This window comes from Rhinopithecus roxellana, chromosome 15 (assembly GCF_007565055.1).
Source record: "Rhinopithecus roxellana isolate Shanxi Qingling chromosome 15, ASM756505v1, whole genome shotgun sequence".
NCBI lineage: Eukaryota > Metazoa > Chordata > Mammalia > Primates > Cercopithecidae > Rhinopithecus > Rhinopithecus roxellana.
In genome coordinates this window covers 35,334,250-35,478,428 of record NC_044563.1, presented here as the reverse complement: position 1 = coordinate 35,478,428, position 144,179 = coordinate 35,334,250, and positions in this window count along the sequence as shown.

The window sequence follows — 144,179 nt, the reverse complement described above, 5'->3', positions numbered from 1 at the left end:
TATTCAACATTCTTAAAGAAAAGAATTTTCAACCCAGAATTTCATATCCAGCCAAACTAAGTTTCATAAGTGAAGGAGAAATAAAATCCTTTACAGATAAGCAAATGCTTAGAGATTTTGTTACCACCAGGCCTGCCTTACAAGAGACCCTGAAGGAAGCCCTAAACATGGAAAGAAAAAACTGGTACCAGCCATTGCAAAAACATGCCAAAATGTAAAGACCATCGAGGCTAGGAAGAAACTGCATCAACTAACGAGCAAAATAACCAGTTAATATCATAATGGCTGGATCAAGGTCACACATAACAATATTAACCTTAAATGTAAATGGACTAAATGCTCCAATTAAAAGACACAGACTGGCAAACTGGATAAAGAGTCAAGACCCATCAGTCTGCTGTATTCAGGAGACCCATCTCACATGCAGAGACATACATAGGCTCAAAATAAAGGGATGGAGGAAGATCTACCAAGCAAATGGAGAACAAAAAAAAGCAGGGGTTGCAATCCTAGTCTCTGATAAAACAGACTTTAAGCCATCAAAGATCAAAAGAGACAAAGAAGGCCATTACATAATGGTAAAGGGATCAATTTAACAGGAAGAGCTAACTATCCTAAATATGTATGCAGCCAATACAGGAGCACCCTGATTCATAAAGGAAGTCCTTAGAGACTTACAGAGACGTAGACTCCCATACAATAATAATGGGAGACTTCAACACTCCACTGTCAACATTAGACAGATCAACGAGACAGAAAGTTAACAAGGATATCCAGGAATTGAACTCATCTCTGCACCAAACAGACCTAATAGACACTATAGAACTCTCCACCCCAAATCAACAGAATATACATTCTTCTCGGCACCACATCGCACTTATTTCAAAATGGACCACATAGTTGAAAGTAAAGCACTCCTTAGCAAATGTACAAGAACAGAAATTATAACAAACTGTCTCTCAGACCACAGTGCAATCAAACTAGAATTCAGAACTAAGAAACTCAATCAAAACCGCTCAACTACATGGAAACTGAACAACCTGCTCCTGAATGACTACTGGGTACATAACGAAATGAAGACAGAAATAAAGATGTTCTTTGAAACCAATGAGAACAAAGATACAGCATACCAGAATCTCTGGGACACATTTAAAGCAGTGTGTAGAGGGAAATTTATAGCACTGAATGCCCACAAGAGAAAGCTGGAAAGATCTAAAATTGACACTCTAACATCACAATTAAAAGAACTGGAGAAGCAAGAGCAAACACATTCAAAAGGTAGCAGAAGGCAAGAAATAACTAAGATCAGAGCAGACCTGAAGGAGATAGAGACACAAAAAACCCTCCAAAAAATCAATGAATCCAGGAGTTGGTTTTTTTGAAAAAATCAACAAAACTGACAGACTGCTAGCAAGACTAATAAGAAAAGAGAGAAGAATCAAATAGATGCAATAAAAAATGATAAAGGGGATATCACCACCGACACCACAGAAACACAAACTACCATCAGAGAATACTATAAACACCTCTACGCAAATCAACTAGAAAATCTAGAAGAAATGGATAATTTCCTGGACACTTACACTCTTCCAAGACTAAACCAGGAAGAAGTTGAATCCCTGAATAGACCAATAGCAGGCTCTGAAATTGAGGCAATAATTAATAGCCTACAACCAAAAAAAGTCGAGGACCAGATGGATTCACAGCTGAATTCTACCAGAGGTACAAGGTGGAGCTGGTGCCATTCCTTCTGAAACTATTCCAATCAATAGAAAAAGAGGGAATCTTCCCTAACTCATTTTATGAGGCCAACATCATCTTGATACCAAAGCCTGGCAGAGACACACAAAAAAAAGAGAATGTTAGACCAATATCCCTGATGAATATCGATGCAAAAATCCTCAATAAAATACTGGCAAACCGGATTCAGCAGCACATCAAAAAGCTTATCCACCATGATCAAGTGGGCTTCATCCCTGGGATGCAAGGCTGGTTCAACATTCGCAAATCAATAAACGTACTCCAGCATATAAACAGAACCAAAGACAAGAACCACATCATTATCTCAATAGATGCAGAAAAGGCTTTTGATAAAATTCAACAGCCCTTCATGCTAAAAATGCTCAATAAATTCGGTATTGATGGAACGTACCTCAAAATAATAAGAGCTTTTATGACAAACCCACAGCCAATATCATACTGAATGGGCAAAAACTGGACAAATTCCCTTTGAAAACTGGCACAAGACAGGGATGCCCTCTCTCACCACTCCTATTCAACATAGTGTTGGAAGTTCAGGCTAGGGCAATCAGGAAAGGGAAAGAAATAAAGGTTATCCAGTTAGGAAAAGAAGAAGTCAAATTGTCCCTGTTTGCAGATGACATGATTGTGTATTTAGAAAACCCCATTGTCTCAGCCCAAAATCTCTTTAAGCTGATAAGCAACTTCAGCAAAGTCTCAGGATACAAAATCAATGTACAAAAATCACAAGCCTTCTTATACACCAATAACAGACAAACAGAGAGCCAAATCATAAATGAACTTCCATTCACAATTGCTTCAAAGAGAATAAAATACCTAGGAATCCAACTTACAAGGGATGTCAAGGACCTCTTCAAGGAGAACTTCAAACCACTGCTCAGTGAAATCAAAGAGCACACAAACAAATGGAAGAACATACCATGCTCATGGATAGGAAGAATCAATATCGTGAAAATGGCCATACTGCCCAAGGTTATTTATAGATTCAATGCCATCCCCATCAAGCTACCAATGAGTTTCTTCACAGAATTGGAGAAAACGGTTTTAAAGTTCATATGGAACCAAAATGAGCCCGCATTGCCAAGACAATCCTAAGTCATAAGAACAAAGCTGGAGGCATCACGCTATCTGACTTCAAACTATACTACAAGGCTACAGTAACCAAAACAGCATGGTACTGGTACCAAAACAGAGCTATAGACCAATGGAACAGAACAGAGTCCTCAGAAATAATACCACACATCTACAGCCATCAGATCTTTGACAAACCTGAGAGAAACCAGAAATGGGGAAAGGATTCCCTATTTAATAAATGGTGCTGGGAAAATTGGCTAGCCATAAGTAGAAAGCTGAAACTGGATCCTTTCCTTATTCCTTATACGAAGATTAATTCAAGATGGATTAGAGACTTAAATGTTAGACCTAATACCATAAAAACCCTAGAAGAAAACCTAGGTAGTACCATTCAGGACATAGGCATGGGCAAAGACTTCATGTCTAAAACACCAAAAGCAACGGCAGCAAAAGCCAAAATTGACAAATGGGATCTGATTAAACTAAAGAGCTTCTGCACAGCAAAAGAAACTACCATCAGAGTGAACAGGCAACCTACAGAATGGGAAAAAATTTTTGCAATCTACTCATCTGACAAAGGGCTAATATCCAGAATCTACAAAGAACTCAAACAAATATACGAGAAAAAAACAAACAACCCCATCAAAAAGTGGGGAAAGGATATGAACAGACATTTCTCAAAAGAAGATATTCATACAGCCAACAGACACATGAAAAAATGCTCATCATCACTGGCCATCAGAGAAATGCAAATCAAAACCACAATGAGATACCATCTCACACCAGTTAGAATGGCAATCATTAAGAAGTCAGGAAACAACAGGTGTTGGAGAGGATGTGGAGAAATAGGAACACTTTTACACTGTTGGTGGGATTGTAAACTAGTTCAACCATTATGGAAAACAGTATGGCAATTCCTCAAGGATCTAGAACTAGATGTACCATATGACCCAGCCATCCCACTACTGGGTATATACCCAAAGGATTATAAATTAGTCTACTACAAAGACACATGTACACGTATGTTTATTGCGGCACTATTCACAATAGCAAAGACTTGGAATCAACCCAAATGTCCATCTGTGACAGACTGGATTAAGAAAATGTGGCACATATACACCATGGAATACTATGCAGCCATAAAAAAGGATGAGTTTGCATCCTTTGTAGGGACATGGATGCAGCTGGAAACCATCATTCTTAGCAAACTATCACAAGAAGAGAAAACCAAACATCGCATGTTCTCACTCATAGGTGGGAACTGAACAATGAGATCACTTGGACTCGGGAAGGGGAACATCACACACTGGGGTCTATCATGGGGAGGGGGGAGGGGGGAGGAGGGAGGGATTGCATTGGGGAGTTATACATGATATAAATGATGAATTGATGGGTGCTGACGAGTTGATGGGTGCAGCGCACCAACATGGCATAAGTATACATATGTAACAAACCTGCACGTTATGCACATGTACCCTAGAACTTAAAGTATAATAAAAAAAAAAAAAAAAAAAAAAAAAAAAAAAATAGCCTTACTCTTTGCCAAGCACTATGCTAGATTTCAAGGAAATTAACTCCTTAATCTTTATCACAACCAAGTGAAGTAGGTACTATTATTATCTCTATTTTACAGGTGACAAAATAGAGGCTCAGAGAAGTTAAATAACTTTTTGGAGGTCACACAGCTAGTTAGCAACAGAAAGAATACTCAAACTCAGGTCAATCTGACCTCAAACCCATCCTTAGTAGATTTCTATACAAGGGTCTCTCATTTCCCTAGGCCAACTATCACTAAAGGGATAATATTTCTCCTGTCCTTTCATCCTTCTGGTATCAAATTAGAACTCCTGTTTTCCAGAATTCTTCTTGATCCCCCTCTTGCCTTAGGCTCCCTCATGTACACCTGGAGTGTCCAGTACCTCTTCATCCAGCACTACCTGTAACATCTGATCTTTCCCACTGGACTGTGACCTCAGGGAGGGCAGGGGCCAGGTCTGATGTGTTCGGTTACAATCCCAGTGGGTAAGATAATGTTCTGCTCCTCATAGGCACCCAAGGGGTATTTGTGGGACACATGGATTTATAAATAAAGATGACACTCCACCATAAAAAAAAAAAAAAAAAAAAAAAAAAAATTATCTGTTTGTTATCTTTTTTTTCCTTCAGATTTTAAGGTCGAGGGTACATGTGCAGGATGTGTAGGTTTGTTACATAGGTAAATGTGTGCCATGGTGGTTTGTTGCACAGATCAACCCATCACCTAGGTTAAACCTAGAAACCATTATCTATCCTTCCTGATGTTCTCCCTACCCCTGTACCACCCCCCACAACAGGCCCCAGTGTGTGTTGTTCCCTGCCATTTGAGCATGTGTTCTCATTGTTCATCTCCCACTTATATGTGGGAACATGCATTGTTTGGTTTTCTGATCCTGCGTTAGCTTGCTGAGGGTAATGGCGTCCAGATCCATCTGTGTCCCTGCAAAGGAAATAATCTCAATCATTTTTATGGTTGCATAATATTCCAGGGTGTATATGTAACACATTTTCTTTATCTAGTCTATCATTGATGGGCATTTGGGTTGTTAGAGATAATTTTTTAATTAAAAAAGTACAAAAAATTATATCTATCACCCATGTTTAATAATTGTCAGGATTTTTTCTCATCTGGGATGTTTAATGTATTTTTTTCTTACCTGAAGCATTTTAAAACAAATCCCAAACATCTTGATAACTTATTCATACATGTTTTGGTATGTGCCACTAAAACACATTAATTTTATTTTATAATTTTGATGCTGTTTTTAAATCTAACAAAATTAATTTTAATTTCTTAATATAACCTATTACTTAGTCTAATACAATTTTCTTGATTGCTTCATTAAATTTTTTTCCCATTTTCTGGTTTGCAGAAATAAGGATCTCTAAAGGTCTTCATATTAAATTCTATTGTTTAGTCTCTGAGGTGTCCTTTTTTTTGGTAAACTTTTTATTTTGATGTAATTGAAAATTTAGAGAACACTTATAGAAAAGTTTTAAAATAGTACAAGAAACTCCAATATATCCTTTAAACAGACTCACCACCTATTCATTGCGGTTTGTACATTTTTTAAAATATTATTATTCTATCCATCTATTACTGATCTGTGTGTGTGTGTGTGTGTGTGTGTGTGTGTGTGTACATCTGTCTATAGATTTGTGGAGACATCCTGCTTTCTTACACCTTAATATCTTGGTGTATACGTCTTAATGAGAACATGTTGTTATAAAACCACAGTATAATTATCAATCTGAAGAAATTTTATTTTAACACAATACTGCTATATAATCCAAAATTCAAACTTGATATTTTTTATTTTATTTATTTTTCTAACTTTTATTTTAAGTTCAGGGGTACATGTGCTGATTTGTTACATAGGTAAACTTGTGTCAGGAGGTCGTTGTGCAGATTATTTTATCAACCAAGTATTAAGCCTAGTACCCGTTGGTTATTTTTACTGATCCTCTGCCTTCTCCCACCCTGCACCCTCAAATCAGCCCCAGTATGTATTGTTCCCTCTATGTGTCCATTTGTTCTCATTATTGAGCTCCCACTTATAAATGACAACATGCTGTATTTGGTTTTCTGTTGCTGTGTTAGTTTGCTAAGGATAATGGCCTCCAGCTCCATTCATGTTCTTACAATGGACATAATCTCGTCCTTCTTTTAATGGCTACATATGGTGCCACATTTTCTTTATTCAGTCTGTCACTCATGGGCATTTAGGTTGATTCTATGTCTTTACTGTTGTGAATAGTGCTGCAGTGAACATGTGTGTGCATGAGTCTTTATAATAGAACGATTTATATTCCTTTGGGTATATACCCAGTAATGGAATTTCTGGGTTGAATGGTATTTCTGTTTTTGGTGTTTGAGAAATCGCCACACTGTCTTCCTCAGTGGCTGAATTTATTTACACACCCACCAACAGTATGTAAACATTCCTTTTTCTCTACAACCTTACTGGCATCTGTTACTTTTTAGTTGTTTAATGCCTCCTGATTTTTTTCTAGGATAAGATCCAATTTAATGTTATACACATATTTAGTGACCATGACTCTTTAGTCTCTTTATATCTGTGATAATTCTTCAGTTTTTTTGTTTATCTTTGTAAACAAAATTGACTATTTTGATGAATACAGGCCAGATGTTTTGTATAGTAGCTCTGTTTGGTTTTGTCTCGTATTTCCTGATTGTGAAATTCAGGATATGCACTGTTGGCAAAAATACTACATAAGCGATGTTGTATTCTTCTTGGTGTGTCATATCAGGAGGCACATGACATCAGTTACTCCATTATTTTTACCTTAGATTACTTTAAGGTAATATCCACCCATGTATTTACTACCAAATTATTCTTTTTATACATTAATGACTAGTATGTGATAAGACACTGAAGACAATGTAAGTTTGAGCATTTATGATGTCTCTCTAATACCTTTCTTAAGAAATCTATTGTAACATAAAGCAACCCCTCTCTCTCCCTTCAAGTCATTTATTATGACACTGACTGGCAAATATTGATTCAGTGGTCTTTTAGAATGTCCTGTCTTCTGAATTGCCTTTCTTTCTTTTTGGAACTTGTTTGTTTAGCCTCTGTATTTCCATTAAATAGAAAATAACTCTAAAGGCTTGATTAGATTTTGAGTTAACATTTTTGAAGAAAAAATATTTTCATATATGGTGCTCTGTGCTTATGTTCTACAATATTGGAGCGTGTGCATAGGACCTAATTTTTCACTAACATTGATAGCAAGTTAATTATGATTCAGATATCCTCAACCTAATCCATCTATTATAAAGTTCTCCATCAACTTTTTGCCTGATAATTTTATCATTCTCTAATGATTGTTGACTGTGTTTAACATATAGTCAGAATTCCATAGAATGCTTTTTAAATGTTATCTTTCCTTCTGTCTTAACTACAATTATGTTTAAATTTTTTCCTCATAAATTATTTCCTTAAACTATATTATGGTAAAGAGAAGGTAAATGTTTGATTTACTTTCCTTCCCTACTTTTAAATGAGTTAGTACCTTGTTTATTGATGAACTGTGAGGATTTTTTTAAAGTGGTGGTATACACTTACAGAGTTTTATACATTTAATATATTTCAATAAACTGAAATTATTCTTCTCTTCAGTGCGCACATTGCCCCATCTTACACTATTGAAGTACTTTCAAGGTGACTTCTATTTTTTTAATTCAGTGTTACATCTTTGATTTCTTACACAAGATTTCCCAGACATATCTTGCAGCTTTTTGGTAGAAAACTTTGAAATAACCATTTTTTTCCCTTAAGCAATCCTGATTTCTTATACTGGGAAATTATGCTTAGATACTATGATCTGGGCAATAGAGATGCTTATCAGTGGTGAGTTGTTAATCACTTCTAGACTTTTCCACTGGATATAAGTAGGAATACACAGTTTTAATAAGAAATTATACATTAATGCCATATTTTCAATTTACATTTAGTATCACATGATTTTTTTTTTATTTATTATACTTTAAGTTCTAGGGTACATGTGCATAACGTGCAGGTTTGTTACATATGTATACTTGTGCCATGTTGGTGAGCTGCACCCATCAACTCGTCAGCACCCATCAATTCATCATTTATATCAGGTATAACTCCCAATGCAATCCCTCCCCCCCCGCCCCAGGATAGGCCCCAGTGTGTGATGTTCCCCTTCCCGAGTCCAAGTGATCTCATTGTTCAGTTCCCACCTATGAGTGAGAACATGCGGTGTTTAGTTTTCTCTTCTTGTGATAGTTTGCTAAGAATGATGGTTTCCAGCTGCATCCATGTCCCTACAAAGGACGCAAACTCATCCTTTTTTATGGCTGCATAGTATTCCATGGTGTATATGTGCCACATTTTCTTAATCCAGTCTGTCACAGATGGACATTTGGGTTGATTCCAAGTCTTTGCTATTGTGAATAGTGCTGCAATAAACATACGTGTGCATGTGTCTTTGTAGTAGAATAATTTATAATCCTTTGGGTATATACCCAGTAGTGGGATGGCTGGGTCATATGGTACATCTAGCTCTAGATCCTTGAGGAATTGCCATACTGTTTTCCATAATGGTTGAACTAGTTTACAATCCCACCAACAGTGTAAAAGTGTTCCTATTTCTCCACATCCTCTCCAACACCTGTTGTTTCCTGATTTTTTAATGATTGCCATTCTAACTGGTGTAAGATGGTATCTCATTGCGGTTTTGATTTGCATTTCTCTGATGGCCAGTGATGATGAGCATTTTTTCATGTGTCTGTTGCCCATGTGTCTTTGCCCATGTGACATGGGCCAAGATTTCATGATAAAGTTTCTGAAAGCAATTGCAACAAAAACAAAAACACACAAGTGAAACCCACATAGCTTCTGCACTGGAAAACAAACTACCAACAGAGTAAACAGACAACCTACTGCATGGGAGAAAATATTTGCAATTTATGCATCAAAAGTCTATTATCTAGATCTGTAAACTTCATAAGCAAAACCCAAACAAACACATTTTAAAAAAATGGGCAATGGACACAAACACCTTTCAAAAGACATTCACGCAGCCAAAAAGCATATAAAAATGCTCAGCATTACTAATCATTACCAGAAATGCAAATCAAAACCACAATGACATGCCATCTTACACAGTCAGAATGGCTATTATGGAAAAAGTCAGAAAATAACAGATGTTGACAAGTTTGCAGATAAAAGACAACACTTGTACACTGCTGGTGGGAATGTAAATTAGTTCAGCCTCTGTGGAAAGTAATTTGGAGATTTCTCAAAGAACTTAAAACAGAATTACCATTCAACCCAGCAGTCCCATCACTAGTTATATACCCAAAAGAATATAAAGTGTTCTACAAAAAGAGACATGCACTTGTATTTTTATTGCAGCACTATTCATAATAATAAACATGGTAAATCAAGGTAGATGCCCATCAATGGTGGAATGGATTAAAAACGTGTTAAAGACACCATGGAATACTATGAAGCCATTAAAAAAAAGAAATCATATCCTTTGCAGCACCATGGATGTAGCTGGATATCATTGTCCTAAGTGCATTAATGCAGGGACATAAAGTCAAATACATTTTGTCACTTATAAGTGGGATCTGAACTTGAGTACACGTGGACACAAAAAGGGGAACTCTAGACACAGGGGCCTACTTGAGGGCAAAGGGCAGAGGATAGTGAGGGTCAAAAAACTACCTGTCAGGTGTTATGGTTGCTACCTGAGTGACAAAAATCATTTGTACACCAAATCCCATAACCCCTGAACCTAAATTAAAAACTGAAAAAGGGGGAAAAATGTGGCTAATTTGATTATAGAACTAAAGTTTTAAATGTATTAAATTTTGATATAATCACATATTGGGTAGCGCACATCTAGGAACTGAGAAAATCTCGACACTACTTGCTTAAACTTTTGTGGTGATTTAGGGTATTTTATTTATCAAGTAATAATACAAGATCCTTGTATTTATAATGTCTTCTTTTTGGAAAATCTATTATCTGGCATCTGGCCTTTAAATTTATCATATAAATTATGATTCAGTTTTGTTATTAAAGAACGTGATGTGGAACTACTGAGAAGATTTTGTATGAATTCTGACTCTTTCATTTATGAGGTACTTTTTTCCACTGTAATTTTATTCCTCCATCATAAACTCCCCCTTCTCCTATGTTGTTCTGAATTAATAGCAATATAGTTCGCAGTTTTCTCAGGTTGTAACCATTTCTTAATTGTATGAAGAGGATGTGTCAAGAAAAGCAATGGCTTTTGTTTATTTGCATTCACTGCATCAGAATTAGTGAAATAAGTTACTGAATGTTTTGCTGCAAATAGTTTAAAATTACTTATTCAAATGAGATGAGATTTAGAAAGAGGTGACTCATTTCAAATCACGCAACAAAATTGATCAAAGTCAGATGCCGTACTGTGTCTACCAAACGCTAATCTAGTGTTTTCTTTTCCACTATGTCAAATGGATGAAATACCCATCATTTAACTATCCTGGACTTGAGAAGAAATTAAATAGGTTTCTGCTTCTTTTTATCATAAGTTTTTTTATGATAAAAATTTTATTATTTAAAAAAATGATTTTTATCATAAAAAATTATCATAATTTTTTCCCAGATGAAGGAAAAGTTCTGAGTTCATAATGTCGGATACGATTTTTCTACTTGTGTTACAGCACCTCTGCTGAAAACACACATACAAAATTGGGAATATGGGATACTTCTATATTTAATGTGTTGAGAGTGTTGATTATGAAAGAATGTTAAATACCGCCAAATGCTTTTTGTCATTTATTGAGATGCTCATATGTTTTTGTCCTTTATTCTGTTGATGTGGTGTATTATATTTATAGATTTGTATAGGTTGAGCTGTCTTTGCATCCCTTTGATAAATGATTCTTTGTGCTATTGAATTTGGTTTGCTAGTATTTAGTTGAAGATTTTGCATCTACATTCATAAAGAATATTGATCTGTAATTTATTTTCTTGTAGTGTCCTTATCTGGCTTTAATATTAGCATAATACTGGTCTTGTAAAATAAGTTTGGAAGTATCCCCTTGATTTTTAAATATTTTTGAGACAAAATTTGAGTAGCATTGGTATTAGTTCTTTAGAGGACTGCGAGATTCAGTAGTAAAGTCATAAAGGGCTGGGCTTTTTTTGATTGGAGATATATTATTGCCGATTCAATCCTTTTACTCATTATTGATCTGTTCATATATTCTATTAATTAATGATTTACTCTTTGTTGATTTTATTTATTCATAAATTCTAGAGTATTCCGTTAGTTGGTATACAGTTGTTCATGTTAGTCTTTTGTGAGACTTTACATTTCTAAGATGTCAGTTATAACATCTCATTCTTGTTTTCAGTCATTGGAGTCTTTCTCTTCGTGAAGTAACATTTTGTCACTTTTGCTCATCTATTAAAAAGTCAACATTAACTTTTATTTATATTTAATTTTTTTCTGTTCATTTTATGTATTTCTGCTTGGATATTTATTATTTTCTTCCTTTTACTCACTTTGGTCTTAGTTTATTCATTTTTCTAGTCCCTTGAAGTGTAAAATTACATTGTTTCTTTGAGATCATTCTTCTTTTTTGATACTTATTGTTTATGTTTATTGCTATAAACTTCCCTTTTATAATGGCTTTTGCTGCATCCTCTGTTTTGGTATGTCATATTGCACTTTGGGAGGCCTAGATGGGCAGATCACGAGGTCAGGAGATCGAGACCATCCTGGCTAACACGGTGAAACCCCGTCTCTACTGAAAAATACAAAAAACTAGCCGGGCGAGGTGGCGGGCGCCTGTAGTCCCAGCTGCTCGGGAGGCTGAGGCAGGAGAATGGCGTAAACCCGGGAGGCGGAGCTTGCAGTGAGCTGAGATCCGGCCACTGCACTCCAGCCTGGGCCACAGAGCGAGACTCCGTCTCAAAAAAAAAAAAAAAAAAAAAAAAAAAAAAAAAAAGATACATTAAATTTTATTTTTAATTTCATTGACACACTAGTTGAAGAGCATGTTTTTTAATTACTATGTATTTGTGAATTTTTAAAAATTTGATTTCTAGCTTAATACTCTTTTGTTTGGAAAAGATACTTTATGTGATTTTAGTCTTCATAATTTTGCTAACATTTGTTTAGTGGCCCAACACATCTATCCTAAGGAATCTTCTATGTGTACTTGAGAAAAATGTGTATTCTGCTTCTGTTGCATGAAGTGTTCTGTACATGGCTTTTAGGTCCATTTGTCTAAAATGTAGTTTAAGTCCAATGTTTTATTAATGACTTTCTGTCAGAATGATCTGTACATTGCTGAAGGTGGAGTATTGAAGTTTCTTACTATTATGTTATAGTCTATATATTCTTTCAGCTCTATTAATATTGACTTTACATATTGAGGTGCTCAAATTTGGGGTACATATATATTTACAATTGTTCTATCTTCTTGATTATTTGACCCTTTATTATTAGAATGATTTAAAGAGACATTCTTTCTTTCTTTTTATGGTTTATGACTTAAAGTCTATTTTATCTGATACAGGTGTAGCTACCCCGGTTTCTTTTGGTTTTCATTTGCATGATACATCTTTTTCTATCCCTTTACTTTCAAATTTTGTGTGTCCTTAACATGAAGTGAGTTTCTTGTAGGAAGGATACAGTTGAGTCTTTTTGTTTTTTTGTTTGTTTTATCCATTCAACTATGCTATTTCTTTTGATTGGAACATTTAACCTATTTATATTTGGAGTAATTATTGATAGGTAAGGCCTTATTACTGCCATTTTGTTAATTGCTATTTGACTGTTATAGGTCCTTCATTCTTGTTTTACTCTCTTTCTGTCTTCCTTTGTAGTTGGATGATTTTCTACAGTGTTGTCTTTTGATTCCTTTTTATCTGTTGGATATCTAATACTGAATTTTGCTTTGTGGTAACCATAAGGCATACATAAAACATCTCATCTCACAGCTGCAACAGGATATATTTGAATTATAGCTTAACTTTGATCACCTAAAATAACTGTGCATCTACTTACCCCACACAAATATTTTGGTTTTTGATGTCACAGTTTACATCTTTGTATATTGTATATTCCTTGACAAATTATTGTAGCTATTATTTTAATAGTTTTGTCTTTTGACCATCTTTCTAAAGATATAACTGATTTATACACCACCATTACATTATTAGAGTATTTTAAACTTCACTATGTACTTACTCTCACAAGTGAGTTTTATGCTTTATTATATTTTTGTTTTATGATTAGCATCCTTTCCTTTCAGCTTGAAGAACTCCCTTTAGCATTTCTTGTAAAATAGGTCTGTTGGTAATGAAGTCCCTTAGCTTTCATTTGTCTGGGAGCCTTTAGTGTTCCTTCATTTATACAGAACAGCTTTGATGATTACAGTGTCATTGGTTGGAAGTGTGTCAGCTTTAGCACTTTGAATATATCATCTCATTCTTCCCTTGCCTATAATGTTTCTGCTAAGAAACTTGCTCGTAGCCTGATTGAATCTTCCTTGTGATTTACTTCTTTCCTCTTTCTACTTTCGGCATATTCTTTTGTCTTTGAATTTTGACAATTTTATTGTGTCTTGGTGTAGTCTTGTTTAGATTAAATATAATTGGAGACCTTTGGCATTGCTGTACCTGGATATTTATATATTTTCCCAGATTTCAAAAGTCCTTTGCTATCATTTCTTTAAGCAAGCTTTCTACTGCTTTGTCTCTCTTAAACTTCTGTAACCCCAGAGTTTTCTCTTTAATGTTGTTTTATAAATCTCATCATATTTCTTCATTTTTTCTCCTCTGAATGTATATTTTTAATAACTTGTCTTTGACTTCACATATTCTCTCATCCATTTGATCTGTCCTGTTGATATTTCTTTTGTATTTTTATATCGTTCATCGTATTTTTCAGCTTCTGAATTTGTTTTTGTATAATTTTAATTTCTCATTAAATTTCTAGTTTTGTGTATTTTCTTGATTTCATTAAATTATTTTTCTGTATTTTATTGAAGTTCACTGAGCTTCCTTAAAATAATTATTTTGCAATCTTTGTCAGGAAGTTTATACATCTTCATTTCTTTTCAGTGTCAGTTTCTGGTGCTGTAATTAGTTCCTTTGGTAGTATCATGTTTTTCTCATTGTTATTGTTCCCAAATAAAGACTTATTCTAGTTTCAGAATGACTTTTTCTGAAAAAGCCCATCACCAATCAGCCCTTCTAGCGATACTGGGCAGGTCATCTGATGTGATTAATTACCAGGCTTGTGGCTGGCATACTCAGACAGGAGTCCTAGTACCTGGGTGGGTAAGCCTGGCACCTGGGTCATCAGGGTAGGACCAGAAACCTGAATCTACCAGAGTAGACCCTTTCATTGTATCCACAGGTGTGGTCCTGGAGCCTAAGTCCCCAAGGGTGCACCTCGAGAATGCATCTGTTGGGTGTGGCTTTAAGCCTTGGTGCATAGGGGCTAACCTGGCACTGGGATGGAACTTGACCCTGATTCTGCAGGAATTAGCCATGTGCTGGGATAAGCTTGGTTTCTGGGTCCACTGGGATAGTCCTAGAGTCTGAGTTTACAGTGGCTGTCCTGGAGCTGGTCTGTGGGGGATAGTCCTGGAACCTCAGTACAGGAGCTGGTTTCATGCTAGGTCTTCTAGGTTGGGGCAAAATTCTGGCTCTGCTGAAGGAGGCCTTGATCTGGTTCTACTGGAGCCTTGTTTCATGGGGACCAACCTGGTGCTAGGGTAGTCATGGAATCTGGGTGCACAGAATTCAATCTATAGCCTAGGATTGTAGGAGCTAGTCTGGTGCCTAGAGACTAGGTCTGTGGAGACCAGCCTGTAATCTGTGTTCCAGAGGCTGCATGTACAGGTACTGGCCTGGAAGTTACATGGCGGCTGGCCTGGGACCTCGGTATTCAGAGGTGGTTCTGCAGCCTAGGTCTGCAAGGGCCTCCCCCACCACACCACTGGAGTCTACTGGCATGGATTTGGACCATGGGTCTGCTGGAGGTTGGGGCCACAGGGGCTGGTGTGGCATTGGGTAGGCCTGGAACCAGCCTAGTGTCTGAGGCAAGGGTTTCTGACCTTGTACTGGGGCAGGTTTGAAGCCTGGGGCTTTGTGGACTGACCTTTCTCTGGGCTGGGCTGGAACCAGGGAGGTCTCAGGAACTGTGCTGGTGTTAGGTGGGCCTGGAATCTCTATTTATAAGGGTTGGCTTGGAAGCTGAATCCACAGGTGCCAGCCTGATCACTATGGTTGCAAGGGCCAGCCTGTTATTGGGATGGGCCTGAAGCCTGGGGCTCTGTGGGCCAGCCTGGTGCTGGGGGTGGTCTAGAAACTAGCACCACCAGGACTAGCCTGACCTGGGTACTGGAGTAGGCCTGGAGGCTCAGTCTGCTGATATTAGATTTTACTGGGACAGGCCTAGTATTGGGGCCCAAGCAAAGTCTGGTGCTCCGCTTTGCTTTCCACTCCCAAGTGGTGTTTATCTCCCTCCTTGCTGTGTGCCGCCTGGGACCGGGGGAGGGGTAACACAGTGATATGGTTTGGCTGTGTCCCCACCCAAACCTCATCTTGAATTGTAGCTCTCATAATTCCCACATGTTGTGGGAGGGACCTAGTGGGAGATAATTGAATCTTTGGGGTGGTTTCCCTCATACTATTCTCGTGATAGTAAATACGTCTCATGAGAACTGGTGGTTTTATAAGGAGAAAATCCTTTTGCTTGGTTCTCTCATTCTCTCCTGCCACTGCCCTGTAAGAAGTGCCTTTCACCTTTGCAATGATTGTGAGGCCTCTCCTGCCACATGGAACTATGAGTCCCTTAAACTTATTTTTTAAATTATTCAATTTTGGGTATGTCTTTATGAGCAGCATGAAAACGGACTAATATAATGGGTAATGTAAAACTATTGTTTCTACCCATTTCAATGAATCTTGTTCAGACTCCACCCTTTTCTTGTTCCATCGTCATCTTCCTGCAACCTGGGGTTTATTTCCTATGAAGTAGCAAGAGTGATTCAAACCCTGAAATGACTTCCCATCTCACTCAAAGTAAAAGCCAAGTTCTATATTATAACCTATAAGGTCCTAAATTATGACAATCAGTTTACTCATTGCTTTCATTTTCTTCTCTTTCCAATTCTACAACAGTGCCACAGAGGCATTGGTCAGTGTCATGGGAATTTCAAAACTAAGATGACTCTTTAGCATTCTTGCAAGTTGAAACAAAGGGGCTGGACATTTACACCGACCTAAAATTTAAATGAGACTGTGTTGATAGTGGAATGGTTCTCTTCTCAAGAGCAGGATGTCTATAGATGCAGAGGCTATAGTGTTAGGAAGAGGGGTACCAATTCCCCATGTGCCTCACTTGAAGGATGATAAATGTGACACTCATATTTCACAGTCTTACTTCTAATCCCATGTATGTTATTTATGACAAAAACAACTACATAACGGTTATTAACTTCAGGGTATAATAAATCCTTGTGAATGATACTCTTATTGTAGAGCTGCTGCTATAGCTGCATATTCAAAATTCCATTTCATTATTATGATACCAGAAGAGTACAAATGGTGTCATATAGGATAGGAGTAGTGGATTATATCATAGCTTGACCAGTGACGCACTTCATTTTCTATAAAGTGATTGAACTGCACGAAGAGATGCCATTGTCTTCAGCCTGCTTCAAAACAGGATTTTTTTTCTCCCCAGATGCTAAGAGTATTGTCCACAGGCAATGTTAAAAAGTCAGTCCCTTTTAGAGATAGCCTCCATTATAGAAAGCTTCATATTCAAGGTTGAACACTTGCCGGGACAGTATACACCTACAGTACACAGTACTGATTGAGGTGGAAGAATAAAGGATTGTGTGTTGGGCTGAACAATTCCCCACACATATATCAGGTTATAATACCTGAAACCAGTAAATGCTACCTAATTTGGAAAAAACTGAAGATGTTTTATGAAAAATATAGGTCTAATAAGCCACAGAAGACTACTTAAAAAGATGATATTAGTTTGGTACACTATTCTATTTTTCTCTCTGGCTTGTCTTATGGTTGTTGTTGCAATTGTGCTACTCACATTGCACAAGGAAGGTCATAAGAGGGAGGATATTTTTCAGACAGGGGTCATGCTATATCAGTTAGATGTGGTTTACAGATGAAAAGCTTTATTTGTGAACACTCAAGCTCTGGTCTAACTAGTTCTGTCATTTTAAACAGAATATTTCCCTAATTTACTAGTCTTCATAAGACAATAACCTGTGTGGGTTGAAAGCAAATTATTTTTGCTCATTTTTCACAATTAGGTTTTTTTTTTTTTTTTTTTTTTTTTTTTTTTTTTTTTTTTTTTTTTTTTTTGTCTTAGAAGAAATGTAAGGGCACATTATTAAAATTTTTATTCTAACACACAACAGATGTAACAATAGATGATACCACCCACAGAGGACAACACAATAATAATTAAAACAGAAAGTAAAAAATGTCTAATGGCTTTGTATTTGAAAGGATGAAAACATTTTCATGAACATTCAGATTTTTCTCTTTTTAGAAAATATTTAAAAATATTTATATGTCCAGAGACTCATACATTTACATCTTCTAATGTGAGACAAAATATCTCCATTTTGAAGAAAAGAAACATCATTAAGCAGTCTTGTTTTAAAATGAATGCTTGTTCACTCTCCTGTCACCCAGATCCATGTATTCAATGACTGTTAGAAACGAACTTCATTAGAAAAGTGGCAAGAACATTTTAAATGGCTATACACATTCACTTTGCTAGGAGTTCTCATTGCCTACAGCTATAGATATCTACTCTGATAACTATAACAGGGACCAGATATCTGGCTAAAGCTTAGACTTACGCTAATTTAATCCTTCATCTTCTAGAGAGTAAAGAGTAGTAAGTTGCTAAGAAAATTGTTTTCGAATCAGGACTGACGGGCTAGTATCAAAATTGTGACCTTTAAGAACTAGGAATATTTATTGTTGTTGCTGTTTTTAACTTCTCCCTGTCAGGCTGCCAGGTGTCCAGGTAGTCAAACAGAATAAGGAATCAAACTGAACATAATCATCAAGTCTGTTCTTACTGTGGCCATGTAAGCAAGGGACAAAATATGATGTCACTTCCCTCATGTTTCATTTCTCTGAAAGAGACACTACTTCCTTGGTTTGAGGGCAGGGAAAGGTGGAGAGTCTGAGTAGAAAGACGTACTGAGTAAGAATGGAGAAAAGTGTTTAGATAATGGGGTCTTCACAGAGGCACCTGAAAAGTGCCTGAGCTGAAGCATCCCTTTCCCGATAAGGAATCCCTAAATTGAAGTGCCTGAGCTAGTAATGCAAACATGCCTATGACTATGGATGGCTAAGAGGGACTGAGTCTTGAGTATAACTCTTGAGAAAACTCTAAGGCACCACCACATATGCTGTGGGGAGGGTAGCTTTCCCTCATGAGGCTTGGGAGGCAAAGTCTTTGCTACTGCCTATAGTCAATCAAATATTTTACATAAGATTTTGCCTGGAGCTGGACCCCTCACAGTCCTAATAGATATTATACATATTCTCAAAAATTCCACAGCCTAACATTATTAACTTTTATTTCTCTTTCATGTTGATCAGGCAGCACTTTTTTAAATGATAGCATAAGAATCCAGGGTTTTTTCACATAATAACATTGCCAGGACAGTAATGTGACCTTTGAGGTCACTGTGGAAGGAGAAGAGGAAAAATACAAAATATCACCACCCTCAAGAACTAATGGCCTGACTTAAAAATGGCATCTGTCATCCCTGGGGGAACCGTGTTGACAGAACCCAGTCATATGCCTACAAAGAAATTTTGGGTGATACAGTTTTTTTTTTTTTTTTTTCCTGTATTAGAAAAAAAAAAAAAAAAAAAAAAACAGAAGGAAAAAATAGTATTGTCTCTACAATATACTCTGAGATTGTTTTCTCATCTTTAAAGATCTATGGTAATACTTCATCATATTGTGCAATGATTTAGTAAGAAATTGTTATTAAGTATTGGCATAAATCAGGTATATAATAAGCTGTCAATAAATACTAGGGACAATTATTATTACCTAAGGACATTTTAGAGGTCCTTAGCAAATACCTATTCTTTGACAAACAAGAGGAAAAAGCAGCTCTGATTATTAAAAATGTCATCAGTTGCTCTGAAACTCCACTGAGTGGGGGGAACAGTAAGTGAGAAAAAAAATGAGAGAGAGCAAAGCAGAGTAATAAAAGTACAAGCACAACTATTTCAAAAAGAAATTAATATACATCCAATAAATGGAAAATTAGACATAGTGGCACAAGAAAAAAGTGAAGAAAAAACATGAAAGTATAATAGATGGAAATTTAAAAAAAATAAATTGAAAAAATAAACCACCTCATGTTTAGTAACAGGCTTCATGAGAGCCCCTGCTTGCAAAATAAATAAATAAATAAATAAATAAATAAATAAATAAATAAATAAATAAATGAAAATGAAAGATTAGCATGAGTATTATTACGAGTTGATTTTGAGAGACAACCCACAGAATGGAAAACAAATTGCAAACCATGCATTTGACAAAGGGGATCTATAAGGAACTTAAATTAACAAGCAAAAATCAAATCCACTAAAAAGTGGGCAAGGACATGAACAAACACTTCACTAAAGAAGATATACATGCAGCCAACAAGTATGTGAAAAAAATTGTTCAACATCAGTAATCATTAGAGAAATACAAATTCAAAAACATAGTGAAATACCATCTCACACGAGTCAGAATAGCTGTTTTATTATACAGTTAAAAAATAACAGATGCTGATGAGGTTGCAGAGAAAGGAAAATGCTTATACACTTCTGGTGGGAATGTAAATTAGTTAATCACTGCAAAAAGTAGTTTGGAGATTTCTCAAATAACTTAGAGCTACCATTCAACCCAGCAATCTCATTATTGGATATATAACCAAAGGAATATAAATCATTCTACCATAATGATAAGTGGACTTTTATGTTCATCACAGCATTAGTCACAATAACAAAGACATGGAATCAACCTAAATGCCCATCAATGGTAGAATGAATAAAGAAAATGTGCTGCATATACACCATGGAATATTATACGTCCATAACAAAGCATGAGATCATGTGCTTGGCAGCAACATGGATGGAGCTGGAGGTTATTACCCTAAACAAATTAATGCAAGAACAGAACACCAAATACCTCATGTCCTCACATGTAAGTGTGGGTTAACCATTGAGTACATACACACAGAAGGGAACAATAGATACTGGGTCTGGAGCAGTGTGGGAAGAGGATGAGGTTTGAAAAGCTACCAGTCAGGTACTATGCTTATTACCTGAATGACGAAATAATCTGTACACCAAATCCCCTCGACATGCATGTTACCTGTATAACAAACTTGCATACGTACCCCTGGAATTAAAAGAAAACAACAAAAATAGAGTTAGGGTTGAGTCTAAATATTAATCCAGCTGGAGAGTAAAGGCAAAGTATCATGTTCCTCTTTTTTTAGGATAAAGACATTTTTCAGCATGATGGATCAGAGGATTCATTTATGAATAGCATGTGGATCACAAGTTTTGACAAAAATGCCCAAATGTAAAGGGTAATGTTTGGGTAAATTAAGATGAAGATGAAGGCTGGGTATGGTGGCTCACGTCTGTAATCCCAGCACTTTGGGAGGCCAAGGTGGGCAGATCACGAGGTCAGGAGTTCGAGACCAGCCTGGGCAACACAGTGAAACCTCATCTCTATTAGAAATACAAAAAAAAAATAGCCAGGTGTGGTAGCATGTGCCTGTAGTCTCAGCTACTCAGGAGGCTGAGGCAGGAGAGTTGCTTGTACCCGGGAGGCGGAGGTTGCAATTAATCAAAATTCTGCCACTGCACTCCAGCCTGGGCAACAGAGCAAGACTATCTCAACAACAACAACAACAAAAGAAGATTAAAATTAGTAGAAAAATGAAAATAGGTGAGACATTGAAACTATAGAAAACTGCCTGTTTTAAAAAAATGTATTTTTGAAGAGTTATGTATCATTGTAATTAGTATTTTTCCATATTTATGAGCCATGGTAGACCTATATTACTTGGCAATCATTATAGAACACAGTTTCATAATATCAATTAACTATATTCATCTACAAGATAAATTATAACTTGCTTAATTAAATATCAACATATGAAGTATTTTACTATATTTAAAATGCTCTAAGGACTGGTGTCGTAGCTCATGCCTGTAATCTCAACACTTTGAGAGGTTGGGGTGGGTACATCACTGAGCCTAGGAGTTTGAGACCAGCCTGGGCAACATGGCAAAAACCCATCTCTACAAAAAATAGGTATGGTGGTGTGCGTCTATAGTCCCTGCTATTCCAGAGGCTGAGGTGTGAGGATTGCTTGAACCCTGAAGGTTGAGGCCACAGTCAGCCTGCTACTGCACTCTAGTCTGGGCACAGAGCAAGACCATGTCTCAAAAATGAAAAAAAAAAAAAAATCCTATCAAGTGTACATATTTTTAAAGTAAAGATTTATGAAAATAATAATTATGGTGTTGATGTTGACAATAATGACAATGAACAGTATAAAATATGCCCACCTTTACTTCAGTAATTATCTGATGATTTCCATTCTGTTTAAATAATAATGAAAACAGGTGATGGTGATCATACTGAATAGCAAGAAGTGTTTGCTGGAGCAGATTTTTTTCTGTGTATTTTCTCCGTCTTTCCATTTCCAGGAACTCTGTCTGAAGGCACAGACATCCATTACAAACTTCTAAATTACCTCTAAAACATGAAGTTCTCATCTTAACTTTTGATCTCTTCCTTTTCCTTGAGAATTTTTGGATATTATTATCTCTTTATGTCTGAGATAAAATGAAGGTAACATATTTCATTATGGGTCAATTAAATAAGGAGAGGTGTTTGAACTAGTATCACTTACAGGGGACTATTGCCTGCATCAGTTGTACACTGCCCCCCATTGGTGTATAAAGCAGTCTTTGTGCGTATCTTCTCTTCTCTTGCAGCTGCATGTCAAATAGTCTCTAAGAACTGGCCTCCCCAAAACAATGATGTAGTGAGTTTTTGGACCAACATGTATTTTAATTTGAGTTATATTTTCACCATTTATTCTCACAGGAAACATGACCACTGATAATAAAAGAAAACACATGAATAAGGCATATGAACATGAAGATAATTCACCAAGATCAGTTTTGCCAGGTCTGACAATTATATTTACCTAATCAAAAATTTTATGTAGAACATGAAGATGTCTCCAGCACTTTAAAAATCCAATATTAAGTAGAAAATATAGTAATTACTGAAAGTTAGACTTTTGATTTACTGAGAATAAGTTATATTTTCATCCACGGTTTATAAGAAATACAAATAGCAAATGGAAACATTTTCTTTTATTAACTGAAAGTAAAGCATGAAAATTATAAAAACAAACCAGGCCAGGCACGGTGGATCACGACTGTAATCTCAACACATTGGGAGGCAGAGGTGGATGGATCACTTGAGCTTAAGAGTTTGAGACCAGCCAGGGTATCATGGCATAATCCCATCTCTACAAAAAAAGTACCAAAATTAGCTGGGCATGGTGACATGCCTTGTGGTCCCAGCTACTCGGGAAGCCTAGGTGGGAGGATCACTTGAACCCAGGAGGCAGAGGTTGCAGTGAGGTGAGATTACACCACTGCACTCCAGCCTGGGCAACAGAGCCAGACCCTGTCTCAAAACAAAACAAAAAAACTTTTTATGAGTACATTATATCATGTTATGAAAACCATGCTTAAATCTGTTTTTGGTATAGTACTATATAAAGTTGCATCTTTGTTTTAGTGTTTGATCACCAAACTGAACATGATATATTCTTTCTGATTCCAACATTGTAATCTTTGCCGATGTAGTACTTAAAATGATATATAGGTTAAAGGTAACATACAAATGTACACATTTGCTTTAACATTATTATAGGTCAGAAGTTTTCATGTGGGGTTGAAGTGCTTTAAATTTGAAATTACTAACCACTAAGAATTTTTATATTTTTTAACATTTATTAATTCTGTTGTTTTCATTCCTTCCAGTATACTGGAGTTTCCTTTTGGTATAAAATACCTTTTATTATGTTCTGTAGCATACCCCTTCTGACAACAAAAACTCTCAGATTTATACTCCTGAAAATATCTATCCTTTAGCCTCATTTTTGAAGTCTACCTTCACTGGAAATAGAAATCAGGATTGCTTTTTAAAATTTAACACTATAAAGATATCATTTATTTTGTGCTGTCATTGTTTTTGATGATAAATCAGTATAATTAATATCTATGTCTCCTGTTCATAATATGTTTTTTAACTCTGGGTCTTTCTGAAATTTTTCTTTAACTCTACTGTTTAGAAATTGTACTCTGACATGGTTAGGTTTAACTCTCATTGTATTTATTCAGATAAGCGTTGACTGCAGTTCTTTCATCTGTAATTTGAAATTTTAATCAAAAGCGGAAAGTTTTTGGCCCACCCTCCATCCCTTTTCCTTCCTCCATTTTCCTTCCTTCTCTTCCTCTTCCGCTTCCTCCTCCTTTCTTTTTTCATCTCATTCTGGGATTCTTATTGTTAAATAAGGATCATTAAGTCTTCCAGAGGGGGGAAAAAAATAGAGCTTGATTTTCTTAAAACAATAACAAAAAACAGTTTGTGGATTAGGTGGATGCAGCCCCTGGTGTAAACAAAAGTGTGTCTGGAGAACAAATAGGGGGTTTGGCTTAAATAGGGAATCACATCAGTCCTCAGTGAGGTCTGTATATGCAAACAAATAATTCAAACCCATTCAATCCATTTAGCTTAAAACAGCTGAGTCCCAATTGGGTAGTTTCCAAACCCCAAACCATAAGTCTCTATTGGATGTCCCTTTGAAGCAGATGGTGGAAAGAATTTTCCAGCCAGAGAGTCTCAGCTCCATTTCATTTACAGAAACCATCTTAGCTCAGAGGTGCAAATGGGATATTTGTCTGGAGCATTCTGCTCCAAGAACCAAGTGGGCGGGACCAAATTTCTTTCATTCACCATGACCACTGGGTTAGTTTCACTTCATAGCATAATTAAGTATATCACACACTTTTTAAAATACCCCAAAGATCTCTGAGACTCTATTTTTCCTATTTTTTTTCCCTTTTTTTCAGATTGGATATTTTGTTTTAAACTGTCTTCAAATTTCCTGACTTCCCATCTGCTGTTAAACCCCTTAAATTGTTATTAAATTGTTAAAGATAACTATATGGGAAAACATAAAATCCAGTGTTTTCTATTTTTTATTTGTAGCTCTACTTTTTAATTTCCTACACAGATTTAAACAAAAATGCACAAAGTAATAATTCTAAGTTTATTGAGCAAACAATGTAAAAAGGTAATTTGAGACAAAAACAATATAAAAGGGAAGATGTGGCTTTACTGGATGAAGTTTTATATGCTATGGAATCAAATTTGATACCAAACTACACTGTAATATAAATGTACATATAAGAAAATGAGAAGGGAACCAAAATGGGTCATTATAAAAAAATACACCAAATACAAAGGAAAGCAGTAACAATGGGAAAAATGGCTAAAAAGCTATAAAATATAGATAAAACAAATAGCAAAATGGCAGAAGTAATTTTTTCCTCATTAGTAATCACTTGAAATAATAGTGGATTAAACTCTTTAATCAAAAGGCAAAGCTTAGAACAGAGAACATCATCCAGTGGTATACTGTAAGAGACTCACCTTAGATCAAAAGACAAATATTGGTTAAAAGTGAAAGTACGGAAAAAGATAACCCATGCAAATAGTAACCAAGAGAGGTAGGGTGACTATACTATTACCACAAACAAAGATCTTTAGTCAAAAAGTGTCATAAGAGACAAAGGATATTTCATATTAAATGGATCAAATCAAGAAGCTATAACAGTTATGGTCATACATACACCAAACATAGCCACAAAATACATGACACAAACACAGAATTGAAGAGAGAAAAGTCAGCTCTATGAAATAGAGACTTCAATACTTTGCATAATGGACAGATCATCTGGACAGAAAATCAGTAAGGAAATAGAGAACTTAAACAATACTATAAATCAAGTAGGCCTAACAGACATAAAACACTCCAGCCAACAGCAGCAGAATACGCTTTCTCCTCAAGGCACATGGAACATTCCCTAGGAAAGATAATATGCTATAAATATGACCCAATAATTCAACTCCTAGCCTATATATATAACCAAAATAATAGAAAGCAGAGATTCAAACATTTACCTGTGTGCTGGTGTTCACTGCAGCATTACTCATAACAGCCCAAAGGTAGAAGCAACTTGTGTCCATACAACAGATGAATGGATAAACAAAATGAGATATATACACACAATGGAATAATATTCAATCATACAGATAAATGAAATTCTGATGCATACTATAACATGGATGCATCTTGAAAACATGTTGCATAAAATAAGGCAGACACAAAAGAATACTGTATGATAATACTTTTGTGAAATATCTAGAATAGACAAATTCATACAAAGAGTAGATTAGAGTTTATCAGCAGCTAGGGGAAGAAGAGTGGGGAGTTATTGTTTAATTGATACCGAGTTTCTGTTTGCGATGTTGACAAATATTTAATAAGATAGTGGTAATGGTTGCAAAATATTGTGAGTATAACTGATGCTATAGACTTGTACACTAAAAATGGTTAAAATGGCAATTTTAAATGTGTATACACATAAAACCACAATAAGATAAAATAATGGATACTTAAAATATTACAATACCTACTACTAAGAAATGGACACATTTTTAGTAAGATTCTAGATTATAGAGGGAACATGTAATTCCTATGTATGTGCTGCTTTGATTGATTAAATAGTAGGGTTGCAAGTTTTAAATGATGCCATGAGCCAGATAAAGATCTACAGCTGTTCTAGTTTGTAGGAGCAAGCTGTTTTGCTACTTGATATTTATGACCCAACTGATTAAATAGTGTCCTAAATATTTGGGGCATATCAGATGCTCTAGGGACTTTTAGGCAAGCCCCTGTCAGATTCACAATACTTGCTCTTTGCCCAGTGTGAAGCAAAGCCATGCCTTCTTCTAAAAACATGTATTTTTTGTGTGTAGATAAATGATAGTTTTATTCAACCATCTTCACACTAAGATTGGACTGACAAAACATGAAAGTAGAATCTGCAGGAGGAAATAAGTTGACTACATAAGAAATGGCCTATACAAATATAAGCTTATGCTATTTAAGGAGTACAGAATTAGCTGTGCTCTCTGCTTTTATTTGCATTTGTAAACATGTGCAGACCAAAGACTAGCTAGGATTAGAAAGGTTGTTTCTAGAGCCTTGACCTTGTAAGAGAAAAGGCTCCGGGTCATTGTCCTACCTTTTTATTCATGTTTAAGATCTTTTTTAAAATCTCATAAATTACAATTCTAAAGAACTTAAGTAATTCATGAAAGAATGTCACTTGGTAGAACTATATTATCTATATACAGTTTTAAAATGTGTTATCTAAAACAGCTTAAAGAACAGAATATTCTGAGTGAACATTCTGGTTAAAATGGAGTTGCGATGCAAGTCTATATAGACTGAATTTTCAAAGGATTAGACTATAAAAAATAACATATTAACCATGGTCAGTTACTGAAATCACATAGATAATATGTCAGCATTCTGGATTTATATACCACTTTTATACATTACGAGCCTGGACAAAGTTAAGTTCATTCCTGAATGGCTTCATTCTCTACGTTGATAAAATTTGAGACTAAATAGCTCAAGTTCAGACACTGATGACTTCTTCAATTTTCTATTTGTGAAACACATCCTGCTTTGCTACTGGGACATAACAGGGAATGAAAGTTGACCATAAAATGCAAGTGACCATGTAACTTGAGCTACCAAAATGAAATAGATATTATCTAACCCACCAAACCATAAAGTTGTTTTGCAGTACTCCATCCGTAATTGGAAGTTGTATATATGAGAGATTCAAAATGTCCCAGAAGTGACAGTAATTTATGAGCAGGTGTTTTAGACTAAATGGTGTCTATTCCTGCTACGTTCACTCACTTTTCTGTCAATCCACTCATACAGTTTCATGAAACTATTTCTATGCCTAGCTGTTTGAATAACAGAAGCTCAGTTCACACACACTGGCAGCAACTGGAAGGGTACTAGTGTAACATTATAGTCCCATTCAGGAGTAAGGAGTATGGTTTGACCACTGGGAAATATGTTTTATCAGGGGGCAAACATTTAAATCACCTATTTTCCCATTTAATTCAGAAGGAAAGTAATCAGAATATAGGTCTTATAATTATAAAAAGTAGTAATAGCTTGGATTGATGCACAGAGTCAACAAAAGTAAAATATTTGATGATAAAGAAATCTGTGGAAGTAGTACACAGACAGAACTGAGAATAAACAGATTTATTTAAGTATCATAGGGCCACAAACAAAAGGACACAAATATAGAAGATCCTCATTAATAACATGAAGAAGATATCCTGACATATGGATATCATTCCATTCTTTTTCTAGTTAAACAGATCTTACTCAATAGACTTAAGAAAAAAGTGATCACTGTTGCAGAAATAATGAGCATTGACTTGTCAACATGGACTAACTCTCATTAAGGCAGATCTGGTTATTGCGGCTGCTGAGTACCAACATGGCAGCATCAGAGATCAATACTTAATCCAATATGGCAACATTCAGCAGGATTTTTTTTAAGTCTTCTAGTGGCAAGTCAATTACTTTATTCCCCTTCTGTGATGATGATGACAACAGTTTTGTCACTAGAGCCTGCAATTATCCTGGATATGAATTTGGTTTTCTTGACTATCAGATACCGTTTTTCTAAACACCAAAATCTAATCTTACAAAGTGCTTTACTCACTATCATGGTTTAAATTATATCTTTGATTGTGATTAAGAATGTATTTTACCACCAAATATTGAGACAATATGCATACACCAATAAAGTTCACATATATTACAACATTTCAAATCACTGAGAAATGGTGAGAATCGTGGAATATTGAAGTCTTGCTGACAGATCAGCAGGGAGACAACTTGAAAGTTTGCAATGCTGTGCTTCAAGACATGCAGCATTTTGAACAGTAATCAATATATGATATTGTACAGGTCCAGGAATTAGTGAAGTTTGATCGCTTACATTACTACCCAGTAACACAATTGCAAACATTTTTCCTCCCATCCTTGACTGTTGATTTGTGCATTCCTGTTGCCAGCAGAGGATTGCTTTCATCATTCTGCAAAATAGAATCATTGTTTCTACTGAATTGGAATTTGAGACCGATAACTAGTTGATTTGGTATCTCTGGGCCATTGAAACAATTGGCAAGACACTGTGTCCTTTGGGGCAGGGATCCCCAAACCCCAGGCCATGGACCCGTATCTGTCTGTGGCCTGTTAGGAACCAGGTCATACAGCAGGAAGTGAGCAGCCACTAGTGAACATTACTACCTGAGCTCCTTCTCCTGTCCCATCAGTGGAGGCATTAGATTCTCATAGGAGTCGGAACCCTGGTGTGAACTGTGCATGAGAGAGATCTAGGTTGCATGCTTTTTTGAGAATCTAATTCTAATGCCTGATGATCTGAAGTGGATCAGTTTCATCCCAAAACCATCCCCACCCATCCCCCCACAACCCCCTCTGTGGAAATATTGTCTTCCATGAAACAGATCCCTGGTACCCCAAAGGTTGGGGACTACTGCTTTGGGGTATTAAAGTAGGGGCAGTGCTTCATAATGAGGTCGAGGAAAATGTATGGAATCCAGGGAGAGCACCTTTTCATTTTCTCATAGTCAGTAGTAATGGAAGTAATGGAGGTAGTAGTTAATGAATATTAGGAATTGAGGCCTTAATAAATCAGACCCTTGAAACATTAGGTTTGTGATCATTTCTTAAAATAACAAATTAGCTGAGGACTGTAGACAGAGCAATTTTTTTTTGTTTGATTGTTTGTTTTGTTTTGTTTTGTTTTGTTTTTTTTGAGGTGGAGTCTTACTCAGTCGCCCAGACTGGAGTGAAGTGGCACAATCTCTGCTCACTGCAACCTCTGCCTCCCAGGTGCAAACAATTCTCCTGCCTCAGCTTCCCAAATAGCTGGGATTACAGGCATACACCACCACCATGTCCAGCTAATTTTTGTATTTTGTGGAGAAGGGGTTTCACCATGTTGGCCAGGCTGGTCTCAAACTCCTGACCTCAAGTGATCCATCCACCTCAGCCTCCCAAAGTGCTAGGATTAGAGGTGTGAGCCACTGTTCCTGACTGAGAAAAGCAATTTTAGTAACAATCATGGCTGCATTAACAACTTCAAACAAGGTCGCTAGTAACTTAGCATATTTTCTTCTGTATTTTTAGGCATACATTTCTATGGTATTATCCATTTTTTTTCTTCCCCCTGCTATTTTCTATAAGGTGTGTTAGTGGTACTTACAAATAATGTCTTCTAGTAAATCAAAGGAGGATTCTGACTGAAAAGGGGGCAAAATAAACAACATACTCGGATGAAAACAGTGATCACGCTACAGTCTCTCCTTTTTCAGAGAATGCATCTTAGTTTGCGTAAGGCATAATTTCACCTGCTTATATAGAACACTGCTCCAATTGACACTGTTCTTTTAAATTGAATATTGACAACAAACTGGGCATGGATGCTTGATAGTGAATGAGGTAGCAGCCCAAATTGTGTCTTTGGTGGTGGTGTACTATCATAGGGCAGGGATATTAGGAAACTACACACTTTACAAACCCTGCTAGCAGAATTTCAAATTGAAAATTGCCAAGGAAAGCCATTCTTTACAAGATTTGAAAGATACAAAACAACTCTAATGTGGCATTGGCAAGCATGTGAAGGCTTCAGCAGACATCATGAAAGAATTATTTTGCAAGTAGCTTTGAGTATCCTCTGGCAAATCATCCGCTTTGGTGCTATAGACAGTTGAGTTCATCAGAAGTGGTTTCTACCGTTTCTAAATTCCTGAATGCTAGACGTTATTTGCTTTACCTTTGTTACTCTTTTATCTTCACCCCCTCTGTCCTTCCAAAAGTTTTATAAGCCTCAAACTTTCTGATTTAAAGACCTTTCCACTTAGAAAACTAGACTCAATCCCTTTCTACATAGAAAACTAGACTGCATTCATAACGGATCCTATACTAAAATGTGTTCTTCACAGACTATTTTAAAAGATAATTACTTCTCCTTTCAATAAAGTATAGGACCATAGTTACCTTCATTCCAAGTACCCTCATAATTAATATGTAGGTGAAAACACGGTAAGTAAAAAATAGTGTAAGTACACTAAATGAGGTTTTTGGTATTGTTTCATTAAAATTAGATCAAGTCTTGCAAGTTTGATCATTTACCTAGTTGTAATAGCTCCTGGCCTAGAACAAAGAACACTTGGCATGTGTTCTAACCAGGTTACCTTAGGTGAGGTATGGTGAAGCCAGATGTAGATCGAGAAAGATAAATTAGAGATGTACAGTTTTTATGCACACACTGCCCTGGGAAGAATGTAGCATACCACATAGGGCCACTCAGGGTAAGCACAGCGACCAGTGTCTAGGCAAAGTGAGGGAGGGCAACTGTGGGCAAGCTCATTTATTGTGTGTTTCCCAGGAAGGAAAAAGGGAGGCAGGGCAAGCAGGGTTAGAATTGGCTAATTTAAATAATTTCAGCAAGCTCTGGGGAATGGAGAATATACTTAGTTTTATGGTACCTGGCCCTAGGGGGAATAGAGCAAGTGTATAGTGGCCTGGAGTGTGAAAGCCCCAAAGGGAAATGGGCAGGAATATGGACTTCATTGGCTGTTTAAGAAGAAAAACTGATCAGCCTCAAGGCAGAGCCTCAATACTATATTAAGACATTCTTAAAAATTACAGCAAGTCATACTGGACCTTAAAAATAATATTTACTTCATAGGTGTGTGTGCACACACATGCATAAAGGAAATGTATAGTTATGTCATGTTTCTACATTTAAATGTATATGCCCAAGCATTCAAGTAATCATTTTTGAAGTGGGTCTTCAACTTTTAAAATCTTCATGGGTTTTTACATTTTATTATGAGAAGCACCAACCACAATTAGTGTGCAAAGTGCTTTGGGGTTTAAGGACCACTGAGATTTTGTAAGTATAAATTTTCATAATATACAGAAAGCAGTTGGTAGAGTGATAAAAGTACATCCTAATTTCTTCCTGGTACTTTCTGGATATCCACAATCTATAGAACATGCCCAGCTTTCTAAAGGTAAAAATAACAGTATTTTGAAATAAAGTTATACGGTATAGGATACACAGATTAGGCACTGTAGCAATCCAGTGTAAATGATAAAAAAAAATCACTCCAAAGGATATCTTAATCAAATTTTAGAAAACTGTGATAATAGAAATTATTAAAAGCAGACAAGTAATTTTTTAAAGTAACACTACCCACAGGATAACAGAAAAAGATCAGACAAAACTAGAGACAAAGACACAACAAAAAAAATTTGTTATTCATTGGAAGTTCAAATTTAACTGGACATCCTATATTTTGTATGGCATCCCTCACAATAACCAAAAAGATACACCATGTATATTTAAAATAAGAGATTTTTTACCTTGGATAGTAAGCTTTGAGCAATGATTGGATGAACTGGGAATGAGAATAAAGATCAGCTCAAGTGGAGAACTGAAATTCTTCATGCTTGGATAGCACAGTCTTAAGAACTTTTGTGTTTTGTTGTTGTTTTCACATCTTTATTCATTGTCTTCTGTTAATTTTATTGAATGCTGTATTGTAAGGGTTATAGCATAGACCCTGGAATTTCTAAAGTATTTCTTTACCACAACCTGACTGTTCCATTTTCTTAACACTGTGCCTTTATTTTTTCTTTATTCATTGTGTCCTACCCTCTTTTGGGTCAAGTCTGTTTCTGCTTTTTTCTCCTATTTACATCTGAAGGCCCCCTCAAATGTATTTTCTTCCCTTAAATGTATTTTCTTCCACATTATTTTTATTAGGTCCATAACCACATAACCATAAAGAGAGAAAAACTTAGAAATTACCTCTATTTTCTGGTAGCAGTCTTTGCATATTTGCAGCAATTGTTAAGTTGTCTTATAATTTCTCCCCAAATAGACTGAACTCCTTAATCACAGGGACAATATAGTAATGATATTATTAATGACTGCTTTCAAAGGACCAAAGTTGTTCATTGACTGGCATATAGATGCTCGAAATGTGGGTTCAGTAAAACTAAATTTGTAGGAATAATAATGTTTACATTCTATAGTGGATCCATAGTGTACTGCCATAGTGATTAACACGGATAAAGGGCAAATTATGCTATATTTTTGGCCAGCTGCCTCATACAAAAAGATATCACAAATATTTGAAGAAATTGCTACTGTGGATCTTGGGGAATTTATTACTAGGTTTAGCAAATGTGCTTGTACAGATCAATGGGCTGTTATGTTGACCTTTCACTGGTTGTTTGCTCTGATTCAGACATTTACAATAAACTATGTTCTTAGCATTTCAACTCTGCTCTTCACTTCCTTTTGAAAATGTTACAGCATCTTTGTCAGCTTTGTCAGTAGGCATTGCTCAAAAACCAAGTTGATGTTTTTGTTTTTATGTTTTTGATTTCTCCTTAGTGATGAAAAAGTGTATCTGTCTCAAAAGAAAAGATCCAGAAATGTCCTTACAGAATATTATTTTTGCTTAGAGAAATATTTGTGTGGTAAGCAAATATAATTGGGGTTATATGAAATATTGAAACTTCAGGGTGACATAGAATTTCATGACAAAAGTAGAAAGCCAGCAAGTATAATTATAGGAAACATTGGTGCAAAATGATATTTCAACTTCTTAGAATTTAACATTATTTATATATATATGTCCATAGAACACTTCAAAACAAGATATAAATAGTTCAGTATTAATAAGGTTGTTAACACACCCACAGCTTTGTTAATACTGAACTATTTATATCTTGTTTTGAAGTGTTCTATGGGCATATATTTTTACACACACATGTACACCCACATAATTTCATCCTTTATGATTAACCAAATACACAATTTAGTATAATGTCACATTAGGTGTCAATTTTGTGTCAGTAAAGATGCCCACCTAATATCAGGAGCTGTGATTAAAATAACTGAAGAGACGTTTAATAAGAGTCAATGCCAATATATTTTGAGGTGTTTGTCTTTGTATACACTTATTATTCTTTCTTAAATTGTTTTCATGCATTTCCTCATTTAATCTTATAGAGAAGGAAATTGAAACCTGGAACAGTTAAATAACCTTCCTCATATGATTTGGCTGTGTCCCCACCCAAATCTCATCTTGAATTCCCACATATTGTGGGAGGGACCCAGTGGGAGGTAACTGAATCATGAGGACAGGTCTTTCCTGTGCTGTTCTTGTGATAGTGAATAAATCTCATGAGGTCTGATGGCTTTATAAGGTGGAGTTTCCTTGTACAAGTTCTCTCTCTTTGCTTGCTGCCGTCCATGTAAGACGTGACTTGCTTCTCCTTGTTTTCTGCCATGATCATGAGGCTTCTCCAGTCATGTGAAACTGTTAAGTGCAATTGAACCTCTTTCTTTTGTAATTTTCCAAGTCCTGGGTTATCTTCAGCAGCAGCATAAAAATGGACTAATACACTTCCCATTATTAAAAACTATTGTAGTATAACTAGGATTGGAACACCATTTTTCAATCTCTTAGACCATGGGAAACTTCAGCCATGTTATAATGTCTTATGTAACATCACCCAAAAAGCAGAGATTACTGGAAGAAAAATGTATAAGTATTGCATATAAGAAACTTAAACTATAACAAATGATGAGAGATCAGTTCAGTGACTGATTCAAGAGGAGACCAACGAGGTTACTTATGGGAGGGTTTTCAGATGAGGCAATTAGAGTTGTGTCATGGCAGATAATAGAAAGGAATGGATTTATTCATTTGTTTAGCAACTATTTGTTTAATACTGTATGCTAGATACTATTCTAGCTGCTTGGGATACAGTGTTAAATGTCATAGATAAAAACTTTATTCTTATTCTGTTAAAACAGAGCTGAACTTGAATAATAACAATGAAACCAGTTTGGAGAATGGACAAGGGAAAAGTCTTTCCAGAAAAAGATAATATGGTTGGCAGTATTCCTGAGATGAAAAACACTTTGTCACATTTGAGAAAAAGAAGTTAAGGCTCATAAGCCACAGCCATCCTCATTATTGAGGATGACCAGTTATATAATTAGCAGGTCCTAATATCAAGTGAAAATGGGGGACCACTTGTTTAAAAATCACACGGGATTTCAAGACAGCAACAGTGACTGGGTGTGGTAGTACACACCAATAGTCCCAGATACTGGGGAGGCTGAGGAGGGAGAATTGCTTGAGGCCAGGGATTTGAATCCAGCCGGGGCAGCATAGAGAGACCCCATGTTAATAAAAGTAATTATTTTTTTAAATAACAGAAGAAGGTTAAATCAAACATGGGACCCTTCTGAGCACAGGGCCCTATGCAGAACCAGTCCTGAAAATGATAGAGAAGGGAAACAAAACATGGTTGAAGAGAAAGAAGCTTGATTGTACTGGGCCCTGGAAGCCATGAGAAGATTCTGGATATTATTCTAAGCATAATAAGAAGACAATGGAAAACTTTAAACAGGAAGTTAAGTTAATTTATTTATAATTATAAAGGCACAGTCTAGCTCTTGTGCAGAATGGAACATTTGGGCAATGAGGAGAAACAAAGGTCACAGTTACTCGGCTATGGCAGTAGGTCTGGAATTTGTAGAAAGACTATTCAGGGCTGTCCAGTATCAACAAGAATGTAAGAGTCAAGTAGTGAGAAGCAGCAGCTATCAATTAGGGATATAGATATAGGGATATACATGGGAGGAAGGGACTGGGGAAAAGAAAGAAGTGGACGATTAAAGGAAACAACTTTGCTGTATTTATATAAAAGTGTTTAGTGCGGTGAGGGCAGTGGTGCGTTAGTAAAAATTTGCCAACTAGATCTCCAAAAGACAGTATTTGTATATATATACATGCGTACATTTATTATAAATTAAGCAAATATAAATGTGTAGTATAAAACTTTTATATAATAACATACATAAGATCTTTTATTGGACATTGAATAAAGCCTATTATCACATAATGCTTTTGTTGATTTTTACCAAAATCATATCACCCATTGACAACCCATGGCTGCAAATGCTGATCAGGTACACTTACAACGTGAATGCTGATCAGTATTTTCTTTGACATTAATTAGTAGGATAACTGTGAAACAACAAATGTGTATTTTGTAATTTCATTCATCAGTGACTTAAGTGACTTGCATTCTGAATCAGATTTTTATTAGTTAGACTTTTTAAAATCAGGTGTTCATCAGTCACTGAAGTGATCCTTTTTGGTTCATGCATGTTATGTTCTTTCTTTCTTCTAATCACAATTCATGCTTCCTTGGTGGTGGTGTTAAAAATTAGGAAGGGCGGGATGTGATGGCTCATGACTGTAATCCCAGCCCTTTGGGAGGGTGAGGCAGGCAGATCATCTGAAGTCAGGAGTTTGAGACCAGCCTGGCCAACATGGTGAAACCCCGTCTCTACTAAACATACAAAAATTAGCTGGGTGTAGTGGGACATGCCTGTAATCCCAGCTACTCAGGAGACTAAGGCAGGCGAATCGCTTGTACCCAGGAGGTGGAGGTTGTAGTGAGCCGAGATCACACCACTGCACTCCAGTCTGGGCAAAAAGAGTGAAACTTGGTCGGAAAACAAACAAACAAACAAACAAACAAACATACACCCATTATGAAGAGGTTACAAAGAAATTCAATGTGGCTTAAGAAGAATAATAATTGTAATTCAAATCCTGGCTACATTTACTCATACCCCATGTGACAATAAACATGTTATGTTACTTAATTGCCACAGGTCTCAATTTCCTTATCTGTAATACTTATAGTGTTGCCTTGGCTATTTGGGCTCTTGTTTGTTTCCATATGAATTTTAAAAGTAGTTTTTACTACTCCTATGAAGAATCTCAATGGTAGTTTTATAGGAATAGCATTAAATCTATTAATTGCTTTGGGCAGTATGGCCATTTTTACGATACAGATTCTTCCTATCCATGAACATGAGATGTTTTTCCATTTGTTTGTGTCATCTCTGATTTCTTTGAGCATTGTAGAGATCTTTCACCTCCATAATTACCTGTTTTTGTAGGTTTTTAATTATTTTTGTGGCAATTGTGAATGAGATTGCATTTCTAAAATGGCTCTCGGCTTGACTGTTGTTTGTGTATAAGAATGTTAGTAATTTTGGCACATTGGTTTAGTATCCTTAGACTTTGCTGAATTTGTTTATCAGCTTCAAGAGCTTTTGGGCCAAGACTATGGAGTTTTCTAGATATAGGATCATGTCGTCTCCAGAGAGAGTTTGATTTCCTCTTTTCCTCCTTGGATACACTTTCTTTCTTTCTCTTGCTTGATTTGCCCTGGCCAGGGCATTCAATACTATACTGAATAGGAGTAGTGAGAGAGGGCATCCCTGTCTCATGCCAAGTTTCAAAGAGAATGCTTCAGCTTTTGTCCATTCTGTATGATGTTGGCTATGGATTTGTTATAGATGACTATTTTTATTTGAGATGTATTCCTTCAATACCTACTTTATTGAAAGTTTTTAACGTAAGGCAGTGTTGAATTGTATGAAGGCCTTTTCTGCATCTATTGAGATGATCTTTTTTTTTTTACTTTAGTGTGATTAATCACATTTATTGATTTGCATATGTTGAAGAAACCTTGCATCCCAGGGAGAAAGCCTACTTGATCATGGTGGACAAGCTTTTGGATGTGCTGCTGGATGTGGTTTGCCAGTATGTTTTTGAGGATTTCTGTATTAATGGGTCATCAAAGATATTGGCCTTAAAGTTTTGCTGCTGTTGTATCTCTGACAGGTTTTGGCATCAGGATGATGCTGGCATCATAGAATGAGTTAGGGAGGAGTCCCTCCACCTCAGTATTTTTAGAATAGTTTCAGCAGGAATGGTACCAGCTTTTTGTATGTCTAGTAGAATTCAGTTGTGAATCTGTCTGGTCCTGGGTGTTTTTATTTTTTTTTTATTCATTTTTTTTGGTTGTTAGGCTTTTTGTTACTGACTCAATGTCAGAAGTCATTGCTGGTCCATTCAAGGATTCAGTTTCTTCCTGTTTCACTCTTGGGAGGGTGTATATGTTCAGAAATTATTCATTTCTTCTAGATTTTTTACTTTATATGCATAGAGGTTTATATAATATCCTCTGATGGTTGTTTTTCTGTGAGATCACTGGTAATAAGCAAAAAAAAAGAACAAAGCTGGAGTCATCACACTATCCACCTTCAAACTATACTACAGGGCTACAGTAACCAAAACAACATGGTACTGGTACACAGAGGCACAGATCAGTGGAACAGAATAGAAGATATAGAAATAAAGTGGCACACCTACAGCTATCTAATCTTTGACAAACCTGACAAAAAACAAAAAATTTGAAAAGGATTCCATAATCAATAAATGGTGCTGGGACAACTGGCTAGCCATATGCAGAAGATTAAAACTGGATTCTATCCTTACACCATATAAAACAATTAACTCACGATGGATTAAAGACTTAAATGTAAAAAAAAAAAAAAAAAAAAAAAAAAAAAATGCTGGCAAGACCGTAGAGAAAAAGGAATGCTTATACACTGTTGGTGGGAGTGTAAATTAGTTCAGTCATGGTGGAAGACCAATTTCCCAAATACCTAAAAACAGAAATACCATCCTATGCAGGATTCCCATTACTAGGTGTATACCCAAAGTAATATAAATCATTCTATTATAAAGATAATTCACACATATGTTCACTGCAATACTATTCACAATAACAAAGACATGGAATCAACCTAAATGTCCCTCAATAGTAGACTGGATAAAGAAAATGTGGTACATATACACCACGGGATATTATGCAGCCATAAAACAATGCAGTCATGTCTTTGGCGGGGACATAGATGGAGGTGGAGGCCATTATCCTTAGCAAATTAATTCAGGAACAGAAAACCAAATACTGCATGTTCTCATTTATATGTGGGAGCTAAATGAGAACACATTGACAAGTAGAGAAGAACAACACATATTGGGGCCTGTTGGAGGCTGGAAGGTGGGACGAGGGAGAGGATCAGGAAAAATTAGTAATGGGTGTAGGCTTAATAACTGGGTAACAAAGTCTGTAAAATAAAGCCCCATGATACAAGTTTCCCTTCATAACAAACCTGCACATGTACCCCTGAATTTAATATAAAAGTTAAATTTAAAAAAACCTCATAGTGGTGTATAGATTAAATGAGAAATACTGATAGTTTACAAACAGTCCCCATTTTCGTGCTATTCCCAATGATGTTGCAACAGATAGGTTTAATTTGAATTATTAATATTTTCTTAAACTTACGACATCAACAAAGCAATAAACAGAGCCCTATTAGAAGATAGAAAATTCCTTGGTGTAAATACTTCAACTATATTTAATTTTAACAAAGCACTGAACAGAGTTACGAAAAGATGCACAGTGACAGATTTATGCAGTATTTTTATCAGAAATGAAATAGACATAAATAACCTCAAGAGCAAAGTTAACAATAAAATAAATATGAAGTGATGTGTTTTAAGTACGTATTACCCTTGTCTTGGATATAACAATTTTAAATAATGGCTATTTATAACAAATAGCTTGAGAATTTCTGAATATTTAAGAGCTAGTATAAGCTGGCATCCACTGTCTCTAACACATCACTGGGTGAGGGACTTAGCTTTATGGATTTCCATTATTTTTTTCAGGTAAGGAGTCACCTGTGATTATATTTTCTGAGAATTTTTTTTACTGCTTAACATGTGTTGGTTCACCTAGGGTCTGCTCCCTTAGGTCACATAGTCTTAGTATCAATCATCATGCCGATCTCAAAATATTCCAAAGTCTGCCCGGTAGGAACATGGAGACTCACAGTTCCCAATGCTATTCTATAATAATGTTGCTGTACAGCTCACTATTCTTCTCTGGAATGACTAAATTTGTCAATTTAAATTTAGAGTATTTTTAAGTAATATTTTTATTGTATTTTAATTGTTTTCTACGAAATATTTCCTTTATATACTACTTTAACAAGAAACATCATGACATCTGGAATACAGAACAAACTTTCTGATTACTGGTTTTGAACTTATCTTAAAAAGGCAGAATGTTCTACTGCGTTGTCACAGTGTTTGAGACAAGATTTCCTCTCACCTTACATATATAAAAAAAGGGTAGATAGAGTTTCACAACCCAAAATGGCCAGTTTTCTCTTGCTCTCTATATTACTAAGTATGTGTGTTTTTCTAACATTCCCAACCTAAAATTCTTTTCATACTTTAGGTGTTTCTAATTACTCATTCTATCTTTTTACAGTAAATACACACGCATGCATATATTTATATACATATATATGTATATATCTCATAAACAAAATCTGGATCTCTTAATTTTTCCACTGTTTCTGAAGAGTTTTTACTTTATAACAACTTTATTGAGATACAGTTAGCACCCATAACATGACAGAATTTATGTACCATGAATCCATCCATTTAAAGTGTATAATTCAATGGTTTTTAGTCTATTCACAAAATTATAAAACCATCAACACAATAAATTTTAAAACATTTCCTCCAAATAAATCCCATTCTCTTTAGCAATGACTGCCAGTATCACCCCAAACCTATAGCCCCAGCCCTAGGCCACCACTATTCTGTAATATTTCCTGTCCATAGATTTGGCTACCCTAGATATTTGATATATATAGAATCATATAATATGTGACCTTTTGTGACTGCCTTTTTATACTTAATATGTTTTCAATGTCCATTCGTGTCATAGCATAAATCAGTACTTCATTTTTTTTTATTGCAGAATGATTTTCCCTTGTATGAATATACCACATTTTACTCTTCATCGGTTTGTGGATACATGCGTTAGTTTGTGACTATTATGTGACTATAATACTTTGTGACTATTATGAATAATGCTACTATAAACACTCATGAATGAGTTTTTGTTTGGAAATGTGTTTTTAATTATCTTGGAGATATTTCTAGAACTAGAATTACTGTCATATAGAGTAACTATGTTTAACATCGTGAGGAACTGCCACACCGTTTATCAGAGTAGTTGTGCCATTTAATAAGAATTCCCACTAGCAGTGTATGAGGGTTTCAATTTTCCCACATGCTCACCAACTTTTGTTATTACCCATCTTTTTAAAAAAATAACCATCCTAGTATATGTGCAGTGATAGCTCATTGAAGTTTTGTGTTTCACTAATGATTAATGGTACTGAACATTTTTTCATGTGCTTACTGGCCATTTATTTTCTTTGGAAAAGTATCCATTCAAATAATTTGTCCATTTGAAAAATTGGGTTCTTTATTGTTGAGTTGCAAGGGTTTTCTGTATACTGTGTAATCTAGTCCTTTATCAGAGATATATGATTTAAAAATAGTTTCTTCCATTCTGCGGATTTTCTATTCACTTTAATAGTGTCTTTTGAAGCATAAAGTGTTTAATTTTGATGAAGCCCGATTTATGTATCCTATGTAGCTTATGTTTTTGGTGTTACATCTAAAAAATCATTGCCTAATCTTAGGCCACAAATGTTTATGCCTATTTTTCTTCTAAGATTTTTACAAGTTTTAGCTTTTTTATTTAAGTATTTGAATTATTGTCACATAATCTTTGTATGTGGTATAATTAGAAGTTCAACTTCATTCTTTCGCATGTGTGTATTACATTGTTGCAGCACTATTGGTTGAAAAGAATTTTGGAAAGTTGACTGACCGTGTACTTAAGGCTTTATTTCTGGACTCTTGATTATGTTTCGTTGATCTATGTGTCTGTCTTTATGCTAGTACCACACAATTTTGATTACTGTGGCTTTGTAGTAAGTTCTGAAATTAACAAGTTTTCGTTCTCTAACTTGGTTCTTCTTTTCAGGATTGTTTTGGTTATTCTGGTTCTCTTGAATTTTTAAATGAACTTTAGGATTGATTTCAACAAAAAAAAAGCAGTGGTTTTGATAAAACCATTGAATCTATAGATCGATTTGAGGAGACTAACATGTTAACAAATTTAAATCATTCAATTCATGAGCATGGGAGGTCTTTTTATGTAGGTTTTTAAAAATTTCGATAAAGTTTTGTAGCTTTTATCGTACATGTGTGGCACAATTTTATTTTTTAAATAAATGTTTTTGATGCTATTTTAAATGGATTTTTAAAAAGTTTTAATCTTAGATTATTTGTTTTTAATGTATAGAAATGCCAGTTATTTTTGTGTATCACGAATTGCATGTTTTATGATATGAGATCCCACAAGGCTTGTAAATACTGTCTTATAACCTATTTTAACCAGCTAATACTATTTGCATAAACAAACAAGCAATAAGAAAACTAATCAAAACTTGCCTTGATTTTGTCCACCTGCCTTTAAACTTCGTGTTTTTTCTATTTTATTGTACTATGTCTTGAAAAGTAGTCCTAGTCATTATTTTTGATCTGTTTAGTCCTTCTACTTAGGATAAGACTAGTTTACACACCACAGTTACAGTGTTATAATTTTCTGTGTCTTTCTGTGTACTTATTGTTATCTGTAAGTTTTGTACTTTCAGATGATTATTGCTCATCAGTTTCCTTTTCTTATTGAAATACTCCATTTGGCATTTATTGTGGAACAGGTCAAGTATAGATAAATCCTGAGCTTTTGTTTGTCTGGCAAAGTCTTTATATCATGTTTGAACCATATTTTTGCCAGATATACTATTCTAGGGTAAAATATTATTTGTTTTTTAATCCTTCAACACTTTAAATATGTAATGACACTCTCTCCTTGTCTTGTAGAGTTTCCACGGAAAAGTCCGCGGTTGAATATATTGGTGCTCCATTGTATATTATTTGTTTCTTTTCTCTTGCAGGTTTTAGTATTCTTTCTTCATTTTTGACTTTTCAGAGTGTGATTACTGAAGGCTTAGAGGTAGTCTTCTTTGGGTTAAATCTTCTTGGTGGTTCATAACCTTCTTGTACTTATTGATATCTTTCTCTATGTTTTTAAGTTATCTGTTTTTATCCATAGAATAAACTTGCCACCCTTCCTCTTTCTTTACCTCCCCTTTAAGGCCAGTAACTCTTAGATGTGCGTTTTTGAGGCTACTTTCTTGATATTTTAGTAATGCTATTTTCTGGATCCTATAGGGGTGCTTCATTGCTTTTCCTCTTTTACATGTGTTTGTGTAAGTGGTGGTATTGAAATTTTTAAGTTTAGGAGTACATAGAAAAGTTTGTTATATAGGTAAACATGTGTCATGGGGGTTAATTGTACAGACTGTTTCGTCACTCAGGTATTAAGCCTAGTATCCATTAGTTATCCTTTTGATTATCTCCCTCCACTCACCCTCCACTTCCTGGTAAGTGCCAGTGTGTGTTGTTCCCTCTATGTGTCCAAGGGTTCCCATCATTTAGCTTCTACTGACAAGTGAGAACATATAATATTTGATTTTCTGTTTCTGTGTTAGTTTGCTAAGGATAATGACCTCCAATTCCAACCATGTCCCTGCAAAAGACATGACTGCATTCTATTTCATAGTTGCATAATATTACATGGTGTATATGTACCACATTTTCTTTATCAGTTCTACCATTTATGGGCATTTAGGTTGATTCAATGTCTTTCCTGTTGTGAATAGTGCTTCAATGAACATATGCATGTATGTGTCTTTACAATAGAAAAATTTATATTTTTTGGGGGGGAGTATATACCTAGTCATGAGATGGGTGGGCCAAATGGTATTTCTGTTTTTAATTGAGGAATACCCACACTATCTTCCACAATGGTTGAACTAATTTATACTCCCACTAACAGTGTATAAGCATTCCTTCTTCTCTGCAACCATGCTAGCATGTTATTTTTTTTACTTTTTAATAATTGCCATTCTGACTGGTGTGAGATGATATTTCTTTGTAGTTTTCATTTGCATTTCTCTAATAATTGATGATGTTGAGCTTTTTCCATATGCTCGTTGGCTGCATGTATGTCTTCTTTTGAAAAATGTACATGTTCTTTGCCCACTTTTTAATGGAATTGCATTTTTCTTGTAAATTTGATTAACTTCCACACCAATGATGGATATTAGACCTTTGTCATATGCACAGTTTGCAAAAATTTTCTCCCATTCTGTGGGTTGTCTGTTAACTCTGTTAATAGTTCCCTTTGCTGTGCAGAAGCTCTTTAATTAGATGTTTGCTTTTGTTGCAATTGCTTTTGATGTCTTTGTCAGGAAATCTTTGCCCAACTTATATGTCCAGAATAGTAATGCCTAGGTTGTCTCCCAGGGTTTTTATAACTTTGGGTTTTATATTTAAGTTTTTAATCCATCTTATTTTTGTATATGGTGTAAGGATGGGGTCCAGTTTCAATCTTCTGGCCAGTTACCTCAGCACCACCTAATGAATAGGGAATTCTTCCTCCATTGTTTGTTTTTGTCAGATTTGTCAAAGATCAGATAGTTGTATGTGTGCAGCCTTATTTCTGAGATCTCTATTCTGCTCCGTTGGTCTATATTGTCTGTTTTTATACCAGTACCATGCTGTTTTAGTTATTATGCCCCTGCAGTGTAGTTTGAAGTCAGGTAGCACACTGCCTCCAGCCTTGTTCTTTTTGCTTAAGTTTGCCTTTGCTATTTGGAATTCTTTTGGTTCCATGTGGATTTAAAAATAGTTTTTTTCCTAGTTCTGTTCTAGTTTTTTTCTAGTTCTGAAGTATCTCAATGGTAGGTTAACAGGAATAGCATTGAATCTGTACATTTCTTTGGACAGTATAGCCATTTTAATGATACAGATTCTTCCTACCCATAAGCATGGAATGTTTTTTCATGTGTTTGTGTCATCTCTGACTTCTTTGAGCAGTGTTCTTTAATTCTCGTTGTAGAACTCTTTTACCTCCATAGTTACCTGTATTCCTAGGAATTTTCTTCTCTTTTGTGGCAATTGTGAATGGGATTGCATTTCCGATTTGGCTTGTGGCTTAACTGTTGTTTGTGTATAGGAATGTTAGTAATTTTGGCACATTGACTTTGTATCCTGAGACTCTGCTAAAGTTGTTTATTAGCTTCGGGAGCTTTTGCACCAAAACCATGGAGTCTCCTAGATATAAGACTATGTCATCTGCACACAGATAATATGATTCCTCTCTTTCCATGTGGATGGCCTTTATTTCTTTCACTTTCCTCATTGCCCTGGCCAGGACCTCCAATACTGTGTTAAATAGGAGTGGTGAGAGAGGGCATCCTTGTGTTGTGCCAATTTTCAAGGGGAATGCTCCCAGCTTTTGCCTATTCTGTGTGATGATGGGTGTGTGTGTGTCATAAATGGCTGGTATGTTGAGGTATGTTTCTTCAATACCTAGTTTATTGATAGTTTTAAACACAAAGAAGCATTTAATTTTATCAAGCCTTTTCTGCATCTGTTAAAGTCGCTTTTGTCTTTAATTCTGTTAATGTGATGAATCAAACTTATTGATTTGTATATGTTGAACCAACCTTGCATCCCAGAGGTAAAGCCTATTTGATTGTGATACATAAGTTCTTTGAATTGCTTTGAGATTTATTCTGCCCATATTGGATTGAGGATTTTTGCATCAGTGTTCATAAAGGATACTGGCCTTGTCTTTTTTTGTTGTGTTGCTGCCAGGTTTCACTATGAGGATGATGGTTACTTGATAGAAAGAATGAGAGAGGAGTCTCCTCCTTATTTTTTAAAAATAGTTTTAGCAGGAATGGTACCTGCACTTCTTTCTGTATGTGGTAGCATTCAGCTGTGAATCCATGAGCTCCTGAGCTTTTTTGTGTTTAGGCTATTTATTACTAGCTCAATTTCAGAGCTCATTATTGATCTCTTCAGGGTTTCAACTTCTTCCTGGTTCATTCTTGGGAGGGTGCAGTTGTCCAGGAACTTATTTTCTTCACCTCTTTGAGTTTATGTGTGTCATTGTATGTGAGATGGGTCTGTTGAAGAAAATATACCAATGGGTCTTGATTCTTTATCCAGCTCACCACTCTGTGTCTTTGAATTGGGACATTTAGCCTATTTACATGTAAGATTCGTATTGATATGTGTATATTTGATCCTGGCATCATGATGTTAGCTGGTTATTTTGCACACTTACGTGGTTGCTTTATAGTGACACTGGTCTGTGTACTTCAGTGTGCTTTTGTAGTGGCTGGTAATGGTCTTTCCTTTCCATATTTAGTGCTTTCTTCATGACCTCTTGTAAGGCAGGCCTAGTGGTAATGAATTCTCTCAGCATTTGCTTGTATGAAAGGGATCTTATTTCTCCTTCACTTATGAAGCTTAGTTTGGCCAGATATAAAATTCTGGGTTGGAATTTCTTTTCTTCAAGGATGATAAATATTAGCCCCCAATCTCCTCTGATTTTTAGGGTTTCAGCTGAGAGTTTCACTCTAAGTCTGATGGGCTTACCATTGAAGGTGACTTGGCTTTTCTCTCTAGCAGCGTTTAACATTTTTTTGATACCTTACATAATTGATGATTATGCATCTTGAGGATAATCTTCTTGTGGAGTATCTTACTGCGATTCTCTGCATTTCCTCCATTTGAATGCTGGCCTCTCTAGCTAGGTTGAGGAAGTTCTCAGGAATGATATCCTGAAATACGTTTTCTGATTTTTTTCCCTTCTCCTTATCTCTTACAGGGACACCAATCAGTCATAGAGTTGGTCTCTTTACATAATCTCATATTTCTTAGAGGTTTCTTAATTCCATTTCATTCCTTCTGTTATTGGCTGTGTTATTTCAGAAAGCCAGTCGTTAAGCTCTCAGATTATTCCCTCTGCTTTGTCTCTTCTGTTAGTAATACTTGTAGTTGACTGCGTTATGAATTATTGTAGTGTGTTTTACAGCTCTCTCAGGTTAGTTGTGTTCTTTTCAATATTGGCTATTTCATTTTGTCAGTTTCTTCATTTCTTATCATAATCTTTATCTTCCTTGTATTAGATTTCAATGTACTCCTGTAACTCAACGATCTTCATTCATGTCCATATTCTGAATTCCATTTGTGTCATTTCAGCCATCTTAGGCTGGTTCAGACTTCTTGCTGGAGAAGTGATGCAGTCATTTCATTGCTTTTGGACTTTTCAGGGTTCTTGTGTGGGTTCTCATCTTTGTGAGTTTACCTTTAGTCTTTAAGGTTGCTGACCTTTGGATTTTGTTTTATCCTATTTGATAACCTGGAGAATTTGATTGTGGTATAAGGTGGATTCAACTGTCCGGCTTTGTTTTGGGGAGATTTTATGGGGCCGACACTCAGCTCCCAACTTCTGGACTGTGTGCTCCAGCTCTGGGACACTTCTATTAGTCCCTGACATTGTTCTCTGCATCCTTGAGGTTAGGAATCCACTGTGCTGAGGGGATGAGGTGTGGCAGCTGCAGAAGAGTACCAGTGGGTACTGAGGTGCCTGCCTTTCTGTGGGTGTTCACCCCAGTGGTGGGGGCAAGATAGAGGTACCCTGCTGGAAACTGTGTGTGGACACACTGGAGGTGGTGTTGGCTTGAGGGCAATGTGCTGGCAGGTGCACATCTGGGTGCCTTTGTTGTGCCTCACAAACAGGAGTGATCTCTCAGACTTGGGGAGAATCTACTGTTCTCTGTGCATCGTTAGCACAGTGGTGGGTTGCTGGTAGGTATCGGGCTGGATGACTAGCTCTGTGCCTGCCAAGACTTCATCTGCAGGGGTAGATGGGGCAAGGAAATCAAAACCTGCCCATGCAGACACACACCAGCAAAGCAATGTTGGGAGCTGCCCCGCTGGAGCTCTGTCAGTTGGGCATGGTCTACCAGTACAGAAACTATGGTGCAGCTCCCGCACCCCAGCCACCGCCCGAGGGAAAGCAAAGCTGTCCAGTAAGCAGGCATGGCTATGCTGGGGCTCTGGGAGAAGCCAGCAGAATGAAGTGTGTGCAGGTCCAGCCAGCCCTGTCTCATGGGCAAAACTGCCCTATAGAAATCAGGTCTGACAGTTCCTCTAGGACAAAAGTATTCTATGGGAGAAAGTCAAGCACAGGGCCATGGCCATTTCTGGCTGAGCTTGACTATAGACATTCCTGTACCAAATACTCTGGGCTTTATGTCAGCTGGCTTGCTGCCCCTACTGCTCCTCTAAGCATCTCTTCCTGCCAACTTGAGTGTCTGTGGGTGATCAAGGGGCCTCTTCCTGTGAAGGTTCCAGAGGCCTGTGGTGAGAGTCAGCTGCTCCTTCACAGTTCAACTCACTCATTCTTCTGGAGCCAGGAACAAGCCCTCATGTGTGGTAGCCCCATGCATGGTTTCCAGCTTTCTCCACATTCAGCCCAGCTTCTGTGTCTTCCTTCTGTCTACTCTCTAACAGTCATGTTAGGGACATGCCTGTTGTCTCAGTCCCTGTGTGGGAGCTGTTCCATTTGGTTGTGTCTAGTCAGTCATCTCGCCCCTTAATGTTTCACTGTTTTTTTTCTTTTTCTTCCTCTGACTGTATTTTCAAATAGCCTAATAGCTATTTTTTTTCTGCTTGATCAATTCTGCTATTAAAGAACTCTGATGCATTCTTCAGTATGCCAATTGCATTTTTCAGCTCCAGAATTTGCTTCTTTTTAATTATTTCAACCTCCATTAAATTTATCTGATGAAATTATGAATTCCTTCTTTGTTTCTTCAATGCAGCTATTTTGAATTTTCTGTTGAAATGCTCTATATCATTGTTACTCCAGGATTTGTCCCTGGTGCCTTATTTAGTTCATTTGTTGAAGTCATGTTTTCCAGAATAGTGTTGATGCTAGTAGATATTCTTTTGGTATCTGGGCATTGAAGAGTTAGGTATTTATTGTAGTCTTCACCATCTGGGTTTATTTGTAGTCATCATTATTGGGAAAGCTTTCTGGCTATTTGTCTGGACTTGGGTGTCATGATCTAATCCTGAGATGCTTCAGGGAGCACCCCAAGCTCAGTAATGCTGTGGTTCTTGCAGACTCATAGAGGTACCACCTTGATGGTCTTGGACAATATGTGGGAGAATTCTTGGGATGATCACACAGAGACTTTTATTCCCTTACTCCCAAACATAGAGCCTCTCTGTTCTGAGTCACCTCAAGCTTGGGATGGAGTGACAGCAGCACACCTGAGACCCCCCCCCACCCCACCCCTACTATGACTTCATTGGGTCTCACCCAAGGCCTGCTTTAACTACTCCCTGGCCAACACCTATATTCACTGAAGGCCCTGAGGTTCTACAGTCAGCAGGTGGCAAAGGACACCAGCCTGTGTCCTTCACTTTGGAGCAGTGAACTTCCCTCCAGCCTCAGGTGTGTCCAGAAGGGCCATGTGGGAATCAGCAACTGAAGTCAAACATTTTAGAAATCTACCTGATATTCTGTTTTACTGTGTGCAGTATTGCCTCTGTGTGCAGGTGTCAGCTGAGTTTGATCCCCCCAACCTTTTTTTGATCCAAGGCAAATGAGCCTCACCCAGTAGCCACCACCATCCCTGGCCATGAAGAGTACTACCCAGCTACCACCAATGTTTACCTAATGCCCAAGGTCTTGTAAGTCAGCTTGTGGTGAATACTTTTTGGCCTGGAACTCACCCTTCAGGGCAGCGGGCTCCCGTCTGGCCCAGGGAAGATCCAGAAAGGTCATCCAAGAGTCAGGTTCTGAAATCAGAAACCCCAATAGCCTGCTTGGTGCTCTGCCCTTCTGTGGTGGTGTTCATATCTAAGGTGCAACACAAGGTCCCCTTTACTTTCCCTCTGCTTTTCTTAAGCAGGGGAAGTATTACCCCATAGTCACCATGGCTGGTCATATGCTGAGTCTTACCTGAAGCCAGAACGTCTTAAGGCTAACCAAGGCCCTGGATGTAGTAGTACCTGGGTCTTGCTGCTGGTTATTTAGGACTCATGGGATGTTTGGTTAGCAAGTGATGAATGCTTGCAGGATTGATTTCTTTCCTTCAAATCAGAGGATTGCCTTCTGGCCCAGGGTGTGTCTAGAAATGGCTTGGATCTATTGCCTGGAATGGGAGCCTCATGATTTTGACCAGGACCCTATCCTGCTGTGGCTGAGTTAACATCCAAGATGCAAGACAAAGTCCTCCCCATTCTTCCCTCTCCTGTCCTCAAGAGGAAGGAAGGGGTCTCTTTTGGAGCCATGAGCTGTGCAGCCTGGGGAAAAGGGAGAGATGATGCCAGCCACTCCCTTGGCTATCCCAGCTGATGTCTCAGTATGTTACCTGCCCTCCCACTGTCTCTGGGCCTAGTTCAGCCCTAGGACTTGCATAAGAGTTGTAGTCCTTGTGACCTAGAGAGACTTTCAAGCTTAGAGACCTAGAGCACTTTGGCCCTCTGATGATGAAGTTTATGGACACTCAAGTTCAGAACCCTGGGATCTGCAATTCACCCTCTAGCTAGGGCTGGTTTAAATGCTCCCTCCGTGTGCAGGTGTCAGCTGAGTTTGAATCCCCCAACCTTTTTTTTTTTTTTCTGATCCAACAGGACAGTACTGAGTTCAATGCTTCACAATTGCTATGTTCTCTTTCTGCCAGCACCCACAGATGCTCTCAGCATCATGAGGTTGAGGAGGGGAGAACAGAGCAATTGAGAGACAATTGCATTATAGATTTAGGACTGTTTTTTCTCTTCAGTGGCTCTTTCAGTGATATCAATTTAAAACCAGGTACTGTGAATACTCACTTGATGTTTGTTTCTTATGAAGGTTTTTTTTTTCTGTGTAGATAGTTAACTTGGTGTCCTCACAGTGTGGGGGTTAGTGGGGGTGGTAATTGGTGAAGCTTTCTATTCTCCCATCTTATTTCACCTCCCCACCTTTTGTTTCAAGACAAGGTCTTACTCTGTCACCCAAGCTAGACTACATTAGCAGGATCATGGCTCACTACAGCCTCGACCTCCTCAGCTCAGGTGATCCTTTCACCTCAGCCTCTTGAGTATCTGGGACTGCAGGAATGCACCACCATGCTTGGTTAATGTGTTGATATTTTTGTAGAGATGAGGTTTTCGTCCTGTTGCTCAAGCTGGTCTGGAACTCATGGGCTCAAGCAATCCTGCCAAAGTGCTGAGATAACAGATATGAGCCACCTTTCTAGATGTCATTCTTAGTTTTATTAACTTGAGACTTCTTTTTATCTTGATCAGTCTAGCTATTGTTTTGTTAATTTTGTTAATCCTTTCAAAGATAAATTATTCGCTTTTGTTGATGTTCTCTATTGTTTTTCTGTGGTCTATATCATTATTTGTGCTTCTATTCTTTAATAATTTTCCTCCTCCTGATTAGTTTTAGGTTGAATTTGCTCATCATTTTCCAGTGTGTTAAGGTGATAGGTTACATTGTTAATTTAAGATATTTCTTCTTTGTGAGTATAGACTTTTATAGCTATAAATGTATCTCTAAGCACTGCTTTAGCTGTTTCCCATTAGTTTTGTCGTATTGTTTGTTTTCATTCATTTCAGTGTATTTTCTAATTGCCCATTTAATTGTGAGTATATTGTTCAATTTCCACATATTTGTAAATTTCCTGTTTTTTTTTTATTTCAAATTTCATTTCCTTGAAATTGGTATATGTACCCTATGATTTCAACCTTTTAAAGTTTACTTTTGCATGTTTTATCCCAGACATATATTCTATCCTGGAGATTGTTTTATATGTACTTATATGCATTATCTTGTTTTGAGTGGGGTATTTATAGATGTCTGTTCGATCCATTTCTTAGAAATAATTATTAAGGTTCATAATTAAGCTGAATTATTTATCTCTTTAATTCACATATTTTGGGGCTCTGTGGTTAGGAACTTATGTAATTGTATATATTTCTGAAGAACTAACACTTTTTTGATTATAAATTTTTATTAGTAGAGTTTGATTCTTGTAAATAATCTTACGAGATTGTATAATAAAAGAAAAAATATCTGAGTTTGATTAACCCTTTTATATTAAATATAAGTGGCTTTTAGGTGTTATAGCTTTCATTTTGCTCTTAATTTTTTATACATCTTGTATCTTTTAAAAAATTTCTTCATTAATACCTTCTCTGGAGTCTAGCATTATATTATACTTTTCTTGTTTCTTTTACAGTATTTTTTAGTTATTTTCTTAGTTGTTGCCCTGAATTATAAGTAACATCTTAATGTCAAGCCATTTAATTCAGATTAGTAACCTGCTAATTCTAACAATATACAAAAACTTTCATTCAATATAGCTTTGTTCCCTTCATTTGTACTTTTACAGTGATAAAAAATATATCTCTTAATGCATCATAGGATCATTAATGATTTTAATGCTTTTAAGATAGATTGCATTTATCGTGTGTCACATTTTTAAAATAAGTATACATTGAATAGTGAGATTGAGCTAATTAATAATGCATCAAGGTACTTTTTTGTGGTAACACTTGAAATCCCCTCTTTAGGCAATTTTTAAAAATACAACTATCCATCTATTTGTTAATAACTATCATTGCCAAGCTCTCTTGAACTTATTCCCCCATCTGAAATTTTGTGTACTAAAAGTCATCTCTCCAACTGCCTCCCTAACCCTGGCAACCAACATTCTACTCTCTGCCTAATTTTTTAATTAATACATTCCATGTAGAAGTAAGATCCTGTAGTATTTTTCATGCCTGGTTTACTTCACAGTGTCTTCCATGTTTTTCCATGTTGTCCCAAATTGCAAAATTTTCTTAGTTTTTAAGGCTGAATATTTTATTGTCTATATATACCACATTTTTTTTTATTCAGCTGTTCATGGACACTTACAATTGTTTCCATATGTTGGCTATTGTAAAGAGTGCTGCAATAACCATGGGAGTGCAGACATCAGTTTAACATATTGATTTCATTTTATGTACCCAGTAGTTAGATTGCTGAATCATACAGAAGTTCCATTTTTAATATAACTGTTGTTCATTTGTTGTCTCTTCAAGTTCTTGGTTGATTTTTAATTGTTATTTTCTATTGAGTTCTTTCTTTGTATATTTTAGATATTAACCCCATGTCTGTTCACTCTGTTGGTTGGTTGTGCAGAAGCTTTTTGATTTAATCCCATTCGTCTATGTTTGTTTTTATTGCTTGTGTGGTGGGGGCCATACCTAAAACTTATTGTCCAAACGAGTGTCAAGAAGCTGTTTCTCTATGTTTTATTCCAATAGTTTCAGCTTTTTGTTTCCTCTTTAATTCCTTTCGAGTTGATTTTTTAATATGGTGTGAGAGATGGTACAATTTCATTTTTCACCATGTGGATATCCATTTCTGTTGACACAATTCACTGAAGAGACTCTCTTATCTCCATTGCCTGTTCCTGGAATCATCACATGACTGTAAATATGTAGTTTTATTTCCAGGTTCTCTATTCTACTGGTGCCTGTTTCTATACCATCACCACGATGTTTTGATTACTATAGCTTTGTAGTATACTTGAAGTCAAATAATGTGTGTGATGCCTCTGGTTTGTTCTTTTGCTGAAAATTGTTCTGAGAGTTTGGGTACTTTATGATTCCATATGGCTTTTTTTCTATGAAAACTGTCATTCAGTATGGCCTCGTGCTGGGGCCATCCTGGAGGCTCCACCTGTGGGTAACAGCTTAAGGTCTGGGATTGTCTTGGTGTGTGAATCTAAGGCAAAGTCCTGAGCTCATTTCTCTCTCCTTGGGGAATGAAGGGTATCTGTTTTCAAATTGTGCTGCTGGTCAGGGGAGGGGTAACAGGGACAGTGTAAAAATTCTTCTTTCTCCCCTGTTCAGTGCGTTTCTTTTTTTTTTTTTTTTCTTATTTCTGTTCTACATCTATATGCTGTGATCTCTCCTCTGATTCATTTAGCTCTTATCAAAGTGTATTTTACATGTAGGCAGTGATTCAAGTTGCTATTACTGTAGGGGGATTCAAGGTATAAAGTCTATAAAGTCTTAGTCTGCCATCTTGCAATATCTATCCCCAATCCCAAATTTTAACGTCTGTTGCTTTATGTAATTGTTTCTAATAATCAGGTAGAAAAAATACCATCTTTCATGTTCACCCATGTAGTTATTTCTAGCATTGCTCTGTATTCATGGCAATTATTCTACCTTCCTTTTACTTTGGCCTGATAAACTTCAATACTTCTTGTAAAGTCTGGTATTGCCAAATTCTCTCACATTTTTCTTGTTGTTTTGTTTTTCTTTTATATTGGAAGTATCTATTTTGCCTTCTTTTGAGCCTTTTTTCTGTTAGCACTTTGAATATGTCATTCCACTGTGTTCTGGGTTCCATAGTTTTTCTCAAAGTTGGCTATTAATCTATTAAAGCCACTGTTATGTGATGACTCACTTCTCTCTTCCTGATTTGAAGAGTCTATTTCTGTTTTGTTTTTCAACGTTTGACTATGACTGTGATTTGTCTAAGTTTTCATCTCTTGGAGTTTATCCAAGTTAGTTGTCTGAGCTCTGATGTGTTAATTCTTCCGGATTTTGGAAGTTTGTGGTCGTTTTTTCTTCAAATATTCTTAGGCTTCTTATTCAAACATTCTTAGGCTTCTTATTCTAGTTTAACTCCAGAATTTCTATTCTGTTTTTAAATAATCTTTATTGATGTGTTCTATTTTTGATAGACATCATCTCAATCTTTCCATAGTTATTCAAGTAAATGACTAGTAATTTTAATACTTGCCTTCCTTGGGATCAGTTTCTACTGATTGCTTTTTATTTTTGTGTAAGTGCCATAATTTCCTGGTTCTCTCATGTGTGTTTCTTTCTCCTAATGGAACCAGCTACCCCAAGATTTGTTTAATGATTTTCCTGGGTTATTCTCTTTCATATTTAGCCATAGGAGTCACTCATAAGCTTAGCAATAAACTAGTGATTGGTCAGAGATCTCCTTAAATGCCCTGAACATGCCAGGGGTCTTCTGTATTACCAGAAATATATGGGAAGTTTTCAAAGCCCCATTAACACCTAATTTGCTAGTTTATGCTTCTCATTTTTTTTTTTTTCCTTTGTAGTCTGGTGTTTCTAAACTTAGGTAGCTGCAGTTGTAAACGTTTGCCACTAATTGTTTTCTAACTATGCCCTGGGGTTAGATAAAGACTATCAGAAAGAATGAACTTTTCCCGAGTAACTGTCAGACTGGCCAAATGGTGACAGTCCTCTAAGAGATCAAGCCCTAAAGATGTGAATTAAACCAATAAAGGTAAGTATTTAGAGGTAGATTGTGCTCTGGAGCCTGCCAGGATAAAAACACTTTAGGAAGAGCACTGGTATATTTTACAAAACCTATTCTAATCCCCCTACTGACTGCTAGAAGGCTGGTGTTCATAGCTACCAGGGAGGCATGCCTGTCAGTTGTCAATGTTACTGCAGAGCTGGGGAGAGAGCGTGGGTAGAGGGTAAGTTAAAATGTTACAAAGCTCACTGTTCTTACCAAGATTCAGCCACTTTCTTGAGTAAAATCCTTCAGATTGTTGAACATCTTGGGGTAGTTACTGCAGTTCTAAATAACGTTGATTTTTGACAACTTATTTATGAAGAAAAAGATTTTCAGAGGTCTTCTTTTCAAAAGTGCTTTTCCTGCAGTGTATTCCTAAGTATGCAAATAAAGTAGAAAAAAATGTATATGTGGTTTTGATCATATTACTTTCAGTTACATGAATATCCTCAGTAATATGAATAATATAATGAAATGAAAAAAAATTCAACAATTTGAAAAGGTTTTTCATTTAGCATCACCTGAAATCCTCAAACTTGTGCACTTTGCCTATGAGAATTATACAATTTTATCTAAATCTCAGACGTCTACCATTTAAATATTACTGTCCTACCCCAACTCCCCAAAACTAATAAATTATTATCTACTATTTTGTGAGCAGTTACTTTGTGCCAGACACAATTTTAAAATCGTATGTATAATTTTCCCAGCAACTCTGTGATAATTACTCCCATTATACAGATGATATCAGTACATTCAACAACTTGGCAGATATTTCAGAGTTTCTGAGGGTTAAAGCCCATAAAGGTTAGTAGCCACAGATAGATTGTGGCAACAGCCATCCCCAGTAAAAATATATCTAGGAGAAAAAAAACTTTAGGTAGGAAAGGCATTGGTGTATTTTACACATAAGTAACCAATCAGAGCATTGCTTTCTCAGCCATGTAATGTAATTGGTATTATCATCTTAATAGAAGCAGGCTTGACAAATGCCAGCAGTATGTGTGTTAAATTCTTATCTGATTATATTATAGTCACAGAGACCCCACAATAAGTGTCAAAAGAAACTCAGGTTTATCAACAAATGTTTAAGATCAGTGTTCTGTGTCCCTTGTGCATTCAAACCATAGAAGAGCAATTACAGCTATACCTGAAAAGGAGAAGTATACTGTTCACACACTGCTGGGTTGAAGTTTCCCACATGCTGCGTTCCAAGGGAATACAACCTGTCTGAATGCAAAGTCTTCAGGACACATTGTCTATGCGGCCATTTCTAAATTTTGCATTAGAGGAATCACATTTGCTTGTCTAAGACAACCTCTCTCCAAAGTCTGACTCATAAATGTACTACATATTTTTCTAAAACAAGCTGCAATGTGATTCATACACCCAAGGGCAAGATTGGGTATTAAATCATCAGGCTCTATGATTTTTTCATCAGGTTTGGTTCTGTGATAGAACTATTGAGCTTGAAAATATTTTTGTACTTTGGAGAGTAACTTTGTAACACCTAAAGGAGGTCAAGGATGGAAGCATTTCAGATTGCACTTGTATGTGTGTAAATATATGTAAACATATTGTGTGTCTCTGATATACAGAGTGAGGAAAACATTAAGAAAATCTGCATTAATCATAGCTGTCTGCTATTAATTTATTATAGGCACTCTACTGCTGCAGCATATATATATATATATATATATATATACACACACACACACACACACACACACACACGCGCGCGCGCGCGCACACAAATAACGTTTTAAATAAAGGAATGACTGTCTCTTGTTTGTTCTTTTATGTCCAGCAAATAGTATACTGCCTAGAACATAATATACCCTCCACCAATATTATGAACAAAATAAAATGATTTAAAATTTAGCTTTATAATAGCCACGAATCAAGTATTCCTGGTTTATAGATGAGTTAATGGAGTCTCTTGCTATAAAGAAAGTTACTGTTAACTGTTTATACTGCTAGTAGATGCAGATCTATCACACAATGAGCTCTCCTCAATTAAATGAAATAATAAGCACCCAATCTATTTTGCAGGAAGCTAATAAGATAGCGAATCTGATCTTTCAGTCCATGGTTAATCATACATTTTATAACTCATAGATCCTTTCTGAAACATACCGCTGATTCTCTGGTTTAAACAGATGATACCCTTTTTGAAGTTCTAGGTAGTACCTAGCCCAGATTAGGTAATCCATCAGTTTCACATTGCTAACACCCTATTACACATGGAATATACTTAGCTTTTATGTTACAATCCCACCTGTGTCCCGAGGTCCAATTTGGAGTAAGTATATGCATTTCTAACCAATTCTAAGTATTATTTCTTTTCTGTCTGTGTTCATAACCTTTAGTATTATATTGTAATCACAATTTTAGTCAATTACTTAATATGTGCTTTAACTATTTGTGCATCACGGTCTTGCCTCTTGGGGTGATTTTTATTTTTCAACTTGGTGAGGCCACAGTACCTAAATATTTGGAGTAACAAAATGCTAGATGTTTCCATGATGGTATTTTTACATGAGATTAACATTTAAATCAGTAGACCTTGAGTAAAGCAGATTTTCCTCCATGATGTGAGTGGGCCTCATTCCAATCACTTAAAGGTATTAATGGATAAAAGACTGAGTTCCCCAGAAGAAAATGAAATTCTGCCAGCAAACTGCATTGGCCACTTTTTCCTGGATCTCCAACATTTCAGCCTACCTTGCAGATGTTACGCTAGCGAGCCTCTACAATCACATGAGCCAGTTCCTGAAATAAATCTGGGTGTCATACACACCCTATCCCTTTTCTCTGAAGAACCCTGACTACAACTCTTTAACTAGAATTTTATGCTTTTTATGGAAAACTCTTGAGGGTTACATTTTTGTGTATTCTTCAGGACCCATTCTTCCATCCGGTTTCAAATATTTATAAAGCATATACTATGGACTCTCAAATAGAGGGCATCTATGTAGTCAATTAGTACATGTATTTTCTGAGTGAATGTTAATTTTAAATTCACTCCATTAAATATCTGACATACCTAACAACCACTTTGATTACCCAATTGCTGGTTATGGCCATGGAACAGGTAATTCTAAACAGTAACTTAGGTACTAGGAAAATAAGACAACACATAGGAATGAGTTTTGTACTCGTTCCTATCTATTATTATGCCATTATTAAATATACATAACTGATTTAAAATAATCTCATTTAAGTTGAAATAAATGTTAGTTCTGATGTCTTAAAAATTATTTTAGAAATTCTTGTGAAAGAACCTCTATTATGTTAAGTGCTGTTGGTGTTCTTAAGAAAAATGAAGTTGTATAGTGGCAGTATATTGGAATATAATAAAAATGCATATATAAATATAGCTCCTGTATTTCTTTCAAAGGAAGCATATTCTAATTATAAAATTCAAACAAAAATTCAGAAGGCCTGATGAATGAGAAACAAATTATACTTTCACTGAGGTATTAGGCAGTCTAAATTATACCTCAGAGTCTGAAGAAATTGCTAGATACACAAAGTAAAAAAAATTGTCAAATAAAATGTAAGTAGCAAATATTGTTAACAGTGACTCCTTAATGCTTTCAGATGCCAATTAGCTAATCTCAGAAATCGTAGATTGAAAGCAGGAAATCTTTCTGCTACTGGATATCATTGCTCTGTTTGGCTGTATTCTCTATTTCATAATATAATGTAAAAGAATTCACCTTGTCAGAAATAATGCATCATTTCAAAGAGAAAAGATTACTTCTTCAAATGTTCTTACTGTATAACAATATATCCAGTGGGATTTCATTAACCATGATATGCCCTTAATGGGCATAGTGAGTGCTGTGCCCAGTGGCATGCTGGTAAATGTTTGACAGCTGGGTCTCAAAACAAAACAAGTCCTAATCTGTAGTACCCCTACTTCCTTAGTGAAATACTGATTCTAGCCAATTTTAAGCTACCAGTGTGAGGTCATTGAATTTGGAGTTGGAAAAGCATGAGCACAATCAGCTGTCAAAAGCCAGTACAAACTGGCGCCAGCATGAATTGACATCAACATGCAACTGCTTGTGCCCAGTGGCCCTCAGTGCTCCTCAGTCTTAAATTATGTGCATAGTAGGACTGCACCAAGCTGTTTTGCTCAATTATTCACAAGCATACCATTTTGACAGTCCAATCTACTTCTTTCATTTAGGCTTGAATTTGCAAATTGTACAGCTGGACACATGCTAATATTCTCAATTCTGATCAGTCCTTTTAGAAGATTTAAGCATCTACATATAATAATAGCAACAACATGGCAGTATAATTGCATAGTATTTTATACTTTTTGAAGCTGCAGATATAGATTATCTCACTTAAATTTCATCATTTCCATTAAGTAATGTATTATTATTCCCATATTGTAGCTAGGAAGAATCAGACTTAAAAAGTTCAAAAGACTCGGACCTAAGCACAGAATGCGGAAGGACAGATCATGGAAGCAAAAGAGCCAAATTATAAAAATAGAAGTATCCAAGAACACTGTGGATGAGCAGGCTTAAGTCTCCCTAGCTAGATTTAAAATAGTACCAGACAAGCAAAAGGTTGTACATTCCTTGGTAAATACAACAAGGTTTGACACTGGCAATTTCTGCAAGATTTATTTTCAACAAGCATTTTCACCCATAGCATTTTAGATATTCAGGGAAAAAGGCACTGGCAAATGCCAGGAATTATATTTGTTTCCTTATATAAAAAAGCGTATTTAATTTCTACAACACTATAAGTTTCACATTATTTTCTGCATTTGCTATACAGGGAGACAAAAGTCAAAGAGGATGAGTAATCTGCTCAAAGATACACGCCTAGAAATAACTGAAATAGAAACCACATCTAAATACGTTTAGCTCAACATTCCACAAATCCCTTTTTCATCCTATTTTTATCATCAATTTATACGTCAGCAAGTAAGAGGTATTCTTTCCATCTTCGAGCAAAAATTACCCTTGGCCCACATACCTGCAGTCAATGTACAGGAGGAGATGCCAATAACTCTATATTAATAAACTGAATTCCTCTACTTTAAATTACATCTTCAAGCCCAAATTTCCCAATTCTTTAGATAGAATTTTTTGGTCATGTGTGTGTGTGTGTGTGTGTGTGTGTGTGTGTGTGTGTGTGTGTGTGTTTTACACTGTAACATTAAGCAAATTGGCCAAGCACCACTAAAGAAGAAACTTAAATGCTGTATTGTTAACTTACTTTGATAAAGAGTGTATTTTGTCCACTTTGCATTCATTTTAAATGTCATAGTAACTACAAACCAGAACATGGTAGACTGCACAGTTTTTGGAAAATTTTTTTAAAAATCAGCATTCAGCACACAAACCAGAATACAGTGTACCAAACAGGTATAAAAAAAGACAACCACATTACCCACAGAGTAGACACACCCAAAATGAGAGTCTATGGACTGATTCAGCGGCTGAACAAGCCAAAGGATGGAGGACCAGAAACAATGTCAGAAGGACTATGCACATTAGCCTAGTCCTGTCATAACTCAGGTAGAAAAGGAGGAACTGATATACAATATCAGGTATCTCAGAATACTTTAAAGTTAATTAAAGCTTATAAGATTCATCTTACCAATGTTGTAATGTTCACAAGGATTTCTAGAACTATTTGACCTGCAATAGATGAGAATATGTGTATTTCTATTGCAAAACCATCTAAATGAGCTAAAAAAATCATACAATCTGTCGGTTACAGTTTGCTGGGAATGATGTTGGGATGACAGCACTTTTTAATCAGAAATATTGTCAGCATTAAAAATAATAATCCAAACTTTTTAGGCAAATATTTTTGCTTATTCTATACATGACTTAAATTAGATAATGTAGACTTAGTGTGAGCACACAAACCAAATAGATTATAATATAAAATGGTACTTTAAAAATCTTTGTTTCAAAATGAGGAGATTTTTCAGGACTTGGCACCCAGATTCCTTGAAAAAGTTACTGTATTCTGCAAATGTCCTTTTGACTAATGAATTGCAAGCCACAATTTCTTATAAATATCTAAATATTGATGTTTTACATGTCAAATTGGGTATTGTTACTCAAGCCTAATGGGATGATTTTTTCATATTTTTACTTTTTAGCATATTTAAACTTACAAAAGTGATCAATATACATTGAAGAAAACTTAAAAAATTCAAGGAAAAAGAAGTATTAAAATAATCAATAATCTGCGCCATAGAAGTTAAACATTCATATCTGTGTTTGAAACTTTGTATATCTCAATCTATGTAAACATGTGCAATTTTAAACCAGACCATAGTGTCTGAAATCTGCTTTTTCCCTCAGCAATATATTGTCATACTTTTTTTTTTTTTCTTTGAGACGGAGTTTCGCTCTGTCGCCCAGGCTGGAGTGCAGTGGCCGGATCTCAGCTCACTGCAAGCTCCGCCTCCCGGGTTTACGCCATTCTCCTGCCTCAGCCTCCCAAGTAGCTGGGACTACAGGCGCCCGCCAACTCGCCCGGCTAGTTTTTTTGTATTTTTTAGTAGAGACGGGGTTTCGCCGTGTTAGCTAGGTTGGTCTCGAACTCCTGACCTCGCGATGCACCTGTCTCAGCCTCCCAAAGTGCTGGGATTACAGGCTTGAGCCACCGCGCCCGGCCTGTCATACATTTCTTAATCGTAAGTATCAATTACTGCATACTGACTCATCTTGTAGACAGAGTAATGTATTTAAACATTCTTCTTTTTTGATATTTCAGTCATTTTTAACATTTTTGTGAGCATGAATGAATGTCAATTATCTCTTTGTACATCTTTGTGTACTTGTGCAATCTTTTTTGTATAGTATTTTAGAATTGATAAAGAAAATAAGCATTTACAAATTTTTTGATGTGTCTTCTCAAATTGTCTCCTCAAAAGTTTGTACCGACCAAGTCTTAGCCAGTCAGGTCGAATGAGAGAAATATGAAATGTGGGCTGGGTTTACTTAACATTTGTTCTGTTCATGTGTTTTTTTCACAAAGGTGCTCTTGGCCCTTCCTGACTGCCTTATGCAAAAATCAAGTACCATCCAAGTAACTGACACAACGAACCTGAAAGAAATAAAACTACTGGGAAGATTATTGAGCTCCTCCTCCAACGCCCATTAAATACAGAGGGTGAACATGCCATGTATGACTGATTAAACCACATTTAATGAACCCCTAGGGTCCTCAGTTGCAGCCTCTGCATTCTCCTCACTTTATCCTCCCTTTTACTTCCTCAAGGAGCTGCCAATTTATTTTGAATCCTAAACACAGTGCATGTTTTTTCCATCCATTCCTCCCACTGACTTGACTCAGTTACACCTTAATTTGAAAGGAAAGAAAAGCCTCCTTAACAATGCCCACCCTTTTCCTTCACTTGTTTCTTCTTCCCGGTTTTATTTTTGAGAAAACTCATGGTGAATAAATACACACGTGAATTCTGGGTGCAGAAATCCTGGATTTAGGTAAAATCTCTGTGTTTGACTATGTGCTCTAAAGGCAAGCCTTAGGTTTTTCCTTTGTAATTAATAATATCTTCCTAGACAGGATTTTGTAAGATTTAAGATACATAAATTAAAACACTTTTTAACTGCTCTGACAGTTACTTTTCCCAGTTCTCTGCCCTCCTAGCCCCTCAATATATCCTTGCAGACAAAAATAAAGTAACTGATTCTTTCTGATCCACAGATACTAAACTATGAAGAATGAGCTATGCTTAGAATCTTCTGTTGTCTCGGTAAAATGTGTCAAACATCACCCTTTGTTTAAAGCCATTTAAAATAGCTATTATTGATTGATTGAAACACCTTGGTTATTTTCTTTTCAGAATTTCTAAGCTATGGATAATATTTGCTGTTATTTGAAAGTTGTTTGCCATTCATACAATCAATACATTCTTAATAGAATTTCAATGTTTATTTTCTGGATAGCAAATAGTTTCAGAACTCCAAACCTCCTATAGCTGTATATTATTTTTTTATTGGGGTGTATAATCTGTTTCTCCTGCCCATGATGAAAGAGTATGAACAATAACAGAAAGAAATGAAAAAGATTTAGCGTTAAATGATAGTCTTCCAGACAATCATGTGACATGCGAATAAAATTTAAAGAAGGATATCTATTACCTTTTCATACCAGTCACTCTTCTGTCAGCTTAACATTTTGAATCTAAAGCATTTCAACAATGAGCAGTTGAACAATACAAAAAGGAATGTATCTCAAAACTTTTTCTCTAATGCTCAGAACTTAGAAAAGGTATTTTAGTTGAAAATATTTGATTCTTTTGCTATTAAAAAAATCACAACTTACTGAAAAGTATATTGACTAGAGTCATTTTATTAACAAAGTATGAGATTTAAAACTGTGGTTGTATGCTTTTTTTGTTTTTCTTTATACGCCTAATATATCTGATATACTTGATATCAACGTATTTTAGAAGTATTTTAAATAAAAATTATCTAGACTCCCTAGGTTAACTCCCTTATTTTGTCTACACATTATGATGGAAGTAAAATGATACAGAACTCAGTGGTTTACGAGATTATGAAAGCACAGTTAAGGACTACCTGCCAACTTACTCAATTTAAGTTTCAGAATAAATCCTCTCTTTGACTTGAATAGTTTTCTCACATCAACAAAAAAAAGTAAATGGAAACATTGAGAGAACTTGCCTTTACGTAGATCAGTTTAAAAAACAACCTTTCATATCTGCCCTTTGTTAACAAGCATGTGAAAAAAATAAATACAAGTATTAGAAACATGTTTTTCATTTATGAACATATACAAAAGCAATGAGATCATGACTGCAATGCTGAAAACAAAAGTATTGAAATAGATATATGATTTCATTGGGGTAACAGATGCTTGACTAATTCAAGATATCAACAAGGATGTGAAAACAGTAGGCTATAAAGTCACCCCATGATGCAGCAAAGCTTGGAATTTGTAAAAGATGCAGTTCACTGAATTGCCAGCTTAATTGTGTGAACTGCTGTTGCTATTAAAACTTGATTTTTAAAACTTTATTTGATTTCTTTATTGCATCACCACCCACAGCTTAAAGCATACTAATTATAGTTATAATTTAAAAACACTAGGCACTGTAACAATTCTAATACATTTTAAAAATCTGTAAATTATAGGAAAAATTATGATATTCTCTCTGAACTACTGTTTTTTTGAAGGTGAGGAGGGGAAGTTCTTGTTTCTTTTTTCTACATTCATTCTCATTGCTTTCATGTTTCAGGCAATGCCAAGGCTGGTTTCATAAATATGTTAATCTAGGTAATTGTCTCAGACTAATCTGATCTCAATTAAGTTACTTAGCAGGAATGTACCACATGGAGTGTCCTGTCAGTAGGCTTAAAACCATAGATTATCAGCAAAAATAACTTTCTGTAATAGAGGTCAAAGGGACTGGATTGAGAACTGCAGGAAAGGAGAATCTGCAATATCCAATATTATTCATACAGAAATTATTCACTATTTATGTACTAGCAGACAAACTGAGTGCTAGCAAAAAAATTAATTATGAAAAATCAAAAATTAACCCTCCCCAGGAAAACAGTATTTATGTACAAGTCTTTTCGTGATGCCAATGATCTCTCTCTTTGCCTCTGTCTCCTCTTTTCCCCCTCAGTTCCTTATCACACTAGGTTAATTGTATTCCTTTTAGATAGCAGCTTTCAGATCCACTGGGTGGCTAGATGTGCCCTTTGTGTTAACAGGTAACAGAAGCCAGATCTGCTTCTATTCTTCTGTCTGGCTACACTCAAACCAAATGCAGGGGATTTTAAACATGGAGTTCTACCCTTTGTTTATTAAAAAAAAAAAAAAAAAAAAAAAAAAAGCATGTGAAAAAATGTATAAAATAAATAAATAAAAATATCCTGGACAAATTTAGATTATGATTTTAGTTGTCGATTTGAGAAAGATACATGGAAATGGCCAACCAGTTTTTTTGGTGCTTCACATTTCTGGTTTATTGGCCTGTTCTCTATTTTGGAATCTCCGTTTTGAGCCTGTGTTTTTTTGTTTTGTTTTGTTTTGTTTTGTTTTGTTTTAATCTTTTGGATTCTTCTTCTCTGTTTTCTTTTTAAGAACTCTGCTGAGTGCAGCCCGAAGGACCTGAGCTTTCCATTTTGGGATGTGTCCTATGTTGGCAAACCAAGGGCATAGGAATGAGATGAGTAGCAGGAGGGAGAGATGGGGAAGACTGATTTTACTTGGTTATGCTAAAGGAGTTTGACTAGTTCAAACTCAACTCTCCAAGACATGAAATTTGGAGCTAAAGCACAAACAGTAATAGAGTATTTATTTGCTGCATATGGCAGATGTGTTCTCTGAACCTATTGTCTTCAGAATTCCGTGGTGGGTGGCAGAAGTTTTGATCTTGACTTGATAATCATCAAAGGTGTTCTCTCTCTCCTCCCCACCCAACCCCACACACTCCACAGGGAATTTTAACTATTTGATATCAGATAAATATTTAGATCACAACTAGGGTGACTAGGGTTTTGTCTGCATATTTTGTTTGTAGTTTGGACCGTTCAAAATTATTCCAGCTATTTCTTATTCTAGGTAACAACTTAATGAGTGCACAATTTGTCACACTATTTTCTGTCTACCCAGATTGCAGCAATGTTCATGGCTGCTCTTTCAACCTAGGCTCCAATGTGAGGAAAACAGCCATGCACAAAAGAGCCACCAGCCAACCTGTGATACACACACGAGCACACACACACTGTGAACAAGAAATAACCTCTTCTGTTTTAGGCAACTGAAATTTTGACTTTGTTACCATTAGCATAACCTTGCCTATCCAGACAGCTACATGAAAAAAGTATGAAGAAATTATGTTTTGGCCTTAAATACAAATGTCAATAGTTGAAAATACGTATTTAATCGAGATTTGTGTGCCAGATTTGTGTATTAGTAGAAATAGAATGTTTTGATATGTATTAGTGAAGTTTGATAAGTAATATAAATGCTAGGTTCATATAGTATGTCTATTTTGTTAAGCGTTAATGTATAAACTGGGGAATAGATGGTATTTTTCATGCAACAGATAAAAATGTTTCACAGCATTCCCAAGTTAAATCACCAAGAAATATGATGAGCAAAAACATCAAGTTCTTACACAAAGGGAGATAATAACAAAGCACATGAGTGAAACCAAAATAACTTAAAAACAACATACTGTATGATACATCAAAGCATTGAATTTTAAGTGCCTCGTGAAAACACTTTCTTCAAATTTCTCTCAAAATAAGCTCCCTTGCGTCCTATGTGTGAACATGCATTTAACAAATTCCTTTTCCCCCTTGAAAATGCAAATGCTACTACTCATTTCCACCTACTTGGCTAAACATTTTCTATGGCAACAACTATTGGGACAATTTCATCAGTTCTATATTGCAAAAGCTGTGCAATAGAATTTGAAAACATGAGTAAGATTTGTTAACCTGACTGGTGCTTGAATTTTTTTTTCCCCCTTTCAAAAACTATTCCTGTACATGATGGGAAAACCTATTTAACATAGAAAATAACATTGATTTTGTTTTTGATGGGCACAAAGATGACGGGGTTCAGGACAACTTACCACAAAATATAACACAGTGGCATTTGAGGAAGCAAGCCCTCAAATCACGAAAAAATTCCCCGCACCTCTCCCCTAAAGCAGGCCATAAAACCTAGGTAACCTTCCCCTAAAAATAGGTTGTAAGTCCTTCCCTATATCTAGGGAAAAGGAGTGAAACACAGAGATACCAAGAAGTATCTGAAGAATATGGACAGGCCTTGCTAAGCCTCCCTTCCCACCTGAGATTTCTAGATCATACACCCTTTTGTCCAATCACGTTTCTCCACGCTGTGCACTTCTCATTTAGCATAAAATGTACACAATTTTTCCTGTTTATTTGAATCTTCATTTCTGAAGGCTCCCATGTCCCATACATTAAATTTGTAGGCTTTTCTCTTGTTAACCTGTCTTTTACTATAGCAATCATAACCACAGAATAGCAATGGGTGAGGAAAGAAACTACTTTTTCTATTTTACAAAGAAACATGCTGTAACTTAGAACATGAAGAGGTTTGAATTATTCTCCACAAACTTTCAAGTAAAAAAAATAAAAATTAAAACACTTCAGCAAATTATTGTTATGTTTTCTTTTATGTTGAGAGGTACATGTGCAGGTTTGTTACATAGGTAACCTATGTCATGGGGATTTGTTGTACAGATTATTTCATTACCCAGGTACAAAACCTAGTACCCATTAGTTATTTTTTCTCATTTCTCCCTCCTCCCACCTTCCAGCCTCCAATAAGCCCTAGTGTGTGTTGTTCCCCTATATGTCTGTATATTCTCATAATTTAATTCCCACATATATAAGTGAGAACATGTGGCTTTTAGTTTTCTATTCCTGTTTTAGTTGGCTAGAGATAATGGCCTCCAGCTCCATCCATGTCCCTGCAAAGGATGTGATCTTATCTTCTCCATGGCTGCATAGTATTTCGTGGTGTCTATGCATTACATTTTCTTTATCTAGTCTATCACTGATGGACATTTAGATTGATTCCATGTCTTTGCTACTGTGAATCATGCTGTAATGAACACGTGAGTGCATGTGCTTCATAATAGAACAATTTATATTCCACTGAGTATATACCCAGTAATAGAATTGTTGGGGCAAATGGTATTTCTCTTCTTAGGTCTTTGAGGAATCTCCAGCTTGCCTTTCACAATGGTTGAACTAATTTACACTCCCATTAACAGTGTACAAATGTTCCTTTTTCTCCACAACCTTGCCAGCATCTGTTATTTTATGACTTTCTAATGACAGCCATTCTAACTGGTATGAGATGGTATCACATTGTGGTTTTTATTTCATATTTCTCTAATGATCAGTGATGTTGAGCTTTTTTTACAGGATTCTTGGCCAAATGTATGTATTATTTTTGAAAAATGAATTTTAAGTGATTAGTGAAAATCCTATTCAGTGCTATTCCTATTAAACTAACATTGAGATTCTTCACAAAACTGGAAAAAAATTTAAATTTATATGGAATTAAATAAGAGCCCAAAGAGGCAAGGCAATCCTAAGCAAAAAGAAGAAAGCTGGAGGCATCACGCTACCCTACTTCAAACTATACAATAGTGATACAATAACCAGAACACCATGGTTCTGGTACAAAAACAGACACAGAGCAACAGAACAGAATAAAGAACCCAGAAATAAGACCGCACAGCTACAACTATCTAATCTTTGAAACACCTGACAAAAACAAGCAATGGGGAAGGTAGTCCCTATTCAACAAATGGTGCTAAAATAACTGTCTAGCTATATGTAGAAGACTGAAACTGGATCCCTTCCTTATACCATATACAAAATTAAATCAAATGGATTAAAGACTTAAATGTAAAACCCAAATCTATTAAAAACCTGCAAGACAACCTAAGCAATACCATTCAGGACACAGGCACAGGCAAAGATTTCTTGATGAAGACACCAAAGCAATGGAACAAATGCAAAAATTGACAAATGGTATCTGATTAAACTAAAGAGCTTCTGCATTGCAAAAGAAACAACAGAGTCAGCAGACAATGTACAGAATGGAAGAGAATTTTTTAAACTATGCATCTTGGAAAGGCCTAACATATCCAGCTTCTATAAGGAACTTAAGAGATTATTATTCTTTATTTAAAAATTGGCAACATATTCTATGGACATTTAAAACACATAATTCGACTACAGGAGAATTCTAGATAAGCACTGATGAGCTATGAATGGAACTCCACTTCTTAGGCTTGGGAACATTCTTCTCTAAATGCAGAAATGCATATTTGGCATGCAGCAAAAACACTCAAATTTTAAAAAAGAAAGCCTGAATCATGCTTCTTCTTTCTTTAGGGTGCATCTGGTCATCCAGATAGTTGAAGGTTTTTTGTATTTGCTTTCTCCCATAGTTAGGGTAAAGAACATAATGAAACGTCAAATTATTTAACAACGCATTGTTCTAGCAAATGATATGGAACTTAAGAAAGTCTTATTTGAAAGCACCCTCTACAAAACTCGACATTTTTTTTTTCCTACAAAATAAATAAGGGAGATATCACATAATTTCCAAGTGACTGAAGCTCTTTTTGTTGGAAACCTCTATTACTTTTTTAAATAGCTCAGTTACACTGCAGAGTTTAAATGTTTCTTGTATTCAAACACTCAGATGAGTAGGAATAGTGTCGTTTAGTGGGGATAATACTAGAATTGGGATCAGAAGTGTTCTAGTTTGTGGCTTAACGAGTGAAAATTGACCAGACGAAAAGAAAAATTACCTTTCTTTACTCCATATTACTCACGGGAGAACAATATACTCCCTTTTCTTTTCTTCCTTAACAAATAGGTATGAGTTTTTCAGCTGTAAATAAGAGAAGAACCAAAAAAAAAAAAAAAAAAAAGAAAAGAAAAGAAATCGATTTGCCCCTTTTTGTTTTCTGCATTGTTATCACTTCCTTAATTTGAGGGACAATCATCTGGATTTCCACACCTGATGAAAGTAGCAGCAAAACTGAAATTATGTTTACAGAGGCCAGCCTCAGACTTTCTCAGTAAAGATCTTAAACTGAAACCCAAGGAAAGAGTGTAGCCCTACAGAGTTCATTATGCTTTTCTTTCTTCAGCCAATATTTTCTCCCAGAAGTTTTCCAGTGGGAGTAATGGTGGCTAAGCCTGTGGGGAAATTGACATGGCAGTTGTATTTCATGGATGCAACAGCCATTTGCTTTTAGCAAGGGGTCTCTTATTTTAGATACAACTGCATGAGCCCTTAGTATTTGATGAGTCCTGAAAGAATGCAGCTCTGCTTCACTTTAATTTCATTCCTGTTAGTTCCTTTTTGTGTGCATGCTACCTGTGTGCATACACGATTTAAGGTGATTACAGTAGATTATTAATTTTTTAAATGTTAGCAGATATTGTATTTAACCCAACATATCCAAGAAATTGTTTCAGTATATAGTCATAGAAACTTTATTACTGGGATATTTTAAATACTTTTTTCCATAGTCTTTAAAATCCATCAGAATTTTAAAATTACATCTCATCTCATTGCAGAGTAGCCACGTTTCAAGTTTTCAACAGCTTCATGTAGCTAGTGGCTACTGTATTAGACAGTGCAACTCTACAGTCTACCTATGTTTATATTTTAATTTATATACATGTTGGCTCAAAAATAAAATTGTCATGACATGAGCTAACTAACACACTCTGTTATATTAAATGACAGTCTCTATTTGCCTATTTAACTATTTGGAAGTTCTTTATTGTTTTATACATCAAATGAATAGCTTTTCCAATCAATAATTGCAAAATTTTATTTTACAAAAATAAATGAGTATATATACATCTGTACTGCAACCAATTGGTTTAATTGACAAAATAATTGTATGTATTTTGGGGGTTACATAGTGATGTTTTGGTGCATATATATGTATGTGTGTGTATATATGTATGGACACACACAGTGATTTGATTGGGGAAATTAGCTTATCTGTCATCTCAAATATTTATCATTTCTTTATGTTGGGAATGTTCAGGATCCTCCTTCCAGCTATTTGAAACTATATGTTATCGTTAACTATAGTCATCCTACAGTGCAATATATAGAACACTGGAACTTACTCCTCCTATTTAGCTGTTATTGCAAATCCTTTAACAAATCTCTTCTTATCCTTCCTTCCCTTCTCTCTGCCTTTCCCAGCCTCAAGTATCTGTTCTTCTTACTCCTATGAAATCAACTTTAGTTTCCATATACGAGAACATGAGATGTTTAATTTTATATTCCTCATTTTTTCCACTTAATGTCTTGCAGCTTTTTCTATGTTACTGCCAATGACAGGATTTCACTCTTTTATGGCTGAATATAATTCCCTGGTGTATGTATAACAATTTTTTATTCATTCATCTGTTGTCGGACACCTAGATTGATTCCATATCTTGGATGTTGTGGATACTGCTGCAATAGACATCGGGATGCAGATGCCTCTTTCATATAATGGTTTATTTTCTCACTTGTGGGATTGCTGGATCATATTGTGGTTTTATTTGTAGTTTGAGGAAACTTCATACTTTTCTCCATAGTGGCTTGGCTAATTTACATTCCCACCAACAGAGTATAAAAGTTCCCTGTTCTCTGCATCCACCCCCAGCACTATGTTTTGTATTCTTGATAATAGCCATCCTAACTAGCGTGAGATGATACCTCATTATAGCTTTGATTGCATTCCCCTGATCATTAGTGATGTTGAACGTGTTTTCATATATTTGTTGGTCATTTGTATTTCTTCTTTCGAGAAGTATCTGTTGTGATCATTTGCCCATTATTAATCAAGTTGGTTCTTTTTTGCTGTAGAGATATTTTAGTTCCTTACATATTCTGGATATTAATCTCCTGCCAAATGAGTCATTTGCAGACATTTTATTCCATTATATACTTGGTGTTTTCACTCTGTTGATTAAAAAGACTCTACACAGCAAAATAAATAATTTGATGTAATTCCACTGGTTTTTGTTGTTGTTGTTGTTGTTGTTCTTGTTGTTGTTGCTGCTGTTTTTGAGGTCTTATTCGTAAAATCTTTTCACAGACCAATGTCCTGAAGCACCTCCCATATGTTTTCTTCTAGTAGTTTTATCCTTTTGGGTCTCACATTTAGGTATTTTATCCATTTTGAGCTTGTTTTTGTATAGGGTGAGAGGTGGGGCATCTAGTTTCATGCTTCTGTAAGTGGATATCCAGTTTTCTCACCACCAGTTATTAAAGAGATTTTTATTTCCCAAGATGTGTCCTTGACACCTTCATCAAAAAATCAGTTATCTGAATCTATGTGGACTAATATCTGGATTCTCCAATCTGTTCCATTGGTCTGTGTATCTGTTTTCATGCCAGTATCACACCGTTTTGGTCACTGTAGCTATGTAGTGTATTTTGAGGTCTGGTAGTGTGATACCTCCAGCTTTGTCCTTTTTGCTCAGGATTGTTTGGGCTATTTGGGTTCTTTGAGCTCTTTCCTACATCTATTGTTTAAAATATGTTCATTATATTTACTTCCATGTCTTGCAGTGTAATTAGAAATCCTACTGTGTTTGAATGCATGAGCATTGCTATATTGCATACTTACCACTCAACTTTTTATCTTCCTTTGACTTTATTTTGATTTTGGAATAATCTCTCCTAGACTGAAATGTAGAAAATTTTCACAGACACACAGAAAAAATCAGAACAGATGCAGCTTGTTATAAGATCATCATTCTACCTGCACTGTTTGTGTCAATGTAACAAAAGCTGTTGTCCCAATCTGTTGCTATAACTTAAAACAAAAGGAAATGCCTCAGTATTGTGGGGAGCATAGAAACACATCCTTTGATTCACTGAGTATCTTTGATTCACTGATTTGCCATCCATTAGGCAAAACTTTGTGTGCTTTGGAAGCATAGGAAACTAAAACAACCTTTCCAGTCATTTATCAAACATCATGAATCTATCATTTCAAGAAGAGTGAAACAATAAACACCAAGTTGGAGAAGTGACCCAATATATAGCATTTTTCTTCCGTTTATTCAATTTGTCCTACGTTCTTCTCAGGAAGAAAGAAAAATATATTGAGACTGAGCCTGTTTGATACTGAGAAGGGACAGCACACAAATAACAGCGTGTAGTCAATACATGCAGCACAAAGTATTACATTGTTTCCTATTAATTCAATAACTGGAATAACTGGAAAAACTCACTTTTTCATATTTTATTGAATTTGGCTTCATAAGGGATAATAGAAAATTTATCCACCAATCAGTAAATATGATAGTAATCATAAAAATGGTATCATAGGTGTATGAATTTATCTAATAAACATATACAAATGTCTCAGACTGATGGTGAAAATATCTACCATGTTTTGAGATTTAAAAAATGAATTATTTTTCACATGTGTTTTCTGAATATAGTCTGTGATGATCATTCACATAGGATGTTAAAACCCAAGATACTGCATGAAAATATCTTTTTTTGCTCTTTCTTTGCTTTAAATCTGTTTTAATATTTGAATTATATCCATTTAATTTGCTAATCATATCCTATTATTTCCATATCTCTATCTCCCCAAATTAATACCTATATCTTGTCAATCATTGTTCAATCTTCTTGCTATGTAATATCAATGGCATGCAAATTTTGGTGATTTACAACCCTTATCTTATTCCATTAATATTTGCATCTTCAATTTCAGTTCCTGGCTGCCTCCCAACTCTCTCTAACTAAATTGTTTTAAGATGACTATCGGATATCTAGGTACTCATTATTTCTGGAAGCTGTCTCCTACCTTTCAACCTTTACATGATATATACAGCTGTCAAAAACCTGGACATAATCCCAGGCACTGAGATTTCCACTAAGAAACGTATTAAGGCTGTCACTGGAATAGTTCTTGAGAAAAGATCTAAGAAGTTCTGAATAGTGGTCACAAACTTAATGTCTTTCTAAATTTTGTTATATTCATAAATAACAGAGAAGAATGTCATGTGAAAACTCTAAGGTCAGTGATAAGGTTTTTTGTGACCTATTAACAGATATACTGCAGAAATTGTCATGGATGTATCTAGAATAACATTTTTGTATCTCCAATGAGCATGAAGAACTAAAAATTATGAAGGGATTTTGAATCCTTTAAAAACATAAAAACATGTCTAAAGTAAGTGTCAGGTTCACGTATGTTCTTGAAGATTTTTTTTTTTTTTTTTTTTTTTTTAAAGTTTGGTAAAGTCAGTCACAGCCATATAAAAATAAAATGGCAGGTTTTTGGTCTGGTCATTTTTGCTAAAAAAAAAAAAAAAAATCAAGGTTTAATTCTGTGTTCAACTACAAAGCTCTTATTTCAGACATCTAGTAACACCTAATTCTCTTTTAAAGTAATTTTTATTTGATTTTTTTAGTCACTTCATTTTAACATTTAATATTTCAAGTTATTGAAAATCATATGGCAATTAACTCCAGCTACTGAACATTCATTCACATTTTTATCTATTTTATCAATTGAAGATTTTTTAAATCAAAAAATAATATGACATGAAAATCCAGAAAATGTAAACTATGTTTTGCATATTTAGGAAAGTTCTAATGCTATTTTAAAAAGGTTTGAATAATTTGCTCAAATAATTAAAATAAGTTACACAAAATACTAACAATAACATGATGTTCTCAGCTAGCAACATTGTAGCCATATTAATACATGGTGTTTGTCCAACCCTGTTGTAACACTTGTGCAAAATTTCACCCCTGAGCATTTCACTTGTCATTTCCTCAAATGCTTCTGGGTTTGAAAATGCCATTCATAGAAATATTAGTGCAATTCAACAGAGATTACAGCACTATGAAGCTAAAGGGACCTGACAGACCTTGCAGCTCAGTCCCCTAAATCACAAATGAGAAAACTGATTCCTAACAATGTGTTTTTCTTAATATCCCAGAGCCAATTCAGACAAAACCAGAGCTAGGACCCAAGTATGCTTATTTTTTCATTTCAGTGATCTTCCTATAACTACACCAAGTACAAGTGCTAAAAAGTACTATCCAGTTTTTACATACTTGAACCCTCATGTGTAACTAAAGGTGTGCATATTTGTTCATCTTTATTTTATACAGCTATATATGGCTGTATATATATATATATATATCGCTGTATTACATAGAATTTTAAAACAGGTATATGTATATTTATAAATGCTGTGTATAATTTTATAGTTAGTGAAACAATTTGCTATCACACATATTTGAATAAAGCCATGATTGATACACAAAAGTAGGGGTGTTATCAGATATATCTTGTCTTCCTACAATAATTGGTTTATTCAAAAAATTATTGATATTGTTATTTTGTTATTTGTTCTCAATAAGGCATAGAAGCATTTCTAGAATTGATTCTGTATAATACATACCAAGCAGTGAATAATTGGATCAAGTGGAGCAATATAAAAGTCTCATTTACCTTTTTTTAATCCATTCTTTCAATCAACACTTGTAGGTATACAATTACCTGTCATTATTGCTAGATCACATAGAAACAGTAGAAAGCAACACTAATATTAAGAATTCTAGCAGGAGAGTTACATATGAATCAAGTCACTGGTGAAATAAGTATGTTTAAACTGTGACAATTCAATGAGAATTAAGTATCATGTACTAAAAGACTATCACGGAGAGATCTGACCTTGTCTTGAGGCTTAGAAAAGCTTATGCTGAGAGAGCATTGCTCAAGCTCCATCTGAAGGATGGGTATAAAAGGTACATTTTCATCAGAAGTGGGGAGCCACTTTGGCAGGAGGAGCAGGATAGTGAGTTCCAGACAAGTCAGACTGAAAAGAGCACAGAACGCAAAAGAGGGGAGCGTGGTGCAATCTAACCTGCGTGAGGGAGGGAGAAACCTCAAGATGAGTGGGCAACGCAGGCAGGGAACAGATACTGCAGAACTGTATAGGCAGGTTAAGGACTTTAATTGTTTTCCCCTTTCTCCCAAGAGATGAGACAAGGTGGTGAAGAGGTTATCGGTTGGAAATGTAAAGACAGCATTTCTGTTGTAAGAGGTCACCTCAGTTGTAATGTAGACAGCAGAATGGAGGAGGCACATGGATGTAAACACGTTAACTGAGGAATTATTATAACAGTAAAGGGGAGAAATGTTGGTAGCTTTGACTTAGTGTCAGAGAAGATGTGAAGCAGACTGAGCTGAGTGATTTATAGGAAAATATCATGGATGTAATGGACAAGATTTGTGATGGGTTAGATACTGAGTGAATCAAAAGCGAGGCCTTAAGGATTACATGTATGTTTTTACCTACTAAATTAAATGATGTATGGTATCCTTTACTGGGATAAGACCAGAGAACAGCCATAGAGGTGGAGGAGAGTACGTATCATGAGTTTGCTTTTGGATATATACAGATAAGGAAAAATAATATTTTCTTTCTTTTTTTCCATTGGCCAAAGGTAGCTTTTATTGTTTTTATCTCACCTTTTAAGGTGCAAAGGGTTAGGAATCATAACCTGTTGCTTTAAAAGTTCTTTCTCTACTGAGTAGTAAGACGTTTAGTAAATCACTTAGTCTCACTTACTTCTTAGTCTCATTTACCTTCATTTTTCTCATTGATAAAATGGGGAAAATAATCATATTACTTATATCACAGTGTTGTTAAAAGGCCAAAGAGATATGAATATACAAGTCTCTCATAAAATTGTAATCTTAGCCTGGGCTCAGTGACACTCATCTGTGGTCTCAGCAACTTGGAAGGCTGAAGTGGGAAGATTGCTTGAACCCAGGAGTTCAAGAACAGTCTGGTCAACATAGTAAGAACCCATCTCTAGTAAAATAAAATCATAATCTTTATAATAATGCATATTTTTATATTTCTGGGTATCTTTAAAAAGTGTGAGGTATTCTATCTCTGAAAGGCAAGCCAGACAAAATTCTAAATGTTGGTTAATATAAATTTACAAAATCAAAAGTCCATATCGCAATGTTCCCGACATGAAAAGTACATAAAACATTTTTTGAATCCAAGATATTTATCCTCAGATTCTTAAAGATCCTCAGAAAGACAATACCTAAGAGACGTCCTTGGAGCACCCTACATGAAAAGGTATTTCCTACATTCCCCACTTACTAGTTTTTGCTAATATTTTTGGGGGTGCTTTTGGTGCAACAGGCACTGTTTTAACCAAGTTTGTATGTATTGACCCATTTAATCCTCAAAATAACCGTATGAAAGATTTATAATTTTTATTCCCAATTTCCTGGGGCACACAGAAGTTATACAACAGGCTTAAGGTTGAAAAGCCAGTAAGTTAAAAAGTTAGAATTTGAAACCAGTCAATTATTTCAGGAATTACATTCATATATTTATGCTAAATTCTGACCTACATTCCAACCTCATCACTTCAGAGTAATAGGTGCTACAGTATTTTATGTATCTGAAGCCAGTCAAACCCAGTGTGACTTTATTAACTTGTGAGAGAGTAGATTAAGATTTTCAACTACCTTAGCACAATGTCCACCACAACCATTAGTAAGTGTGTTATCCCCATTTGTGAAAAAACAAAGGAGAGATTGAATATTCTACGAAATTAAGGATATACTATTTTAACAACGTTAAGGTATCAGAAACATTTTTTTTCATGTCTATCACTGTTTTCTTAGGAATATTATTTATGGTGAATTTAAATACTAAAACATCTATTATTAGTTTACTAAACTGCTATTTAATATAATAAATAAGATAGGCATGTTCTTCTATCTCACAACTCTATTAACATTGCTCTGTGGATCATGCCTACATACAGAGAAAAAGAAAGAAGGGATTATATGAAGTATCAACTGCTATTGCTCAGAGAAATCTTCAACTATGACATGAGATAATCTCATGAAGTATCCAATTGACATATAATTATAAACAATTTATAAATTTATCGTTTTGACCAATAACTCTTTACTCTGTCCTAAGTGCACTTCTACTTGTAACTACTAGAAGAGATGACTGTTGAACTTCTCAAAAGAAAAGTTATTCTTAGCAAGGTAGTGCTTTGAAAGAACCAAAGTTGACATTCATGCACTTCTTGGTTAAATAAAAATACCCCAAAAAATTCATCCAATCAAAATCACTGTATTTTCTTGCTTTCCATTTTCATCTTCATTACATGAAAGGTTTAAGAAGGTCAAACGAGGGAGGGTACTGGCAGACAAAGTATGTTAGAGTCCCTTAAGAAAGAATCACCAATACCTTTATAAAGGTCAGGCTAGCTATTATATGTTCACTTAGTTTTGATTTAGAAGTAGAATAAGAATCTAATAAAAAAGTCAAAGGCCAAAGTAGAAATAAAGAAATAGCTAGCAGTGTGGAAAAGAGAAACAGTGAGAAATGAAGGAAAAAATGAAATTACTATTTAATGTGTACATACATTCTGGTTGCCCTAAAAAAAGTGCATTTATAGAACAATTTTAAACACTATAAAAATACTAGAATATGGCCGGGCGCTGTGGCCCACGGCTGTAATCCCAGGAGTGAGAGGGGAGGCGAGCGGATCACCAGGTCAGGAGATTGACACCATCCTGGCTAACACGGTGAAACCCCGTCTCTACTAAAAAATAGAAAAAATTAGCCAGGCATGGTGGCAGGTGCCTGTAGTCCCAGCTACTCAGGAGGCTCAGGCAGGAGAATGGCGTGAACCTCGGAGGCAAAGCCTGCAGAGAGCTGAGATCATGCCACTGCACTCCAGCCTGGGTGAGAGCCAGACTGTATCAAAAGAGGAAAAAAAAATTGAATATTTAACAGTATGCTCTGGAAAATGTACAAACTCAAAATTACATTAGGCAAGTCAGACATAATTCCAGTCTTACTGCTACGTCATAGAAACTTTTCATAATGTCTCTGAACACATTTACAGCTGTCACAGGACTCACTGGGTCACTCTTCAGTTATATGTTGCTATGTTTTGGGTTGTTATTTACTGCCCAGATGGTACTTTGTAAATAATTTAAAGGTAAATTTCTCACTTATTTGAGCTAACATCTAATATTATTTGGGGGTAAGCTTACTTTTAGGCATGCTTCACATTGAGCTGCTTGACTACTCTACTGAATATTCCAATTGTGAATCTTGTTGCGTTGTATGACTTCTCAGTTACAGAGAAAAAAATGCTTTATGTTATTAAATTTTAGTAATGAATTTATGAAATGTTCTCAGTATTTTCACAGTTTTCATTCTTGAAATGTTCAAGAATCAATATAGATACTGAAAATAAAATGTATCTCATTTAATTCAACAACCCATTGAGGAATTACCACTATTTTTATAGATAGCAGACATAAGTTTTCAGAAAGCTAAATAAAAGTCTGACGTCTCGGGAGATAGTGTGAATTATATGGAAACAAGAAGTAAAAAGTTAGGTTTGATTGTGGTTTTTTCCCTCCATAAAGACATTAGTAAAACAGATTAGATTAATAAGGATATACACACAATCTGCAGAGATTCAGAGGCAGCAACACACACACAAATACACAAAACCAAATCAGACAGAGGGTAAATATATAATTTTTCCTTTAGGAAACATTTCAAAGATTTTTGTAGGAGAGGGAAATGCTTTTGTGCCTTTTCCTGATTTATAGAAAATAACAGATTTAATCTCAACTTGAAACTTACTTTTCTACAATATACCAAGATATAGTTTAATAATTTCCAAGCACGATATGGAAGTCTTCTTCTCTGTTGAAATATGAACACATAACTACTGTCCCCTTGCATTACTAATAAAGTAGTTGGTCTCATATGGCTATCCCAGGGAGCATAAAATGAAATACATATTCATATATCCTCTATTTACTAATTTATAAGGCAGGCATTGAATATTTAATATCTGTATGAATTAACAGAAAAGTTATAATGCCAACAAAATGGATAGACTATGCTTGAACTACTCTTCATTCACTTATCTCACAGCTGTCTATCTGCAAGAGATGTAATAGATAAGGGCTGGGATTTTAAAAGGACTTACATTTTTTTCAGCTTAAGAGCCTCTAATAAAAAGCATTTGTCCTACATCCAAGTTTTTCATGACATAGCATTATCTACTATGTTGAATTACTTGATAGAGAATCAGTGAAAAGAGGTGATACCATATCTTAAAATCAAATACCATCTGATTTCAAACTAAAAGAAATTCTCATATAAAGTTCAAATACCTCTCACAAATTTAATTAGACCACCTATTCATTAAATCTCTAGTTTATCCTGTTGGATTGACAAATAATATGGGCACACTAATGAAAACTCTGGCATGAAGAGAATAGGAAACAACCTTGGTTAAAGTGGCACAGGATAACAGGCAGAAAAAAGAAACTGTATGCTTGATATACATTTTTTGTAAATATCCAAAGATTTAAACCGAAATGCAGCTGAATATTTCACTTTTTGCCTCAGAGTGTGGCATCTGTGTGCCTAAGGCTTTCCACTCCAGAACACAGATTTATTTGCCATGTTTGAATCTCTTAAGATTCCTCTCTGTGATTCATTTTTCTCTCAACCACTCTGCAGAAAACTAAATTCTCTTGCACTCACCACAGAAAGTTTTTATCAACAATAACACCACAGTACAGAGATTATTGCTTTCAGCTGCATGGGCAGATGTAGGCACACTCATGTCTAACTTGCTAATTGAATAGATCTATAAATTATCTATGAGTCACAAATAGACATCCTGCAAAAGAAGTAAATGGCATGCTTGAATTAGCTTTCCTATTTTCCTCAATCTCTTACATTTTTAAACTTTTCTTCACATCCTAGCGGCGCATTTTATGTTGCTGTTACTCTTTTTTTTTTCCTTCAGTTGCTTTTTTAAATAATTCATTTCCCTTGGTTTTGGAATTTTATTTTTAAAGTTGAAACCGGTTTGTTTTCTGTTTACTTAAAAATCACTGCTATAGAAAATACTTACTGAAAATATGTGTGAAAGTTGATTGAGAACCCTGACTACTAAAATGTGCTATGTTTCAATTCTGTGATGGTCATCCCATTATTGCTCATAGTTTTCTTTAAATATTCTGTGAAGTAAAAACCTTACCATCATGGAAACTCAACTTACATTTTTACAGCATGGTCATTTCTCCTCATTTCTTGATGTTTAAGGTTTGTTTTTTAGAGAGGGTCTTACCTTTCACCCAGGCTGCAGTACACTGGCCTGATCTTGGCTCACTGCAAACTTTGCCTCCTGGACTCAAGCTATCCTCCTGTGAGATTCTTTCTTATATAAATACTAGCCTTGTTTGAAATTCAGGAAGCCATATTTAATTGATATATATATATATATATATATTTTTTTTTTTTTTTTTTTTTTTTTTTTTTTTTTTTTGAGATGGAGTTTTGCTCTTGTTGCCCAGGCTGGAGTGCAATGGCGCAATCTCGGCTCACTGCAACCTCCGATTCCCGTGTTGAAGGGATGCTCCTGTCTCAACCTCCCAAGTAGCTGGGATTACAGGCACATGCCACCATGTCCCGTTTATTTTTGTATTTTTAGTAGATGTGGGGTTTCATCACACTAGTCAGGCTGGTCTCGAACTCCTGACTTCAGGTGATCCGCCTGCCTCGGCCTCCCAAAGTGCTGGGATTACAGGCATGAGCCACTGCGCCCAGCCATATTTAATTGATTTCTATGGGAAAACTGATATATAGTGATTGGCTTAGGCTACAGTCTGAAATTTGTATATGGTTAAACAAAATTCATACCCCAAGCATATGAATTTGCTTCAATGAACCCATGTTGGAACCTATTGCCTACCACTCATTTCAGGCGAAGTTGATTGTTTCACTTGTCCACTACCAAACTTCAATCTTGAACCCTTGTAATGAGAAATGTTATCACCTGAAATCAAATGTCTTTAAAATGCTACTATTGTATCTTACTTAGGAGAAATAAGAGTTTATACAGAAAAGCAAGATCATTGGTCATGAAGTCAAGAAATACATATAATATATATTATAGGGATCAGCTTAGAAAAAAATACACATTTTAGCTAGAAAGTTATAATTGTACTCAAGAAAGAGTTTCAAGTTTAAATCTAGACAAGTGATATTAAGTGTAGAGGATAGAAGTGAGGAGAAGTCACAAATGGGAAGATAAACAGTGAGATTAAACATCATGTAGGTAAGTAAGGTTGCCTCAGTCAAAAGTTCAGGAATGAATACATGAGTGCCTAAAGCATGACTAGTGTGGTAACCTTTATAAAGCTTATAGAAATTATGCTGGACCTGATGCCAGTTACAAAATCTCTCTTGAGCCCTGTACTAAAGCTTCCTAGGGATGAATGAGGAGATGCTTGGAAAATTTTATTTTGATATCCAGTATGCCCCGAGTGATAGTGATACCTCCAGCCAATTCACCTGGTAATAAATAGCTCAAACTTTGGAGTCATTGAGGAAGTCTAAGGTATTCCACACACTATCATCTTAATGTAGGACATTAACTGTTGTCACTCATTATTTTATGGATGCTGGGAAAGTTCAGATCAAGGCTAAGCAGGTAGCATATTAGGTTCAGTGGCGTCCCCAGAAGGCAGATGCCAGCGTGGAGTTAGAACGACAAAAGATATCTATAATAATGCCTTTAAAAGATAAAAAAAATAATAATAATAATGGGAAAAGGAGTAGGCACGGTAAACCTGCAGACGGCAATGCTGGTCTCACATAGGTGAATAGAAAGGGGTTCTGGAAGCAGGCTTGAATCGAAAGTGACTTACTGCATAGTACGACTCTCAGAAAGTCCTCTCCATTTCCACAGGGAGCTCAGGGGCAAATGTTGCCAATGGGTTGGGGAGGGGTCTCCAGCGGGCAGAAATGACCAGTCCCTAGGACTCTACCAAGTTCAATCATTAACTAGAGCTGTTGAGGAAGAGCCTGGCCTCAGCTGACATGCTGCTGTGGGTCCCAAAGCTGCTGCAGCTGGAACTTATCAATTAGATGTATTCCTTGCAGCTGATTGTTAGTTTCTCTCTTCAAAGAGGAGCCAAGTGGCACATTTCCATGACTGTCATACATGCCTGCAATGTTCTGTGGTACTGGATCAAGTTGTGAGTGCTACATTTTACACAAAGTGTAAGCAAATGAGACTGGCTACATATATCAGTAATCCAAAAAAAAAAAAAAAAAGAAACAAAGGATGCTTGATACAGTTGCATATTTATCCCCATCCAAATCTCATGTTGAAATGTAATCCCTAATCTTGGAGGTGGAGTACATCTCTCATGAATGCTTTGGGCTACCCCTTTGCTGATAAGCGAGCTCTCACTCTGGGTTCACAGGAGATCTGGTTACTTAAACGTGTATGGGACCTCCCCTCCATTCTCTCTCTTACTCATGCCCCATCATATGAAACGCCTGTTTTCCCTTCGCTTTCCACCATGATTATAAACTTCCTGAGGCCTCCAAGGAGCAGATACCAGCACCATATATCCTGTAAAGCCTGCAGAATCATAAGCCAATTAAACTTCTTTTCTTTATAAATTACCCAGTCTCAGGTATTTATAGCAATGCAAGAATGGCCTAATACAATGTTTAATCAGGATAATCAAAGAATTAAGAAATAGTGCCCTGAAATAAAGAAAGGGTGAGGACCGGGGAAGGGCTGGTGGGGACACAGAACATCTTTATCACAGATTACAGGCAAAATTCCAGTTCCAAAGACTGAAGTTTGTAGCTATGAGTGTTTCCCAACAATGACAGTGTTAAAAGGCAGTGAAGTCTTCATCCCTAGAAATACTCAATCAGAGGTTAATTAACTATCTGCCAGAGATGTTGTAGCTGGGATAGTTGCATCACAAAAGTCTGGTCTAGGGCCTTTTAACTCTTAACATCCAATCTTGTTATATAAGTTTTCTAGACTTAGCTATTGCAGTTTGGAGAGAGCCTCTTCATCTTCCCCACACTATTATTCCCTATATGAGAAATGAAGGACCACAGAGTAGAGAAAGCTTTTTATAAGTTGTCACTGAATACCTGAAACTGCAATGTAATGCCACATTATAAAGTGGTGAATTGCATCTCATGAGATTAATAGGAAGGAATAATTGATGTAATACTTTGTGCTCCAAGTCGTTTTATGCATGTGATCTCATTAGTCCTCAGGGTATTTCTGTAAGGTAAGTTGGAGGGCAGGTATTCTTCCTTATCCTCATTATGAAGACAGCAAAATGAGTAGGGAAGGAGAGTGACTAGTTCAGAGCTCATTTGTAATTCAGAGGTATAGCTGAAAATAGAAATCAAGATTTCCATCTCAAGGTATTCAAAGTGGACAATTCTAAAGCTCTTCTTCAACATCTGTAGCTTAAAACACAAACACACACAATTCTAAAAAGGTTATCACAAAGAAGCAGTACTGGCTCTCTAGGCCCCAACCCACTCTCAGGATGAACTTCCATTAGCCTCTTTATGAAGTGTAACTGCATGGAGGCTGATGTTGTGCTGTGACTCTAGGGTTATAATAGAAATGCTAAGTTCCAAAAGCAAAGCAATAAAATCAATCTCTTCTAAGTCTGATGGTAGAATAAATTAAATGGTGAGCCAGATAAATAGCTTGTCATACAACTCCATCACACCAATACGGTTGCCATTATTATCACTAATTAATACGTGATTGCCCACCATGTATTAGGTTTCTTTCTATAGAAGAAAAACGAAGAAAAGAAAAAGAAAAAAAAAAAGGAAAAACAAATAAAACACTTCACTAGAAATGGCAAGACCTGGGTTTTCATTGTGGCTTTGCTACCAACATTCTCTGCGACCTCAAGCAGTTTATTTAAAATATTCTGCATCTCAGTTTCCCAATGTGTAATATAAAGTGTGAACTAATGATTCGGAGGCCATCTAATTGTAAGATTCCATTAATAACAACCCATGTTCTTATGTTTCATAAAGATTTATATCCTGAACTACTTCACCTCACCTGGCAGGCTCCTGAGGATGTCATTGATGATATCACTCTTACTTAAGTTCCTTCTATAGGACAGCAATCCTGCATTTTATTAAGGAGAGAGCATCCTTTAATCTTAGAGAAGAAATACAGATTATTTTATGCTAAAGTACACTCTGGTCTCAATTGTTCTTATTTACAGATGTTATTGTAAGTGATAAAACTATATGAAAAGACTAATGAAGTGCTAGGCATCAAGCAGTAATGGAGCCAGGTAAAATATTTTGAAATGGGAAGATGAACTCCTTTCTCTGTCAGAGTTATGTCTCAGAACCTGAAAGTCAAAATCATAGCCAAATTCTGGGGGTATGTCAAAGAAATGTAAGTAATGACTAAACAACAACAATTTCAGAAAAATATTATTTAGTAGAGAAGCATGTGTCGGGTTCTTTGCCTTTTACAAGTACAAACAACTTCTGGTTTCCTATCTTGGAAGTAGTCAATCACATCCAAGAAGCATCTCTTCTTCTATCTGTCAGAGAATTGAGTTCACAGGGCTAAGCCACAATCCCTAAGACAAGAGAGAGGTAAACACAGAGAATCACAAATTGGTGCTTAGGAGGAGAAATCTGTGGCTGAAATTACATCTTGGTTAGAGAAAAAAGGAGAGAAGAAATAGCAATACATGAACTGTAATTGACAAGTGGCTGGAGCTTAGTCTAGACTAGCTTGGGAGTGAAAACCCCCACTCCGATGATGAATATATTTTTGTTAAAAGAGAGTGACTTTTCCAAGGTCACGCATTAAGTGTCAAAACCATGATTCTTGCTCATGCATACCTAATAGCTGCATACCATGAATGTTTTCTGCATATGAATATTGACAAAACACAGATCATATGGAGAATACTGACTAGGACACTCAGGTTACTTGAAAGCATATTATGAAGAAAAGTTGAAATCGCCAGGACTAACACCATTGCATAAAAATTTTTTGGCCACACACGGTGGCTCACGCCTGTAATCCTAACACTTTGGGAGGCTGAAGCAGGTGGATCACGAGGTCAAGAAATCAAGACCATCCTGGCTAACACGGTGAAACGCTGTCTCTACTAAAAATACAAAAAAAATTAGCCGGGTGTGGTGTCGGGCACCTGTAGTCCCAGCTACTTAGGAGGCTGAGGCAGAAGAATGGTGTGAACCTGGGAGGCGGAGCTTGCAGTGAGCTGAGATAGTGCCATTGCACTCCAGCCTGGGCGACAGAGTGAGACTCCGTCTCAAAAAAAAAAAAAAAAAAAAAAAAAAAAAAAAAAAAAAAAAAAAAAAAAATTATAGAGTACATTTTGCCTCCATAGAAAGAACTTTATAATTAGTATAGCCTGCCAAAATGGAAAGGTTTGCTCTGTGATATCTTAAACCCAGTATGAGATATCTGTGCCGGAGACAAGTATGTGCTCATTGATCCTGCTCACCTTTCAGATGGGCACACAGCAACATTGTGTTTCCCATTCATTAGAGGCAGATGCATGCAGGTCCCAGTCACTCCACTGCCACTTGTGAAAGTAATGCACCAAACACCCAGGTCTGGCACATAAAACCTCCAATGCATGACCTTCCAACTTTTTTTTTCCCTTCTTTCTGACAATTAATGAAATAATACTATAAAGGCTTAGAAGGTGGTGTTATAAGATGGAGCAACCCTGTGCCTCTGCTTAATTAAAACCCATGATTAGCCTCCACTGAGTGATAAATAAACTTCACATTTGTCAAACCACTCAAATTTGGGACTTGTTTATTACAGATTCATGCTCTGCTCTTTCTGGCAGATGAATCACTCTTGAAAGGTTTATTTGGCTTTTCCCTGCCCCCACAGGTAGCTATGCCAACTGTTTTCACCAATGGAAGCTACTGGCAGGAGATTAAAGTGTGAGAATAAGAGAGAAGTGCAAATATTTCTTGCCCTCTCCCAATTCCCACTTTTAGCAAATATCTAGCAGAGGCTACTTTAATTGTTGAGCTCCTACAGATAGGATTTACTATGGCTGCAGCTTTTTCGACATAGCCCTGGCTCCTAGGCAATGGTAGCACGGCCTCCTCCCCCTGGCCACTCCAGCTCTAGGATTGAAAACAACTTCTTGCTTTGCTAATCTGAGTTATTGCATACCTCCTGATTGCTCTTACAACCCTAACAGTTTCATAATTTATTTTCTGTATTAAATTTCTTCTGTTTAGTTACCTCGTGTGGGTTTTGTTCTTCTGGCTAGATACTACAATGTTATGCTTCAGTTGCTAGCAATGATATATGTGACATTAAAATATAGGATAAACCTCTGGATTCTATTATATCCAAGGCTGCTATAATTTTATTAAACATCTCATCATGAAGCTAAAGTAATAACCTACATTTCAAAGAGTAGACAAGTTAAAAGAAGTGTATTATTCAGGATATTTTCAGTTGTAACAGAAAACTGAACTCAAAATGGTAAATAATCAAATATTTTTGTAACTGAAAATATAGAAGTGGAGGGGTATTGGGGTACCAGGTTAAGTAATACTGGGGTCGCAGGTCCATTCCTCTATGTTTCTGGTCTCGTCTCCTTCATACACAGTTTTCATCTAAAGTTTGCATCTGAAGCCTGGTTTTGGTTATTATTGTAACTTGATGGTCAGTGGCAGCAAGGTTAATGTTTCTTTGTTTATACTCCTAAACACTTCTGTCAGCATCACCAATCAAAAGTCCTTAAGGTTGCACTACTTGCACAAACACTAAACAAATACCTATATGGAATTCCATGGTTTTATTGGCTTAGTGCTGTATCATCAGCCCCAGTTTCTGCAAAAGTGGGTATTTATTTGCTTATATCTATCAGGGCTCAGTCTGAAGCTGGACATGAGGTATATCGTACACAACTCATATCTGTAACACTTCTAAGAAGTAATGGCTTCCTAAAGCAATAGAATGTCATTAAAATGAGAGGAACAATGGATGCCATGAAAATATTCAACATGTCTAGTCTATTACAGTGAATATTTACAATATTAATGTTTTCTTTTTAAGTAGAACTTTCTCCCCTTTATATCACTCTGAGGTTTATACAGATCTGAAATTAAGTTAGCCTGAATGGAGTAAATCTGATTGTCATCTGCCATGTCTTAGGGTGCTAATTGAATCTTCAGGAAGGCAGTTTTCACAGAGATAATGAGTAAAATGCAATGGGCAGCTGGATCAGTGTTATGATATTATATCTTTTTGTAAAAGTCATTACTAAAACACACTGTGAATTTAGGTGCAATTCTTAAATTATTTTAAATTGTACATAACCAATAAGGGAACCCATCTATAGATAGTTTCCTATGGAAGCCAGAGTTATATATTATTTTGGGAATAATAGACACATTAAGGACAACAGAATATTATAGCCAAGATGTGTGTGCTTTCCAGAGACACACTTTTCAAACACTCATGACCTATTACTTGTTAGCTGAGATTAAGCAATTACTCTTTCACTAGGGTGCTATTTGATGTTCATGTTAATAGTAATCATGTCTATATTTGAGTGCTTTATCTAACCAGAATATTGTGCTAAGCATCTCTCATTTAATTCCCACAATAGCCGTATTAATTTGACACGATTATCTCCATTTACAAATCAGGAAGCTGAAATGTAGAGAGTTGAAATAAATATCAAGAAGCAAAAAAGGACTTTTATAAACTGCTCATATACAACCCATAATGGTGTGACCATAGTCAAACCTTGCAATTTTCTTGATCTCAGTTTATTCTTTTTATATATATATAGATGGAGTCTTGCTATTTTGTCCAGACTGGTCACAAACTCCAGGACTCAGGGGATGCTCTCACTTCAGTCTCTTAAATAGCTGAGTACTGGGATGACAAGCATGTGCCCCACACCAGGCTGATTTTTCACTATTGCAGGCTGACTCTTGCTAAGGAAACAACTGGAAACAAAGTTGAAGCAGCATCTTTTAAAATTTTTTACATCAGGGAATAGTAGTAACAACAATAGAATCCAGTTTAAAAGTTCTTAATGAACAAAATCAGAAAAGAACAAGTCCACAACAAAAGAGCTAAGAGAAATCCCATAAGCTACTCCTACTGCTTCTTCTCTAGCCCTACACTGACAAAATTTAAGACTTAGCCACAAAAAGAAGAAGGGAAGCAGGCTGGGGCAAACACCTGCAAGCCAGGGATATGAGCACTCTTTCCCCCAGTTTCCACACTGGCAGTAGTGATGAAAAAGTCCTCTCAGAATTCTACATTTTTCTGGCAGGAAATGTAGCCTTATTTCTACTCCACACATACAGGGGTACTTCTATTCTTCATGCATCTTTTCACCTCATACTACAAAAATCAATATTTCCTGTATCAGGAAAAAATTTATACATCTCTTTTTTTTTTTTTTTTGAGATGGAGTCTCACTCTGTCACCCAGGCTGCAGTGCAGTGGCATGATGTCAGCTCACTGCAAGCTCAGCCTCCCGAGTAGCTGGGACTACAGGCGCCTGCCACCATGCCCAGCTAATTTTTTTTGTATTTTTTAGTAGAGATGGGGTTTCACCGTGTTAGTCAGGATGGTGTTGATCTTCTGACCTCATGATCCGCCTGCCTCGGCCTCCCAAAGTGCTGGGATTACAGGTGTGAGCCACTGTGCCCAGCCTATACATCCCAGTTTTTACCCCGTCTCCCAATTATCCCCTACTCCTAAAACTTTCTTCTGTACCTGTAGAACTCACAGGCACAAATCAGCATAGCCACCTAGAGTCCCAACACCTCCTCAAAATGTTCCCTTCTTCTTGGTCTAACAGAAAATTAATCTTTCTTTGAAGATACTATTTCTACAGTCTACTCAAATAGTGAATGTTTTCTCTGTCATATACCCTGAAAATAGAATGGGTACCCTTCTGAGTGTTGACTCTTCCAATCACTTCCATTTTCTTACTCCCGAAAAGCTCTACCATTGTAAAGATTTTCTATGACTCTTACTTGTTGAAATCCTCTATAAAACCTACAATACCCCTTTATCTTTTAAAAATTAGTTCCTGATTTTATTATTACTATCTCCAACAGTCCTGTCATATTTTTGGGTTACTTCTCTATTTGTGCAGATCATAGAACTATGGTTGACTTCTCAAATTCTTGACATCTTCATCCCCATTTATGTGGACTTTACTGAGACAATCATTCCCAACACATACCCTAGATGCAGTTATTACCAACAACTGCAACCTCATCATAATCTCAATTTCAAGAATCCCACTCTCTAATGCATCTTATATATCCATGTCATGCCCTCTAGAACACCAGCAGCATCAGCAATCCATGTACATTATCAAATTTTCATTAACTCTCAATCCCATAGTATCTTCTCTTTTCTCCTTAACCTAGGTAAGTGTCATCATCTAATCAAATAAATCTCTTTTATCTTAAGTTTCTTTTTCCCATTTTCATTTTATGTCTTTAACTTGGAACTTTTAAAATTTAACCTCTTGCCTATTCTGATTTGTACTTGTGTAATTGAAGAGGGCTGGAAACATACACACATTCCATGCATTGTATCATGAAAAATTTATGACATCAAACATCAAGTGTGCCTGTAGAGCTGCACAGAATCATGCCATCTTTTTACTAGGCCAGTTGCTCAGTCTTCTGGATAATTATTTCACACCTTCTCATTTTTCCTGTAAATCCTAATGCCTTCTGGTTCATTTTCATTCTAACATTACTCATTGAGAATAATGCAAACATTTAAAATGTCAACCCCACATTTACATATCTACCTACCTTTTTCCCCCTCTCATTATTACTGGGATGCTTTCTTCATTTGAAAGGTCTTTCTACTCTGAACTAAATCTTATTGCCATTTGTCCACTCAATAACTTTGACTGCAGCAATTATACTCCCTCTTCTGCTTCATGCAAGCTTATCTAAATCCCTAATATCACCATATATTATTATACTGATGTATATACATGTAGTTTATACGTGTTATTTTTCCTATTAATAGTTAAATGTTAAATGACTGCCATTCTCTTATCTGTTACTCATTTTTATTTTCCACTTTGGGGGAAAATTCTTTGAAAAATTTATTCAAAATAGTTGCCTAAGTTTCTCCCTCTACACTTAAATCCAGCTTCTAAACTTTTGCCCACAAACTTCTATTCCAATTGTTCAAAGAATTCTAATGGCTATTTCATTTTTCAACTCACATATTGCTTAACCTATCAGTAGGCATTTGGCATGGCTCTACATCTCTCCTTTTTTTAAAGCATGTTCTTAATTTAGCTTTCAAGACCACACAGTGTCTTGGTATTCAATCTAATCCCTCTGGTTGATTTATCATCATGATAAGCAGAATAGTTATCCCCTATAGTTGCACATGGTCTAATTCCTAGAACTTGAGAACGTATTTGCCTTGCAGGGCAAAAGGACTTTGCAGATATGATTAAGTTAAGGATCTTGGGATGGGGATATTATCCTATATTAGTCATATAGACCCAGTGAAATCACAAGTTTCTTTATAAGAGGAAGATGAGAGTCAGAATCAGAGAAGAAGATGTCATGGCAAAAACAGTGGTCAGAGGGATGGAATTTCTGGCTTTCAATAAGGAAGAAAGGGTTGACGGGGGGAGGTGACCAAGGTGGCCAACTAGAAGCAGCTAGTATGTGTGTGGCTTTCATGGAGAGAAACAGATGGAGCAGGTAAATACAACACTTTCAACTAAAACGTTCAGGTACACGCACTGGGACTAACCAAGCAAACAACTCAACCCATGGGAAATGAAGAAAAGCAGGGCAGGACAATGGCCCACCCAGGAGCAACACAGAGCCAAGGGAACCTCCCCCACCTAGGGAAGCAGTGAGTGAATGTGTGACCCTGGGAACCCATGCTTCTCACATGAATCTTTGTAACCCTTAGGTCAGGAGATCGCCTCATAATCCACCCCAGGGCCTCCAATCTGACACACAGAGCTATGTGAAGTCTCAGCAGAGCAGCCACTCAGGCTTTCCAGGCTTCCCGGAAAAAGCAACTGCAACTACAGCAAAGTGGGAGAAAGTTAGACCTCCTGTACATACCCCTAGAAAAGAGGCTGAAACCAGGAGGTTGAGCAGCAATAGCCTGCAGACTACACTTCCACAGCACCTCACAGGATAAGATCCACTGGCTCTGAATTCTAGCCAGCCACTGGTAGTATCATTATACCTCCCTGAGGAGGTATAATGAAATCATCTATAAAACCTACATCACCCCTTTATCTTTTAAAAATTAGAGCTCCCAGGGGGAGGGGTGGGCCACCATCTTTGCTGTTTCAGTGACTTAGCTGTTCCAGCCTTTGGGTTTTGGAGAGTCCAAGCCAACCAAGGATGAAAGGGATCACCCAGCACAGCACAGCTACTCTACAGAAACATGGCCAGACTGCTTCTTTAAGTGGGTCTCTGATCTCATTACTCCTCCATGGGCAGGACCTTCCAACCAGGGTCTCCAGCCAGCCCTGCCATTGTTCTCCTGCCAACAGAGCTTTCAAAGGTCCCTGGGATGGAGCTCCCAGAGGAAGGAGCAGGCTGCCATCTTTGCTATTTTGCAGCCTTCACTGGTGATACCTCCAGGTACTGGAATCCAAGGCAACTAGGAACTGGAGCAGAACCCCAGCATACCACAGCAGCCCTATGGAAAAGCAGCCAGAATGTAATTTGGGTGCCTGTTCTAATATCTCCTCACCAGGCAGGTACTCCAGGTCTGGGCCTCTAGCCACCCACTGCCAGAGCTATGATGCCAGTAGCAACTTGGCAACTCCCTGGACAGAGCCTCCAGGGGCAACTGAAAACCTTTCTGCTACTGCCTCTACACTGTAACTGTCCTTGATAACAAAGAAGCAAAGATCCTAAGTGCCTTATCCACACCTCCAACAGCTGCAGTTGACCCAAGAAGATGTCACCAGTCCACCCCTAATAGGTCCCACACAACTCCAATTGCTTCTCACCAGACAGGAAGCTCCTGCCTTAGGCACAGCACATATCCTTCAACCTGGGCTGATTACACTGAATGATTGATGACCCACATCTCTCTGGGGTAGAGCCCCCAGGAGACAAGCAAAGTAGTGGAGGAGCAAACCACCACCCATTTTGAATGGGTGGAGCCCAGAAGGTTTGGTATGGGAGTGTCTGTAGCAGAACATGGCCAGGAATGGCCATCCCTTCAGGTTTCACTTGCTCCCATAAGAGACTTTAGCCCTAGGGGAACTGTCAGACTGGAAATTTGCAGGGCAGTCTCTCACATCAGATGGGGCTGGCGGGCACAGAGCCAGAAAGCCCCACCCTCAATCGGTACCCTATCTTGCACTAACTCTGCACAGAGAACAGGGGATCCTCCCACAACCTGAGCAATCACTCCTGCTTGTGAGACACAGAGAAGGCACTGACACCAGCACCATCCAGCACCCTGCTCCAAGCCAACACCAGCTCCAGTGCAACAGTACACACAGTCTCCAGCAGGGGCCCCCGTTTTTTCCCCCATCCCTGCACCCCATTGGCTACTTTGCTTCTGCCACTGTAGTAAATGCACCCAGGCAATCAGGCACCCTTGCATCCACTAGCACCCTGCTGCAGCTGCTGTACCTTACCTGCCACCCCCTAGCACAGTGGACTCCAAGACTTGAGGAGCCAGAGAACAAATTTGGGGTCCAATACAAATCCTTCAGAGTTAGAGCACAAGTCCACAAGTTGGGAGCTGAGTGTTGGTCTTCTAAAAATCTCCCAGAAACAAAGCCAGTCAGCTGAATCTATCTTATACCATAATCAAATCCTCAAGGTCATCAAATAGGATAAAAGAAAAAAGAACCCATCCAAATGTCAACAACCTCAAAGATTGAAGATAGATAAGCTCACAGAGATGAGGAAGAATCAGTGCAAGAATGTTGAAAACTCAAAAAGCCACAATGTCTTCTTTCCTCCAAATTACTGCATCATGTCTCCAGAACCAGACCAAGGCTGAAATGGCTGAAATAAAAGAAGCAGAATTCAGAATATGAATAGGAGCAAAGTTCATTGAGCTATAGGAGTACATTGTAACTCAATGCAAGGAAGCTAAAAATCATTATAAAACATTGAGGGAGATGACAGACAAAATAACCAGTACAGAGAAGAACGTAACCACCCTGACACAGCTGAATAACACACTGCAAGAATTTCACAGTGCAATCAAAAGTACAAGAAGCAGAATAGACCAAGCAAAGGAAAAAACTTGGAAGTTCAAGACTGGCCTTCTGAAAGAAGACAGGCAGACAACAACAGAGAAAAAAGAAAGAAAGGTAATGAACAAGCGCTCTGAGAAATATGGGGTTTTATAAAGAAACCAAATCTGTGACTGGTTGGTGTACTTGAAAGAGATGGGGAGAATGGAACCAACTTGGAAAACATAGTTCTGGATATGATCCATGAGAATATTCCCAACCTAGCTAGGGAGGCTAACATTCAAATTCAAGAAATGAAAACTCCAGCAAGATACTCCACAAGAAGATCATCTCCAAAACACATAATCATCAAATTCTCTAAGGTCAAAATGAAAAAAGAAATATTAAGGGCAACTAGAGAGAAAGGCCAGGTCACCTAAAAGGAAAGCCCATCAGACTAACAGTGGACCTCTCCGTTAAAACCCCAAAAATCAGAGGAGATTGGGGGTCAATATTCAACATCCTTGAAGAAAATAAATTCCAACCCAGAATTTTATATCCAGCCAAATTAAGCTTCATAAGTGAAGAAGAAATAAGATCATACAAGCAAATCCTGAGAGAATTTGTTACCGCCAGACCTGCCTTACAAGAGTTCCTGAAAGAAACACTTAACATGGAAAGGAAAGACCATTACCAGCCACTACAAAAGCACACTGAAGTACACAGACCAGTGACACTATAAAGTAACCACATAACTAAGTCTGCAAAATAACCAGCTAACATCATGATAACAGGATCAAATCCCTACTTATCAATAATAACCTTGAATGTAAATGGGCTAAATGTCCCAATTAAAAGACACAGAGTGGCAAGATGGATAAAGAATCAAGATCCATTGGTGTGTTGTCTTCAACAGATTCATTCCACAGGCAATGACAAACAGAGGCTCAAAATAAAAGAATGGAGAAAAATCTACCAAACAAATGGAAAACTGAAAAAAGCAGGGGTTTCAATCCTAATGTCTAAAGCAACAAATATTAAAAAATAGAAGGGTATTACATAATGGTAAAGGGTTCAAATCAATAAGAAGATCTAACTATCCTAAATATATACATATGCAACACATGAGCAGTCAGATTCATAAAGCACATTTTTAGACTCTCAAAGAGACCCAGACTCCCACAATCACAATGGGAGACTTCATCACCCCACTGACAATATTAGACAGATCATTGAGAAAGAAAATTAATAAAGATAGTCAGGACCTGAACTCAGCACTGGATCAAATGAACCTGATAGATACAGAACTCTCCATACATACACACACACACAAAGAGAATATACATCCTTCTCATTGCCATATCAATTTTAGATGTGACCTAAAATTGATCACATAATTGGAAATAAAACAGTCCCTCACAAATGCAAAAGAACTGAAATCATTAAAAAAATTCTCTTGGACCACAGTGCAATGAAATTAGAAACCAAGACCATACAATTACATGGAAATTGAACAACCTGCTCCCAAATGACTTTTGGGCGAATAACGAAATTAAGGAGAAATCAATAAGTTTTTTTAAACTAATGAGAACAAAGATACAACATACCAGAATCTATGGGACACAGCTAAGGCAGTGTTAAAAGGGAAATTTATAGCGCTCAATGCCCATATCAAAATGTTAGAAAAATCAAATTAACAACCTAACATTACAACTAAAACAACTAGAGAACCAAGAGCATAAAAATCCCAAATCTAGGAGAAGATAACTGTATAAATTAGTCAGGGTTCTCTAGAGAAAAGGAGCTAATAGGAGACATATATACACATGTATATACACACATATATATGTATATGTAACTCTCATATATATATGTATATATGAGATATATATATATGAGATTAAGTATATATGTGAGATTATTAAGTATTAAGTTACACAATCACAAGGTCCCACAATAGGCTGTCTACAAGCTGAGGATCAAAGAGAGCTATTCTGAGTACCAAAACTGAAGAATTTGGAGTCCAGTGTTGGAGGGCAGGAAGCATCCAGCATAGGAGAAAGATGTAGCTTCGGAGACTAGGCCAGTCTCTCTTTCTCATGTTTTTCTGCCTGCTTTATATTTGCTGGCAACTGATTAGATTGTGTCCACCATATTAAGGGTGAATCTGCCTCCCCCAGCCCACTGACTCAAACGTTAACCTCTTTTGGCAACACCCTCATAGACATATCCAGGATCAATACTTTGTATCTTTCAATCCTACCAAGTTGACACTCAGTATTAACCATCACAAGTCCACGCTGTGTTAGCTTGAACCCATACACATCTCCTGAGATCATATATAATATTCAAATAAAGACAATAATAAGGTCATAATTACTCCTAACATAATACATCTATCCCTTCTACAACTGGAAATGCACCAATACTAAATCCAAATACTATTACATAAAGTTAACAATACTTAAATGCTGATATGAAGTCAATAAATCTTATGTCACATAGTGAAGGAAAAGGAAATAAAGGTTTTTTTTTTCTTTTGTACAAGTGTATGCAGGCACAAACATGTTTTTAGCAAAAGGAGGAGGAGATACTTATGACAATTATAGTCTCCACTTCTGCAGCTGGTCATGTGGTCGTGCTGGTATTGATGACTACCTTCTTTTACTACCCATCCCGTATTCCCTTTGCCTTCAGCAAGCACCTCAGTAGGTCATGGTATTTTCCTGGAAGAGTGACCCAAACCTTCATTCCTGAGGGGTCTTGGCCATTTGGAGTCCTGCCTGGATTGGACTGTTGTAGTTTCGCATTGAGCTTAATCACAGAGCATGGTAATACTAAGAAATGCCCTAATGGATCTCCTGTATTCCATACATATTATTCCTTTCCTCTGCTGTGGAGTAATGGACTGAATTCATCTTGAGAGTCTGGGTCAATCAACTCAGCCAATACTGTAACTCCCTTCTTGGCCTGGTGACTTAAAAGTAGGAGGAGCCCAAAGTGCCCAGGTGGCAATTGTAACTTCCAGTTTAATAAAATCATTGTTGTGCCTCCTGGTGGCAGCATTCCTCCCTCTGAAACTAGGAACTCTAGGCCAGCAGAACATAATGTCATGGGAACAGGGAGCAAAAATTTTGCTCGTGCATCACTAGGGATAATCTTGAGTGGTACCACTTCCACTTCCACTCCTTGATTCCTGGACCCGTGAATCTTGGCAACAGGAGAAACAGTAACATATATTGAACACTAATTCAGAGCATACACAGCCTTCTGGAGAACTTTATCCCAGCCCTGCAAAGTATTGGCACCTAGTTGACTTTGTAATTGTAGCTTCAAAAGGCCATTCCCCTGTTCTGTCACACAGCTGTTTCAGGATGATGGGAAACATGGTAAAACCAGTGAATTCCATGAGCACAAACCCACTGCTAGATTCTTTAGTTATAAAGTAAGTGCCTTGGTTAGAGGTAATGCTGTGTGCAATACCATGACAGTGGATAAGGCATTCCATGAGTCCATGGATGGTAGTCTTGGCAAAAGCACTGCATGCAGGATAGGCAAACCCATATCCAGAGTTAAGTGTTTATTTCAGTGAAGACAAATCTCTGCCCTTTCCATGATGGAAGAGGTCCAATATAATCAACCTGCCACCAGGTAGCTGGCTGATCATCCTGAGGAATGATGCCATTTTGAAGGCTTAGTGTTGGTCTCTGCTGCTGGCAAATTGGGCACTCAGCAGTGGCTGTAGCCAGGTGAGGCTTGGTGAGTGGAAGTCCATGTTGCTGATCCCATGTGTAACCACCATCCTGGCCAACATGGCCACTTTGTTCATGGGCATATTGGATGATGACAGGGTGGCTGGGAAAAGAGGCTGAGTGGTGCCCACAAAACTGACCATCCTATCCACTTGATCATTAAAATCATCTGTTGAGGTCACCCATTAGTGAGCACTCACATGGCATACAAATATCTTCATGGTTTTTGACCACTCAGAGAGGTTCATCCACATACCTCTTCCCCAGATTTGTCACCAATTTTCCAATTATGTTTCTTCCAAATCCCTGACCATCCAGCTAAATCATTGGCTACATCCCATGAATCAGTATACAATCACGCATCTGACCATGTCCGCTTCCATGCAAAGTGCACAACCAGGTGCACTGCTCGAAGTTCTGCCCACTGGAAAGATTTTTCTTCACCACTGTCTTTTCGGGATGTCCTAGAAAGGGACTGTAGTGCTACAGCTGTCCACTTTTGGGTGGTGCCTGCATATCATGCCAAACTATCTGTGAACCAGGCCCTAGTCTTCTCTTCCTCTGTCAACTGATCATAGGAAACTCTCCATGAGGCCATCAGTGCAGGTTGGGGGAGACAAGGCAGGAAAGCAGGAGTGGAGACAATGGGCACTTGAGCTACTTCTTCATGTGACTTATTTGTGCTTTTAGGACCTGCTCAAGTCTGATCATGTATACTACTTCCATTTGATAATGGAATGCTGCTGTGCATGACCCACTTTAGGTTAGATGGGTCAGAAAGTACCCAGTTCATGATAGGCAGTTCAGGTAACATGGTGACTTGATGACCCATATTCACATGTTCAGTTTCCACCAAAGCCCAGTAACAGGCCAAAAGCTGTCTCTCAAAAGGAGAGTAGTTATCTGCAGAAAATGGCAGAGCCTTACTCCGAAGTCCTAGAGAGGCTTCCACTGTGATTTACCTATGGGGGCCTGCAAAAGACTCCAAACAGCTTCCACACCTGCCACTGACACCTCAGGCACCATTGGATATACTGGGTCATATCGTCCAAGTGGCAGAGCAGCTTGCACAGTGGCCTGGACCTGATGTAAAGTCTTCTATTCTGGACTCTGCTAAAAACTGGAAGCCTTTCAGGTCGCTCAATAAATAAGCCAGAGTAACACACCCAAATGAGAAATGTGTTGGCTCCAAAATTCAAATGGGCCTAATAGATGTTGTGTCTTTCTTGGTTGTAGGGGGGGCCAAATGCAGCAACTTGTCCTTTACCTTAGAAGGAATATCTCGACAGGCCCCACAGCACTGGACCCTAAAACATTTTAATGAGGTCCCTGAATTTTAGTCAGACTTATTTCCCATCCTCTGGCACAGAAGTGTCTCCCCAATAAGTCCAGTGTGTTTGCAACTTCTTGCTCACTGGATCCAATCAGGATAATGCAATCAATGTAATGGATGAGTGTGATATCTTACAGAAGTGAAAAGCAATCAAGGTTTCTCTGAATAAGATTATGACACAAAGCTGGAGAGTTGATAAACCCCTGAGGTAGGACACTAAAGGTATATTGCTGGTCTTGCCAGCTGAAGGCCAATTTCTTCTAGTGGACCTTATCAACAGGAATGGAAAAAAAGGCATTTGCCAAGTCAATGGTTGCATACCAGGTACGAGGAGATGTGCTAATTTGCTCAGGCAATGAAACCATACCTGGTACAGCACCTGCAATCAGATCATCATTTGGTTAAGGCTACCAAAATCCACTGTCATACTCCATGATCTATCTCTCTGTTGCGCAGGCCAAACTGGAGAGTTGAACGGGAGGTAGAGGAAATCCCCACCCCTGCATTCTGGCACTGGAGAAATGACCACAGGAGGAATCCAGAGACCCAGGGGACCCACTGTAAGTGGAACATGAGCTAAAACTCCATTAATTACCTGACCTCCATAAGTCCCTACTTTAACTGGAAGACCACAATGAGGTTTTAGGCCTGCTGGAATCAACGTCAGCTCAGAGCCAGTGTCCAGTAGTCCCTGAAATACCTGATCATTTCCCTTTCCCCAGTGCAGTTACCCTGGTAAAAGGCTGATGGTCCCCTTGGGGAAGGATGACAGAAAGATTCACTGCATAAATTGTCAGTAATGTAGTGGGGTCCTTTGTCAAGGGGACCCAAACTCCCCTTTATTCAAACCGTTCTGGGTCTGTAAACTGGCTCAAGTCTGGAAATCTATTGAGGAGCCATGGGATTCTCTGTTTTTATAATTCAAATTTGTCTTTTGTCCATTCGGCCTAGAAGTTTTCTGCTTGTATCAATTAAGTAGGAATGAAGTAGGCTTCCTTTCAATTTTATTTCTAGAAACACCATGATTACCCAATGCCAGAGGTCTAATGAGTCAGACTATTCTGATTTCCATTTTGCCTCTGCAGTCCATCACATAGCTACACCCACCTTGCCTTTGATGGTTGAGTGCCGCCACTTGACCCCTGCCACCAGAGAATCCAATTATTCCCGTTGTATTTAAATTTTCTAGTTGAGTGACTGCTGTTCCTACCATTAGATCTGACATACAGAGAAGAGCAATTACAGGGCTCTTCAAAGATGCAGCTGCTGCACTCACAAATCTATTTCACAAGGCATTGGTCAAGGGTATATCTTCTGTACCCTCCCAGCTGGTCTAAAGTGACAAATCCAGTCCACCATCCCCATCTCCCTAAGCCCTTGCATCCCTTCCTCTACATTAAACCAAAAGAGACCAGGCATTTTCAGCTCACTCACAGTGGGCCATCTTTTAATCCATATTTCAGCTAATCAAGCAAATAAACTATAAGAACCTTTTTTTACTCCTCCATCTGCAACATTAAAAGCAGAGTCCCTACTTAGTGGGTCCAAATCAATAAATTCAGCCTGATCTAACTCTATGTTTCTTGCACCATTATCCCATACCCTTAATATCCATTCCTATGCCTGTTCTTCAGATTGCTGTTAATATAAATTAGAGAACTCAGTTCTTTTCAAATGTATCATACCCCTCAGGGGTAACACTCTCAATCTCACCTCTAGGGGCCCACTGGGACTTTCGTTATAGGTCTAGAAGAAAGCAAAGGTGTTAGGAGTGGCTCCTGAAGAGAATCAACATTATCTTTCCTGGCAAGTGCTTCAGGGGAGGCCATCACTGTTGCCTTAGGCGGTGCATGGTTTATATCCTCAGACAAAAGTGGCAAGACTGATAGCAGCATGGGCCAGGGAGGGAATGTTGCCACTACTGGGAATGGGGAAGCTCTTCCTTCTGGCAAAAAGGTTCATCAGAGTTTGATAAACTCAGTGTCCCCAGCTTCATCAGTGTCCTCCCACATGTCACCATTCCAAGTTTTAGGGTCCCATTCTGTTCTAATCAATGCCCTCACTTTAACAGTAGACATATGGTGAGTCTGTGCATGCATCTTTCATTGCAGGTCAGCTACTCTCATGATAAGGGCTTGTGTCTGTTTTTCCACAATTTCAGCTCTTTCTCTATAGGAGACAAAAGTCTCAGGACAATCTTAGAAGATTTGAGTCTAAGTATCTGCTTCTGAAGTCAGAGACAGAATTGCTGAGTTCATCGTTTTCTTTCATCACTTTGTCCACTGATCTTAGAAGTAACCAACCAGCTTCATTATGTTCCTTGGTTCTCCACATATGGTCAAAGTTATCATGTAGAGAGTCAGTAAACTCCTTGCATCTCACAAGCAGTGAATCAGGAGTGTCAAATGCATTTATTTTGCATAACTCTCTAAACTGTTCATGCGAAGTACTATCAGTGTTCTCCATATTATTAGAAGTACAGTCCTTAGCATTTTGGGGTCTAATCATATTAAGCAGCCAACTCCAGAAACCCCCAAAACAATGAGAGAATGCCATCCTTAATATTCTGTTCCTCTAGAACCACTCCTGGTACCAAAATCTGTATTAGGGTTCCCTGGAGGAACAGAATAGGATATACATATACATATACATATATATATATATATATATATATATATATATATATATATATATTCCATATATAAATATATGGATTTATTAAATATTAACTTACATGATCACAAGGTACCACAATAGGCTGTCTGCAAGCTGAGGATCAAGGACAGCCAGTCCAAGTCCCCATACTGAGGAACTTGGAGTCCAGTGTTAGAGGGCAGGAAGATCCAGCATAGAAGAAAGATGTAGGCTGGGAGGCTGGGCCAGTCTCTCTTTCTCATGTTTTTCTGCCTGCTTTATATTTGCTGGTAGCTGATTAGATTGTGTCTACCATATTAAGGGTGGATCTGCCTTCCCCAGCCCACTGACTTAAATGTTAATCTCTTTAGCAACATCCTCATAGACACATCCAAGATCAATACTTTGTATCTTTCAATCGAAGTTGACACTCAGTATTAACCATAATAAGAATTAACCAAAAATTAGAGCCAAACTGAAGGAGATACAGGCATGAAAAACCGTTCAACAGATCAACAAATCCAGGATCTGGTTTTTGAAAAAAATAATAAAATAGATAAACCACTAGCTATACTAATGAAGAAAAGAAAGAAGATTCAAATAAACACTGTCAGAAATGACAAGGGGGATATTACCACTGACCCACAGAAATACAAACCATCAGAGAATACTATAAACACCTCTATGCAAATAAATTGGAAAATCTAGAAGAAATGGATACATTCCTGGGCACATACACCTTTCCAAGACTGAACCAGGAAGAAATGGAATCCCTGAACAGACCAGTAATGAGCTCTGAAATTGAGGCAGTATTAAGTAGGCTACCAACCAAAAAAAGACCAGGACCAGATACAATCACAGCTTAATTCTACCCAATGTATGAAGAAAAACTGGTAGCATTTCTACTGAAACTATTCCAAAAAAATTTGAAAAGGAGAGACTTCTTACTAACTCATTCTATGAGGCAAGCATAATCCTGATACTGAAAACTGACAGACAACAAAAAAGAAAACTTCAGGCCAATATTCTTGATCAAAATGCATGCAAAAATCCTCAACACAATACTGGCAAACTGAATCCAACAGCACAACAAAAAACTTACCTACTACAATTAAATAGACTTAATCCCTGTCATGCAAGTGTGGTTCAACATCTGCAAATCAATAAATGTAACTCATCATATAAACAGAACTAAAGACAAATACCACGATTATCTCAATAGACGAATTTTATCAAAAGATTTTTCTGCAACTTTCATATTAAAAACTCTCAATAAGCTAGGTATTGAAGGAACATACCTCCAAATAATAAGAGCCATATATGACAAATCCACAGCCAACATCATACTGAATGGGCAAAAGCTGGAAGCACTTCTATTGAAAACTGGCACAACACAAGGATGTCCTCTCTCACTACTCCTATTCAACATAGTATTGGAAGTCCTGGCCAGGACAATCAGTCATAAGAAATAAAGCACATCCAAATAGTATGAATTGAAATAAAATTATCCCTTTTTGCAGATAACATGATCCTATATATACAAAACCCCACAGTCTCAGCCCAAAAGCTTTTTAAGCTGATGAGCACCTTCAGGAAAGTCTCAAGATACAAAATCAATGTGTCAAAATCACTTACATTGCTATACACCAACAAAAGTCTAGCCAAGAGCCACATCAGAAATGAACTCCCATTCACAATTGCCACAAAAAGAATAAAAACCTAGGATTAGAGCTAACTAGGAAGGCAAAATATTTCTACAAGGAGAACTACAAGCTACTGGTCCAAGAAATCAAAGATGACACAAACAAATAGAAAAACAGTCCATGCTCATAGAATCAATATTGTTAAAATGGCCATTCTGCCCAGAACAGTTTACAGATTAATGTTATTACTTTTAAACTACCATTGAAATTCTACACAGAACTAGAAGATACTATTTTAAAATTCTTATGGAACCAAAAAAGAGCCCAAATACCCAAGGCAATACTAAGCGAAAAGAACAAAGCTGGAGGCATCATGCTACCCACCTTCAAACTATACTACAGGACTACAGTAACCAAAACAGCATGGTACTTGTACAAAAGCAGACACATTAGACCAATGAAACGGAATGAGGAACCCAGAAATAAGACTACACACTGATCTTTGACAAACCTAACCAAAACAAACATTGGGGAAACAATTCCATTTTCAATCAATGATACTGCAATAACTGACTTGCCATATGTACAAAACTGAAATTTTACCCCTTCTTTACACCAGAAACAAAGATCAAATCAAGATGAATTAGACTCAAATGTAAAACCCCAAACTATAAAAGTCCTGGAAGACAATCTAGGCAGTAACATTCAGGACATAGGCACAGGCAAAGATTTCATGATGAAGACACTGAAAGGAATTGCAACAAAAGTAAAAAATGACAAACAGGATCTAATTAAACTAAAGAGCTTTTGCATACAGCAAGAAAAAAAAAAACTATAAATGGAGTAAACAGACAAACTACTAAATGGGAGAAAATTTTTACAAACTATACATCTGACAAACATCTAATATCCAGCATCTACAAGGAACTTAAATTTATGAGAAAACAAACAAACAAACAAACAAAAAATGGACAATGGGCGTGAACATTTTCCAATGGGGAAAACTGATGGGGCCATCAATCATATGAAAAAAAGCTAAATATCACTGAATATTAGAGAAATGCAAATGAAATCCACAATGGGATACCATCTCACAACAGTCAGAATGGCTACTATTAAAAAGTTTAAAAAAAAAAAAAACAATGTTGGTGAGGTTGTAGAGATAAAGAATCACTTATACACCATTGTTTGGAGTGTAAATTAGTTCACTCATTGGGGAAGACAGTGTGACAATTCCTCGAAGAGCGAAAGACAGAAATAATATTTGACTCAGCAATCCCATTCCTGGGCATATACCCTAAGGCGTAAAAATCATTCTGTTATAAGGACACATGCACACGTATGTTCATTGCAGCACTGTTCACAATAGCAAAGACATGGAATCATCCTAAATGCTTGTCAATAATAAACTGGATAAAGAAAATTTGGTACATATACATCATGGAATACTATGCAACCATAAAAAAGAACAAGATCATGCCCTTTGCAGGGGCATGGAAGGAGCTGGAGGCCATTATCCTTAGCAAACTAATGCAGGAACAGAAAACTAAATATATGTCTTCACATATAAGTGGGAGCTAAATAATAAGAACACATGGGTCCATAGAGGGAAACAACACATACTGGGGCCTATTGGATAGTGGAGGGTAGAAGGGTGAAAGGAGAGAGATCAGGAAAAATAACTAACAGGTACTAGGCTTAATACCTGGGTGATGAAATAATCTATACAACAGTCCTCCATGACACAAGTTTACCTATGTAACAAACCTGCACATGTAACCCCGAACTTAAAAGATTAAAAAAAAATAGGAGAAAGGGGTCACATACCAAAAAATGCAGGTAGCCTCTAGAAGCTGGAAAAGGCAAGGAACTACATTCCCCATAGATACTCCAGAAGTGCAGTCTTGTTGGTTTTAGTCTAGTGAAGTCCATTTTCAATTTCTGACTTTCAGAATTCTAAGAAAGCCTGTGTTACAGTAAGCCACTAAGTTTGTAGTATTTTGTTACAACACAATAGAAAATAATACAATATAGCCTCCTTTTCTGGTCTCTCCTAATATTGGAACATTTTAATAATCTATTAATTTTGCTTTTTCCTTTCTCTTCCTTTTTCTCTCCTCTCTTCTATCCTCCCCTTCCTTGCCCTCCTCTCCTTCATTTTCATTCACTCTCTTGTTGATTCTCTTTCAGGAGCATGGCTGTGGGAAGTATCTAAATGTCAATGACTTCTGAATCTCTATTTTCTGGCAGAATGCCACTCCTGCTCTTCAAATTTATATCTCCACCTGGGTGTAATACTCATCATAAAAATCAGCAATTTTAAAAATATTTAACCTCTTCCCATACACCGTCTTCCCTGTGTCCATTAATGGTATCTTTATTCTTTTAGTTCCTCAATCCAAAAACTCTGTAGTCATCTATGAGCCTTTTCCTTTCTCACATCCCACATGCAACCTGTCAATAAATCCTGTTGTCTCTACCCTCAAAATATGTCTAAAATCACACTGTTCTCAACCAACATTGAAACAATTTTTCCCCTATTATCAGATTTCCTGAATTTTTGCAAAAGTCTTCTACACTGATCTTCATGGCAATTCCTGTTTAATCTGAAGTTTAATTTCAACGTTGTTGCCAGAGTGATTACTAAAACAAACCTCCAAATGGCATTCTCTTGCTTTCTATAAAGGCCCATACCGACATGATGATGTACACACATCTATGTATCTACCTCCCCATCATTTCTCAGATGTCATCTTCTGTTTCTTTCATATTTGCTTTTATTAATTACAGGAAAAGGAATCCTCTTGCTTTTCCATGCTTTCTGGAGAAATGGTGCTAGAAAAGAACACTCTGCTGAGATTGTCCTTCTGTCAGGCATCTATGGGACTTACTCCCTGACCTCCATTAAGTCTTTTTTCCAAAGACCCGCTCTTTCAGTGAGGTTCTTCCTTACCTTCACAGTATAAATTATAATGTTCTCAACCTGTCACTTCCTATCTACTTTTTCTACTTTATTTTCCTTGATAGCTGTTATCCCCATGTCATATTTTCTATAGTTTATGTGTGTGTTTGCTTCTTGTCTACTGCTATCCACTAGGATGCAATCTTCATTAGGCTTTAGATTTATCTGTTTAATTTCCTGCTATTTATTCAATGTCAAGAACAGTGTCTGGCACATAGTAGGGGTTTGATAAGTAATATTTGTTCATATTTAAATAAATACACTTTCTCTGTATAGCCTTCCAAGCACAAATATACTGAGAATAAGATGAAGCAGTATGTCTTCTTATAGATCAAGTTTCTATATCTTTTAGTAGTAGATATATGTTCTTTCATACATTTTACATTCAAAAAGCATTTATTCAATATTCATTGTCATCAGGTTCTTCTGACAGGTATTATGAGAAATGCAACAAAGAGTAAGGCTCAATTTGAATTTTGAAAGATAATTCTCAAGTAGAGAGTTAAGAAAATCACAAAATGATGACAATACAGGGAAGACTGTGGTAAGAACCACAATAGATGCAAAAATGTGAGGAAATTTTTAGGTTGAGAATAGTTTATTGAAAACACTTTAATCATAAAAATTATTCAAAAAATTAACATTGAACTCCTGTCTGAGTTACTGTAGAATCGGTCTCTAAATTAAGGGTTATGTTTACTCACCACTTCTTTCCAAGGACAGTCTCATGGATAATATATTAGTTACTATTAGCTCCAGGAAAATTAGATTGCTCATGACCTTAAACATACACAAGGCATGCCAATTTATTTATATTTAACTATGATATAGATTAATCTTATTCCCTATAGTAAGGCAAGATGTGTCAAACACGATACAACATAATTATATTGTTATGTGGGTCTAAAAGCACTTTTTTTCCCCCAACAGATTAAATCACTTTCACATAATATTTTCTGATGTTCCCCTAAGATAGATAGAGGCTGCTCACATCATAGATTTATCTTAGACTCACCAGGGCCAAAAATAATACTGCTTACTTAGACATCCCTCTTGTAAATATTCTCCATCATGCCACAAGTTAAATCCAGGGACAGAGAGTACATGGACCGGGACCAATCCATCACTTTTACTCAAACCAGCATACATCCTGTGTACTGCAAGTAGCAGCATTTTGTTTAGATATGGAGGTTGGCATTAGTATTATTGAAGCTCTCAGGATTATTGGAAGCATAATTTGATGTGGTTTATGTAGATTTATTTTATAGTTTTTATGCCCCAACTTCTAAATATCACATAAAATATATGGATAATAGAAAAACATACATTAAGTTAATAGTGAGAGTCTATAATTGCCAGTAAAAACCAATCAGTTAGATTAAACGGTTACAATATAGTCATACGGAAAATTAATTCCAATAGTGATAATCATTGTTATCTGAAATTCATCATCAGTGGAGAGGCATGTTGGAATATTAACAAAAATTCTGCATATGTTCAAACTCACTGTCTTCCCTATTTTCACCCCTATTACCCTAGACCACCCTTAATGTGCTTCATCTTGCAGAGTGAAAGAGGTAATTGTCATAATTCCCATTAGTTAAGTGCACAAAGTAGGAAAATATTATCTTCTGTTAAGCGGTATAGTAGAAACCGCATTGGGTTAGGAATATGACTCAGGTGTCTGTCCCATTTCTGTCATTTACTAGCTGTAAGATCTCTGGCAAATAATTAAAGTTGATAGAGATTTTATTTCCTTGAACAGAAAATGATAAATATATCTTTCCTGTCCACCTTAAAAGATTGCAAAAATTCAATGAAATCGGATATTTAAAATTTGTTTTTACAGTCATAAAACTATTGAAATGTGAAGCATCTTTTATTACATCATTCTAAAATTTACTATTACCTGCCATTACTTTTCATATTAATGCAGTGTAGCTTAAAGGCTGCTACCAAAACCAACTTAGCAAATAGCTCTGATTCAGGGCCACATGTGAACACCCTCAATGAAATGCTGGTAGCCTAATAGCACAGTTACTTCTTCCTCATATTGACCCTTCATTAAAAATGACACCTTAATTTTGACTTTTAATACTTGAATTTCTGTTGTACTTTCTCTAATCCTCTTCTTGGGGATTTCATATATGTCCACATCTTCCACTATCAAAACTTATAAGGCAGCATTATAATCACCAATGTTTGACCTATGCAAGGCCAAATTCATTATTTTCCATTAATTTTGCCATTTCTTTTTTTGCTCAACATTACGAAATAAATTTGGCATCTCTTTCTCTATCACCTCTTCTACTTCACCAATCTCGTACACCCCTCATCGTATCCAGGTCTTACTCCCACAGTGGTACACTCTGGAAAGCACACTGGGATTACCTCCATCAATAAAATATATTGTCCGATTATAAATATGTGGCTTTACTTGCCTGTCTATTGGACTCTTCTTAACTAAAGAGAACTTTGTTTCTCCTGATGTTAGCACAAGGCTTGGTATAAGGTATCTACTCAGATGCCTGTTGAATTAGTGCACAAATGACTTGTTTCCTTCTAGTTTCTTTTTTATAACTCATACATTTATCTGTCTTTGTTTTTTCTGTTTTCATTAAATCTTAGTTTTGCAGCCAAACTTTAGTTTAAATCTAGTGCAAGTGACAAATTCATTTTCCCCCTCAAACTTGCACTTTCTTTTTTCTTCTGGAAATACAACATCATGGATAGAGTGTGCTTTGTTTGTGTTGGGGGAAAGCAGAAAGTATCTATGTCAGATGATTTTTTCAATATTAGAGAGTCAACTGTGAATCAAATCCAGGTCTTCTGAAACACACTCTAAAGTTCCATTCATTTATCCACACACTGTATGTTTATTTTTAAATAAATTATTTTAAAGTATCATTTACACAAAATGAAATGCACACAACTTAGGTAAACATTTTATGAGCTTTGACACTTTTGTACACCCATGTAATCACCCTGATTCAATATATAGAACATTTTTATTACCCCATAGTTTCTTTCACCACTTTGCAGTCAGTTCTACCCTCATTTTTGCCCCCAAGCAACCTGTGATCTAAAGACAGACCCTTATCTTCTATTCAGGTGCAAGTGGGAAATTTCAAGAACCCTAGGTTCTTACAGTGTTTTACCAGCACTCTCTACTGAGAAAACTTGACATTGTACACACTTTAAAGGAAAAATCTTTAACACTATCCGATTGTTTATCATAGAACATACATGGAAGGGTACATTCAGAGCTGAGAAGTAATACATTGAATAAATGGCATATATGATATGTCTTTATAAGAAGCTGACAAATTATACGAGAGATCAAGTTTCAAACACATTCCATTCAACACTTAGTATGACAATCACTATAATTCTAGCCATTCTTATAGTCTCTGTAGTGGTATCTCATTGTGTTTATAATTTGGATTTCTCTGATGTCTAATGCTAAATGTCTTTACATATTTCTTTGACCATTTGTCTATCTTATTTTGTTAAATGCCTTCTCAAGTATTTTGCTCAATTTTTAATCAGCTGTTTGTCTTATGCTTGAGTTTTAAGAATTATTTAGATATTCTGGATATACCAAAAGTATTAGGTATAAATGTGCTTATTGAGTTTCAAAATCATTAAGGTTTTATCAACCACTTCTCAGAGAAAAAATTACATGTGTGTATTTTATATATTTGTGTATATATAAGTATATAAACATACACACACACAAACCCATATATTTTGCCCAAGATGCAGAACCTGATTAATATGTATTTGCAGGAAATGAGAAAGCATGTGCCAAAGTGGATGTTGATGTGCTGGACTGGGCTGAAGGAATGACTGAGACATACAGGACTGGTGTGGGGAGATTTTAATCACATGGAGCACTCATGTGTTGCATAGGATTAAATACATTTGCAACAACACTTGCAGCCAGACCTAAAAGTCAGCTGGGATCACTACTGGAAATCTGAAAATAAAAATTACTTGCAGCAAAAGAAATGGAAAAGTTTTTGATATAGTACTGAAGAAGAGATCAGAAAACTCAGAAAAGTGGGACTATTGAGATGGATTTTTTTTTCTTTATAAGCACTCACAATGCACCACCTGAACATGTTGCTCTGCAAGACCTTTCACTAGGCCAATAAGAAATTAACTGATGAAGACAAAAGAATCTTTGAGAAGTTTGATGGTAGCTATCCTTTGCAGGACAAGGTTTACAGTAGGAGATGCTTCTGTGGAACCAGGCTCCTTAATATAAACTGGAGATGAGGAGATCCCAGAATGCCAGAAGCTAGATGTCAACACTTAATCCATATATGCAGGTAGATGTGATCATCATAAAAGGCAGCAAGTTTAGAGTGATAATAAAGATGCCTCACCACACAGGCATATATTGAAGAGCTATTAATGCTCCTCAGGAAGACAGACATATAAGATGTTGCTCATCTTGCAATAAAAGAAATCAATTTTTGGCAATCAGAAAACTATCATCAAAAGCTACAATAAAAATTGTTCTCCCTCACTGAGTTTCAAGACCTAATTCTATTCACTGACTCAGAATTCCTTGAGAAGGGAACTGTCCTGCTAATGTAACATGTTAAAAAAAAAAATGCTTACAATTTTCCCCTGTATTTCGACTTGAACCAATTTCCATGGCACCTTTGCCCTAGAGAATGGGAAATATTTTGACTTTTCAAAGACAGGACATATAAGGTCCGAACCAAGATTCATACTATGGAATGCAATATTCCATCATTTCTGATTAGACTGGGCCTAATAGGTCAGATGATAAATGATTTCTTTGGCCAAAATGTATAACACAGCATTTCCAGTGGATCCATAAACCCAGCCTGCAGTGAGTTGTCTGTTTTCCAGATATATAATGTGCAGATACACTTGGTAACTTGGAAAGTCCTTATTTACGTTTCATGACCTGTGAAGTAACATGCAACATTCTAAGAAGGACCAAGTATAAATACCCCTTGGTTCTGGAATAATTTTACCTGTTCTGCAACAGAACACTAGTCAATGTTTGAAACTCCGACAACAAATTACATTGTGACTGAAGCTGCTCATCATGAGGTGGCTATAATCAGTTCCCCCAAACAGGAAAATAGGCACAACTAAAACCATTTTATCTGAATGGCGCATTTAAGTTACCAACAGAGCAGGTTCAAAAGGCATGAATTAAAAGGTAACCCAAATAGCCATGATACCTATATGTTTCACCAAAACCTCTTCCTCAACTCATACCTGTGGTCTCATGTAATAATCTGTTCAACAGTCTTAATGAAAAATAAATAATTTGAACTCAGTTCACAAATGTGAAGGTGCTATCTATAACAAGACTACATTCATTACTGTACCATTCCATTGTATACGTACCTGGGCAAAAATGACATTAGTGTAAAGAAATATGGTAAGCAGAGCATGAAGCAATATATCCATTCAGTTCATATAGAGGGAGGGAGAAGTACCTCATGTACAAATATGTGTGGACTTCTGAGCAGTGAAAACCACCTTGTCTGGTTGGTAAGGAGCTAGACATAAACTGATCTAGAGGATAAAAGACAAGGATGTGTGGTTAAGAATTATGTGGCTGGAATAATGAAATTGAACAGAAATCATACAAATAGTCTAGCATTAATGTCCTCAGAGAGCATCCACTTCAGAGGGAATTCTCCAAAGCTGGATAGATAGAATCGCTGGTTCTGTAGATGCCCGTTAGCCTCTCTTCTTGGCCATACAAGTTTTGGCTCAATAGGGCAATGAACGTATACATCATTGTAGCTGAAGGGAAGTTACACATTCGTTTAACAGCCTGAGTTCCATCTTATCAAGGCTAATGTAGCTATTGCCGCTGCCAGCAGTTGAAACAAAGATTAAGCCCTAGATGTGGCATAATTTGAGAAGACTTGTTATCTATCTGAAAATGTGACTCATCAGATCCCTTCCAACCTGCAGGGTGTAGGAATTCACTCTCACTCTGAAGTGCTACTTACTGAAAATGAGTTTTCCTTCCACCAGCAGAACTAACATGTGGCTTTTTATAATAATTCATTTGTTGACATGTTATCCCATGCAATGTTGCCTCAGCCCAAAAAACAATTTTCACAGCAAAGAAAATATTTCAATAGTTCCAAGTATTTGATTGTATACATTATATTTAAGAAACAGGACGAATGATGTGCCACAGTGGTCTGTTAAAGATCACTTAAGGTGTTAGCTTGAGGACAGCAATGTTTCAGAGTCAGGGTTTTATTCTTCAAGACACGTTAAATATGATGAAATACCAGCTAATGTGTGGTACTATGTCCTCAATAGCCAGGATTCATAGGTTTTTAAATTGAGAGGTAAAAGTTAGAGTGGCCTTCTCTAGTAGTTGCTGTTGGTATATGTAATGAAGAGACTGAATTCATTTTTTAACGTTTCATTCTTGTTAGAAGTTGTTTTGTCCAGAAATGCCTGGAAGGCTATGCTCTGTTCTTGAACTGTCCCCTCACCAATGACTGAATGAAATGGGATTCAGAAGTCCAGCCTCATTTCTTCCAAGTGAGACAATGTTGTGGTACCTTAGGGTTCCTAATGGAGTCAGGCTAAGGCTAGACTTAAGCTAAACACACACCTTTTCCTAGCTTCTTTCTTTGACATACTCTCACTCCTTTAGAGATTCTACATTAAGAGTATACATTCCAGAAATCTACTGCATGATCATCTCATCTCAGGCTCTGCTTATTTGGGCTCTTAATTAAAACAGTTAATAACACAAAGGATCTTAAGAAACAGACTCCAAGAAGAGGATCCTAGAGTTGATTCACTCTCTGGCCGTGTAACAATGAGGACCCCATTACTGGTGAAAGGTAAAATATTGATGATCCCTGGCATGACAAAGTGCAGTTGCTAAAATGTTCACATTTAGGAACTGGAAGGGGATGCACAGTTTGATGCTATAGCTCAGGCACTTGAGAAGTCGAGGAGAAAGAACAATTAGAGAGGCTGTGCCTGCTGCTGAGCATCATAAATGCTTTCCATAGAGAAAATACCTGACTCAGATCTACTGTTGTCCTATATAATGTTATTTGACAACATTTGAAGAGATTCTTATTTCCTGGAGCCAGATGGCAGGATGAGCTGAATTTGGGGTGCATAATTAATTTGCAAGAATGGCTGAATTAAGAGGAGGTTAGGTTTTCAGCCAGCGTTTGCCCTGATATTACAAATGATTTAAATGAGTAGTCTCAAGAACACTGAAAGCTCTGATTACACTGAATTTCCTGGGTTTTTAGAAGGTTCCTACTCTCTTTGTTAGATGATTGTAGCCCCTGTTTCGATTGAAGACTAGACAGGTACCTTACAGACAATACTTTTCTCCCTTATAATTGACATCTCTCTTTTCTATTGGCCACTATCAAGCTGGCTAACAGTGCACTGGTTACTAACTTATCTGATATCAGTGACACAGAACATCTATTCATGTAGTAAGCTATACAAACTGGATGTATTATTTACACATAGGCAACAAGAAACAATGGAAGCATCAGATTCTTATGAACTGGTCCCCCAGGCTCAGGTAAACTGTCCAGGGTGTCCCTACTTTGTATATTCTACTTGCACCACTACTGAGGAATTCCAAAATGCATTCCACCCAGGTTATTTACCTCAGAGGAAACAAGTCATGCTGGGTGAATGTATTGAAGGACATGCTGTTTCTAAGAGAGCAGAAAACAGCCCTGAGCTATTCTGACTAGTCCCTCCCCAATCTCAGGATGGGGTATTCCCAGCACAGTCAAGTTATTCTTGAAAACTACGAGCAAGAAACAGGAGAGAATTGTGTCAGTTCAAGTATTAAGCCACCTGGAGAACTGTCCTGTAGCCACCAAACAAACAAATTGAGTCAAATCCAATCAAATCCCAAGAAGGAAGCACCAAAGTTGCTAAGGGAGGAGAATAATTATATTCCACAAGTCATGCCAGGTTATGGTTAACAACTACTGGGGAAAAAAAATGGGAGTTTGCCTACAAATAGATCCTGAGGGTGCTGCAGAAGGGAGATTTTTTAGTGTGGGAGAACTCTGCCTTGCCACAAGATTTAACATCATTTTAAGGGCTCTGGGAGATAGTTCTAATGCCCTTCTCAGATGACTGATGGAAGCTTGGAAAATGGCTAGTACTCTCATTAGATTAGATGCTAAAATTCTCATAGTAAACCACAAAAGATGAGAATAAGGGCTCAGAGAAGAGGGTACACTAAAATAGATTTATTATGAAAGAACAAGATATCAGAAGCTGACAGTATTCTTCAGGAGGGCTGGGAGGTTTTTCTGTTTACCAAGTGATAAGGTGCTGATATAGGCAGAACCAAATATGTTGAAAAATCTAGCGGCCACTATCCTCTATAGCAAATTTAATGCAATTTCTGCCTTTTTAAAATTTCCATGGCATTTGATTACACATTGTTCATATGAACCTAGCTAAATCAAACATGTTTTATTATTTGTGTTCTTGTCTTCCTTATTCTCCCATTCCCACCTGTTTGACTCTGAGTACCTAGCACTATCCCTGTTACATAGTAACTATTAAACCCATCTTGGTCAAACTTCTAAACACAAAGTCAAATTACATCACCTGAAGCACTTAGCATATCATCATAAAAATGGTAGGTACTTTATAAATAATTGTGAGACTAGACTGAGGTTACATTACCAAATTAATCTTCCTATAATACATTATAACATGAGTACCCTACACAAATGTCTAAAACAGTTTTCTATTAAGTTAGAGAATAAAATTAAACTCTTGTGTTATAATCAGAGCCTTAGAACATCTGTTCCTCACTTCCACAACTGCTACCAAACATTATATCTAGTCTCACTGTTTAATTCTACTCTACATTAACTTTGTACTTGAACCAATGAAACATTTTTTACTCTCTCCCCACTCGTTCCCTGCCCTTTCCCCTTTCTTCAATTTTGTGCATATTTCTATTTTATTTTCATAACCAGTATCTAGTCTTGAAAAACAGTCAAGCAGGGAAATATTAGTAAAATACTTATTTTGTGCCACATACACACAGTAAATTATCTCATGTGGCTCTATTGTGTGAGTGCATGTGTGTGTGTATGTTCCAAGGAGTTGGGAGGTAGGAAGAAGGAGCTGACAATTGCTACAGCATTTCATGACTATAATCTTTCTCTTTATTCTCATTCCTACTTGACTGTTCTAAAGAGATGCCTCTCTGTCTCACTGCTGTGTCATTGGCTGAAATATTCCAGAGGCACTGTAAGAACATACTCCATTCTCCATCTCCACTACCTATGCTTCTGTTTCACTATACACTGGCAGTTTTTATCTGAGCTATATTGGGCTATGCAGTTCTAATGTTCTACATGGATATGGCTAATTATTCAATTTATAATATAAAAATAAAAATATAAAAAATTTGAAATACACATTCAAAATATGTGTCATTCTTGGAACAATAATTAGACAAGAATTTCTCCTAGACATCCTTCTAATAAAGATACCACATGATGTAAGTAAAATGTCCCTGAACATTATTCTTTAAAAATAAGCAGTGAGTTACTTCGAGTTGATAATTTAAATAAATATCAACATATCAGTTGATATTATGCACCAAAGTATAGTTTAGAATATGTAGCTCTTTTGGGGCCCAATGGAATGCATTCCAATTACCAGCTTTCTGTTCATCTAATTACACTTGGTGCTCATACTTTTGTTGTTTATTCCTTAACCTCCTCCCATGGTATTACTGAAGTATCTATTACTGCCCATCTACTTGATATATTTAATTTCCAATAACATTTTTAGTTGAGTTTGGTAACTGCTTTTACAATGACTTTTCTTCAGGATCAACTCCAATCATCCATCATGATTCAGCCTAAATCTAATTTCTTTGGCAACTTTTCTTCTTCCAGGTATATTAATCTATTTTTTTAAATTGTAATTAGGCCGGGCACGGTGGCTCACGCCTGTAATCCCAGCACTTTTGAGGCCAAGGCAGGCGGATCACGAGCTCAGGAGATCGAGACTATCCTGGCTAACACTGTGAAACCCTGTCTCTACTAAAAATACGAAAAATAAGCCAGGCATGGTGGCGGGCTCCTGTAGTCCCAGCTACTCGGGAGACTGAGGCTGGAGAATGGTGTGAGCTCAGGAGGCCGAGGTTGCAGTGACCCGAGATCACGCCACTGTACTCGAGCCTGGGCGACAGAGCGAGACTCTGTCTCAAAAAAAAAAAAAAAAAAAAAAAAATTTTAATTAGTATATGCTATCTTAAGTCCTGAAAATTTGAAGTAGCAATTATTTATTGTCTTCTGAATTTCATTTTTTCAGTACTTTTTTCTCATTAAAATATTTTTATGCATGTCTGTATAATGATATCTGTTTTTGAAAGTATATTGTAAGCCTTTACAGAGATAAATATTAATAACATTATTTTGATTGATTAGGGAAAGGTATGCATTTCCTCAAAAACCAGCATATCACTAGGGAAATCTTCTTCCAACTGTTATGCCTTTGGTGTTTCAAACATTTTTATAAAAGTTTTTAAGACCCTACTTATCCTGCTAGTATTACCAGTAGCAGTAACAATACAGCATTAATAACATCTGCATTTAATAACTGCAAAGCATCAGCACTATACTAAGAACTTTACATACATTATTTCATTTAATGTTTCAATAACTATTAGTTTGCTAATCTTATTTAATGCACCATTTTATAACTATGCCATATATAATACATATAAAAATAGAATTATTCAAAATATATATCATTCTTGGAATAATTAGACAAAAATTTCTCCTAGACGTCCTTGTAATAAAAGATGCTTAATGCTCACTCACATAAGCCCCATAACAAATGGATGAGGTATCATCTCTCTTTTCCAGATGGGGACAACTAAGTCATAGAGAGGCTAAGTAACTTGCCTGACATCACATTTCTAAATATGAAATTAGACATTATATATATTATATATGGCATAGTTATAAAATGGTGCATTCTATATTATATGCATTAATATTATCTATAATATATAGACATGAATATATATGTGAACACCAAAATCTATTACTCCAGTTAAATATATATATATATGTATAATCCAGTTGAATATATATTTTCTATTTGAATAACATAAAGCTGAAATATACTACAGAGCTACCTACTTTTATGTATTTTTCTTAATTTTGGCTGTAATGAGCACCACAGAAAATCACTCTTTTTTCTTTCTCTTTTTCCTTGTTTCATACTTCTTTTCATTTTCTTCTCTCTTGCTTTTGGGGGAAAATTCATACCATCTCATTACTCACAAAATAACTTACTGGAGTAAATTCTGAAAACTGTATACTACATCAGGATCACTTTTAATCACAGTTGAGGCACCTTTTTCTATTCTATTTTGGCATAATTATATTTGCAAACTTTTAAATTTTTAAACTAATTACATAACAAAATTCCCATTAAAATTTATATTATTATTTTTCAGATGCCACCTCCCAAAAAAAATTCCCTACTTGTTTGGCAAGTTAGTTTGTACATATCCAATTTTAGATGTTGAGCATCAGCCAGTTTAATATGAGAGGAGACAGATATTTACATGCATTAAAAATATTTTTCCAGATGTGCCCTGATTGACCAAAAAAGTAACATTTCATTTGGAGAAAATGTGACAGACTGTGTTCAAACTGTTGGAATCCTTACCCATACTTCAATGGTTGCTACTTATTATTTAACATGGAAGGGTAAAGTTATAAAATTATTGCCTACAATTGACAAATTGAATATATAGTTATAGAACATGGGGAATTTTATCCATATGTTAAGACACATTTACATTCATAGAAAATTCTGACAATAGTAATAGAAGTCAGTCTTAGATCCAGGCCATATTGATATAAAAGTTTATTTAACAAGCAAACAAATAAAGATAAGGAACTGAAATGAGAAGACTTTCCTAGTAAAAAAAAAAAAAAAAAAAAAAAAAAAAAAAAAAAAAAAAATAGCCAATCTCCAATTTTTGCTCCCTACAATTTAATTTATCTACTTAAACCTTTAAAATTAAAAGACAAATAATTCGGCACAGTACTAATCAGTGATTTCATCAAGTACATTAACTGCCAGACAGAATCTGAGAAAACATATGGATCAAAAGGCAGATCACACATTAAATGCAATTTTCTTACTCTTTTATTTAATACAATTAATGAAGTAGGTGTAAGAAAATAAAAAACACACCTTGGGTCTAGCTTATAGTCAGCATTTTGCCCCTCTCAGGCTGGTTTATCTATAATCTAGTCACAAACCTCCAACATTCAACTACTCCAAATATTAAATGGGGAATTTCTTGCCACATACACACAGGTTCTGATGCTGGTCCAGATAACTGATGTGAAGTGTTCTAATACGTTTAGAAGAAAAATGGTATAGAACATGATAAAAATACTTGTTAATGCATATAAAACCCTTCCTAGATACAAAAAATATTCTGTGTGCTTCAACAAATGCTCACTCACTTAAGTCCCATAACAAACATATGAGGTATTATCTCTCTTTTCCCAACTGGGGACAACTAAGTCATAGAGAGGCTAAGTAGCTTGCCCGACATCACATAGAAATATCAGGATCTAAGATCTGAACCCAGAAAGACAGACTTTGAAGTCAGTACTCTTAAGTTATGCAAGACACAGCTGTGATTGACTATAGTAGTTTATAAAAACAACACTTCAAACAAGTATCATTTATTTATATGTTCTGATGCCATAGCAAGTATTAATAGTCTGTTTTTCAGAGGTCTAGTTATCATGTTACAAGGAGATAAGGCAAAATCATCTAACTTTCCTAGAAGCTTGGTAATGGAGCTACATTCACATTTAGCTCTACTTTGTTAAATGTAATAAAGTTATGACCGATTCGTTAGTACCATCAAAACACACACACACACAATTAGATTTAGTGCTATCAAAATTGTGTTTGGGCATTGATGTCACCTTCCTTCTGTAAATAAATTTAAAACTTAAACCTTGCCTGGGATGTGGTCATTCATTGGTGTACAAACACTGCCAACACGTAGAAAAAAAGAAAGCAATGTTCAACTAATTGTTTGAAGCTAGCATGTCTTGTGTACCCAAACCAAAATAGATACAGTACAAACAAGGAATATTATAAGTCAATCTTACTAGTAAATATAGATACAAATGTTCTGAATAATTATTACCAAACCACATCTAGTAAAAGATAATGCATCATGTTCTAGTTGATTTTATCTTAGGAAAAAAATTGTTATTAGAAGAATGCATGTGTGAATGTGTGTATGTATAACTAGTGCTATTAATACAGAATCATTAATGCAGAAAATTTTAATTCATCACCTATTATAAAAACTCTTAGCATACTAAGAATAGGCCCTATATTCTTAACCTTATAAAGGGCATATAATTAGAGGTTGCAGCAAATATCTTACATAGGAAGAAGGAGTAAGAATTAAGAAATGTATTCATTTACTATGACTACTGTAAGAAATTCCTACAAACTAGGTGGCTTAAAACAGTAGACATTTATTTTCTCACAGTTCTGGAGTCCCTAAGTTTGCAATCTTTATTACTGGACTAATACTGCAAAGTCAGCAGGGCTATGCTCACTCCAGGTGCTCTAGGGAACAACGTTTCTTAGCTCTTTCAGCTTCTCATGGCCACTGGTATTCTTTGACTTATGATTGCATTACTCCTATCTCTGCCTCTTTGGTCACACTGCATTCCCCTCTTAGGTCTATGTCAAGTCTCAGTTTGCCTCTCTTTTATAAGGACATTTATGACAGCATTGAGGGCCCACATGGATAACACAGGATAATCTACCCATCTCCAGATCTTTAACTTAACCACAACTACAAAGAATCTATTTACCAAATAACATTCAGATTATATACATATATGACTGGAGAATGGTGAACTTTTGAGAGGCCATTATCAGCCTGAAATGTCTGGGGGAAAAAATAGCCTTCAAAAAGTAGCTCCCTAAATTCCCTTAAGAGCCTGTTTTATACCTAAGCACATCCCAGTTAGAATGCTGTCAAAATGTTGAATCTAACTTTTTCTACACAAACTCTTCTGAAAAGATTGCTGTCTAGAGAAACAATGAAATGCCTATCTATTACATTGTAAGTACTTCAATGTTGCTATCATATTCAGTATCTTGAGGAATAACATTTTAAAATACAACAATATAAATAAATAGAACAGAATACAAGTTCCATGAGGTTGGAGTTTTTATCTGTTTGGTTCAATTTTGTGTCCCAGTGCCTAGGAAAATATCTTCTTTTTAAATGTTTGTTGAAGGAATGAAATAAACACACACACAAATATGGTCCAAGTTATTGCAGCACCAACTATCAAAAACAATGGTTGTACACACACACACGTTAAGGGCTACATGAATGTTAAGATTAATAATACTGAAATTCAAGATCCCTGTGAGACCTGGAAGTGAGAGAAAAATGATTCATGGGCAAGATTATTGTTAGGCTGACTCTTAAAGAGAATATAAGGTTAAAATAGCTGGGTGGTGAAAGGGCATTCCAAATAGAGGGATCAATATGAGCAATGATAAAGGCAAAGGACCCAGAGGATACTATAGGAATGAGTAAGTTAGTCTGGTAGAAGAGGAGATTTCATCTGAGCAATTGTAAGAAAGTAACATTGGGATGATAAACAGACAGTATATACAATTTTCAACCGCTACTAATTGAGAATTAATGTCAAGCACCCCATAATACTATCCTGAATTAAATTATTCCTATTTAATAAACATGTGATTCTCTCCCCAACTTGAGGTGTGTTTTGAGAGCAATCGTACGTATTGCATACACTCTAATGATGGTTTTTGCATTGATGGTTCTTGCCTTCCCGTTATAGTCATGAAATAAGCATTCATTTTTAATTCATTTCACAAATATTTATTGAAGACTACACTGTGCCTGACACTATTCTAGAAAATGTTTATATGCTTAACAGAGATTATAAGTAATGAAATAATCTGTGATCTTGACTCATCACCAAATTTATATGGCTTACACAATTTTAGGAAATATATTTTGGGTACATGACCACAAAGTGAGGCATAGGATGCAGTAGCCAGAGGAAACACACAGCCTGAGATAAATGCTGCTGCCCAGAACATCTTGCTCCCTTTTTCCCTGTAGGAATGTTGGTCACATTGTAGGGAATCCAAACAATCCTTTTAAATGGAGATCAACTAGATTAAGAATGCAACCGAATGGTTTAATACACTATTCGTGACTTTTTCCCCCCTTTTTTCCTTGCTTTTTCTTTTCCTTTTATAAAAGGCTCCACAGACAGTGCATTACAAATGCATAGTTCTATCTTGTCTTGCTGCCACCCAAGCTTCATCATAGGTCAGTTCCCCTTGAATAAATTTTTGTCTACCTACCAACCTGGAGTGTCTGCCTCTTTGGTCTGAGCTTCTCTTTGCTTATGGAGGGTAGTTCTTGGTTCCTACAGCGATTTTCCCCAACAAACAGCAAGCCAGACAAGAGCCCACCAAAAAAAAAAAATAAATAAAAAAAAATAAAAATAAAAAAAAAACGGGCTTGGGGATTGAAGCATCCAAAGGGAAAATCCCGGGTTAGCTGGCAACTTCCTTGTAGGGATCAGTGGCCCATACACTTAATACATGTAGATTTCCCTGGGAGTATGGGGACTCCCTGAAAATGTCCCAACTTCTATTTGGGCGGGTGAAAATAGAGCATGGGGGTAAAAAAGAAAGGAAGATTGTGGTGGCTGCAGTAGGGCTGCCCCTATTGTTGGCAGTGCAAGAGCCAAAAGACAGTTAGCAGTAGAAGCAAAAGAAAGACCCAAACCTCAGCATCACACAATGTATTCAGATAGTAAGCCTGCACATGTACCCCCTGAATCTAAAAGTTGAAAAATTATGATATGTAAGATAATGTATGTTAATTTGCTGATTTAATTATTCCACAATGTATACATATTTCAAAACATACACAATAAGTACATACAATTTGTATTTGTCAATTTAAAAAATACGAAATGTTTAAGTATGAAGGTGAACAATCAGAACTTGCTATACAAATTTGTGAGACTATTATAAAATTATTCTCAATAAAACTCTGTAATTTTCTATGGTAATGAATATCATCTGTTTTCTACAATATAAAAGGGTGGTTTTGAGAAGAATGTGTCCAGGTCTTTGATATCCCTCTCTGTCCCTTTCAGTATGAATATAAGAGTTCTAGGGTATGTCAGTAACACCTACAGAGGTTGTTGTGATGGCCACTTCTAACTAGCTGGTGGAATTTGTATGGGAATGTCATCTGAAATTTGAAATAATGTCCATTGAATGTTTCTAGGTAATGTGTCTTATATCTTAGTTACATAAGAACATTGACAATAAAGTTATATTTCTGTCTAAAAAGGAGTAAGAGTAAGAAAACTGAGAAAGAAACTAAAATTACAAAAGAATATGCAAATGTCTACTACCCTGCTGGCCAGAGGACTAGCCAATAAGGTTGAGAATCAGGATAAAATATTTTAAACTGGTATGTAGGTATGCTAAATTATAGGGGAAAAAATTCCCCAAGGTGAAAGTCCATGCCCTTATAGGCAGATGGAGATGCAAAGACATGGAACCCATTAAAAAATAAAAATAATAAAACTGAAGTAGTAATAAAAATAATAAAACTGAAGTAGTAATAAAAATAATTAAAAAAAAAATACAAGGCCCAAACTCCTATTAAGCGTAAGATAAAGACTGATCAGATGTAGACACAGGTTGGAGGCAGACCACCTATAAAGGTAACATGTGGTTTTCAGGAATACACACCAGATGAACAGAGATTACAGTTTAGTTAGAAACCTAGAGAGAGCATTTCTGTGTGGCTAGTGAAGTTATAGGATAAGGGTGGAGATGACATCTCTCTCAATGGCAAAAACAAAAAACAAAACAAAACAAAACCCTACCAGGAAAGATGAGTGACACAATCACCCATCCCACGGGGAGAGAAGCACCTTAGGCACCTACTTACTCTTAAATTGGGTTATTAGCTCTGGTCAGATAGCAGGCACAATGAGGGGGACTTGCTGTGTGGCATATTCAACTGGAAATCTATAGCAGATCCTAGGGAATTTGAAACACACCAGATGGTGTATGAGGCTTTCTTTGAGAGCACAAACAAGGCTACTTTTAATGCAGGAATTAGACATTGTAGTAGGTTGGTGCAAAAGTAACTGCGGTTTTTGTCATTACTTTTAAATGGCAAAGACTGTAATTACTTTTGCACCAACCTAACATTTGCAATTTGCTCCATCTGCTTTGTAGGAACCTTGATCACTATGCTTAGCCCTGTCCTAGGCCAGAAATTCTACGAAGTGGGACAGACTGTTATTGATCTGGGAAAAATTGACTCCAGGAAAAAGTAAATACATTAGCAAAGGAGAGTAGCTACCTCTAAAAAAGTGTGCTACTCCAGTGAAAGAAGACACACAGGGACCCCACAGGGTGACACAAAAGCAAATGTGAGTAAATTTGGTAAAGGTTGGGAGTCCAGTGGAAAAGATAGACACACAACCCAACCTGTGTTGTTGGGGCTATGAATGGCCTTGAGTCTGGAACAGCTGTTCAGACTGCTTAGTGTCCCTGAGTTTGTCAATCCCTCTGCCTTAACCAAGGAGACTTCCAGAATATAAACCTATGCAGGTTAGGTTCTTCTAACCCCTAGGGTCTAGGGTAGAGCCAAGGTCACCCTGAAATACTCATGATGGAAGGCAATTGGAGGCAACATGTTGTGGTAACATTAGTCATCTTTAAAGAAGCAAAAAAACTTGGCTTTAATATATTCCAGGACAGAATGTACTCTCATACATTGAAATCTTAGCTGCTTTATGGGGCCTCTCTGTGCTATAAATGGCTAAGGAAGCACTGTTTAGTAAAACAAGTGGCTCTTGCTTTGCAAATTGGATGGAGTCCCTCCAAACAGTATCTGCTCTATATCTTGCCTAACCCAGAAACGTGTTAGGTATTGACATCTTAAAAGGACACCCTGGGAAAATTTTGCCAATGGGTACAGATAATGAAACTTATCTCAGGTGGACTTGTAGGCTGGGAGCCAGTCACCCTTCTCACATCCTGGAGGGAGAACAGTGACCACTAAGCATTGCACTTTGCTGGTGGGGAAGGTGGGAGTTCTGGAGTTACAAAGACCAAGGACAGTAAGACCAGCACAAAGCACCTTTAGTAGCCCTTTGTGGGTAGTAGGAAAGTCAATTCGGTCATGATGAATGACAATGGATTACAAAACAATTGAACAAAATGGTGTTGCCCATACATGCTACTGTACTGAATAATACTTCTTTACTAGAACACTTAGTGTCTTCCTGAAGAAATTACACATGCAAATCTGGATTTAGCTAATGCCATTTTAGTATTTTCCCAACTATGAATCACAGGATCAATTTGCTTTTATTGGAAAGGATGGAAATAGGCCTTTCAGGTGCTACTATGAGGATACATTCACAACCCTACAAATGTACCATAGGTTTCTGCCTGGGACTTGACTCTGTTTTCCACCCCCCATCACCATGTGGCCTTGAATGGTCATTTTACATTGATGACACATTAATTTGTAAGGATTTTTCCCTCTTATAGATCACCCTGACCTCAATGATCAAACATCTCTATTCGCAAGGATGAGTAGTGAACCTCAACAAATTGCAGGAACCAGTCCCATCACAAAGCTCTTAAAAGTCTTCTGGTCTGGTAAGAGTCAGGTAGTGTCTAAATGGGTAATAGACAAGATTCAAGCCTACCCTGTTCCCACAACAGTGAAGGAAGTACAAGCTTCTGTGAGACTATTAGGGTACTTAGAGAGCCTTACATCATGCCTTACTCAAGATCTTAATCCCAATATAACTCCACAGTTGATAATATACAATATCATCTATTTTTTTTTTTTTTTTTACTATTGTTAAAAAATTTATTGTTTCTTTCAAGAGTCTACTATAGCTGTGTATGGTCTGTCATATTAGGTCTAAATTCCAATTGTTATTTAAATCTTTCAATCTAATATCACCTAATATGAATTATCTCTCCCACGAGCTTGATTTCAGGTTATTTTTTCAATGGAGCCAGGGAGTACAAACCAGGTCTTAAACCTGTAAGTCCTAAAACAGGGTCTGCCTTAGGAAATCTAGGGCATCACGTTCTTAGATGATAGGACCATACAAGCCAGGCAGTAGTTTCTTAGTTAAGCAACCTCTGAGCCAGTAAGCAGTTGGCTCAATTTAAATAAGTTAAAAATAGACTAACCAGCAGTTAAAATTTTCAGCACAGCAAAAAGCAGTGAGGACAAGGCTTATTCTTTGATCTCTAAAGGTTTGCTTCATTGAGTCTGATAATGGTGCATGACGTGAAGAATGTTAGCTATACTCTGGTCTCACATTACCTTGGTTTTACTTAGTCATCAGTGTAATTTATCTAAGGGCAACTTGCCGCTAAAAAAAGAGCTCAGCTTGAAGTCTTCTAGCTTACACAGCAGGAGTTTCTAGAAATTCTACCGCTGGTAAGGAAACTCTTATTTATGGAATCAGGGATCCTTGTTAACATTTTGACTGCTTGGCTTGTAGGCAGAAAACTCTTTTTCTATTGCTAGATGTGTTTGCAAGAGGCTGAAATATATGCAGAATTAAGAATTGACCGTAAGTCCAGGAACTAAAGTAAACCAAAATGAGCATTAAAAATTTTATAAATACAATTTCTTATTAATGTAAAGGCATTAGGTGCTTTTTAGGAGAGATTTGTAGCTAACAAGTATGATTAAAGGTGTACAATTTGTAGGTATGCCCATGCTGTAATATAGGAAGCTTAGTAATCATTCAGGTAAGTTTCAACCACTCTAATTTTTTTTTCTAAGCTGACCAAACAGAGTGAGTATACATACATTGTGAATAAGAACACTTGATTTTCAATCAGGTATAAATGAGAAAAAAAAAAAGCTTAAGTCCAATATCAACTAGTAATATCTGTTTAAATAGTCCATGACTAACACGATGTGGTTTACTCTCGCACATTTGATATGGGAGCTCCTAGACTTACTTAGGTACTGTCTGAAGGAAAATGGAAAATAAATGAATTGAGCTACTCCTACTGCATGGGAGCTATACAAAGTATAGTTGCCTTAATCAGTGAAGAACAGAAAGACAAAGGATGTATTGGTAAGAGGTATACAGATCAAGAAATCAGAAACCTGAACTGAAAGTTAGACTAATTTTTGAGTCCTAAGCTTATCATCTTCCTCTTCTTCTATCCACACATCCATCCATTTGCCTACCTATTAATAAGGATTTAAATATTAAACATAAATTACAAGCCAAGCACCACCTCTAAAGAAAGAGGCTCACAATTTGAGAAATAAAATAAAATGTGAGAAAATCCTCAATAAAAGATACACCACAACTCAGGAAATGCTATCACATTTAATAATATAAACAGAACAAGTGTTGTGAAGTTGGAAGGGACCTCTCTGTGGATGGGCTCTTTGAGCTGGCTCTTAAAGACTGAGAGTTTGCCAGGAGAAAAACAGAAGTGAAGACGTTTTAGGTAATCATAGTAGCATATAAAAGGGCTGAAAGATGCAAAATTAAAATTAAAAATTAAAAATGACACTGATGTTGCTATGTAAAAGTAAAAGTTAAGCAGAAAGTTAGATGCATAGAAGGCACTTATGAGAGAGAGTTTACGTGTGGATTTTGTGTGCTATTAATATTTTTAAATTTTTTAAACATAGGCAACATGTAATTATAGAGAGTTTTTTAAATAAGAAAAGGGCTAGTCTTGTTCACCTCCCACTTATGAGTGAGAACATGTGGTGTTTGGTTTTCTGTCCCTGTGTTAGTTTGCTGAAAATTATGGCTTCCAGCTTCATCCATGCCCCTGCAAAGGACATGAACTAATTCTTTTTTATGGCTGCATAGTATTCCATGGTATTACATGTGCTACATTTTCTTTATCCAGTGTATCACTGACGGACATACGGGTTGGTTCCAAGTCTTTGCTATTGTGAAATGTGTTGCAAGATACATACGTGTGCATGTGTCTTTAAAGTAGAATGATTTATAATCTTTTGGGTATACTCCCAGTAATGGGATTGCTGGGTCAAATGGTATTTCTTGTTCTAGATCCTTGAGGAATTGCCACACTGTATTCCACAAGGATTAAACTAATTTACACTCCCACCAACAGTGTAAAAGTGTTCTTATTTCTCCACAGCCTCACCAGCATCTGTTGTTTCCTGACTTAATAATCACCATTTTAACTGGCATGAGATGGTATCTCATTGTGGATTTGATTTGCATTTCTCCAATGACCAGTGATGATGAGCTTTTTTCATAATGTCTGTTGGCCACATAAATGTCTTCTTTTGAGAAGTGTCTGTTCATATCCTTTGCCCGCTTTATGATGGGGTTGTTTTTTTCCTTGTAAATTTGTTTAAGTTCCTTGTAGATTCTGGATATTAGATCTTTGTCAGATGGGTAGATTGCAAAATTTTCTCCCATTCTGTAGGTTGCCTGTTCACTCTGATGATAGTTTCTTTTGCTGTGCTCTTTAGTTTAATTAGATCCCATTTGTCAATTTTGGCTTTTGTTGCAATTGCTTTTGGTGTTCTAGTCATAAAGTCTTTGCCCATGCCTATGTCCTAAATGGTATTGCCCAGGTTCTCTTCTGGGGTTTTTATGGTTTTGGTTCTTATGTTTAAGTCTTTAATTCACTTTGAGTTGAACAATGAGAACACATGGACACAGGGAAACATCACACACGGGCCTGTCGGGGGATGAGTAGCAAGGGGAGGGAGAGCATTAGGACAAATACCTAACGCATGCAGGGCCTAAAACCTAGATGACGGGTTGATAGGTGCAGCAAACCACCATGGCAAATGTATACCTATGTAGCAAACCTGCACATTCTGCACATGTATCCCAGAACTTAAAATAAAAAAAAAAAAAGCAACTACACTACTCAAATTAACAATTTTTGATAAACCTTTTTTACATCTTTCTTAAAATGGAAGAGGAGGGAACAGCTCCAGTCTCCAACTCCCAGCGCAAGCAACACAGAAGACTGGTGATTTCTGCATTTTCAACTGAGGTACTGGGGTCATCTCACTAGGGAGTGCCAGACAATCGGTGCTGGTCAGCTGCTGCAGCCCGACCAGCTAGAGCTGAAGCAGGGCGAGGTATCGCCTCACCTGGGAAGCGCAAGGGGGAAGGGAATCCCTTTTCCTAGCCAGGGGAACTGAGACACACAACACCTGGAAAATCGGGTAACTCCCATCCCAATATTGCACTTTAAGCAAATGGGCACACCAGGAGAATATATCCCACACCTGGCCGGAAGGGTCCCACGCCCACGAAGCCTCCCTCATTGCTAACACAGCAGTCTGCGATCTAACTGCAAGGCAGCAGCGAGGCTGGGGGAGGGGCGCCCGTTATTGCTGAGGCTTAAGTAGGTAAACAAAGCTGCTGGGAAGCTCCAACTGGGTGGAGCTCACAGCAGCTCAAGGAAACCTGCCTGTCTCTGTAGACTCCACCTCTGGGGACATGGCACAGCTAAAAAAAATACAACAAAAAGGCAGCAGAACCTCTGCAGACGCAAACGACTCTGTCTGACAGCTTTGAAGAGAGCAGTGGATCTCCCAACACGGAGGTTGAGATCTGAGAAGGGACAGACTGCCTGCTTAAGTGGGTTCCTGACCCCTGAGTAGCCTAACTGGGAGACATCCCCCACTAGGGGCAGTCTGACACCCGACACCTCACAGGGTAGAGTACACCCCTGAGAGGAAGCTTCCAAAGTAAGAATCAGACAGGTACACTCGCTGTTCAGCAATATTCTATCTTCTGCAACCTCTGCTGCTGATACCCAGGCAAACAGGGTCTGGAGTGGACCTCAAGCAATCTCCAACAGACTTATAGCTGAGGGTCCTGACTACTAGAAGGAAAACTATCAAATAGGAAGGACACCTATACGAAAACCCCATCAGTACGTCACCATCATCAAAGACCAGAGGCAGATAAAACCACAAAGATGGGGAAAAAGCAGGGCAGAAAAGCTGCAAATTCAAAAAATAAGAGCACATCTCCCCCTGCAAAGGAGTGCAGCCCATCACCAGCAACGGATCAAAGCTGGTCAGAGAATGACTTTGACGAGATGAGAGAAGAAGGCTTCAGTCCATCAAACTTCTCAGAGCTAAAGGAGGAATTACGTACCCAGCGCAAAGAAACTAAAAATCTTGAAAAAAGAGTGGAAGAATTGACAGCTAGACTAATTAATGCAGAGAAGATCATAAACGAAATGACAGAGATGAAAACCATGACACGAGAAATACGTGACAAATGCACAAGCTTCAGTAACCAACTCGATCAACTGGAAGAAAGAATATCAGCGATTGAGGATCAAATGAATGAAATGAAGCGAGAAGAGAAACCAAAAGAAAAAAGAAGAAAAAGAAATGAACAAAGTCTGCAAGAAGTATGGGATTATGTAAAAAGACCAAATCTACGTCTGATTGGGGTGCCTGAAAGTGAGGGGGAAAATGGAACCAAGTTGGAAAACACTCTTCAGGATATCATCCAGGAGAACTTCCCCAACCTAGTAGGGCAGGCTAACATTCAACTTCAGGAAATACAGAGAATGCCACAAAGATACTCGTCCAGAAGAGCAACTCCAAGACACACAATTGCCAGATTCACCAAAGTTGAAATGAAGGAAAAAATCTTAAGGGCAGCCAGAGAGAAAGGTCAGGTTACCCACAAAGGGAAGCCCATCAGACTAACAGCAGTTCTCTCGGCAGAAACTCTATAAGCCAGAAGAGAGTGGGGGCCAATATTCAACGTTCTTAAAGACAAGAATTTTCAACCCAGAATTTCATATCCAGCCAAACTAAGTTTCATAAGTGAAGGAGAAATAAAATCCTTTACAGATAAGCAAATGCTTAGAGATTTTGTCACCACCAGGCCTGCCTTACAAGAGACCCTGAAGGAAGCCCTAAACATGGAAAGGAACAACCGGTACCAGCCATTGCAAAAACATGCCAAAATGTAAAGACCATAGAGGCTAGGAGGAAACTGCATCAACTAACGAGCAAAATAACCAGTTAATATCATAATGGCAGGATCAAGTTCACACATAACAATATTAACCTTAAATGTTCATGGACTAAATGCTCCAATTAAAAGACACAGACTGGCAAACTGGATAAAGAGTCAAGACCCATCAGTCTGTTGTATTCAGGAGACCCATCTCACATGCAGAGACATACATAGGCTCAAAATAAAGGGATGGAGGAAGATCTACCAAACAAGTGGAGAACAAAAAAAAAGCAGGGGTTGCAATGCTAGTCTCTGATAAAACAGACTTTAAACCATCAAAGATCAAAAGAGACAAAGAACGCCATTACATAATGGTAAAGGGATCAATTCAACAGGAAGAGCTAACTCTCCTAAATATATATGCACCCAATACAGGAGCACCCAGATTCATAAAGCAAGTCCTTTAGAGACTTACAAAGAGACTTAGACTCCCATACAATAATAATGGGAGACTTCAACACTCCACTGTCAACATTAGACAGATCAACGAGACAGAAAGTTAACAAGGATATCCAGGAATGAACTCATGTCTGCACCAAGCGGACCTAATAGACATCTATAGAACTCTCCACCCCAAATCAACAGAACATACATTCTTCTCAGCACCACATCCCACTTATTCCAAAATTGACCACATAATTGGAAGTAAAGCACTCCTCAGCAAATGTAAAAGAACAGAAATGATAACAAACTGTCTCTCAGACCACAGTGCAATCAAACTAGAACTCAGGACTAAGAAACTCAATCCAAACCGCTCAACTACATGGAAACTGAACAACCTGCTCCTGAATGACTACTGGGTGCATAACGAAATGAAAGCAGAAATAAAGATGTTCTTTGAAACCAATGAGAACAAAGATACAACATACCAGAATCTCTGGGACACATTTAAAGCAGTGTGTAGAGGGAAATTTATAGCACTAAATGCCCACAAGAGAAAGCAGGAAAGATCTAAAATTGACACTCTAACATCACAATTAAAAGAACTAGAGAGGCAAGAGCAAACACATTCAAAAGCTAGCAGAAGGCAAGAAATAACTAAGATCAGAGCAGAATTGAAGGAGATAGAGACACAAAATACCCTCCAAAAAATCAATGAATCCAGGAGTTGTTTTTTTGAAAAAATCAACAAAATTGACAGACCGCTAGCAAGACTAATAAGAAAACAGAGAAGAATCAAATAGACGCAATAAAAAATGACAAAGGGGATATCACCACCGACCCCACAGAAATACAAACTACCATCAGAGAATACTATAAACACCTCTACGCAAATCAACTAGAAAATCTAGAAGAAATGGATAACTTCCTGGACACTTACACTCTCCCAAGACTAAACCAGGAAGAAGTTGAATCCCTGAATAGACCAATAGCAGGCTCTGAAATTGAGGCAACAATTAATAGCCTACCCACCAAATAAAGTCCAGGACCAGATGGATTCACAGCTGAATTCTACCAGAGGTACAAGGAGGAGCTGGTACCATTCCTTCTGAAACTATTCCAATCCATAGAAAAAGAGGGAATCCTCCCTAACTCATTTTATGAGGCCAACATCATCCTGATACCAAAGCCTGGCAGAGACACAACAAAAAAAGAGAATTTTAGACCAATATCTCTGATGAACATCAATGCAAAAATCCTCAATAAAATACTGGCAAACCGGATTCAGCAGCACATCAAAAAGCTTATCCACCATGATCAAGTGGGCTTCATCCCTGGGATGCAAGGCTGGTTCAACATTCGCAAATCAATAAACGTAATCCAGCCTATAAACAGTACCAAAGACAAGAACCACATGATTATCTCAATAGATGCAGAAAGGCTTTTGACAAAATTCAACAGCCCTTCATGCTAAAAACGCTCAATAAATTCGGTATTGATGGAACGTACCTCAAAATAATAAGAGCTACTTATGACAAACCCACAGCTAATATCATAGTGAATGGGCAAAAACTGGAAAAATTCCCTTTGAAAACTGGCACAAGACAGGGATGCCCTCTCTCACCACTCCTATTCAACATAGTGTTCGAAGTTCTGGCTAGGGCAATCAGGCAAGAGAAAGAAATCAAGGGTATTCAGTTAGGAAAAGAAGAAGTCAAATTGTCCCTGTTTGCAGATGACATGATTGTATATTTAGAAAACCCCATTGTCTCAGCCCAAAATCTCCTTAAGCTGATAAGCAACTTCAGCAAAGTCTCAGGATACAAAATTAATGTGCAAAAATCACAAGCATTCTTACACACCAGTAACAAACAGAGAGCCAAATCACGAATGAATTTCCATTCACAATTGCTTCGAAGAGAATAAAATACCTAGGAATCCAACTTACAAGGGATGTAAAGGACCTCTTCAAGGAGAACTACAAACCACTGCTCAGTGAAATCAAAGAGGACACAAACAAATGGAAGAACATACCATGCTCATGGATAGGAAGAATCAATATCATGAAAATGGCCATACTGCCCAAGGTTATTTATAGATTCAATGCCATCCCCATCAAGCTACCAATGAGTTTCTTCACAGAATTGGAAAAAAACTGCTTTAAATTTCATATGGAACCAAAAAAGAGCCCACATTGCCAAGACAATCCTAAGTCAAAAGGACAAAGCTGGAGGCATCACGCTACCTGACTTCAAACTATACTACAAGGCTACAGTAACCAAAACAGCATGGTACTGGTACCAAAACAGAGATATAGACCAATGGAACAGAATGGAGTCCTCAGAAATAATACCACACATCTACAGCCATCTGATCTTTGACAAACCTGAGAGAAACAAGAAATGGGGAAAGGATTCCCTATTTAATAAATGGTGCTGGGAAAATTGGCTAGCCATAAGTAGAAAGCTGAAACTGGATCCTTTCCTTACTCCTTATACAAAGATTAATTCAAGGTGGATTAGAGACTTAAATGTTAGACCTAATACCATAAAAACCCTAGAAAAAATCTAGGTAGTACCATTCAGGACATAGGCATGGGCAAGGACTTCATGTCTAAAACACCAAAAGCAATGGCAGCAAAACCCAAAATTGACAAATGGGATCTCATTAAACTAAAGAGCTTCTGCACAGCAAAAGAAACTACCATCAGAGTGAACAGGCAACCTACAGAATGGGAGAAAATTTTTGCAATCTACTCATCTGACAAAGGGCTAATATCCAGAATCTACAAAGAACTCAAACAAATATACAAGAAAAAAACAAAGAACCCCATCAAAAAGTGGGCAAAGGATATGAACAGACATTTCTCAAAAGAAGACATTCATACAGCCAACAGACACATGAAAAAATGCTCATCATCACTGGCCATCAGAGACATGCAAATCAAAACCACAATGAGATACCATCTCATACCAGTTAGAACGGCAATCATTAAAAAGTCAGGAAACAACAGGTGTTGGAGAGGATGTGGAGAAATAGGAACACTTTTACACTGTTGGTGGGATTGTAAACTTGTTCAACCATTATGGAAAACAGTATGGCAATTCCTCAAGGATCTAGAACTAGATGTACCATATGACCCAGCCATCTCACTACTGGGTATGTACCCAAAGGATTATAAATTATTCTACTACAAAGACACATGCACACGTATGTTTATTGCAGCACTATTCACAATAGCAAAGACTTGGAATCAACCCAAATGTCCATCTGTGACAGACTGGATTAAGAAAATGTGGCACATATACACCATGGAATACTATGCAGCCATAAAAAAGGATGAGTTTGCGTCCTTTGTAGGGACATGGATGCAGCTGGAAACCATCATTCTCAGCAAACTATCTCAAGAACAGAAAATCAAACACCGCATGTTCTCACTCATAGGTAGGAACTGAACAATGAGATCACTTGGACTCGGGAAGGGGAATATCACACACTGGGGCCTATCATGGGGAGGGGGGAGGGGGGAGGGATTGCATTGGGAGTTATACATGATATAATTGATGAATTGATAGGTGCTGACGAGTTGATGGGTGCAGCACACCAACATGGCACAAGTATACATATGTAACAAACCTGCACGTTATGGACATGTAACCTAGAACTTAAAGTATAATAAAAATAAAATAAAATAAAAAATAAAAATTAAAAAAAAAATGGAAGAGGAAATGAGATTGAAAAAAACCCACATCAATCTGCTGTCAGCTCTTCTTGATAGCTTAATGCTTTTACTGTTTCAGCACTTAGTAATTGATTATTTTTAATATTGAAAAATACTTATAGAAAATATTGAAAAATAATTTACAGCATGCTAGAGTCAAACGTCAAATTACTTTTATCTTGCATGGAAGAATTAATGGCCTGATAAGACTTCATGTGTCATTTACCACCCCCCCCCAAAAAAAAATAAAAATAATACAGTAAGTTAGCCCACTTATACAGATCCCCTCAGTTTCAAAGGAAATTTTACTTGACTTTTCTGTTTCACACTGGGGCTTTGTTTCACATATAGGGATTTGGCCTGAAAGCAAAAATATACTGAAGTAGGTTTCAGGACAATTGGTTCTGTTTCAAGTTCTGCCTTGGCCTAATCAGCTGACTGTTCTGGGACTCAATTTCCTCAACTACAAAATGAAAATTCTGGATTGATTACTAAGGCTCCTATCATCACTAAAATTCCATGGTTGTACAAAAAGGATAAAACATTCCCAAATTTTGAAAAGAATGAAAGTAAAACCATGACAAAATTGTGCCACTTGGATGAAATAATACAGCTTTCTAAGACATGTGCCCTAGTGTCCCAAGGAAGATGTTTTTTCAAAGGACCTACATTCACTGACCACCTACATCAATGGAAATGAGGGTGATGCTATTACAGTTTGCGCAGCTGAGAAACCCTCCCTTGTATACAGAAAGGACAGACTTAACTTGACAGTAAATAAGCCAAAAATGGGTACCAATTGTTACTAAACTGCAATTAACAATACTTTGCAAACTTCTTTTTACAGTTTGATAGAAACAAGGAGAAGATAAAAAAACAAACAAACAAACAAAAAAGCAACAATAAAAAAACTAGGTCTAACAGAGAAGATTTAAACACAAACACACACACAACCACCACCAAGACAATATTATCATTAACTAGGAAGAACAGACGCCAGAACTTAACCAGAACATGAGTGACATAGAGCAGCTGAAAGAGAATTACCAGATTTTCTTCTTTGGCCTTGCTTACCTTGTCTCCCTGGAGGGTCTGAAATCCAAAGGATAATTTTTTGAGTGTAGTTTAACTTTTTTTCCTGGTTCCAAAACAGCTCATAATTTCTATATATCTTCTCATTGTTTTTAACTACCAACTTCAAGAATGGGGCAGGTATTTGTAAAGACCGGTATTGTCTTCAGTGTTTCAGCAAAACTTTTAAGCTTCATTTAATTATAAAAACTAGATACATGATCATCCAGTGTTACTTAAAAACATTAATGATTCAGAATTTTAGGTTATTGTGCTTTGATATTATCAATAAACAAAGGGTTTACTAAGAAAAAAGAAGAAAAGGGCTAGTCTTATATTTTTATTTAAAGATAATAACTTGGGGAGAAATATTGATAATGATACAAAAGGTGACTTTACCAGCAGCTGAAGAAAGGCATGGTGAAGTGCTGAATAAATGGCCAGTAGGTCTGGAGAAAAGTGGCCCAACTTGAAAGATATACTTGAATAGCATTCTACAGTATGTTAAATGTGATATATTTAATTTTGAAAACTATCAATTTGATCACTACAATGAAATTTGAAATTTATGATATATTTGGCATTCTAGATTAAGTGTGTTTTTTTTAACAAGAAGACTTTTTATGTATTTTCTGTTTTATTGGCATTGTTTCGTTCAGTTTCTTTTTACTCTGTCTTCCTACATGACTTGTCTTATCTATGTTTTTAAAAACTCTAGAACCCTTAACTATATTCACACCTTAATTATGACAAAGACATATTAGATCCTGAGTAATATGATAATCCTAATAACATGTTATAATTATTTAGCACTTTTAAAATTTCTTTCACAGAACTTACTTCATGTGTTTCTCTTAACAAATCAGAGAAACATTACATGAAAAGTATGGCACTTATAGAGTAAGTTTGGTCAATCTCATAAAAGGAAGTCAATATTCCAACACTGACCATTTGACTACAAATATGTAACCTATGATTCTACACTATACAACCCTTTTTAAAAAAAGAAAATGGTAGATTTCTTAATGTTACCTGTATTTTCAAACCATATTTATTTTCTTTATTTGGGATCTCTATGTTTTTCCTAAAATTAATCACAGAAAGATTAAAGTTACTAAAATTCTTACATAATTAAAAGACTCTGAGGGGAAAAAAATAGAGTGCTGGTGACCTAATCTTAAAGGGTTCTTTTTAATTCAGTAAGAAAGAATTATCTGAAGTGTTCTATTCTGTACAGTGACCACATTTGAGTGCTCAGTAACTATAAAATATAATAACAATTACTAAATAAGCAGTGTTAAAAAGAACCTGTACTAGAAACAATAGCATGAACTATCATTCAAAACAATTAAAATATCATTAGGGTTATAAACTTCATGAAGTTTTACTCTTGGCTCTTTATGTAAAAGATGCCATAGGTAGTCAATAAACCTAAAACTTTGCAAAAAATACACTCCACAGAAATGCTTTTAATACTTGTGCAAATGAAATTCTTGCATGGTGCAGCATTCTGCACAGATCAGCTTAACAAGTTAATTGTGAATAAAATTATTGTGGATTAAGTACTTATCAATACTGATATGTCCTTACCAATAGTCAATGAGTCAACTCTCTAATTCAAACAGTTATTAGGAACTCTTAGACTTTGGCACTAAAGGCATGTGCCCAGGTGGGCAGAACTACCATTTCCACAGCCTCCATCTCTCTTTCATTTGATTTGTATAGTCTTCTAGAGTTTTTCTTATTTTCATTACTATAGACAAAATGAATCATACTGAGAATAAGACAATTCTGCTTCCAATCTTGGCTATTGTAAACATTGCTGCAACAAAACATAGGAGTGCAGGTATCTTTCAAGTCTTAGATTTAAGACTTTAATCAATTTTGATTTCATTTTTGTATAAGGCAGGAGATAGGGATCAAGTTCATTCTTCTGCATATAAAAATCCAGTTTTCCCAGCACATTTAAGAGATTGTCTTTTCCTCAAGGTAAGTTCTCAACACCTTTGTCAACAATGAGTTCACCATAGGTGTGTGGATTTGTTTCTGGGTTCTCTATTCTCTTCCATTGGTCTATCTGTCTGTTTTCATGCCATTACCATGCTGTTCAGGTTACTGTAACTCTGTAGAAGAATTGGAAGTCACGTAAATTGATTCCTCCAGTTTTTGTTTGTTTTTTGCTTAGGATAGCTTGATCTACTCTGGGTCTTTTGTTGTTTCATATAAATTTTGGAATTTACTTTTCTATTTCTGTGAAGAATGTTATTGGTAATTTGATAGAGATTACATTGACTCTGTAGATTGCTTTTGGTAGTATGGACATTTAAACAATATTGATTCTTCCAATTTATGAACATGGAATCTTTCAATTTTTGGTGTCTTCTTTAATTCATCAGCATTTTATAGTTTTTATTATAGAGATCTTTCACTTCTTTGGTTAATTCTTAGGTATTTAATTTTATTTGTAGCTATTGTAAATGAGATTACCTTTTTTATTTCAAGCTGTTTGCTACTGACATATAGAAATACTGACTTTTGTATGTAGATTTTGTATCTGGCACATTTACTGAATTTGTTTATCAGTTCTAATAGTTTTTTGGTTGAGTATTCAGGATTTTCCAAATATAAAATCATATCATCAGTTAATAAGGTTAGTTTCACTTCTCTCTTTCCAATTTGGATGCTTTTTCTTTCTTTGTCTAATTGCTCTGGCTAAGACCTCCAGTTCTACATTGAATACTACTGGTGAAAGTGGGCATCTTTGTCATGTTGCAGTTCTAAGAGAAATGACTTGCAGTTTTTCCCTATTCAGTACAATACTGTTAGTCCATCATATATGGCTTTTATTATTTTGAGGTATGTTTCTTCTACATCCAGTTTTTGAGGGTTTTTATCATGAAGGGATGTTGAAATTTATCAAATGATTTTTCAGCATCTGTTGAAATGATCATATGGTTCTTGCCCTTTATTCTGTTAACATGTTTTACGTTGATTGATTTTCATGTTGAATGACACTTGCATCCCTGGGATAAATCCCACCTGGTTATGATAAATAATCTCTCTAATGTATTGTTGAATTTGGTTAGCTAGCATTTTGTTGAGAATCTTTTCATCAACATTCATCAGAGATATTGGCCCCTAGTTTTGTTTTTGTTCTTTTTTTCCTTCGATGTGTCTCTGGTTTTGGTATCAGGATAATACTGGCCAGATAGAATTAGTTTGCAAGTATTCCCACTTCTGCTATTTTTGGGGACAGTTTGAATGGGATTGGTATTAGGCATTCTATAAATGTTCGGTAGAATTCTGAAGTGAAGTTATCGGGTCTTGGGCTTTTCTTTGCTGGGAGATTTTTTATTTTGGCTTTGATCTCCTTACTTGCTTTTGGTCTGAACAGGTTTTGGATATTTTCCTGGTTCAGTCTTAGTAGGTTGTAAGTGTCTAGGGATGACCCATTTCCTCTATATTATCCTATTTATTGGCATATACTTACTTGTGGTAGCCACTAGTGATTCTTTGAATCTCTGCAGCATCAGCTTTAATGTTTCCTTTTTACCTCTGGTTTTATTTATTTGGGTCTTTCTTTTCTTGTCAGTCTGGCTACAAGTTTGTCATTTTGTTTTATCTTTTCAGAAAACAATTTTTGCTTTATTGTTTTTTTATTGTTTTCATTTCATTTGTTTCTGCTCTGATCTTTCTTCTTTTTTCTACTAACATCTGTTCAGTTTGGTATTACTCTTCCAGTTCTTTAAGATGCATCATTAGGTTATTGAAGTTTGTATTCTTTTTTGATGTAGGCATTTATAGCTATAAATTTTCTTTTTAGTATATTTTCATTGTATTCCATAGGTTTTAGTATGTTGTGTTTCCATTATCATTTTTTTTTCAAGAAATTTTTCAATTTCCTCATTAACCCACTGGTTACTCAGGATCATATTAATTTCCATGTATTTGTATAGTTTCCAGAATTCTTTGTTATTGATTTGTAGCTTTATTCCATTGTGATCAGAGAAAATGCTTGATATTATTTCAATTTTTGAATATTTTATGACTTGCTTTACAATGTAACATACGGTCTGTCTTTGAGAATGAACAAAATGTATATTCTGCAGCCATTTTATGAAATGTTCTGTAAATATCTATTAGGTCCATTGGTTCTATAGTGCAGATTATTTCCAATATTTCTTGATCTTCTGCCTGGAATACCTGTCTAATGCTTAAAGTAGGGTGCTGAAATCTCCAGCTGTTATTGTATTGGGAGCTATCTCTCTTTTTACCTTTAATACTATTTGCTTTATATATCTTGGTGTTCCATGGTTGTGTGGGTATATATTTATAGCTGTTATGCTGAATTGATCTTTTTATTATTATATAATTACCTTCTCTCTCGCTTCTTATAGTGTTGGTCTCAAAAATCTTTTTTCTGATACAAGTCTAACTACTGCTGTTTTTGGTTTTCATTGTCATGTCATAATTTTTGCCATCCTTTTATTTTCAGTCTATGTACCTTTATAAGTGAAGCATGCTCCTTGTAACTTGTAGGCAAAAAAATCATTGGGCCTTGTTTTTTCATCCATTTAGCCACTCTGTGTCTTCTGATTGGAGAGTTTAGTACACTTACATTCAATGTTGTTAGTAATAAGTAGGAACTTACTGCTGTCATTTTGTTATTTGATTTCTGATCATTTTGTGTTCTTCTCTTACCTTTTCCCCTTCTTTTCTGTCTTCCTTTTAGTGAAGGTAACTCTCTCTGGTAGTATGTTTCCATTTCTTGCTTTTTATTTTTTGCATATCTATCTTATGTTTTGTTTTTTTGGTTTGAGATTACTATGAGGCTTGCAAATACTATCCTATAATGCATTATTTTCATGTTGCCACTCTTGGTTGTATGTTGGTTCTATGGTTGAAAATAATAAATGATCCAGTAGCCTATGTTTTCAAAGTTTCCCTAGGCATTTATGGTTAGATGGCGCTCATCCTTCAGTAGAATTCTCAGAAATAGCACTTGAACACAGTATACTCTGGTGTTCTTGAATATTGAAAATTGATTTTCTATGATCTTGATACTTGAAAGACAGTTTGGCTTGGTCTAAAATCCTTGTCTCCTATTTTCTTCCTTTAAATTTCTTAAAAACATTGCTTCACCATTGCCTTAATTTTTTTGAGAAAAATAATTAATTTTCCCTCATTAGTTATATAATCTTTTTGTCCAGAAGCCCTAAGGATTTTTTTCCATCTTTACAGTTTAACAGTTTTAATAGAATCTATCTCTGAATTGATTGCACTTGTCAATATTATGAGGTACCCATGAGCCCTATCACTGCATAGCTTCTGTCTTCTTCTATTTCCAGGGAGCTTCCTTGGATTACACTTTGGACAGTTTTTTCCTCCCAACGTTATTTATAGCTTGTTCTTCTATTCGGACACTTCAGTATTTATATGCTGGATCTTCTTTATATGTCTGCTATTTCAACTTACTCCCTTTTAATCCTTTCTTGAATTGTTTTCAGTCTTGTGTTTACTTTCCTCCTTTTTTATATTCCTTATTAAATGTTCATGCAAATGTATACTTGCTTGGACATCTTGGACTTTAATCTTCATTTCTCATATGATTTTGCCCTGTTGAAAACATTTTCTTCCTGCGTTTAACAACTATTACATTTCTTCATATTTTTTACCCACACAATTTTAATTTGTGAATTTCTAATTCAAGATTTCTTTTCATATCTAAAATGGCTTCTATTAAATGATACAATTCCATCTGAAGTGTTACTCTTTCTGACTAATAGTTGTTTCTTGAATAAAAACTATCAGCTGTAATATTTCTATCCGCATTTTTAAAAGTTTCTTTTTACAATAACTTTGTAAAATATTAATTAATTTGCATCTCTATATTTAAGCATTTGTGAAAAAATTTCTAACTTCCCTGTGCCTTCTTCCCTTGCTTAAAGGAACCATTTTCTTTAATGAAAGATATTTGGTGGGGACAGAATTAGGTATGTTTTCTTTTTAGTTTGTCCTTTGATCTCTTTAGAATTCTGATTTTTATTTTATCTTATTTCCTTATTTCCCTACAATGCTATGTCTCCAAGCCTACTTGTTTACAAGATTATATACAGAACCCATGACTTCCTCAAAGAAAATGCTTCTATTCCCCCTCAATTTCGGACCATCTCCTAATTATAAAAAGTGTGCTCATTAGGTTTATACTATTAGATTTTTATTTCTAGTATTAAGGGTTTTTATCCTTTGTTCCATGTCCCCCTCCTCTTTTTATTGGATTCTTATATCCCTTTCTTATGCTCTCTAGACACATTGGCTTGAAATGGTGGTGGCCACTTTGTTGTAATTAGTTGTATTTATTTCTCTAATTTATAGGTAGTTTGAAGGTAGTAGTATTTCTCTGATTTCTAGGAATGCTCCAGCTGTAGTCCATATATTTTTGTTTTTCTTATTTTGCAGCTTATGAATTCTAAAACCTATTAACAGAGCTCTCAGAGTTTTTCTTTTTCTTACTTCATGAAAATGTATTTCTGTTTCTCCAAGGCTTTAGAACAATTTGTCTTATTGCATATTGGTGTTGGATATATTTGAGGAATTAAGGAATAGGACTTATCCATAGTTGGGGGAAAATGTTGAAGTATCAGCAGCAGCAGATTAGATACATGAAGCTACAAGACCACAGATATGCTTTACCTTTACAAGGCTCTGGAACCATGGTATTGGCCATTGTGATAGATGAAAACGAGGATAGACTTTTGAAGCATAAATGTTCATTAAGAAACAAAAAGTGGTCAAATATAAACAAGTTTTTAAAATATATTCATTAGAAGTTAGAGTTCGGGCTTCTCTTATCTGTAAATCACAAGGAAATGATATTTGCAGTCTAGATAATTTGTGAACATTTGATATTCATATTAATCTGTCAGGACTCTGTGGTTCCAAGTAATTAAACCTGACTTCAGTTAGTTGAAGCAGAAACTAAAGAAGGTATCATCTTTTAGAACCTAGACACTTAAAGAATCAATACAGGTCTGGCCTAAAGTGCTTAGTTGAATGATATTAACTCAAAGTCTACATATGTGTATTTGTGTATGTATATGTGTGTGTATGTGTGTGTGCATGCTGTATAAAGGTAGATTATACATGTATGTATATGTCTAATATTGTAAGTGTGTGTATTACCCATTGTGTACAACTATCTCAGATATTCAAAATTTGCAAAAAAAATTTTTACCTTTTTCTTTGAAATTCTGCAGTCAATATATAATTTCTCCGCACAATATACCAATAAACAAAACATTTGCATTAACTCAGATAGCAAGTAGGCTATTACACCATAATGTATACTATCCTCCAAATTAGGCAGTCAAATAATATATTACATGTTTACAGATATCTTATGAATATCAAACAAATATAAGGAAATTCTATTTCTGGAATGGTATTATGAGAAGCTGAATGGGCCACTCAGTGAAATGAACATAACTGGTAATAATAATTAAAAGTAATGTCTCTGGAATTATTCTAAAGACATACAGCAAAGAAGACACATTTTTTTAAAAAAATGTCTACTAAAACTCAGTAACAACAATGAGACTAGCATTTGAACCATGACCTCTCTCTCTGCACTCTCAGCATAATGTGATGGAAATTTCCCTCAGACGAATGTAGCTAAGAACACAGCTATCCCACTAATGGAAAGGTATGATATCTTCTGAGGAGGAGCAAGTCAGTGGAATTTTTTTAAAAAAATACTCCAGTCAGCTACTTTGCAGAGGCTAAATTCCAAGCAAGTGCACTCAAGAGGTCAGTGGCTCCCTTTATCCACTGAGCCCCACTCATGGGTGGGGGCCTTAGCTTACGGAAAACATTCTGAGAGCACCAGACCCCAGTGGCTTTCATACCAACTCATTTATAAGGAAGAGTTTCCCCATCTTATCTGTAGAAAAGAAACATGCCTAGAAAACTAGGGATGTACATGCCTTTCCAGCAGGGGTAACTCAGAGAAAAGTGATCCAACGTCCTGGACGACAGCTCTAGGAACTTGGTTCAGAAATTTTGTCTAGGGGCAGAGGCAAGTCGTAACAGAGAACTCTGAAGCTTTACTGAAAAGAACTGACTTCACTTAAGTAGAGTCTGGCGAAGTTCAAGTCTAACGGTGCTTTCTAAAACATTGAAGGTGTTAGTGAAGCAATTACATGGAGATAACTTCATGAGAAGAATGAGATCAGTCATACTCAAGTCGCTTTAGGAGAGACAAGAGGGGAATGAGACAGCTAAGAAAAGCAATCCTGGAGTCATAAAAACCTCTTATAGTGGCCCCAAATACTATGTGGGCAAAGGGTCCTCGATTTAATTGCAACAGTCTATAGAACAATATATGCCCCATAGAATTTTTGAAAACAGTACCTAATTAGCAACTTGATGGGATCAGTGTATGAAACAGTTAAAGATAGCTCTGCTGAAACTACTGTCATCCCGGGGTGACTGTGAACATGTCCAGAGCTATAACCTCTGAGGAGCAACTTCAGAAACTTCATACCTCAGGACAAATAGATTTCACTAAAATATTCCAGACAGTCAGTAAACAAACAGAAAACAACTACTGCTACTCAGAAAAATCAATAAGGAAATAAAAGATGTGGACAATCTTATATACCAACCAGATTTAACAGACATGTATAGAATACTACACCCAACAACAGAATAGTGCACATGAAACATTCTCTAGGGTAGAGTATGTGTTAGGCAATAAAATAAGCCTCAATAAATTAAAGTAATTGAAATTCTACAAAGCATATTCTGCAGCCACAATTGAATAAAATTAGAAGTCAATCACACAAAGAAATTTGGGAAATTCACAAATACATGAAAATTAAACAACGTACTCTTAAATAACCAAATAATCAA